Consider the following 141,240-nt stretch of genomic DNA (forward strand, 5'->3'; position numbering starts at 1 on the left):
AATTTTTTTTCAAGATTCAAGAGTGATACCTAAGAGAGAAGACATTTTTTTCTGGTGTAAGTCTTGATATTAGTGTGAAATACATCGGAAATTTGTCTGAAATGGATAATTCTTATGTTAATGCCATTATTTTGTAGGGGAAGACAGATATTCTGGAATCAATGAGTCATAATTTGTTACAAAGCATCATTTTAAAGAGAATGTGTCTTCTTTTGGGGATGAAAACCAGTAATTTAGGGAGAAAGTGCTATTTGTAGGGATGAAAAGCATTAGTTTGGGAAGAAAACCATAGTTTTGCAAGGATGAAGAGTGATACCTAAGAGTGTACTTTTCATTTCTGGGATAAGGATTGATATTCACGTGACCTACTTCTAAAATTTGTCAGAAATGGATATTTCTGTTGGAAATGTCATTCTTTTTTAGATGAAAAGAGTTTATCTGGAAACAATGTGTCATATTTGGCTACAAACGATAATTTTGTAGAGAAATCCATTTCTTTTGGTGATGAAAACCAGTATTTCTGGGAAACAACGCTATTTTAAAGGGATAAAATGCATTATTTTGGTGAGAAATCCCTTTTTTTGCAAGGATAAAGAATGATTCTTAGGAGAGAACTTTTTATTTCTGGGATAGGTACTGATATTTGTGTGACATTCTTCTAAAATTTGTCAGAAATCGCTATTTCTGTTGGAAATGTCCTTATGTTGAGAACCAATATTAGAGGGCAAATGTGCTAGAGTATCACTAGGGGCATTATTACTTATTGACCCTTGAGAAACAGCAAACCATGTTGGTGGTGGATGTGACAGGTAGTGCCAGCAGGGCATCCCCTGCTTCAAAGTGCACCTTTCCTCTCTCACCCATCACAGATTCTCTCCTGCATTCAGGGTCTGAAGGATTTCTTCCAGTTGTGCACCATATCCGCGTGGCCAGTGCGTGATATAGAGCCCAAGTGGAACACCTGCTTGGAAAATGAAATAAACTATCAAATTTAGTTCTATTAGCGTGCACTTTTGTCTCAAGTGATGCATGGTTGTATTTTAAAAATCCCTAGCAGCTGGATGTAAGAGAGGTATCCATTCTACAATACAGGGTCATCCCTTTACCTGGGATTCCTTTCCAGGTTTTGTCTTTGCAGATTAAGAAAAGCTAATTAATAGGCTAATAACATCATAACCAATCAGTACTAAAACATTAAAAGAGCTATTCCTGTAGATTCTATCATTGATTACATCAAGTCCTGTTTAATACACATTTGATCTATTACTAAAATAGAAGAAACACACAACATTCTAGCTTGTGATGGTTTAATAATTTTGTAATTTTACTATCAGTATTCCACATCATAACATCATATAAAGCATGAATAATTTTACTGAATCTGCAACTTACAGAAGAAGACTACATCTCCCAGAGAACAACACGATAGGTCACAGGACCTGGACTCTATATTAACTCGGTCGCAGACTAGACTGACGTCTTTCGAGTTCTGGCGTTCAGGGGAGTGTGTGGGAGCCTTCACCGTTTCGCCTAGATTTCACAGTAGGCCTCTCGGTTACGGGACTCATTCTCTCTCGTATTTTGCTTGATTCGTTAGCTCAATTTTCAATTATATTGTATTATATTGTGTTATCCTGAATTTCGATATAGTATTTAGTAAATAAGTGTGCCTCCTTAGATCGTTGCCGCTGTTTTCTTTTCCTAATTAACTTTTTCCTTTCGGCCTAGGGCCCCTGTGGAGCCCACGGCCCCTGTTACGGATGCAGGTGGTGGATTTTTCGTTCAAACCGTGACAGATTTTGGTGGAGAATGCGGGCAGATTGAGTTGCTGTTTTTCTGTTTTCTTCTGTTGCTCTTTTAGCTTTTAAAAAAGTTTTTTTTCCTGTTAAGGAGCTATCTTAGGTTTGCGATTCTGCACCTGTGAGCTTGACCTTGAAAGTCCAGGGGGACTGCCAATACCCCGGTTTATTTTATAAACACTGCTGAGCTTTGCTTTTTTTTTTTACTTTTTTTTTTTTTTTTTTTCCCTCTCTATTGAAGAAAAAAAAAAATGTTTTCTCTAGTAAGTTTGCTTTATAAGGTACTGCATGTCATTAGTTCCTCTTTTATGATGCTCCAAACATATTGGACCATGTTTAAGCTAGCCCTTTTTTCCTATGAAGTTATAGGAATGTATAATAGATTGAAAGCATGGTTAGCAACGCTTACTTGGTATCTGCATGCAGCTCCAGAGGGAGCAACTAACGCAACTAATAGTTCAGGAATGGTGATTTTTGAGCGTGCTCCTCCTTTTTTCTTTGCATCCTTTAAGCAGTCTTCAAATGACCAGTTGTCCCAGTGGACCACACTGTCAATTGTGTCAATCTCCCTGAACTTACTGTCAGTTATTGTAATAATCTCACTCAGTATCTAGATTTATAACCTCAGGAGGAAGTCTTCCCTAGAATTAGAGAATACTGAGTGGCAGGGAGTGTGGAGAGACTTTGGAGAGACTTTTAGAAGACAGACATCTTTAGTGTCATGGAGTTTTACTCCTGAACACTTAAAGAATCCTGAGAGTTTGACTGCATATTTGAGACAGGAATGTTGTGGCTCAGGCAGATCTAAGGAGGCACAAATGACTTGGGGCCTAGCTAATGCTTATCGGGCCTTATTCAATACCATTCCTGAGAGGGAAGATTTTGAGGTTGAGAGAGAGAGTCTCAGGGCCGAGAATGAGAGTATGCAATCCAAACTCGACACCCTCCAGTCCGGGTACAACACTCTCCAGTCCGAGCACAACGCCCTTTGGTCAGAGCACAGTGCCCTTCGGTCTGAGTGTAACATCCTCTGGTCAGAGCACAATGCCCTCCGGTCCGGGTACAACACTCTCCAGTCCAAGTACGACGCCCTCCAGTCTGAGCGCGGCACTCTCCAGCCCAAGCATGATGCCTTCCAACCCAAGTGCGACACCCTCCAGTCTGAGCACAACACTCTTCAGTCTGAACATAACGCCCTCCGGTCCGAGCACAACACCCTCCGGTCCGAGCACAACACTCTCCAGACTGAGCACAATGCCCTCCGGTCCCGGTACAACACTCTCCAGACTGAGCACAATGCCCTCCAGACCGAGCACAACACTCTCCAGACTGAGCACTATGCCCTCCGGTCCGGGTACAACACTCTCCAGTCCAAGTATGACGCCCTCCAGTCTGAGCGCGGCACCCTCCAGCCCAAGCACGATGCCTTCCAACCCAATTGTGACACCCTCCAGTCCGAGCATAACACTCTTCAGACTGAGCACAATGCCCTCCGGACCAAGCACAACACTCTCCAGACCGAGCACAATGCCCTCCAGGCTGAGCATAACGTCCTCCGGTTTGGGTACAACACTCTCTAGTCCAACTACAACAGCCTCCAGACTGAGCTCGGTGCCGTCCAGTTCAAGCGGAACGCTCTCCGAGACCAGCTATGTGCCCTCCGGGGTGAGCTGAATGTATTTAACCAACTAGCAGGGACACATGTAGTCCAATTTGACCAGCCATTAGGGGCACATGTAGTCCAATTTGGCCAGCCACTGGGGGCGCATGTAGTCCAATTTGACCAGCCACCGGAGGCACATGTAGTCCAATCTGACCAGCCACCAGGGGCACATGTAGTCCAATTGGACCAACCATCGGGGACACCAGATACAATGTTGGTTGCCCCTGTAAGAGGGCGAAAGACAAAACGAGTTAGAGAAAATGCAGAAGGAGTTAGAAGAGCAGAGGGAGTTAGGAGAGCAGGACTCAGGAGAGCAGGGGGACTCAGGAGAGCAGGGGGAGTCAGAAGACCAGAGGAAGTTGGAGGAGCAGAGGATGTTAGAGGGGTATAAGAAGATGTTAGAGGAGCAGAAGAAGTTAGAGGAGCAGAGGAAGTTAGGAGAGAGGAAAAAGAAGGAGGGTTACCTGGAAGAAATAATACAAGGGTGAGAGTCAGAGTCTGAAGAGGAGCCAAAAGCTAGATTTTCTTTACAAGAATTTCTTGAGTCCAAACTTACAGATGGGGCAGCCTCATCAACACAGTTGCCACCATCAACACCTGGGACTCTTGATAGAGCAAAAGGCGAGCAAAGTATTACGACCATTATTGATCGATCTTTTAAACTGAGTGTAATTCGAGATCTAAGAAAGGATTTCACACATCAGCCAAAGGAACATATGGTCACTTGGTTACTTCGCTGCTGGGACAATGGTGCCAACAGTGCGTGGCTCGATGGCAGTGAAGCTCGCCAACTGGGTAGCATTTCCAGGGACTCACGTGTGGACAGAGGTATTGGCACATGCCAAAATCAGTCCTACACCCTCTGGAAGCGGATGTTGATAGCGGTAAGAGATAGATTCCCTTTTAAGCGGGACTTGGAGCCTGAGAAAAAGGAATGGACTAATATAGAGAAAGGTATCCAATTTTTGAGAGAAAGTGCTCTGGTGGAAATGCTATACAGCCCCCACTTCAATCGTAATGACCCAAACCAATTACATGATCCTGAAACAGTCCGCGTTCCACGACAAATGTGGCGTGACTTTACAAAAGCAGCTCCAGAAAAGCATGCCAGTGCACTTGCATTAGTATATGGCAAAGGGGAAAGGAAACCCCTTGTGAATGAACTAATTAGCAGACTTCAGGAACTTGAATTATTTATAAGCGTTACAGAAGTTAAGCTTTACACTTCAGCCATTGACAAAATAGTGGAAAGATTAAACAAAATGGAGGGAACACAAAGTGATATTACTGACAAATTGGCTAACGTGCCTGATGTAGATGAATCCATGATGGTACAAGATGATGGAAACCAGGATTTCCACGATCGCCTATTGAGAAGGCTAAACAACATGAGTTCCTCTTGACCTGTATCATCGAAAATCTCAACCATAAAAAAGAGACGTCTGTCTCGCTCCAATTTAGGAGTGAGGCAAAGGTTCTTTTGATATGTTATGCCCGGCGTGAGATTAAGAAGAAGAACATTCAAATGTTGATCCGACCAGTTTATTGGAAATAATAGACAATTGAGGGGATGGGGAAGGGAAAGTAGGCGATAGAAAAAGGTAGAAAAGAGCAAGAATTACGTTAAAGCGGGGAATAGTCACCTCCTGGATGCAGCAGCGTCCCGTAGCACGTTGTTAACGTTGGTCCGGGGCAAAATAAGCGTAGGGGAGAGCAGCAACGGAGTAGCAGGCTGCAAGCAGCAGATCGGTGAATCGCAGAAAAGATGGTCAGAGTACCGTGGTCTCTAGAAGCAGAGTCTCGGGCAGCGAGGTCCCTCGGAGCAGAGTCTCGAGCAGCAATCCCAGAAGAGAGAATAGGCAGCAGTAGGACAACGGTGGAGGGATCTGAGGTCAGATACCTAGATGCCCACTAAACCGTGATTTGTCCGTGCCCTTTTTATCCTTCTTTCCAGCCTTCCAGAGATTTCGGGACAGCTCGGGTCAGAGTCTTGTGAATTCCTCAGAGCTGTCAATCTTCCTTGAGATGGGCCAACAGGAAAGACCACTTAAGGGCCATTAGTCCTCAGGGATGGCCATCTTCCTTGAGATAGGCCAACACAAAAAGACCACTCAAGGGCCATTGATCAGTATCTTATCTCCCTTTCGTAGCCCCCGGACTTGTCCATCTCCTGTGTGTCTCAGACAAAGGCAGTCCTGGAACCTTGGCCAGGACTTGCCTGAACTTGTCCATTTCAGCAAACTTTGAGACAGTAATGTAAAAAGCATGGCTTCTTACAAATGGGTTGTTGAAAACTATGTTGAAAGCAATGGGTGGCGGAACATATAAAAATTGGGAGAACCATTTAGCAGAAGCCACCTGGTTGGTCAACACTCGAGGATCTAGTAATCGTAATGGTCCTAACCAATCCAGCTCCCTACGTACCGTGGAGGGAGATAAGGTTCCTGTAGTACACATAAAGAGCATGTTGGGAAAAACAGTTTGGGTCCTTCCAGCGTCTGGAAAGGGCAAACCTCTCCGGGGTACTGTCTTTGCCCAGGGACCTGGGTGCACATGGTGGGTGATGGACAAAAATGGGAATGTCCAATGTGTACCACAAGGGAATTTGATGTTGGGGGAGTGCAGCCAATGATTTCTTGTAGATATATAGGTAGAGTCTCAGAAAATATTTGACGAATGTTCAATTAGGTACAGGACTTAAGATAGAGTGGATTAATGTTAAGGAAACACTTTTTTTCTATATACCTTAATTAGGCATTCTGTAAGCAAATTTTCCATCTGGACTCTATATTGTGCACTGGCCATGCATGTGTAGAGCACACATGGAAAGAAGTATAAGTCAAAAGGAAATCTGCGGTGGTGGCTGAGAAAGGATGAGTGCACCTTGATGTGGGGGACGCCCTACTAGCGCTGCCTTTCTCTACCACCGCTGACATGTTTTCCTTTTTCTGGCAGTTTTGCCATTTTCTCAAAATTAATAAATAGTAGGTTAGGTTATAGAGTTTTGTTCTCAACTTAAGGATTTGTATGGAATAAATATAAATTGTTGAGAAAATAAGGTTGCTGATTATTCACAACTATACGTATGAGTGATAAGATAAGGACTTCACAGAGCAGCAGCTGTGGAGCAGGATAAACAGCATGAGAACCAAGGACACCTCTAGGAAAAGAATGAATGGCTTGTAGCTTTGAAGGGGGATTTTAGGGTTGTTATTGCAGTAGCTTTCCTCCAATTAGTGTGTGTGATTTTTGGACGCCCTCATCTGTCCGTTATAAAAATATGGCTTTTTGGGCAATAAATTGACGCAGCTATATGTAACCATATTGGTGTGTGGCTGTTTGTCCAAGCACGCTGACCTTTTGCCTTTCAAGTTTGCCAACAGTGTGACATAATGGGAGCATTTCCAGCATTTCAAATGCAGTTTCAAGAATTAGAATTATTTGGCATTATCCAGGTCATTGTCTGCTTCTTCTAATTTAGTAATAGATTGAATGTGAATCAAACTGAATTTGATGTTACCAATGCTGGAATCTATGGGAATAGTTCTTTGATGTATTAGTAATGCTCGGTCATGATGCTATTAACCTATCAATTGGCCTTTTCTTAATTTGAGAAGACAAAACCTGGAAAGAAATCTTAGGAGAAGGGGATGGCTTTGTATCATAGAGTGATCACTTCTTTTCATCCCACTAATCAGGTTTTTTAAAATATGACTGTGCATAACTTGAGACAAAGGTGCACACTAAGAAAGTTGATTTTAATGGCTTACTCTGTTTTCCAAGCAGGTGTTCCACTTGGGCTCTGTATCATGCACTGGTTATGCAGATATGGTGTACAAATGGAAAATACCATTCAGGCTCTGAGAGAAACAAAAGCAGGAGAGAATCTGTGATAGGTGAGAAAGGTAAAGAGCACTTTGAAGCAGGGGACGCCCTGCTGGCACTGCCTATCACATCCACTGAAAACACATTTTTGGCACATTTGCCCACTGACAATGATTCTATCTGACATGCAACTTCATAAATTTGTACGACCATTAATTATCTATTAGTTTAAAAGGCATGGTTGTGAGCACTCTAAAAGTATTTGCTGCACAAATTTTAGTGATTATTCAAATCGATATGTTAGAGTATGCAAAAGTTGACGGCTTTCTTCTAATCAGTTACAGATCAACACAGAATGGGACCCTTAGGGATTTATTTCCAGGTTGCAGTAAAAATGTTTCTGAATTTCTGAACACTGGGTTCTCTCCTGATGGGGAGCTTTGGGTTAAAATTGGTACAAAACTCTGGCAGACTCCTATTGCTAAAGACAGAACAGCTGTTAAACTGTTGTTTCTTTGGTACTAAATAATGGAAGGGCTTAAACCAAATTCGACAAGGAAGAATTTCTTCAAACTGTTCCTGCCTTGATCTGACCTGTGTCTCAGCTGCACCCCCCCTACCCACACTGCTGTGGATGTGCATCTTCCACCCCCTCCTCACTTGTCATGATGCTGTCTCCCTGCACTGCATCTTCCTTCTTTTCACTCTAGTTGCTGACAGTTATGTTATGATTTCGGGTCTGGGCAACACCTCAGGCCCAGGCACAGATGGACAGGCAATGCCTTGATCAAGTTAAGACTTTGGTGCTATGTGTTATCTGTCAGATACCTGATACTAATTTGTCTAATGCCTTACTTATATCAGTTAAGCAGGAGGCTGCCCAGCCCTACCTTAAATTTCTTGGCCGTCTCTCAACTCAATGCAGGAACAACTGAAAGAATGAAATGTTACAATTGCAGGGAGCCCGGATATGTACAAAGGGACTACAAAAAGCCTGAGCAAGTAAATAAAACTGCTCGTACTATTCTGGATAGACCCTGTCCTGATACAGAAGGGTGTTGCACGGGGCGAGAGAATGCTGATCCAAACTCCCTGTTGCTGCACAGCCCTGTGATCTGCTGGGAAATGGGAAGAGGAATGCGTGACCACGCACTATGACAGCAAATACGGCCCTGAATCGGTCGGCCACTGCCTGGCCAGCTCACTCAGACCAGCCTCTGCCGGTAGTGCAGGAGTGGATCTGGCCACCGCCCAGTCAGTGCCGCAGACTGACAGCACCTTGACTCTTATTCCAAAAGGTGTCATGGGCCCCCTTGGGGACAGGCATAGCGCCCTCTTATTAGGATATTCTTCTGTTACACGGATAGGTGTAACTGACTAACTCTTCCACAGTGTGCTTGGCCCTCTCAGTGGTAGGTGATCCATTTTGTACCTGTGCTCTTGCCATACGTTATGCTGAAGTCCCTTGTTTCAACAGGACAGCCTGCACCAATGATGATTTACTGAATCAGATCAGGGTGGTGGACGATAGAGGTAATCGTCTGCCCCTTGTTAGGTGCGTGTGCGAAGGGATCTGGTATAGCACAGGAATGTCCATCCAAAGAAGTGAGCTCCTGTGGCAAAGACCAATAGCAATGGGGTTACTTGTTCCCCAGCAGCCCCAAGGCCCTCTCGAGAAGGGAATATTTGATAGCAAGCCCTGGCCACCATGCATCCCAATGCGTCAGCGGTGGGGTGGGGCTGGTTTCACTCCAGCTCACCTAATGCAAGGCTGAAAGGCAGCCAGGACTATGATCCACAGGAAAGTGAGACCATCCCCAGAAGCAACTCTACAGTCCATGTGACAGTCAAGCTGGAGAATGATGCCCCTATCCACTTGCCCCTGGGTATGGGCCTAATTTGCGTGCCAGGATATGTCTACGCAGTCATGCCCATTCAACCTAAGGGTGGTCCCTGCAACTTGGGTAATATGCATATTGCTTGGGCAATATGGTATGCACCTACCTCACCACGTGACATCCAACGATTCCTCACAGAAGGTTTGTGACGATGGTGGAGTATAGAGACAATAACACCAGAATGCAATGATTGCATGTATCTCAACGGGAATGTACGCCAGGTCATAGGTACTATCTTTATCTGGCCCCAAGTCGTTCATAATACATGTGTGACAGCATGGCTTGCTTGTTGAGCAGCAAAAATGTGAATCACACTTCCCATGCACTGACTGATATAGCTGATACGCCGAGTTCCCTTGACACTGGACTGACTCAGATGAAGATGGCAGTGGACTTTCTTCTCGCTTGGACTGGTCTAGGTTGTGCCAAAATGGAACAACACCTAGGCCAGAAGGGATTCTGCTGCCTCGACTTCAGCACAAATGCATCTTCAGCCATAGAGAAGTCGAAGCAGAGGAGCAGCATTACTGGACCTCATGCTCACCAATGCAGAGGAGTTGATTAAAGAGGATAAAACTGGAGATAGTCTGAGCTATAGTGATCATGCTTGGATGATTTGATGTTCTTGAAGAATATGGGCCTAGCAAAGAAAGAAGTTGGGATCATGAACTTCAGGACAGCAAATTTCTGACTGTTAACGGAATTATTGGATGAGATTTCCTGGGAAGCAATCTGTAGTGACAAAGGAATGGGGAAGAGCTGACAACTCTTAAAGGACACCTTTCTGAGAGCACAAGACCTCTCATTCTCCCAGAACAAGAAATCAAGCAGGGATGGCAGGGGAGTGGTATGGTGACCTCATAGACAAGCTGAGGGACAGAAAGGAAATGTAGGCAGTGGAAGCATGGACATGTGGCCTGGGAAGAATACAGGAGTGCCATCTTGATGTACAGAGATGGGATTAGAAAAGCCAAGGCCCAGATGGAACTAAACTCAGTGAGAAATATGAAAGAATTGTGAGTGTGCCCTGGTGGCGCAGGTGGTAGGAATGCTGCATTGCAACACTGGGGCCCAGGTGTTCGAATCTGCTGTGGCGCAAGTGGTAGAAGTGCCGCTCTGCAGCACAGAGGCTCGAATCCCGGGGGTTGGACTTGATGATCTCTAAGGTCCCTTCCAACCCGCACGAGACTATTACTATTACTATTACTATTACTATTACTATTACTATTACTATTACTATTACTATTACTATTACTATTACTATTACTATTACTATTACTATTCTACAGGTATATTGGTCAGAAGAGACAGGCAAAGGAGAGCATACCCCCTCTGAGGTACACTCTCCTTGACAATGAGAAGGAACAACTGCGTACAACAGACATGAACAAGGCTGCTCAGAAAGTTCTTTGCCTTGGTTTTCACTGGCAGTCATGCTTCCCATGCTTCTCACATCCTCAAACACGTCGGTTGGAGCTGAGGGAGCCAAATCCCGCCCACTGAGAACAAGTCCAATGCTGTCTCCATGAAAGCGAACATTAGAATTCTATGCAGCAAGATGACATATAACCCAGGTCAGGAAAGAACAGGTTGATGTAGCTGCCAACCACTCTCCATCATATTTGAAAACTCGTGGCTGTCAAGCAAATTCCCCGGTGACTGGAAAAATGAATCATCATTGTCATTTTTAAGAAATGGAGAAAGGAAAATCGGGGTAACTACATGCTGATGAGCCTTACCTCTGTGCTTAGAAAGAATGCGGAACAGAACATCCTAGAAACTATGATAAGGCATGTGCTAATCTGAGATAGCCAGTACTGTTCCAACCAAGGTCAGGTTGTGCCTAACAAATTCAGTGGCCTTCTGCAGTGGAGCAAAGGATGGACAAAGTGAACAAAGTGCACTGGATGGACCAGTGGACAAAGGATGAGCAACTGATATCATCTACCTGGATTTCTGCAAGGCCTTAGATATGGTGCCATATCACATCCTTATCTTTAAATTGGAGAGAGATTAAGTGTGTACTATTTGATTGATAAGGAATTGGCTGGATGGTTGCAGCCAGAGGGTTTTGGTCAACAGCTCTATGTCCGGGTGGAGGCTGGCTACTAGTGGTGTCCTTCAGGACTCCATTTTAAGATCAGCACTCTTTTATCAATGACCTAAAGAGCAAAGTCAAGTACACGCGCATCAAGTTTACAGATGACAACACACCAAGTGGCTCAGCTGATATGATAGAAGGAAGGGATATTTTGCAAAGAGACCTGGACAAGCTTTGAAAAATGGATGCATAAGAACCTAATGAGTTTCAACAAGGCAAAGTGCAAGATGCTGCAGCTGGGTCAGGATAATCCCAGACATTCATTCAGAGAGCAGACTTGTGGAGGACTTAGGGGCCCTGATGGACAAAAAGCTAGACAGTTTGTGCTTGCAGCCCACAAGGTTGACTGTGTCCTGGGCTGCATCAAGAAGAGCGGCCAGCAGGGAGAAGGAAGTAATTGTCCATCTTGACCCCACCCTTGTGAGGCCTCATCTGGAATACAGCATCCAGGCCTGCAACCCCCAGCATAAAATGTAGAGCTGTTGGAGCAGGTCCAGAGAATCACAAACATGATCAGAGAGCTGGAGCACCTTTCCTATGAAGAAAGACTGAGAGATCTAAGGTCATTCAGCCTGAAGAAGGCTCTGGGGAGATCTCATTGTGACTTTCCAATACTTAAAGGAAGCTTAAGGGAGACTCAACTTGAATTGAAATATGCAGGCAAATAATGACAGAATGACAGGGAACAGTTCTAACCTGAAACTCCCCCCTTTTTTAAATATTAAGAGGGGATTCTTTACTCAGTCTGGTAGGTGGCAACCAGACCACTCCAGGGTGTTGGAAACAGACAGTCTTTATGGTCCCTTCCAACCCAAGCCATTCTGTGATTCTAAGAATCCAAGCAAAATGTATGTACAAGTTTTTTTGAGGGAAAAAAAAAATGGAGGCAAGTTTGTTTGGCTGGAATGTTGCCATGTATTTAAAGAAACCCGAAATGACTACCAACAAATAGCATCTTTGCTCAGTCACTGAAGAGATCTTTCAACAGCAAACTGTATTATTAAATTATTCTGGAACTTCAGATTGTGATGTCTGGTCACGATACACTTTTTTTAAGTGAACAACCAAATTAAACCTCAGAGCAAACAAACTACTAGAATCAATGAAGACAAATCACTAAAGCTTAGTTTGGAACTGAAGATTATGTGACAGCTCTGCAAAGGTTCCTTTCCATTCTCATTTTTGTTAGGATTTTGCCTGTAGGTAGATCTACAGAAATGAAACCAAAGGCCAAATTACATGAGCAATGTGGAGTTAGAAGTGGAGTTAGAAGTGCACCAAGTTAGCACTTTCCAGCTTGCTTCAGTTCACATCACATTTTGTCCTGCAGTATTTTGTGACCTCCCTTTGAATTTTAACTGGCCAGGTTTTAGAAATGATTGTCTGATTCAAACTAAATTTATGTTCAGAAATGCTTAAGACTTTTGGCCCCACTCTTTTGGGTCCTGTTCTAGCAGCTTGAATAAGGCTGCACAAAGACTTGGCGCTAGCTACAATGCTCAGTGTAAAAGTGGATGTGAGTGTGAAAGAACCAACTATCTAAAAACTTTCCCACAGGAAAAGCGTTTTGACCATGCATACTGCTGCATTCAGTGCTAAGTTCTAGAATTCTAAACCTCCCCCCAAAAATTTCCTCCCCCCAAAAAATTGCAGGGGTTTCAAACTGTCAAACTCAAGGTCTGCAAGGAATACTGGTGTACTTGAACAGAGCGTAGTTGCAAGTTCTGATCCCAAAAGGATCTGGACTAATCAGCTGCACAGTGAGTAGGACAGTCTTCTGCAAAGACAGTGACAGTGTCTCCATATTTGTTCTCTTCCAGAAACTCATCACCTTTTGCCTTGCTGTCTGCAACCACTTGAAGCTGGTCTCCCACCTGGACATCTTCTGTCAGATGGAGAGGGACTTCTGTTTGCCCTCCAGCATATGTGGGAGTGCTGTACTTCATGAGAACAGTCTTAAACTGTGCCAAGGGTGCGTTGGTGCGAACACCCATAGGATCAAAGTGGGTTCTGCTGACTCTGTATCCAGCTTCAGAGAGATAGTTTAAGAATTTATTTAACCTGAAAAAGCCATGTAAGAAGGCATTAGCAGTAGCAAGGCTGGTTCAGTACAAATTATATATTAGTTATCATAGCACTGTGAGACTGGAAGGTAAATGTAAGCCTTACTTGGGCATGTTCATTCCTTTAATACTGTGTCTGTGGATATTATAGTAAAATGCAGGGTGCTCAGCACTGCTGTCAGTTTTTTGTCGCTTGGTAGCATTTTGCGTCACTTCATTATTTTTTCTTTTTCCTGAATCACAAAAAAGGCCAGTGAAACCTGTGAATATTCACTAAATTCACAAAATAATAATAATAAAAGCCAGCGAAGCCAAAGACATAACAAACTGAAAATATACACAGCAACCACATCTTCATATATGTATTTATGCTGAGAAATATAACTGAGTAATTAGCATTGTGCTTTTATCAGGAAACATGACTCCAGATGAAGTAAAACAATTATGCAGTGGGAAAATAACTTTTACTCAAGTATGATTAAATATAGAGAATTTATAGGTGAAAACTAGTTTGGCTTGGCCATCACTTGCAGCATAAAATCATACTTTGAAGTTGCACAAAAACGATCTACTTACCAGGTACCACATCAGATTCTGCCAGCGTATCTGGTGTTTTAATATATACGCCACACTCTTCTAGAATAGAATTAAGGGTCAAAATTAAGTCTACTGTAAAACAGTGGAATGGGAAAATGCTTTAGTTCAAAAGAAAAAAACACCACCACCTCCCAGCCTGAAGAACACTGAGAGGCTGGTTAATTTGCTTACCAGCTCAGTAGTTGAATTTAGAGGAAATATTCAAAATATAACTTTGTTTAAGGGTAAAAGAGCATGCACATGCAGAAAGTTGCTCCTTTTGGTGGAATGATTTTCTATTCCAGCAGAATGCAGAGCAGGACAATTGTAGTCCTCAATGGTGAGGAGCAGAGTACAAAACAGAACTGAGAGGCATGTACTATCTCCAGCTCTATGGATTTCATGGTAGTCAGCCTGCTTAATTGCTTCAGGACCTACCGTAGTGGTTAAATAGGTATAAATCCAGCACTCTGCCTTTGATAGATCCTACTCTTTTTACAGCACTGCTAAGCCTCATGTTAGATTCAAATCAAGTTACTTTCTTGACCTTGTTGCATATACTCTGCTGTTAGCATTATGTTATCAAAGAGCAATCTCTCTCTAAAACCACCACCAAGCCAGTCTTTTTGTGAAGAGGTGTCACGGGTTTACCTGTGCCCATAACAGGGAACAGCCACCCCGTGGGGCCCCTGGCTCAAATGGGAAGGGAAAAGGGGAATGGGAAAAGAGAACAGTACCAGCAATCTAAGGAGGAAAACTTATTTTACTAAATATGATATCGGAATACAAGATAACACAATATAATACAATATGATTGAGGTTAATAAATCAAACAAAACAGAGAGAGAGAGTCCCCAAAAACCAAGAGGCCTACTGTGAACTTTAGGCAACACGGCTGGAACGCTTCCCACTCTCCGAGTCCGAGAGAGAGAGCTCCAGCCTGGGAGCGAGATTATATATGTCTCCTCCCGTGACTTATCTCTGACCATGATGTCCTCTGGTATAAGTAGTTTTCTTCTGAGAGCTGAGTATTTGGGATGTTGTTATTCCATGGAACTGGAGTAAGAACCTTTTAATGATCCACACTGCACATGATGCTATGATGTGGAATACTGACAGCAATATTACAAAACCCTGACATACCACCCCTTATTCTACATCATTACATCATGGTTAATATATATACACACATATATAAAACTATGGTAACTAAATAGTACATTAAATGTAATATAACTAAATGTATAACTATAGTAACTAAAATGCACTACACATGCAAACATATACATAGATACATAGAATTACTGACTGCACTCCCCCAACATCAAATTTCCTTGTGGTACACACTGAACATCCCCCTCCTTCTGCCCCACCAAGTGCACACAGGTCCCTGGGCAAAAACAGCTCCACAGAGAGGTTTGCCCTTTCCAGAGGCTGGAAGGACCCAAACAGCTTTTCCCAACATGTCAACATGTTCTTTACATGTACAACAGAGACCTTATCTCCCTCTATAGTATGTAGTGGGCTAGATTGGCTAGGACCATCACAATTGACAGATCCTCTAGTATTGACCAACCAAGTGGCTTCTGCCAAGTATTTTTCCCAGTGCTTAAATGCTCCACCGCCCATTGCTTTCAACATAGTTTTCAACAACCCATTGTATCGTTCAATTTTACCAGAAGCTGGTGCATGGTAAGGGATATGATAAATCCACTCATGCCCAAGTATTTATAAGGGAATTTTTGAAATGTGTCCCATTATCACTCAATTCTTTCTGGGGTGCCATGTCGCCACAGGACTTGTTTCTCAAGACCCAATGTGGTGTTTCGAGTGGTAGCATGGGGTACTGCCTATGTTTCAAGCCACCCAGTGGTTGCCTCTACCACAGTAAGCACATAACACTTACCACTACGAGACTGTGGCAAGGTGATATAATCAACCTGCCACGCCATTCTCTTGGCTTGTTTAATTATGGCATGTTTCACAGTCATGAATAATTTGCACAATCGTATCCATAGTTAAGTCCACCCCTCGGTCTCTAGCCCACTTATATGTCGCGTCTCTTCCTTGATGGACTGAGGTCTCATGGGCCCATCGACCTAGAAATAATTCACCCTTGTTCTGTCAGTCCAAGTCTATTTGAGCCACCTCAATTCTGGCAGCTTGATCATCATCAGCAGTGTAGAGGATGTTCTTTACATCCTGTCCCATCCGTACTGGCCCCAGGGCCATGGCATGGGCTACCTCTTGTTTAATCTGTTCAAGAGCCTGCTGCTGCTCAGGGCCCTGTGCAAAATTATTCTTCTTCCGTGTCACCTGAAAAAGGGGGCTTACAATGAGGCTGTAGTTTGGAATGTGCATCCTCCAAAAGCCCACAACACCCAGGAAAGATTGTGTCTCTTTCTTGCTAGTTGGTGGAGACACAGCAGTGATTTTGTTGATCACATCTGTTGGGATGTGACGACATCCATCCTGCCACTTTATACCTAGGAACTGAATTTCCTGGGCAGGCCCTTTCACTTTGCTTTGCTTAATAGCAAAACCAGCTTGTAGAAGAATTTGGATTATTTGCTCTCCTTTTGTGAAAACTTCCTCTGCTGTATCGGCCCACACAACAATGTCATCAATGTACTGCGGGTGTTCAGGAGCATCACCCTGTTCCAATACAGCCTGGACGAACCCATGGCAAATGGTTGGGCTGTGTTTCCATCCCTGAGGCAAACGGTTCCAAGTATACTGAATGCCCCTCCAGGTGAAGGCTAACTGTGGCCTACCTTCTGTGGCCAAAGGAATAGAGAAGGCACTGGCAATGTCAATGGTGGCATACCATTTGGCTGCTTTTGACTCCAGCTTGTACTGGAGTTCTAACATGTCCGGCACAGCAGCACTCAGTGGGGGTGTGACCTCACTCAGACCATGACAGTCTACTGTCAGCCTCCATTCTCCACTGGCTTTACACAATGGCCATATGGGGCTGTTAAAAGGTGAGTGAGTTTTGCTGATCACCCCCCGATTCTCCAGGTGGTGAATCAAATCATGAATGGGGAGCAAGAAATCCCTCTTGGTGTGGTACTGCCGTCTGTGCACTGTCTTTGTAGCAATCGGTACCTGCTGCTCTTTTACTTGTAGCAGCCCCACAACAGACGGGTCCTCTGACAGGCCAGGCAAAACAGACAGCTGCTTAATGTTGTCCATATCTACAGCAGCTATCCCAAAGACCCATCGATACCCCTTAGGATCCTTGAAGTGCCCCCTTCTGAGGTAATTAATACCAAGTATACATGCAGCCCCTGGGTAAGTCACAACAGAATGCTTTTGCCAGTCTTTACCAGTGAGGCTTATTTCAGCCTCCAACACAGTCAATTCTTGAGAGCCCCCAGTCACTCCAGAAATATGGATTAATTCTGTCCCTTCATGACTTGAGGGCATTAGAGTGCACTGTGCACCGGTATCCACCAGTGCCTTATATTTCTGTGGTTCTGATGTGCCAGGCCATCGAATCCACACAGTCCAATAAAATCTATTATCCCTCTCTCACCACCCTGACTGAGGGCAGGGCCCCCCTATTGGTTACCTGTGATGACTGGAGCAGCTGTACTGGTGGTTGGTCTGTTTTATAGTTCTCTCACCCATGCTCGTAGTACAGGAGTAGGTTGGTCATGCCACTTCCTCATGTCTTCTCTGTGGTCATATAGGTAATGCCACATGGAAACACGTGGTGTAATCTTACTGTTGTTCCTTGTTTGAGCTGGAATGCATGTGTGTCTAATAGCTGAGACTTTAGATGATACAGGTAAGGAGTAGGACTGGACTAGTTTGAATAGATCCTTCATTAGACCTGGTGGCCTGTATGGGGATTGACCTTCATCAGTCGTTTCTGATACTACTATGGGATCATCAAGATTAGTTGATGGAAACAGTTTCTTGTGCAGAAGAAGTCGGTCTTCTACTCGTGAGTTGGAAGAAACTGCGGCGCACAGTGGGGGGAGCTGCTGTTCGTAGTTTTGAAATGTCATAATCAGTTCAAAAACTCAGGGTCTTCTCTGTTGGTCCTCGTATCTTCCAAACATTCTTACCAATGTCTGTGCATAACTTTCTGGTGCTGTACTTGTGTGTTTCTGCCACATGCTAGGCTTGGTCCTCACTCAGAATCACGGTCTTGTTGATCAGGGTTGTACAACATTTCCACCACAGCCCTTTCCCTCAGGTACTGGATACCTTTAATCTGAGATTTCAAAGCATCCTTGAACTTTCCCTCACGGCTGTTAACAGTCAGTCTCAGAGGGTGCCAGCTCCATTGAATCATCTGCTTATCCCTCTGTCGTTAGCTGGGTCTCTGGCAATGCTTCCTAGGTGGCGAGCTTCGTTACCATTACATACAAGCTGTTGGCCCCACTGTCCCAGCAGCGAATCAATCAGGCAAGGAGACCTTTGTTTTGACGCTGCGTAAATTCCTTTCTTGAGCCTTGGATTTCAGTCAACTTCAGCAGTCGACAAACAGTAATAGAGATTTCCTCCTCATCACTCTCTTCTTCATGCCTCTTAGTTTTTTCTTTTGCCTTTCTCGGTGCTGATCCAGACCCCTCACCTGGATCTTCTGCTGCCTCCTCCTCTGCTTCTCCTTCTTTTCATTCTAGATGTGAGGAAACCCGTTTCCATTTCTTGCCCTCCACAGAGGCAACTGATATTGTTACTGGTGCCTCCTGTGACTGATCAGAGTTGACTTGGGGATTTTCTTCTTTGGCTTAAACCTCAGACTGGAAACTCTCTCTCCAGAATAGTATTATACAGAGCACGGTATGCATAAGCCAAACCCCAAATAAGGTTTACCTCCTTAGATCTCTGTAAGCCGTACCACCTCTGACTCAAATATTCACTTAATTTCTCAGGGTCCCTCAAGCATTCAAGAGTGAAATCCCACGACACTGCAGGTCCCAAAGCTTCTAAGATTTTTCCTAAACCTTTCCATATCCCCTGCCAGTCAGCATTCTCTGGTTTTGGAGGGGACTTCCGCATAGAACGAATGTACTGGAGTGCATTCATTCATATTGATATTGATAACATGAAAAATGAGTATGAAAACAAGTATGAACACTGGCTTGGTTTTCAAAAACCATGCGGCAATCTGATAAGACAGCCTGGAAACTGGATTGAACATCGTGGTGTTTGTAAAATTAGCTGCTGTGAAATTAGCAATTGTGAAATTAGCTACTGTAAAATTAACTATTTCATCTGGGAAGCAAGCGTCAAAATTCACATCATCCCACACTGCATAGAAGTACCAGGCAGATGTATTCATCAGTGCCCTTACTTGTTGTATAATGCATATATTCCATAACAAGACATCAAAAACTTAAGAAGGGGCCAATAAGTTCCGAAGAACATGATGGCTTTGAATCCCCTATGCAGTGCTCCTAAAATAGAGAGCAGACTCATAGCTGGCAGGCGTTGTAAAAGTCAGAGCCAGCTAGCTGTGCTCTGAGAAAGAAATCCCTTTGTTTTCTTTACAAAAGTAAGATAGCAATGCTCAGAGTTTACAGCTACCCCTAAATGTTGACAGTTCGCCTGGAATTTCAAGGTCACATTCTCAGTGAGCAGCTACGAAAAAGATAAAACTTCCCTAACGAAACTAACGAAGCTCTCTCAGAGCAAAGAGAGATTCCCTCTAAAAGCTAAAAAGCAGCAGCTAATGCCTGCATTCTCCACCAAAATCAGCCACGGGTTACTTAGATTTACCTGTGCCCGTGAATGCCTGGGAAAAGGGGAATGGGAAAAGAGAACAGTACCGGCAATCTAAGGAGGAAAACTTATTTTACTAAATATGATATCAGAATACAAGATAACACAATATAATAAAATATGATTGAGGCTAATAAATCAAACAAAACAGAGAGAGAGCATCCCCAAAAACCAAGAGGCCTACTGTGAACTCTGGGTGACACGGCTGGAATGCTTCCCACTCTCCGAGAGTCGGAGAGAGAGAGCTCCAGCCTGGGAGAGAGATTATATATGTCCTCCTCCCATGACTTATCTCTGACCGCGAAGTCTTCTGGGATACTTAGTTTTCTTCTGAGAGCTGAGTATTTGGGATGCTGTTATTCCACAGAACTGATGTATGAACCTTCTAATGATCCATACTGCACATGATGTTATGATGTGGAATACTGACAGCAACATTACAAAACCATGATAAGAGGCAGCTGTTTTTTTTTTCTTACCTTGTTTGTTTTCATCAAAAGGACTATGGGTAGAAAAATTCTTGGAAGTTGTACACTCAGATTCACAAACTACGGTTTTCAAAAGTGGCTGAACTTCATCTAAGCCATACTGGACAGCTTCAGACAGCATTCTTCTGAGGAATCCAGTATTAAAGAGAGCACCTGACCTAAGAAACACAAGAGAAGTGAGAAGACTTTCATTAGTAAAGTAAAAATAAGTTTCCTTAAAAAGATCACACACAGTGATTTGCAGTCAAATTACACCAAAGAGCGGCACTGTACTGTGTGCTTAACATAGCAGTATAGAATAGCTTTGTTTACAAGGACAGTAGCAGGACTGTTATTCCTATCACTAACTTACTGTACTATATAGAGAAGGTCTTTCAGTCCTACTTGTATCAGGAAGAAAGCTACTGCTTTTAATGCCACTTTGAAACCATTAGAAGACTTAAAGAATTTATTTTTGTTTCTCACAATAGGCAATTTTATAAATTAACAAGTAGTGTACTCCCATCAGCACATATTAAGATTTATTATATACACTCTGTAAAAGATTTATTATATATGCTCTGTAAATATCAAGTAATAAACAACTTCATGACATTTAGCAACTAGAGGAACACGGAGCCAGGTTCTCCAGTGCAGGACATACTAAAACAGTTGCACTAAATGTGAAGTTGAAAGTGAATTTGTTATTTATGTACTGGTTTGAGTGCTATGAACAAAACAAAAAACTGAACACCTTACTAAACTCAGAAAACAGAATCAATTAACTGCTTCCTGAATTACTCCTGACTGCTACACTTTTCTATTATAATAGATAGCAATGGATGTTCCAGCAGCCTTGCATTTCTGTGATGCGCTGGAGCAGCTGACCTCTAGAGGTCCTCCCAGCCCGTTACTCTCCAGTGCCCATGCTGTGAACTTACCAGAGAGGACCAAGAACAACTGCTGTCCTCCCAGGCATACTGCCATGACAATCACAAGGTAGCTGCTGATAAGGATTTTCTACAACAGAAAAACAGGATTTCTGTTAATCTGGAATAGTCATCAATGCTTACTGAGATGATACAGATAGGACTTTACTGAAGTAACTAGAAGGGTAAACAACAGCAAAAGTGCAACAGCTCTCACTTCTGTCAAACACTGCAGCAGTGCTTAAGAAAATTCAGTGAGTGATGATTTTGATCTCTAATTATTCCTAAAATGACACTGAAAAAATAGCCAACTAACTTGCTCCGTTTCTTGGCAAATTTCAAATGATGAGGTAATTACTATTCTTCCTACAACTATATATGCAGCTGTCCAGGCTAACAGTAAACATCAACAACAAAAATTTGAACATCTGTCAATTACATACACAAAATACAGCTCGCCTACAATATTTGTAGGCCGCGAGACTGCTTGCAGGCAGAGAGCATCAAATAAACAATTTATTTATTAAGATCACTACCATAATGCTGCACTTGTGAGTTAATAATTTATGTTTATAAAAACAGGACTGAATCTCTTTAATGAAAAAGTCACTGCACACCTCTGCACCTGACTTTGAGCAAAGAAAAGATACCACCAGCTGAATAGCAAAATATCCCAGAACCTGCAACTTTGAAGCAAATAAGGTTTTTCCTTTTAAATTCATTCCAACTATTACCTTGCTAGTCTACCCCTGCTCTAGATTGATTTTTGTATAGAGACAGCTCACAAGCTTGAGCTCAGCTTTCAAAAGAAAGGCTGCTTCCATTTATTCCAAAGCACTAGATCAACTGCAGGAACGTTGTGAACTTCTCTTATCACAGCTACTAAAATTATTTCCATCAGGCATTTACAGATGAGGCCCAATCAGGCAAAACATACCCTCATCTGAGGGAAAGTGATTCTGTTTATTTCACCATATTTTCAGGTAACTGAACATGATGGCCTGCAGAAAAGCAATCTGACACTAAATCCATCAAGCTGCCCCTGTATGGAGGAAACAGAATGTCCCACTCTTTCACCAGAAGGATGGACTGAACAGCCTATCAGGCATCCTTCAGCAGCCACAGTGAGCTGGAGTACGTGATCCCTAACAATAAATCCAGGACATTTACAGCAAAATCCATGAACATAATGAATCTAAATAACTACCATAAAACAAACAGCCTGTATTAGAAGTAGCTTCTCCACTATATATACTACATGCATCTTTACATTAAATAGAAATACTAATTTCTTAAAGAGATGTAAATATAAACAAGACCTTAACAAGCAAAAGAAAAAAAAATAAACCCAAACCCACACAGTAATCATATGTTCAAGAAAGTTATGAGAAATACTCACATACCCACTACCATACTGCCTTCTTTCTGAAAAATTCTCTCTTCACACCACTGGCAGTGGATGAGATATCTTATTTTCTTTGCTGAATCATCTGCGGGAGATGGTCCCCTTAAAACTCTGACAACTACAAGAACAAAGTGTTCTAGGGCTACTGCGAGCAAGACTTCAATGCCTTTGTTACAGCGAGCTGCAGCTCTACAAAAAAAAAAAAAAACAACAACACACACACACTGTACTGTATCTAGTAGAGTAACATTTCCAGAGACACCTTAAGCTACTGAAAGATTCCTGAGCTCACTTGCTTTCTAGAAGCTGATACTGAAGGTCTAAGAAAGCAATATGGAGACAGTAATTTCTTAAATGCTTAGCGTAGTCTACTTTCCATAAGGCAAGAATGTCACGTTTCACTTTTTCATTACTCTAAGAAATACCGGTCTGTTTTTTCATTATCCTTCTATCCCAATACCCACCTACTGCCAGGAGAACATAACAAAAAATCTAAACAAACTGATGAAAATCTGAGAAAACTGAAATTTACAATGACAGACACAATGGTAAATCATCAAACATTAATTAAATAATGACTGCAGGAAGACAAGGGAGCAGCTCCTGAGTAGGTAAGCACAGAGAAGAAGAAAGTTTTAGAAGAGTTGGAATATGTAAGCCGGAGCAGATAAAACCTCACCTGAACAGCTAAAAAAGTTCAATCTCATCCCACTCCCTAAATCTCAGTTCCTAATGTAGTTTCAAAGTAGGGTTATGTTTAATTAGATGCAGTGTAACTGTACCTAAGAACGTTCTGCAACCTATTACAAGAAGGCAGATGAAAAGATTAAAGTGTAAATGCATTCCCGTCAGTTTTTTAGCTCTGCCATTCTGAAGACTTCTGCATATGTGTCACGGAGTACTCTCTAGAGCTCACTCCGGGACAGTGGGCATAAACCCGGGGCAGCAGGAACAAAAGCCCCCCCCCCCTTTCTCTATCGGCACAGCGCGGCGCAGCCCGGCCCGGCCACGTGCGTTTCGTGGAGAGGGGAAGGGAAGGGAGATTGCGATTAGGTCTAACAAAAAATAAGGGAGAAAAAAAAAGGTGATCTGAGAACGAATGGCAGTTTAATAACCTAATAACACTAAACAACAACAAGAGAGTTTCAACAAAGAGAATACCAAGTCCCCAATCTCACCGATGGTGCTGTGGAAGGCAGGAAGCTCTGACCACGTTGTCTCCTCGCAGGGAGCCGGGCCAGCAACAACGTCCCCTTCCTCCCTTCCCTTCCGGTGCTCCACCCCACATGCCCATTAAGGCAGCCCACAGAAAAAAACTTGTCCCCTTTACTCCCATTATGAAGCATGGTGTTCTGATGTGGAATACCAACACCAACCAAATTGCAAAACCATAACATTCCACCCCTTATTACACATCATCACATCATGCCTAACTTTTATCAACATATAAACAGAACAGTAGTTAACATGCATTACATATGTACATACAGATATATATATATATATATATATACACATGGAATCACAGGCTGCACTCCCCCAGCATCAAATTTCCCTGTGGCACACACTGAACATCCCCATCCTTCTGCATCACCCACCAGGTGCACCCAGGTCCCTGTGCAAAGACAGTTCCGCGGAGGGGCCTCCCCTTTCCAGAGGCTGGAAGGACCCAAACCGCTTTTCCCAGCATATTCTTTACATGCACCACAGGAACCTTGTCTCCCTCCACGGTACGCAGGGAGTTGGACTGTGTAGGGCCGTCTCGGTTGGCTGATCCTCGGGTCTTTACCAGCCAGGTGGCTTCTGCTAGATGTTTCTCCCAGTTCTTAAATGTTCCACCACCCATTGCTTTCAGCGTGGTTTTCAGCAAACCATTGTGGCGCTCGATCTTACCAGCGGCTGGTGCATGATAGGGGATGTGATAGATCCACTCGATGCCATGTTCTTTGGCCCAGGTGCTCACCAGTGAATTTTTGAAATGAGTCCCATTGTCTGATTCGATCCTCTCTGGGGTGCCATGTCGCCACAGGATTTGTGTCTCTAGGCCTAATATGGTGTTTCTGGCAGTGGCATGGGGTACCGCATATGTCTCAAGCCACCCGGTGGTTACCTCCACCATGGTGAGTACATAATGCTTACCATTACGAGTCTTTGGCAGGGTGATATAATCAATCTGCCATGCCTCCCCATATTTATACTTTTCCCATCGTCCTTCCCCCCAGAGAGGTCTCATCCTCTTGGCCTGTTTGATCATGGCACAGGTGTCACAATCATGGATGATCTGCGCAATAGCATCCATAGTTATGTCCACCCCTCGGTCTCTAGCCCACTTATGTGTTCCATCTCTGCCTTGATGGCCTGAGGTCTCATGGGCCCACCGAGCTAGGAATAACTCTCCCTTATTCTGCCAATCCAGGTCTATCTCAGCCACCTCAATTCTGGCAGCTCGATCTACCTGGTGGTTATTTTGTTGCTCCTCTGTCACTCGACTCTTGGGCACGTGGGCATCTACGTGACGCACCTTTAGGACCATATTCTTTATTCGAGCAGCAATGTTCTTCCATAGTTCAGCGGCCCAAATAGGTTTACCTTTCCGCTGCCAGTTGTTTTGCTCCCATTGCTGCAACCACCCCCATAAGGCATTGGCCACCATCCATGAGTCAGTATAGAGGTAAAGCACTGGCCATTTCTCCCGCTCAGCAATGTCTAGGGCCAGTTGGACAGCCTTTACCTCCGCAAATTGACTCGATTCTCCTCTTCCTTCCGTGGCCTCTGCAACTTGTCGTGTGGAGCTCCACACTGCAGCCTTCCATCTGCAATGTTTCCCAACAATGCGGCACGATCCATCAGTGAACAGGGCGAACTTCTTTTCGTTTTCCGGAAGTTCATTGTATGGGGGAGCCTCTTTGGCGCGTGACACCTCTTCTGCTGGTGGTGCTTCAAACTTTTTACCTTCGGGCCAGTCCATGATCACTTCTAGGATCCCTGGACGGCTGAGATTCCCCATCCGGGCCCGCTGTGTGATTAGTGCAACCCACTTACTCCATGTGGCGTCTGTGGCATGGTGAGTGGAGGGAACCTGCCCTTTAAACATCCAATTCAGCACTGGAAGTCGAGGTGCCAAGAGAAGCTGTGTTTCGGTGCCAATTACCTCAGAGGCAGCCCGGACCCCTTCATATGCGGCTAGGATCTCCTTCTCAGTTGGAGTGTAGCCCTCTTCCGACCCCCTGTATGCTCTACTCCAGAATCCTAGGGGTCGGTCTCGGGTCTCATCTGAGGTTCTCTGCCACAAGCTCCAAGTGGGACCTTTCTCCCCAGCAGCTGTGTAAAGGATGTTCTTCACATCCTGTCCCATCCGTACTGGCCCCAGGGCCACAGCACGGGCTATCTCTTGCTTGATTTGCTCAAAGGCCTGCTGCTGTTCAGGGCCCCACGTGAAGCTATTCTTCTTTCGGGTCACCTGATAGAGGGGGCTCACAATGAGGCTATAATTTGGGATGTGCATCCTCCAGAAGCCTACCACACCCAGGAAAGACTGTGTCTCTTTTTTGTCAGTGGGCGCAGACATTGCAGTAATTTTGTTGATCACGTCAGTTGGGATGTGGCGACGCCCATCTTGCCATTTCACCCCTAGAAACTGGATTTCTTGGGCAGAGCCCTTCACTTTGTCTCGCTTAATAGCGAAACCAGCAGACAGGAGGATTTGGATTATCCGTTCTCCTTTTTTAAAAACCTCCGTCGCTGTATCACCCCACACAACAATATCATCTATATACTGCAGGTGCTCTGGAGCACCACCCTGTTCCAATGTGGCTTGGATCAGCCCATGGCAGATGGTCAGGCTGTGTTTCCACCCCTGGGGCAAACGATTCCAAGTGTACTGAACACCCCTCCAAGTAAAGGCAAACTGTGGCCTACACTCTGTGGCCAAAGGGACAGAGAAAAATGCATTGGCAATATCAATGGTGGCATACCATTTTGCCTCTTTCGATTCCAGTTCATACTGGAGTTCCAACATGTCTGGCACTGCAGCACTCAATGGGGGTGTGACCTCACTAAGGCCACGATAGTCCACTGTCAGCCTCCATTCTCCACTGGCTTTGCGCACTGGCCATATGGGGCTATTGAAGGGTGAATGGGTCTTACTAATTACTCCCTGACTTTCTAGTTGTTGAATGAGCTTATGGATAGGGAGCAAGGAATCCCTATTAGTACGGTACTGTCGTCTGTGTACTGTTCTCGTGGCAATTGGCACCCGTTGTTCTTCCACCCGCAGTAACCCCACAGCAGACGGGTCCTCTGATAGGCCAGGCAAATCAGACAGCTGCTTAATACTGTCTGTTTCTATAGCAGCTATTCCAAAAGCCCATCTGTATCCTTTGGGGTCCTTGAAATGTCCCCTTCTTAGGTAATCTATTCCAAGTATGCAAGGAGCCCCCTGGCCAGTCACTATACGATGTTTCTGCCAGTCTCTACCAGTGAGGCTTATCTCTGCCTCCAATACAGACAGTTCCTGCGAACCCCCAGTCACCCCATGTATATGTATCCGTTCTGTCCCTTCGAAACCTGAGGGTATCAGAGTGCACTGTGCACCGGTATCCACCAGTGCTTTATATTTTTGTGGTTCTGATGTGCCAGGCCACCGAATCCACACAGTCCAATACACTCTATTATCCCTCTCCCCCCCCGGCTGAGGGCAGGGCCCCTCTATTGGTTGTCTGAAGCGGTGGAGGCAACCTCAGTAGTGGCTGACCTCTTTTGTAATTTTCTTACCCGTGCTCGCAGTACAAAATTGGGTTCGTCATGCCACTTCTTCATATCCTCTCCATGGTCACGCAGGTAGTTCCACATGGCACCACGTGACATAGGCTCACTGCGGTCCTTCACTCGGACAGGTGTGCGTTTGCGTCTGACAGCTGAGACTGCCACAGGTTCACTGTGGTTCCTTGCTGCAGACCAGCTCTTCTGCATGTTGTCCCGTCTTCTCTCCATTTGGTCCATTCTATCCACCATTTTACAGATGGCTGCGATGGTGGTACGGTGTGTCAGTAGTGAGTATTCGATATTTTGCAGTGAAAGGATGAGCTCAAAAATTTCAGGTCTCCTATCCAGCTCATCATACCTGTTAGAGTTCGTTAATAGCACACTGGAATACTTCCCTGGTGCTGACTGTATGAGTTTCTTGCATATTTCCGGAGTACCGCTCACCTTTTCTGGGTCATGGTAATCCTCTGGGTCCCCAGGGACAAACGTGGGATCGAACAGCATTTCTGCCACAGCCATTTCTCTCAGGTACTGGATACCTCCCTCAGCTGTACTCCATTTTTCCAGTACAGGCTCCAAATCACTTTTGAGAAGACAGGTTGCCTTTACAGCTGATAGAATCCTCTCCCAGAGATTGGCAACTCCATCGAGACATCTGCTGATCCCTCTATCAATAGATGAGTCTTGAGCAACGTTTCCTAATTGACGAGCCTCATCGCAGCTTAGGGACACGCAGGAGGCCCCATTGTCTCAACACCGGAGCAGCCAAGTGACAAGGCGTTCACCTGGGAGTCGGGCAAACTCCTTTCTCGCACTTTGGATTTCAGTAATTTTCAGAGGTTTACGAGTAGAGGAAGCAGTGACTTTTCCCTCATCATCACTATCTTCTCCGCGTCTGTTAGTCTTCTGGGTTGCCTTTCTCAGTGGTTTTGGGGAGGGTCCCTCACCAGGATCTTCCTCTACTTCCTCCATCCGTTCCAGACGTGAGGACACACACTCCCATCTCTGGCCTTCATCGTCACTATCTTCTCCATGTCTGCCTTCCTTGATGGTTTTGGGGAGGGTCCCTCGCCCGGATCTTCCTCTACTTCCTCCATCCGTTCCAGACGTGAGGACACAAGTTCCCATCTCTGGCCTTCCACTGGGGCGACTGACACTGATGCTGGTGCTTCCTGTGGTCGGCTGGGATTAACTTGTTGCCTTCCCCTTAGGGTTTGGATCTCATTCTCGAGACTCTCTATCTTTTTCATAAGCCATTCGTTCTGAGATCCCCCTGATCTCCCACACTCACTCAGGGGTTCTATTAATTTCCCAAGGTCCCTCTGGTGTTCAGGGGTGAGATTACCTGATACTGGGGGTCCCCATGCTTCTGGCCCTTTTCCTGAGTCTCTCTGCACTATTCTTTGCAAGTCTCTCTGCAATTTATAGTAAACTACTACAATTAGAGAGACTAACAACACAGTATTCCAATTGACACCCCAGTCATACTTAAGGAATTCAGAGCATTCGTGAGCCAGTTCAAGCACGGTGCCTGTGATGTTCGTTAGTCTGAAAGGGAGCCAGGCAGATATCTCTATCCCTGCCAGCCATCAGCTTAATAAATCTACATCAGGAAGTCCTTAAGCCAGGACCACAGGAACCTAGGGACTATCAGTCCTACCTACAGGGCTGCTGAAAAAAACCACCTAATTACTGCCCAAAACATTGCCCTGAGCTCTGCCCACATCCTCCACCAAAAATGTCACGGAGTACTCTCTAGAGCTCACTCCGGAACAGTGGGCACAAACCCGGGGCAGCAGGAACAAAAGCCCCCCCCCCCCCTTTCTCTATCGGCACAGCGCGGCGCAGCCCGGCCCGGCCACGTGCGTTTCGTGGAGAGGGGAAGGGAAGGGAGATTGCGATTAGGTCTAACAAAAAATAAGGGAGAAAAAAAAAGGTGATCTGAGAACGAATGGCAGCTTAATAACCTAATAACACTAAACAACAACAAGAGAGTTTCAACAAAGAGAATACCAAGTCCCCAATCTCACCGATGGTGCTGTGGAAGGCAGGAAGCTCTGACCACGTTGTCTCCTCGCAGGGAGCCGGGCCAGCAACAACGTCCCCTTCCTCCCTTCCCTTCCGGTGCTCCACCCCACATGCCCATTAAGGCAGCCCACAGAAAAAAACTTGTCCCCTTTACTCCCATTATGAAGCATGGTGTTCTGATGTGGAATACCAACACCAACCAAATTGCAAAACCATAACAATATGTTTTCTCTCCATTTCCTCTCAAGCAGTTTGTCCAGTCCTCTTACCTTTATCTTTTTCTTCCTCAATTAGAGACTAGACTTTCAGTCTTTATTTGTTTAATAGGCCTAAGTTATTACAAATATCTAGAGCAGGCATGACCAACCTATGGTCCATGGGTAGCATGCGGCCTGGCCTGGCCCTGTGCCATCTCGGCAGTGGCTCTTTCCCACCAGGCAGCTCAGCATGGCCCTGGGCATGCACCCACTACTCAGCAACAACGAAACCATCAGCCCAACACAACTCCTCTTCACTCAACATAGCCTAGGCAAAGCACAAAATTTGTGAATGCTGACAATTTAGACATGTGCCTGAGGTTGGGTCAAGCAGCAGGGAAGAACAGCTGCAAAGATGCCAAACAGTAGGTCACCATATGAGCTGTGCTGCGCTGCATGTGCCTGCAGGTTGGGAATGCCTGATTTAGATGCAAAGAATTAATTTCAAAAGTTAGCAATTACACATATATTTTTAAACTCAAGCATGAGATTCCAAAGTCAACATCAGTCCCTTAACACTAGCTTCCATTAGAAAAACCAGTAATTCTTAGCTAGAAGCCAGTCAAGATTTTTAGTTAATATTTACAAAGCTCTGTGCAGTACAACAACGTTAAGAAAAGAATCAAAGAACTTGCATATCTGTGAGTTCAGCCATTAGTTTTCAGGATAACAGCCCCCACCCTAACCAAAACCCACCACCCTTTCAAAATCCCAAGCCCCTACACTATTTATGTATTTTTATCTTTCCCAAGCCTTTAGTTTAAAATTTACTATTTAAAGTTTACTGATATAAAGTACGTTAGTTAAGTTTACATAGCAGCATAGATAAAATACAACACATAGATTTTGTATCAAAAAGTCTGGCTTTCAGAATCCAAGAAGTCTGGAAACTCAGCATGCATAACCTAGCAGCAGTTTGAAATTCTATATAAAAAATAATTTATTCCCACAATCTGAGCTGATTTGTTTTAACAATACCTTGCCACAGCAGCAAGGACTGTTCTGGCTGCCAGCTCCTTGTAGTACTCTGTTCGGACAATGTTACATCCATAATGTCGCAGGGCAACATGCTGAGCCTTTGCATACAGAGAACTAATGTCTGTGGATGTCAGAGACACGATTCCAAGATTCCTCACATTTCTGAAGGCAGAATCCAAGTAATTCACAGAAGTTCCAAATGGGTCCAAATGTCTAGAAAGAAAGCAAATTGCACTCTGCATCTAGAGGCTCAACCATTTATCCTTCTTTTTAAAAACAAAATTACTCCAGAATTGAATTCCCTTGAATTACCCCAGAACACTGGAGGATTCAGTGTCAGGCCAGAAAGTATTTTTTCTCATCCTTATTCCTTGGTTAGCTTAACTTATAAGAATATTGGCCTGATAATTACCTTCATTCTTAAAACAAGCTGCTAAAAACATTTTTATATATTTTAAGTAAGTGCACCAGTTTATGTACTAAGTAGCTAACCATGAGCTTAAATACCTGCCACTTAATGAACTTGGATCTGCAGGCTAAACAGTACAAAAACATCCAAGCGCTTATTTTGATGTCTATAAGGGTTTTCAACACATGCATCTGTAACACCAACCTGAAAGGAGCAGCACACTTCCACTGAAAATGAACACGCTGCAAAATGCATTACATTAAATCAAGTCATGCAATAAGAATTCAGGCCTGTCCAGTAGCATGAAAATGCATGCATTTAAAATTCATTAAACGGTCTAAGGAAAAAAAAAAAAAACTGACAAATTTGAGGAGAGTCCTAATTTGAGGAGAGTCCTAATCAAGGAATGCATTGGCAGGAGATGGGATAATGGTTTTAAACTAGAAAAAAAACATTTTAAAATAGATAAAGGAAGCAAATCTTAGATATAATAAAGAAACTTCTCAATGAGTATGGTGAAGCCCTGACACAGGCTGACCAGAGAAGATGTGGATCCCTCACTCCTGGGAGCTGCGCAAGGCCAAGCTAGATGGAACCCCTGGCAGTCTGATCTAGTGGGAAGTGTCCCTGTCCACATCACAGTGCTGGAATTGGGTGGACTTTATGTCCCTTCAATCACAACCATTCTACAATTCTATGATAAAGCCTCCCAAAAGACTAACATCATATTTGGAATGGCTTATGAAAAGACATGAGTTCCAGTTGATCTCCTAATGTGCACAGTGAGAACTAGGTTTCATTCTGTGACATTTTTCTTTATCACATAGGCAATGATATTATATTAAAAACTGTTTGGCTTAAAATGTTCATGCACATTAATATTTTATTCTGTATGTCAAAAGGTTTCAATATTTTTCCAGCTATTTCTAAAATATTAAAAATAATTTTTAATTATCTGTTTCCACATGATTTGCAGAAGAATACATCAGATGCCTGCTGGTTGTTTCTTTAACTCCAACTTACATACACTGGGGGCATGGAGTAGGATAATTTGTTTTGATAATTTAGTCATTATCAAAACAGAGAACTTACTAAGAGAAGTATTTAATACTTACATAAAATCAAATGATCTCAAATGCATTATAACATTGGCATCCATTTTTGTCACCTCAATGATGTCAGCATTTTCTTCTCCACCTCCTATAGCTTCGTCATTTTCTTCTTCCTTAGTGTTCACTTTCACCTTCATTTTGTTTAAATGGCAGTTTTCCTGAATCATTGTCACAGAATTTTCATTACAATCATTAATTGTAACTTTGACAGAACTTCTGAGGTGCTTTGCCCACTGCAATCCCATTATACCTATGGAAAGACAGAAACTTAACTCCAGGATGGAAGAAGGGAGCTGGTTTCTAGTTCACTTAAAACAAACAAACAAACTCACATTCTTTTAAATGCTGCAAGCTTTGGTGTGTTCCTTCAACAATTATCTTGGTGACCTTCTGCACCAATACAGTCACACTGAAGTTTGTGAGAAGATGGAAAATGGTCTATTTGTTACCTTCTCATACAAAAATTGGAGTTACAGACCAAAAGATCAGTGACAATCTGTGGTGAAGACCCTTGGATGCTCAATGCTCCAATATAGCAAAATGCAACCTGCAAATATTCTTGCTGACTTTCAGCCAATTCCAGGATTATATTGTAGAAATGTAGGACAGGCTGCAGGTCTGAAATTGTTCAGAACAGTGACAAATTTTAAGCAAAATGTTGAGTGGCTACTGGTCACACCTATAAAATTAGGTTTGTTATAGCAGACAAATAATAGTGCAGCTCAGATTTCTTCATATTTTTGTTCCAGAATGCTAGCAGACTCCAGCAGAACAACTTCACAGTTCAAGTTCAGAATTTTTGTTATCAATTAGAGAGAATTTAGTAAAGAAACCCTGGATACACTACCACAGTTCAACCAGAGGTTAGTTTCACAGACACCAAGCCTCAAAAAACTCAAGATCTTGATTGCACATGTAAGAAGATGGCATTTTGTAGAAATTAAGACAACTGTTTTTAAGCACACCACTCAACTTCAACTTAGTATCATTTACAATTTTTCTCAAAGGACTTAATCTTAGCTCTTGAAGGCAGTTTCTTTTGTATGGAAGCCAATGACTGTCTGCCTAAGAAAGAAAATGGCATATTCAAACACAACAATGTCCGTTACTACTGATTTTTGCAGTTTTGTACTATCAGATGTTAGCTGAAGATAAAAGTATTTCATTTTACCAGTAGCACCAAATGCATCCAAACATTCTATTGGTTTACGTTCCTCAGCTAAAACAGCTAGTGCACAGAATATCAGTTGCCTGGAAAATAATAATAAAAAAAAATAATAATTAAAAAGCCATTAGAAATTGGTAACATTTTTTTCTTCCTCTTACCTGTTTCCCTTGAGTACCTTCCCAGAACAACTAAGGCAGACTACATTCTGAATAAAAGGACTGCAAATGAGAAATCTTAACTAACACTGAAAGTTTAATTCCAGTAGTTAGGTTTACTTTTAATCTCCTTAATGGATTATGATGGTGTTTCACATTCGAAATAGTGACTTGGCACAGCAGAAATTTCGTAAGGTAAGATCCTAGTCACCTTATAGATATCTCAAGTAGAGTTTTTCCTCCTTTCCCAGCCTGATCTGAGGTTACCCTTTTAATTGCTCTGTATTCAAAAGGAAATGAGATACTAACCACAAACTTAGGTGGCTTCCTTTCAGAGGCAAGTCTCAGTTTTCATAAGTGTATCTGAACTAACTTTAAGCCTGGAAGCTGGAATATTTACAGCACTGAAACAAAGAGTTAGCCCAGGCTGAAGTCTAGCCCCCGCTTTGTTGTTAATGCATGCACATTCTAGTTGTGAGACAAAAATAATTTATGATTTTCCTAAAAAGGTCTTTCCCTCGTTCATCTTTTCTAATGCAAATACAGGAAGAAACCTGTGAAAAATTGACATCCAAGAAGAAAAAGGCCTAAATAAACAAGGCCTAGATTACTAAAACTATGAAATATAGGTATGCTGCTCTTCAGTCAATGGCGAAAGAATAGCTACCAGCCCGTGGTGATTCACAGAAGATCTTACATGTGTACAAGGAGATAAGTTTTCAAGTGTGCTCTTCTTTCAAAATCCTGTTCTTTTGCATATGCTTATTACAAATCCTTAGCCACTTCAGAAATAACAAGATTTCTCAAATAGCATTTCTGTGTTTCAACAGTATTTGTCAAGAGTTTACTCATGGAAAACTTTCAAAATTAACAAAAATTATCCTAGCAGACAAGTTAAAAGCACATCCGAATGGAATTCTTATTCCAGAAAACTTCTTGTTACTCACAAAAGCTATTTCTCCTCTGAATAAAATACCCACAAGGTATCTTTTTCATTACACACCAATACATTACACTGTAAAGTCACCTACCCTCCTAACTATCTTCCCACTTCCCGTTTTCTCACCTGTTAAGCTTCATTTTCGGATTAAAATAGGAATCTGTTTTTTGAGGTGTGGAATAGTTGGGAAACACATGCACATCTGTGTCTGCCTCTTTCAGCACTTCACAAGATGACTTGGGAACAGGAGCTAAAAACAAAGTAATTGTGGAGCAAGGAAAAAGTAAAAATTTAAATTTAAATTAGGACATTTGATACATGGCATTGAATTTTTGCTCCCAGGTAACAAACAGTGCAAGAATCCAGCTGGCACACATGGACCAACTAGCTGCTACAAGAAGGGAGAAAAGAATTAGTAAAGTATCTCACTGTCTGGAAAGCAGAAGACAAGGATCAAGCTGTACCATGATTTTCTCACCATAAAACACAAGATTTGTTTCTTAGTTTAGTTCTTCTATCTATCCATCTACATTTTAGAAAGTAAGCCCAGAGACTAAGGCTTAATACATTTGTTCTGTGTGTTCAAATAATGTTTGCTAGGTAATTAAAACACTTATAATACAGTCACAGATGTAAACCATTTAATTTTTTGATCAAACGACTTTTAAAGAGGTTTCAAAAAGCTTCATGAAATTGATTGACAATTTCAGCATTTAAGCTTTGAATAGTCTGTGGCAAACCAAGTTTTCTTGTTCTGACAGCTGTAGCACACGGCTGCTCCTCTGAGTAGTTATTCCCCAGTCTAACAGTAATAAAATTTACCCAGAAATAACCAGGAAAAAAGTGGAAGCTTTCAGCCAGACACCTTTCAGTACACAGCCTGCCTATCTCATGGTGCTTTCAAGTATGCAGGCGGCATATTTGAACTGCTCTACCATGAGCTCCACATTCACAGCCCTCAAAATTTGCTGGTGTCTCCCAAGCACCAAAAGTCACCCATGAACTTCTCCATCTACCCAGAAGGGAAACTAACCATATGCACTTTGAATAAAAATATGAAACCTTTAATAACTGGTCTGAAGGGAACCACACAGAGATACAATGCAATAGGCAAGAGAAACCTGAAGTTAAGAGCATAGAAACATGTCCTACTACTAGTTCACAGACATACAAACTGACCCCCCCAGGCATTAAGTTTCTATTCCTAAATTGCAGACTGACAGTAAAATTAAGTGTGAGCCTCACTGTCTCATTCTTACTAAAACCAGGTAAAATCTATACATCCACAAACACACAGAAACAAAATAAATGAACAAACAAAAAAGAACAGGTTTCAATAGTGAACTGTCTGGGCCATAATAAAATAAATCTTAGTTTTTACACACTAACAAAACAACAACGTGCATTTTGCAAATAAAAGAAAATCTGTGAAAATAAAAGGGAATTATATTAAAACGTCTGAAATTCCAATTATCTAGAATGCTTTCAGTCTCATTTTTATGCAAGCTTAGAAACAAAACCGCCTAATCCTTGAGAAGGTCAGATGACAGTTATAATCTAAAGAACTACTAACACCACCATCACAACTCTCCAGCACTGAAATACAGCCAGCTTTATTTGTGAATTCCTGCTGATGGCCATTCAGTAAAAAACAACAGCAACAGCCACATATGTATGCTGTAGAGAAGATTAACTGAAGACGGATTTAATAACAAGCACAGCCAAGGGGAGGCATGAAATTTTCTGTGCAGGTTTTATTATAATGGACACCACGTTCTCCATGGTATTGGAAAGGCAGAAACCTACACTTTCAACACTGACCTGTTTGTGAAGAGTATATTATTTATCTCTACGAATAGAGTAAATGGTAAACTCAGAGACAAAAATCACAACATTCCTAAATCTTTCAGAAAAAAAAAAAAACATTCTGAAAAATTAAGAGTAGGATTCTCATTAGCAAACTTAAATAATTCTGTTTATGAAGTTTTCTCATGTCTGTCATCCAGGTATCACACATAACCCATGCTGCAAAAGTATAAAATGTCTTTCAGAAGTGAGAACTTACCTGTAATAAATCTTGATTCAGTTTCTCCTTTATTCACATGGCGATTAATATGTCCTATCATATCAGTTCTTCGCGTGATAGTTGCTGAACAGACAATACAGTGGTAATGTGCTCCCATCTTTGAAAACATCTGAGAAATGAAATGTACTTTCAGAATATATAAATACGGTTCAAGTAGGACTATCGCTAAACACAGGCAAATGAAGTCATCTGTTTTAACTCTTAACGCATAAAATATTGTGAATCTGCAGCCCCTAAGACTGTAAATAACCACCCCCACAGAGCCAGTACAGCACACTGTCCTGTCACAGCATGACAGCCAATCCAGCTGCATGACAAAGCACACAGGGACAGAGCTGAGAAGCACCCACTGCTTGGCGCCATGACTCCTTCATCTCTTCCACACAAAGCTGCTGTTTTCAAGATCTAGGCAGATGTTCACCAAAATACCAGAGATACAACGTTCAATTCCCCACAGGGTTACATCAAGACATTACTCTGGACTGATGCTCACTGGTGCACCTTAATGGAAAGAAGTCATACTTTTCAGACTAAGGACAGGCTGTAGAAGTTGCTGAAAATCATCGATCTCCCCTACTGCAAAGGCTAAGAAACATTTCTATGATTAAGCATTTTTACCTGATCTGCAACGAAGTTTGGCTTTGCTGTACGACAAGGTAAGTGGCAGATACACATTCTGTACCCTAGAAAACAAAAGCATGCTACAGTCTCAAAATTGTTTCATTTAATTTAACTTCAATTTTGCCATACTCTGGATGGTTATTTTATTTCCTGCACACTCATACATCTTGATCATTAAAAAACATGATACTCACTCTTTGTTCTTAATACTCCCTATAAGAATTTTAACTTATTTTGTAAACAGATCAGAGTTTGGCTGTGGAAAGATAAGGCTACTAAGCACTGATACTGAATCAATACTTGAAGTAGTTATCTGAACCCAAAGAAACTTTATGACAAGGCGAAAAGGACAGTAGGGTGAGGTGGTAGTGATGGTGGAAATTGCTCTAATACAACCAAAACATTTATTAAAGTAGTTTTCATCAAATAATCGTATTTTATTATCATGAGACACCAAGCACATTTTCTTTTTAAACAAGGAAATGCACAGTCTTAACTATTTTAGCATGTAAAAAGAGCGCTATCTTACACTTCTATTTTACATCCCATAGCAAAATTCACTGTCAAAATATGGTTCAGTTTTAGAGCTGATAAGGTGTGTAAAACTCATGCTTAAGTCAAGAAGAGTTAAAAAAAAACAAAAAAAATCAAAGAAAACCAAACACTGAACAATGTCCTCTACATCCACTCTCTCTTTTGCTATTTACTGCTGTTGAAAGATGACTTATTTTACCTTCAAATTCAACAGAGGTTTTCCAGTGCAAATTCTGGAGATGACGATGGAGTTTATGGCCATAGCAGGCTTTAAATTTCTCTTCAGGACACAAGGGACAAGGCTTCTTTTCAGCTAAAAATACAAACAAGGAGTATAAGGAGAAACATATTAAATGCAGTTACAATGCACTTTAAAAGAGAAGCACATTAAAAAAGAAAGAAGGAAAGTCCTGTCAATGGAACTGAAGATTAGTTTCTCAGGGTATGTTCTAGTTTAGGGGTAGACAAACTTGCAATATATGGATTGCCTTTGCTTTCTACTTAATGGAATACAAACAGAAAACATTATTCCTTTCAAGATCATCATCTTTTACAACTGCTGGTTTCATGTTTTTTCTTTTTTTTATTTTTTATTTTTTTTTAATTTCCAAGCCATTTGATACTAATTTAACTTCTTCAGAGCACTGTAGAATGAAGGAATTTAATTTTACAGAAATACAGAGGCTTGCAATGTTTCAAGAAAGCCTAACCGATGAGAGAACGTCTTCCACACCCCCGAGCCTCTAACCATGCTTTTAGGTAAAACAAGCACCTGATACCTTTTTAAGCTGCAAAAACACTGCACTCAGTGCTAAAAATAATCTTCTGGAAATCTAGCATTAAGAACACAAAAGCAAGTGCAAAGCTATCTGGCAACAAAGGTGTTGAAGCAATCCAAGTCAAATCCTGAGTAAAAGCGAGCTTCTGGGAAACACAAGCTGTGCACATGTATGTAGGAGTTATAGATAAAGGCATGCATGCAGCTGCTTCTGGGTCTTCTACAGCTGAATATCAAACAACTTCTCATGTAGAATTCAGCAGAAAGGTTTGTAGTACCACAATACAAGATGAATACTGGAACTTGCTACACAGCATGGGTTCTGTTACTGTCATATGTTATTGAATCTCAAACACAATGCAATGACAATAAACACAAGTTAGTTCATTAACACACAGCAGAAAAACGGTAAATTCACGGTAGAAAGAAAAAAATGCTGTTGTCAACAGGCAAGGGAATAGAGTTGCTTTTGTTGTTTGTTTTTTAAATCAGTACCATGGATTAACGCAGAATTCAGTTTGATAACAGTTAAAACCCATTAACATTAGACCTAAGGAGTTTCTTCACTAAATACAGAACGACCTAACTTTCTATAGAAACTTTTCTATTGGTGTATTTGTTAGTCAAATTAAACAGCTGCAGAAGCAGGTTATGATTTCCATCAGTGGATACCCTAGAAGATTATTAAGGTGCAATAACTGTATAATGTAGTTTACACCCTGATTTTTTTCTTGATCTGTGAATAAAAACCTGTTTCAGGTACAACTGACACTATTTAGATTAAATACATACATGTAATCTGAGTAAAACTAAGAGTTGCAAAGAGTTGTAATGAAAAATCCTAACACTCCTAAGCAGTCCTCTACTATACAGATGGATCAGAAAAGATGCTGAAGTAAATAAGGAAGCAATCAAAACAAAGTTTCAAACACTGTAAAGACAACAATTAGGTTCCCTGCTATTGTGGCTAAACTGAGACTAACGAGTCTAAATAAGACTGAACTTCTGATGTATGTATTAGCTAGAATAAATATTCTGCTAACCAATGCACACTGCCAATATAAAAAAAAACGCAGAGGGAATAAAAATTCTCATGAAGGGCATCAATTTTCTGAAAGAAGCACAGCATTTGATTAAAAAACTGAATAAATATTGTAAAGTTAATTTTTTATGAATCTCATAGTCTTTAAGCACAAAAGAGAACTGAGAACAAAACAGACGCAATGTCTGAAAAATAACTATTAAGGAAGAATGTAAATACTTGTAACATGAAGATCTGTGTTCTGGGATACTGCCAAGGTAAACTCACCTTCATTCAGGTCAGCTAGTTTCTCTAGATCAGCAAGTTGTCTTTGAATGGAAAGATGTTTCTCTAAATTCGGAGAGATTCAAAAATTAAACACACTCTTCCACAAACACTAGCTCACCACTATTTTATTACTCAATTCATCATTTCAAGCCTGCTACTGGAAAAGTAGTAATAGAATACTTGTTTCTATCCTTTAGTTTTCAAGCATAAATATGATACAAAGAAGAACTTGCATAATGAATCCCCAAACTGGTTCTTCAGTAGGATGCATATACTTCTACTTGCTTTTAAATGCTGACGCACACCAGAATTCTCCACTTGAAATGATCTTCATTTGAAAAATCAAGCTGAAAAGAGCAAGTCACATACCATTTGCTTCTGACTTTACTACATGGCATTGTTACTGAATCTGAGCCACACTGAAAGTAGTATCATCCTATGAACACCCTGGCAAAATGAGAATGCCAGCCGGAGGTGGATAGATTTTTAGTAGTATTTATTTAATATAAAATCAGGACACATTTAATTCTACCATTTTTATATATATATATATATTTTTTTTTTTATTTTTTTTTTCTTAGAATGTTTGAGAACATCTATAGCTACCTTTCCGTTTTTCAAATTACCAATGGAAATAGCGTAGAATTTGCTAAGCCCAATAGAATTAGCTCACCCAGTAAACTGCTGATTGCAGTACACAGAATATCTCAGTTTATAAGACCAATTCTGCAGGGACTTTAAAACTTTTCAGTGTTTGTACAGCATTAGACTTCTAGATTTTCTTACACTAAATGAAAAGAGCAATTGATATACGATGATATGACTGTGAGTATTAATGCTAAGGCTAAAATCAACTCCTGCTTCCCCATTTCTGTGTGGATATTCTCTTACGCCACTGTCATGTGTACTAATTTTTGAAGTGGCTTCCAGGAACTGCAGAAAGGGGGAAATGGCACGTCACTTAAGACATTTTCGACACTGTAGGAAAACATTTTATGCAGATGCATGGGAAGAAGTATCAATACCCACCAGATGCATAGAAATTCAATTGCATGCATTCCATTTACCTCTCTTCCCCACTATTTCTACTATTTCTCCTTTGCTCAAGCATACAACACAAATGTCCTTATATTTATGAGCAAACCTCTTGGATAATCAGATGAAACATCCAAAATGTTACTATCTGGTCCCTTTACGGATTCATGATCTGTTCTTTCTTCTTTGGCTTCTACTTCTGATTCACCAACTTTCACAGACAGGTTGTTGCTTTCCACTTTTTTACAGTCAACTTCACCATCTTAAGAAAATCAAATAAAGAAATAAAAGCAAAAATGTCATTGATACATCTGAATTATAATGCTATGTTCATTCACTGTCAGTCATATTTGCTATTGTAAAAGAGAAAAGTTGTAAAATCAGTGTATTTGAGAAGAATATTGGAAAGATTATTGCTCGTCCCTGGAAGCTACTGTGAGATGATGCCATCCTAGACAGAAGAAAATATTCACAAAACTATCAGATGTTTGAAGATAACAGGAAAATGTTTGCATATTACTGTCTTGCAAAACATAGTGTGAGCAAGACAAAGCAGGCAAGCAAGAGGTCCAAATACACTTAACTAACAAACAGTACTGTTAAAAAAAAGTTTGAAAACAGAAGTTAACTGTGGCTGCGGCAACCATCTGGTAAAAGCAAGCCAAGCAATTGGGGAATTAAACAAAGAGTAGTAAAGTGGTGAGCTTCAGGGTAAAAAGTAATCTTGACTTCCCATGTGAACGGAATGAATAGGTGGGCTGTGACCTGAGCAAGGCCATTCAAGATTACTATCTTAAGGTTTTAAAAACAGTTTTGACTAAAACCTCCTCTTCCAAAAAGAAAAAAAAAAAAAAAAAAAGACCTTAGGAGCTAAAAGGAAAAAATATGTGGTGAGCCTGAGAGCCTGCATATTGAACAGTACTGCTCATATTCCTCCACTAAAAATGTCCACAGTCCTAGGAAAATTTCAGAGAAGAGCGGCAAGAAACAAGTTTATGGTATAGCTTCCTAGTCACTGAGAATCAACAGCACAGGATAGATGGATTTTCAGCCCATGTATGACTCCTGTAAAAAAGGCGTCAGCAGCTCTCTATCACTCCACAGAACCCAGGATGGATCAAATCAGTGGGCAAAATCCAAAATCACGCCAGATTTCTGCATAATCCAGTGCTATGCTGCAAAACTCCCTGCCAGCCACTGGCTTCTTCAAGTCTTCAAGTGCCAAAGCAAAACTTCTATGGGTGAGAAACCCACGATGGACTTTAAACTTCAAACCCAAAGCCACCAACTAAAGAAAACAATGAGCCACTGACTGTTTTGTGCTGGAAGGCATTTCTGGAAGATTTGTTCATCACTCTGTTCTGACCTTCCTCAGACAACTATTCCCAGACACTACTGGAGGCAAAACAAGGGCTGAAGAGATCTCATAGCAGCTCCTAAGGTGGTTACCTTGCTTTTAAAAACTGTGGTTTCATAGCATTATTTCCCACTGCAAAGAAATGGAAAGAAGAAATTGAAGGAACACCTGAAGACACAGGTCAGGTAAGTTGTTTTAGAAAAGCAGAAACACACAGTATAGTTCTAACTACCTTAAGAAAAAAAAAAAAAAAAAAAAAAAAAAAAAAAGATCAGCACTGCTACTGAAAGTATTGCTGTATTTCTCATAAACCTACTTTTAAAGCTGAAAGCTCACCTGAGACACGCTTTTACTTCCCATCTAGTCACCTATTTAAAAGTCACAAAGTGCCCGGTGGTGTTTTCTACACAATTTATTAATAAAAAGAGTCAAAATCAAGTTATGTTTTTTGGTACGAGCTCTCTCACAATGCGGATCTGACTGAGAAAAGCGTTACGATTACTAGAAAGACGCGGAGGGAGCGCACAGCGCCGCGTGCCACCCAGCGCAGCCACCCTCCTTGCACCTCCCGAGCACGTACGTTGGCTAAGATGGTTGAAAAAGAAAGCACGTGGGTATACATGTGGTTCAGGCGTTCACCCGCCTGAGGAGCACGCTCGCACACCAGCCCACTTACAAACGCACACGTGTTATCGAAGCGGGACCCCAGGACCGTAAGCGCTGCTCGCAGGCCCGAACCGCCGGCCCGCAGCAGAAATCGGGCCGCGCAACGGAGAGGAGCGCCGTGCGCGCGGCGCAAAGGCCCACCCGAGGCCGCCGAGCCCCGGCCTCACGCCGCGTCCCCCGCGTCGGAGCGATCCGCGAGGAGCCGCCGGGCCACCGGCTCCGCCTCACAGCCGCTGCGGCTTTCCCCTAGGGCCCGGCACCCCAGCAGCCCTTACTGAGTGCTGCAGCCTTGCTGCCGCCAGCGGGGCTTCTCCCGTTCTCCACCTCCTCCTCGGTCTCCTGCAGCCGCTCCGCAGACAGCCCAGTCTCCGCAGCCTCCTCTGCTGCCATCTTCTGCGGCGGAGCACGAGTATTCAGGCGGCGGGCCGACCGTCTTACTCGCACGCCTCTCCCAGGCCGGGCAGGAGGCGCGGCGCACCGCCTACGTTTCCCAGAGCACCGCTGTGGGAGGAGGGGCTTCCCGGGCCGGAACGGCGGGCGTCTGGGTGCTTGTGGAGGCCCTCTCGCGCGGAGCTCTCTTAGGCCCGGCGGCAGGGTGCGTGCGGAAGTGCGGCCTGGCCCGGGGCTGCGCTGCAGTGAGGGGGAAAGAAGGGGCAGCGGCCGGGTGAGGCCCGGCGGGACGCGCTCCGAGGGCCCAGTGCTGAGGCTGTGCTTCTCTCACTAAGAACGGGGGGCGTCGTCCCGGAACGGGCTGTGTTCTGGGAGGCAACGTATTGAATTCTCAGGGTCTGAAATAACTGGATGAAAAAACTTGAAGTGAGTAGAAAGTCTTTCCAGCCCCGTGCGCGATAAGCGCACGGTTTGAGCGGACACTGACTGCAATCCCTGGCGGCCGGGCCGAAGGGCACCCTGGCAAGGGAATATCCGCACATTAGAGAGAAGGGTCGCCTTCTCTGGTCGCCTTGCAGTGCGGGTTTGGTGTTGGTCTCTTTGGGGCCGTTCATCGCGGCGGCCTGAGCCTCCACAACTACCTCACACTTAGCTTCTCTCCCCGATCTGCTCTTTGCTTATCGTTAGTAAAAAATGGTCTTCTAGTCTTCATCAGCACACCTGGAAATTGCTTCAGTTCTCACTAAATTGCTTTGTATCCAAGAAACTCTCTAACACTGGGTTGAGGTGTGGAGGCTGGTAAATAGTTGGTACTGCTGTAAAAGTCATCATGTTAAAGGCACAGCAGGGTGTTTGCCTTTTTTAGCCTGGTGTGTCTGCTGGTAGTTGCAAGTCTCAAGCAGGTGGTAGAGCAAGGAACGACCACCCTTTTCTTCTGGGAAGTTCTCGGAGTGAGATGTGGATCCTCAGTGCTGTTCAAATTTGTCGTGGCTGTGTAATGTGAAGAGGAAACAAAAAAGATTTTTTTCTCAGTGCAGTTACAATATTTTTTTTAAATACCAGCAGGAAATAAAAACGTGAAGTAATAACATGATCACTTTTTTTCTTCATAGGTTTGAAAGATGTCCAGAAAGAAAATGAAGAAAATAAAGGAAGACAGTTTAAATGGCCAGGATGACAAAGTAGGATAATCTGTATTATTATATTTTTAATCATATCCCCATGTGAAAGAGAGTGAATTATTTAGCAGTTTTCTGATGGAAGAATGAATCTATGTTAAAATGAAATGCTCTTCACCAAGAGCAGAAAGAGGGCTGATTATTCAGGTAGCTGCAAATTCCAGCCAGGTAACTGTATTCCTCCAGAGCCCATGGGTAGGATAGGTATCAGAAATTGTGGGACTTAATAAAAATTGTAGTATATCTGTCTGGTGAGGGCTGTTGAGCCTGAAACTGTTACCAAAGCTATTCTTCTCTTTGGTTATTCTTTATCTTAGACCAACTTATATTGATTTTCTGATTATTTGCAAATTTCACTTTTCAGCACCTTAAAAAGCAACTTTCAAGTATTTCCTCTTAACAAGTGAGATACAAATCAATTACAAAAATTAGATGTAGATTATTAGTACGTGCGTAACACCAGAGGAGATGATAGTCTGTACTCTCTGTAGACACCACACCTAACACAGCCTGTTTCGTAAGGACATTTACCAAAAACTGACAATGCTGAGAAGAAGGCAGCAGAATGTTTAATGTAGGAGACCAAATTAACTGGAAGTCATGGAATTATTAAGAGATTTTTTGAGAAATGAAGGAGGTTGTGGATGTCCCATCCTGAGACCAGGCTGGTCTGGTGGTTGATGACCCTGCACATAGCAGGGGAGTTGAAACTGGATGATCTTTGAGGTCCTTTTCAACCCAGGCCGTTCTATGATTCTATGAAAAGAAAATATTAAATGTACCTTGAATACTCATGGTTGAAAGGGAAGAGACTTGAAGTGATAAAGATAAGAGCAGATGTTAATAAACCAATAAAGCACTTTGGTTTCTATTTGACTATAATAACATGAACCGAGAGCTCTTCGTGCAGCATATTGCATGGTGTAATTCTGCAGGACAGAAGCCTTTAGCAGTCCCTTTATGCTTTCAGTGCTTTTGCTGCTGTTCAAGCTCATGAATTCTCAAGATTTCCTCAATTTCTTTAGAGTTCCACAGGTTTCTCCAACCCTTTAATAAGAGGGCTTTTAAGAAATGCTTTCTAACGGGCAAGTGAAGTAGCTAATATCTTGTAGGCCTTTGCAAGGCTCCCTAGGTAGCAGAGTGCTTGCCACAGTGACCTAAAGACCCTGTCAAGTCAGCATGGCCCAGTTACTGAGGGAGTAATTATTTGTAAAAGGATGTGCTGTCAAGTGATTCCTTATTGAAAGCAATTTACATTACCATTCTCTGTTGTAACTTACTACATTCTGGTGTAGATTAATGGACCAAAAGGTGTTTAAGCTAATTGGTGGGGAAGAGTTCATGTCAGCAGCCTGTTCTGTGTTCTGCTGTTCCATGTTCTCCACACTGCTGCAATACTGAGATACTTCTGTTCTCACCCAGTCAAAACTGTGTTCCACTTACTTGGTGATGCTGTTGTGATACCACATGCACTACAGACAGGCAAAGCAGTAGCGTAACTGCCTGCTGCTCAGATTGATGTCTGAGGACCATCCTTACTCTTAGCCAAGCCTATGTAACTGGCTTCAGAATGTTCCCCTGGTAATTCTGATGGGGAACAGTAATACATCTCTTCTGCATAAACCCTCCATAGAAATACCCTGTCTTTGGCCTTATGTAGGTGATAGTTGGAAGCAGTTTTCAGGTGACTTTCTTATTAAGTTTCGCAAATATAAAAAAATGTTTATTTTACATGCTGACTTCTTATACACGTGAATCTGAGGTGAGCTTAATTAGTTTTATATTTATGGGTTTTTTTGTTTTGTTTTTTCTTACTAACTCTGGACTTCTCTTTTACCTGTTGTGTGCCTCGTAAATATAGATATCTAAATACTGTGTTATAGAAAATATACCAGGAAACAGGCATATATGTAAAATATAAAAAGTATAGCACCAACTAATAGTAGCAGCAACCAGTGGTAGTAGAAAGATTACTTAAGAAAATGCATAATATAGTAGTTTGGGGATAATTACAAGTTCAACAAACCTAACTATATTATGACAGTGAATAGATTTACTATGAGTGACAAACTTAAGAATGTTTGCAATTCCATTACTATTACAGGTTTTCAGTTAAGGCTATACTTAATATAGTATTTATCAAGAACAAGTTCCACACAACTCTATATGCGTTTGGAATCATAAAATCATTGGTATCGAGCCAGTCAGGGAAGTCAAGGTCATACTGACCTCAGAAGGGTACTTTGAGAGAGGGTGTGACCTGGAAAGAGATTTACAGCTGATGTTGGAGGAGACTGACTGCCCCCAGTAGGGCTCAGCAGGGGGCAAAGCGATGTCAGTCTGCAACATTGATCCTTGTCATTGAGTGTAAAGCATTGCAGAGCTCAGGACTGGGTCGCAGCACCACAGAATTAACCTGGTACTCCAGAGAACTTTCTACCTGCCTGAAGAAATAATGCATGAAAAGGAGCATGTGCTGCACAGGAAGTTTTTCAGAGAGAGAAGTTCCATTTTGTCCTTTTCCTGAGGAAGTGATGTTTCTTTTTTTCCTTCATTATCTTCAAACAATATTAATTCTCTTGTCAATTCCTACTTTGTCAGGCAGTAAGTTGTTTACTTTTGTTTTATCTTCATCAATGATATTTTCAGGGTGTCTGCTGTTTGTAGGTCCCTGAGTCCCCAGCCCTAGTTCCCAGGCTGGCAGATGTTTTATTCTGTCTGTTTAGCTGCCATCCGATGTCAGATCTTCTTCATCACAGCCAGGTTAGATCCAGAACTGCTTCCATTACTCCATACTTTGACCTGCAACTGGTTATGTTTCAGCGATCTAAGAAGGATCTAAGTCCTATCTGAATCAGAACTGCTTTCTCTGAAAAACTTACTATGTTGCACAATTTCCCTTTTTCCTTGTTATTTTTCTTTCTCTTAAAGCAGGTTGAAACTTTGATGGAATGTCAGGTTGACTGCATTACATATGTACTTATTTGCTGATAATAACTATTTACAGTTACACAATTATACGGTCAGTAGGTAAACACAGGTTAAACAGATGTTTTGTATGAAAGATTATTAGGATAGAAAAATAATCTATATTAAATGGAAAACACTCTTCAATGTCGAAGGTTCTCAATTCACTGCACACAGGAGCAATCTCCTGAAGAAGAAAGCCTGCCTTAGTGGTAGTCAGCCCTTAAATGAGATCTGGGAGAGGTGGAACCAAGCTCCACCCCTTCCAGTAGCACAGCTAAATTACCTTTGCTTGTGCTCCTGCAGCTGATTCATTGCTTGCCTGAGGTTGTTAATCAGAGGTTCAGGCTTTGATCAACAGTTTCCCATACAAACTAACAGCTTTTTATCCATATATAGAGTCACAATATTAATCACAGTATTCTTGCTAGTAGTGATGTATTGATCTGTAATAAGTAAAGAGAGAACCTTAGAAGAAAGCCTGTTTGACTGTATGTCCTACAGACTCCTTTGAGCTCCCTGTTGTGGTCTCCCTACCTGCAAGCTGGGTAGCCTCCTGCTTTGGATGATGTCATTAGTTGGTGTCAGCAAGTTGTGGATGCTTGGGAAGAGACTGTAGGAAAAACAGCAAAAAGGGCTAGGGGGTGAGGGACAGAAAACTCCTAGGATTATGGAATAAGCATGATAAGAAGTGCTTAACAATGTTGTTCCATCTGCTGTCTATTTCTGACTGGCTATCATCTGGTTCAGCTGAGATGCTGGAGGAACAGGTGTAGACATCTTGTCTAACAGCAGAGTAATGACTGTGTGCAAACCTTCTCACTCCATAAATAGGGGATGGCCCAGAGCTCCTTCAGCTCTTCCACGTGGTGGTGGGCTGCATGCCAGGATTTCCCCTTGAGCAAGGACACATCTCAAAGTTAGTCCTGGAGATTAAAAAAAAAAAATCCTTACCCATAATAAATACTTGGTGAGTGACTAGTTCTAGCTTACTCAAAATCACTATGATTCTAATACGAAATAATAGCTTGTGCCATCTTGTGAAGAGTTTGTGAAGAGATTCTAATACGAAATAATAGCTTGTGACATCTTGTGAAGAGTTTGTTACAGCAGTTATCTCTAAGAGCACTTGGACTTTTTTTTTCTTTTTTCAGAACTCTGAAGTCACAAGGTCTTATAATCAAACTGTGGAAAGAAAGTCAGAATTTCAAAGGTAAATTCTCATTAGGTATAACTACTGTTGGATTGTTTTGAATAATGAATTTAAGATTTGTTTTCCACTTGTTCACTAAATAAAATACAGCATTTTAGCTAAAGTGTTGGCATTTCATTTATGAGTAGATTTGTGAGTGGATTCTGTCTGAACCATTCAGTTTAAGGTTGTTGAGAAAGCAGGATTCAAACAGTTGTAAACTCTAAGTATATAGTTGCAATTCAAATAAAGCAGGAATAGTATCCTTCCAACACTACTGTTACAAAAAGCCTTTTTTTTTTCTGCTTTGAGCACTACCTTGTTGATCTGTACTGCATATTTCATGTTCTGTTAGCAAAAAATAGGCTACTTGAGGCAAAGAAAGCAACTTTTCACTTTAAGTGTAGCAAGTGTAAAAAGTAATTGAAAACTAATGTAGAGTAAGAATGTTCTTATGAGTCCTGAGATGGTAAAGCTTTGGATTGTTTCTTAATCATGGCAAAATCTTGTATACTTGTCAGGGCATTCAAGTTATCTGTTCTACAGGCATTTCTTAAATGCCTTCTGGTAGTACCAGTATAGGGCACGGGAGTAAATGTTGGGGGCATTTTAAACTTAGCATCTGATAAATTTAATGAATATTTTCTCTGCTTTTATAAGAAATAATTTCTTATGCAGTCATCATATTATGATTCCTGTAGAAGGTTTATATGTTTCCCTCAGTTGTTCCTTTTCCAGGTTCCTCAGTCAGTTTATCCTGTCCCATTTGAGGGCCATTAAGTGCTTGGCAATGTTTGACCAAGCCTAACTGCTGCATACTTGATCTTTAAGGTGATACACCTTACATATAATCAAAATGCTGTTAAAATTCATCAGTGTGATAAGATGGAAATAAACTGTAATAGGACATCTCTCCAAGTAGTAAAATACTGAAAAAGGTTTTTCTTATTTTGGTGATTTGAAATGACTCTACAGCCAAAGATTTACATACTGAAAGCCTTACAGCAAGCTGTCTTATTAGAGGATAGATGTTGCTACATGTTCACGTTCAAATATACATCAAAGTGGTACTTGTAAATACTTAGTTGTAACTGCCTAAATTTAAGGCAGTCATTTTTGGTTTTTTTGTTTTGGTTTGTTTTTTTCTTTTGTTGTATTATCTTAACTGAGATATATTACATGACTTTTTGTTTGTAAAATTTCTGTAGATTCAAAACAGAGAAAAGCAAACAAGAGAAGAAACAATACCGAAGTGCTAATACTGGTGCTGATGGACAATCCCAAGGAAAATCTCCAAATGGAAGCACAACCACAGCTAATTCTTTAATCGCATCTGAAAAGCGAAAGGGAATAGTTATACAATTTAAATCCAAAGAAGTTAAACATGGAAAAAGTACATGCACTGCTGATGTAGTGACAACTAGCAGGGAAAATCATACCATAGGTCCTTTTGATGGTACAGAAAGAAAAAGACTCTGTCATAGCTTTGCACTTCAGAGAGACAAGGTGGTGAAGAAAAAGAAGGTTGAACACTGTAAACTAAAAGTAAAAGCTGAACAAACTGTGTTGGGAAAACATAAGTCATCTATGTATAATTTATATGTACCTCTTAAAAAGGCAGAGAGATCTACAATTCAAAAAAAGCCACCTAGCACATCTACAGAGACTGTGTGTCGTGATAGACCTGTCACTAAGAAGTCAAATATATTATCTAGGACTTGTGAAGAAAAGTATAAAGGAGATAAGGAATTTTCTAAGAAAAATCACCATGCTAATAAGCATATGTCACACTGCTCAACTGAAACACCACAGCAATGGTGCTGTAGCAAATGGAAAAAACAGGAAGCTGATCAAGCTAGTTGTAATTCAGGGACTGAAAAAGGGGCCTTTGAAGCCACAGCATTATGTTTTAAGCAGGTAATGAGAACTCAGTTATTTTTATATTATGCAGATGTTTATTCTAGGTTAGTTTCTAAATGTCAGGTACTTTTCGTGTAAGTAGGTTGTCTTCTTGCAAGACTCAGGATCCTGTAGCCAACTAGATGAATTTTTCTGATCACACTGTAAATCATGTTAAAATGCTTATTTGCTCTGCTAAATGCTTAGTCAAACTAGAAAAATGAAGGTCTTGCATGGTAGGACTGAGTCTGTATGTAGGCTTTTGTAGCTTTTTCTTTCTTCCCGGGGTATGGAATACTTCAAATTAGGGGTAAGTCAACAGTTTTTTGAGCTGATGGGGTTGTGTGTACAAACTGAGAGAATGAATGCCCCTGCCAAATAGGTGCTTATTGCCAGCTAAGTGATGCCAGGAGAACTTGTCTGTGATCAGGTTCAGTCTTGAGTTCTGATTTGTATTCATTTTTGCACCTCTGTTTACATATCATCTTTATCTTGATTGTCCTTATTTATTTATTTACTTTGTTTAGCGTGCCTAGCATTAATTATTAGAGATTTCTGTACATTTTATGTTATTGTGATCATTTTGAATGTATGTAATTACATACAGAATCACAGAATTGTTGAGGTTGGAAGGCACCTTGAGATCAGCTTGTCTAAGTCCCTGCTAGAGGAGGTTGACCAGAACTGCATCCAATGGGCATCTCTAAGGACAGTGGTTCCATAGCCCTTCTGGACAACCTGTTCAAGCACCTTAACAGTTGGGAAAAAAAAAAGAAAAAAAAGTGTTTTTTTAAAGGAATTTTCTTTGTTTGAGTTTGTGCCTTTTGCTTCTTATCCTCTCTCTGGGATCCACTAAGATCTTGGTTCCATCTACTTTAAACTGTCCCATTAGGACATTAGATTTCCCTCAGTCTTCTCTTTCATAGCTAAACAATACCAGCTCTTTCGACCTCTCTCTCATACGACATGCCTCAGACCTTTAATAGTCTTGATGAACTTTTGTTCAATTCACTCTATTAATATTTTGATTTTTGTACCAGCGAGCCCAAATCAAGACACTGAATTAGTTTGGTTGCTAAAATGTGAGTGTAAACTCTAAAGGATTTTTTCAAAACAAATGAAGAAAAGCCATTAAAATAATCAGATACTTCAGTAATACTTTTAAGTGGTTGTCAAAAGAAAACTTATTTCAAAGAGTTCACAGTTACAAACCCACAGAAGTTGAGAAAAAAACCTTACTGTGTTAACTGCTATATTTATTTTAAAAGAAAGCCAGTAAGGCCTTTTGAAATCATATAGATACTTTATCATAGATATTGAGAATGTTTTTTTACCTGTTAATTTCGGTGTTTTCTAAAAACAGCTTTTTTAAAAAAGACTGTTTTATGTTCTGTTTCTGTTAGTATTTGTTTCTTTTGAGTTCTCACTCACATCTTGCTCCTACCAAGTAAGAGAGAATATAAAATCTACCCAAAAGTTAAGTAAACACATAATATTAGAGAGCTTTATTCTGACTCTTGACAGGAGTAAAAAAAACGTTGAGTCTTTTTCCTCAGTCTTACTTGATATTCTGTGGTGTTGGTATGTTTTTGGTTTGTTTTTTTTTAATTCTTCCTACAGAGCTTTTCATCCCCTCAAAGCAAGGCAGTCTTTCCATCGCCTGAAGGCTGTGAGTACCTAAAAGGAGACCAAGAGGTTGGTAATGCTTTCGTTTAACTCTTCTTAGTTGGAATTAACAATTCATGGCATTGAGGTTGTGTAGTTAGCAATTCCATGACCTTTCCTAGTATTCTGCATTGCTGGTCTGCAATTGGTATGATCTAGATATGTGGAATCTTTTTTTCAAATACTAACTAAACTTGCTGAAGTAGTAACCGGAACTTTTTGAGATAAGAAGATTGCCTTCTTTTTACTGTCTGCAGCACAAGGGGCCTTCGTGCTTGCTTGCATACTCTAGCTACCTCATTTTCCAATCTCTTATGTTCCAGTAGGAGGAGGAACTTTTTATTTTGAGAAATGTCTGGCAGGTTACTTGCAGACTATGCAGCAAAAAAGGAAGAAAAGTTTTGGATGCTAGCAGAAAGGTTTCTCAAAGCAAAGATTTCTTGGCTGTATTTTGGATGTCTTTTTGTGGACTTCTTATACTGGAGGTTAAGCGAAAGATACTCATAGCTTTACACTTTCTGTACCAATTTAATTTTTTTTTTATATCTTTCAGTTTTAGTCAATTAAGCAAGGTAATTAATGCAAAAGTAATTTTTTTAAAACAATTTGAAACTGATTTCTTATACATAATTGATTTCAGAAGTGCACATATCTCTTATTGTAGATGCAGATAGTTGAGGATTTGCATGTTGCTCGTATTGAAAAGAGGATGGCCCAATCTGTAGTACAGACCTGTGGAGAACTTACGAGTATGGAAATAGATCTTCCAGAACAGGATTTAAATATTTCTGCTGGTATGTTGTGATCTTGTGTTTTTTGGCGGTACAAGCATCTGGTTATTAAAATCATTTAGTGGCCTGAGTAGAGAGTACACAACTGATTTTCTTAGATTAATAACTATGTTATTATTCTTTTTGCCCCAGGGACTTCTTCTTCCAATCTGAACATATTAGTGGTGATTGATACAAATATAATGATTAGTCACCTTGAGTTTATCAAGTCCCTAAAATCTGAGGATATACCAGGTATGTGAATAAAAGGTGATCCACAAGAATTTTTGGAAAAAGCAGATGTAAGAATATCAGGCTATATGAAACAAACAAACAACACTAAAAAAGCCATCTGATCTTAAAAGGACAGTAGGTTTCACATGAGCCAGGAAACTCCTGCTTACTACACTGGTTCTGTGAACCCAAGTAGGCTTCTTAAGAAAAGTTCAGATATTAAGTAAAACCTACTATGCTTATACCTATGCCCTTAAATTCTCTGTACGTATGTCTCAAAGAATCATAGAATGACTTGGAAAAAACATTAAAGCCCATCCAGTTCCACTCCCACTGCTGTGAGCTGGTTCACCAGATCAGATGCTCAGGGACCCTTCCAACCCAGTCTTGAATGCCTCCAGGGATGGGGTAGTCACAGCTTCTCTGTGCAGCCTGTGAAAGGCGTCACTGCCCTCTGAATAAAGAATTTCCCCCTAAAATCAAACCTAAATCTCCCCTCTTTTAGTTTAAAATCACTCCCCCTTGTCCTGTCACTGTCTGTAAAAAGTTGGTCTCCCTCCCATAACTCCCCTCATGTACTGGATGGTCACAGTGAAGGGTCCCTGGAGTCTCTCTTCTCCAGGCTGAACAGGCCCAGCAACTCTCCTGTCCTTCTGTCACAGGAGAGGAACTCCATCCCTCCGAGCAACTTTGTGGTGGTCCTCTGGTCTCACACCAACATCTCTGTGTCTTTCCTGAGTTGGGGGCCTTGGACCTGAATGAAGTACTCTGGTTGGACCTCTGAAGAGTAGGGTAAAGGGGGTCAGTTGCTTTCTGTCTCGCTCCTGGCCACCCCTCTTTTGTTGCAGCCCAGGATGTAATTCACATGCAAGCTGCATGTCCTGCGCTCATGTCAAACTTTTTGTCTACCAGAACCCACAAGTCTTCATCAGGGTTGCTCTCAGTGAATTCTTCTCCCTGTCTGTACACGCAACTGGGATTGCCTTGACTCAAGTGTGGTTCCTTGTACTGACTTATGAACCTCATAAGGTTCACATGAGCCCACTTCTCAGTTTGTCTGGGTCTCTTTGAATGGCATCCTTCTGTCTTATCAGTTGAGCCACTCAGTTTAGTGTCATCTGTGAAGTTGCTGAGGGTGCATTTAATCTCACTGTCAAGGTCATTGATAAGGATATTTCAAGAGTATACATTGAAACATTTAGTCCATTACTAGTGGTAATGATGATTTACTGTTAGAAGAATTAGGATTGGGCTTATTAGTTGTTGTTAGACATATTTGGAAACTATAAGAGTAATCGTGGTGGTTTGATTTGTTTAGATAATGAATACAGGTATTCCAGCAATGTGGAAAATAACATTAATAAGAGCCCAAGTAATTTTCAAGAATGTGTCAGAATGTCTATTTGTCAGTATAGGAATTGTGTTGTGTAAACTGGGAACTGCTACCTCAAATGCATTATTTAAATTTTGCAGCTCCCAATTTCTGGTGTTGCACCAGATCAATTATGCAAAATGTTCAGAAGATTGCAGATTACCTGTTTACTACAAAGCATATGGATGCTAGTGGATATCTTAAAAATTGCATTTTTACCATGTAGAATAGGATGGCCGATAATTGAAGTATTTGTCTTGGGTGGACCAAGAAAGCAGTTATGAAATCTCTGAGTTACCATATATTCCACTTATAATATTTATAATGTATTCAATTTATAATGCATTTGTGATAGTTCTGAAGTTCAAACCATACTTAGATACAAATGAAACCACAGTCCAATAGCCATTCTTCTTGTTCCTTGCTTAAGAATGTTAATTGGCAATTAACACAACCACTGCTCCTTTCATTTAATGGTTTGTTTTGCACAGTGACTGCTGTTGTTCCTCCAGTATTTTCGGTCCATTTTTTTCAGCTGCTGTTACCTTGCTCTGAAGTATTGCAGTGAGTGTGTGACAGGATGTTGGTCACTATAAATGTTTTCTAATATTGCTACTCACTGCTGTCAATATATTTTCTTAATTTAAAAAAAAAAAAAAAAGAAAAAGAAAAAAAAGAAAAAAGTATGAGCTTATATAAAGTGTTTGAAATAAAATTTAACTGTGGGATTTTAATTGCCCTTACAAAATGTATTTTTTTTTTTTTTTTTTTTTTTTTTCCTTTTTTTTCATTCTAGGGGTTGGCAAACTTGCCTTGATAATTCCCTGGGTTGTTTTACAAGAGTTGGATAACTTGAAGAAGGGGAAAATGTTACTGCATGTTAGACAGAAAGCTATTCCTGCAGTCCAGTTCATCTACACGTGTCTCAAAAATCAAGATTCAAAATTGTGGGGGCAATCCATGCAACTTGCTTCACAAAAAATGTGTAAGACATGCAATCATTTTGGTTTTGGGTACTTAATCCTTGTATGAACTTTAGCACTAAATTTGTAGTTTAATATGGTCTTCAATCTGACTTTGCAGTTTGCTAATTAAAACATGCTAATTGTTTACAAGAGTCTTCAGTGCATATCCTGTGGCTATAGTATGCAGATGTTCACTATTGTTTTATTGGTTATTTCTCACTTAAAACTGCATCTATTAAGTTGCTCAGTGGATAATTACTTAATGAAAATTCATCTGGTTATTTTTTTTTCTTTTAATCTACAAGCTAAAGTTTTGTTATATGCTTTTGGTTTTGAGTCCGTTGTCATAGAATCTAACATACTTAGAAGTTCATGCAGGGCTCACTGAAAGTTCTCTGCCAAAATGGTGGTGTTCTTGAGAGGAGTAGTAGGAGTAGTAGAATTCAAAGCTTAGATTTATACTTTGAATACGCTTCTCTGTCCTTGTCTGAGTTCTGCATTTAGAAATAGTACTGTGACTGCAATGAAGTATTTCTTATGCGTAGTCGATTCTGAACACATCAGCACTATTTTAACTAAATTTGCAGATGGCCTGAGTGATGAAAACAATGATGATCGTGTTTTACAATGTTGTCTGCAGTACCAGAGCCTCTTTCCTCAAGCTGTTGTTATACTGTGCACGTGAGTTTCTGTGTGTTTCTAGGTCTCTTATGAGATTTTAGGTAGTTTGGTGCCAAGTACAGCATTTCAAATCATATTTTAAAATGAAGTGCTGCTACTGAAATAATCTTTTGAGGAGCAGTTACTCCCTTAGAAGCTGTTGTAGAATAGTACAGTAAAACACAAAGATTGTAGCAGTAATTGCCTTCAACTGCACTAGGCCTGAAGTAAAGTTTATTCAACTTTAAAACTTGGAAGAATAACTTCCACAAGTTCTACTCCAATTTGTAACAAATATATTGGAATTATGAGATTAAAAATGTATTTTTATTAATGACTGAGATACAGATAGCTGCCCAGGTGGGTTTGCCGTTGTTTGTGGAGGGTGATAAACAGCATTGCAATTAATCTTAGAAAGAGAGAAGAGGGAGACAGATTGACTTCTGTGCTTGCTCTGTGATGGTAACAGTTTTTTAAAAGACTAATATTCCTAGACCATAAACAGTTTGGTATGTTTCAGGACATAAAGTTGATTACCTAAGTATCAGTTGGTTTGTGTAAGTTGATGTGTTAGACTGGGTTGATGATGAAAACAGTATTTCATAGAATCATGGAATGGTTTGGGTTGGAAGGGACCTTTAAGACCATCTTGTTCCAGCCCCCTGCTATAGGCAGGGATGCCTCCCACCAGACCAGATTGCTCACAGTCCTCTTATATCCTGGCCTTGAATGCCTCCAGGGAGAGGGCATTCATAACCTCGCTAGGCAACATATTCCAGTGTCTCACCACCCCCATAATAAAGAATTTATTCCTAAAACCTAGTCTAAGTCTATTCTCTTCCAGTTTGAAGCCATTTTCCCTCATTTTGTTGCTACACACACTTGTAAAAAGTCCCTCCCCAGCTTTCCTGTTAGGCCCCTTCAGGTACTGGAAGGCTACTATAAGATCCCCTCCGAGCCTTCTCCAGGCTGAGGAGTGCCAGCTCTCTCAACTTTTAGATTTCTCTGAGTAAAGAACAGAAGGTGTTGCTGGTGTCCACAAAGTGCTTTTCATCTGAAAATGCCTCTATCAGTATGAGCAATGGGAATTTGTGAGAGAGTACTAGAGCCCAAGTTTGTAGTAGTTCTGCTATAGTATATGTGCCTCAGGGTGGTATCTATGAACATAATTCAGCCAGCAGAAAGATATAAATGTGGAAAACAAGGCTATGTTATATCAATCTGATAAGATATGAATGTCTTGAAATCATAGTCTTGTTTGCATTCTAAAATCATAGCAGCTGAGCATTAATACTGCAGTACTTATGGTCTTGATTTTCTTAAAGCAGGCTTTTTCTGAGTAGCTAGTTTGGTTAATTTTCTGCTTTATTTTAACTGATTTTAATCTCTTAAGAAGGTATACTTTGTTATATACTGAAGCTTACAAAATAAGCTTACGAGATTCAAATCTTTCAGTGCTTAATTCATAATGTATTACTTAATATGAAGTACTGTCGGTTTTATGTCAAAAATGAATTCTCTTTTCCTAGAGATGACAAAAATTTATGCAATAAAGCCATTGTGTGTGAGATCAAGGCACTCTGTAAAGTGGATTTGGTTACAGCTCTACTGAACCTGAATGTAAACAAGCATCAGAACTGCCTTGAACTGCAGCAGTTGAAATGTGGTAAGTTTGTTTAATGTGTGTGTAAACATAGACTGGCTTTTGAGACTTAGTAATCAGTGTAGGAGAGGGAAAATAGTTACTATAGCCTCAATTTTTATAGGGTTTGAATCCTCGGTACTGCTGTTTTGTTTTGGATAAGTTTTCTGTTTTCAAAGGTAAACAGCTCCCTGAAAGTCTGAGACCTTTATTAAAACATCTGTCTCTTACGATGTGAGGAAATTCACATGATACATTTTCTTTTTACAGAAAAACAAAACAAAATGCAGCATGAATTACCTTTGTTCATAGTCATTTATACTATGTCGTATGTTATAGGACTGGAAACCAGCGTTTCCAGTTGAACCACTTTGGGTCCTATTCTTGCTTAGTTGTAAAACCTTGTATACTGAGGACATACTTTTACATTTTCTATTATTAGCTTCATGTGCATCCCAAACAGTATGGCTAGATTCTTGGGTTACTTGTTAATGTTTCAAAAGATGCAAATAAAGCCAGAAGTGATCTTCTCATACTTGCTAATAACCCCACTGCCTGTATATAATCTAAGATATTTAATAAAAAATAAGTGGAGTTTGATATCACAAATGAACAGTACTCTGGGGAAATTAGATTTTTCTTGTTTAGTTGCTCATAAATAAAAACTATCCATAGTACAAGTGATTACATGTACCTTATCTGCTTTGTAACATAAAATGCATTCTGTTTTTTATTTACGGGAACAAGTGATTTGTGCACTATATTTGCTTCTATAGAAGCTGTTGCAATTAGTACCTTTTATTCCCATTGTCTTTACAGACACAGAATTCCAGGAAACGAAAGGAAGTGATGTTCATCTTACTTTCCAGAAAACAGAAAGAGCTGGTACTCATCTTACTTCCCAATTTCTGAATATAATTCCAGATCTTGAAAGGAATCTAGGAGAAGCTTTATCTTGTATTTTGGAGACTGAAATGAAAATTGCATTTGGAAACCTATGGATGGAGGTAATTTCATATGTCCCCTTTTTTTGTATTTCAAGTATTAACAGGTTTAATCCTTCCATGATTTCAGTACCTGTGCTAAACTAAACAGCTAAGTCATGTAATTTATTAACATAACAGTTTGCTTAACATGGATGTTTGATTTTAGAATTTCATTTTATAACAAGGTTATTTTATTTGACCAGTAATTCCTGCAGTAATAATGATGTGGTAGTAGAAATTCTGGCTATGTGGCTATGCAGTGTGAATTTTCCAAACTCTTTGTATTAATTTCATTACACTTAGACTTTTCTAAGTGTGGTTAAATCTCTGCATTATAAAATATATCCTTCAATAAAATATTAAATTACTTTTATATAATTTATATTATATATAATATTTTATGCAATGTTACACTTGTTGAAAGCATTTGTCTCCCATCAGAGTGTTTTGATATACCATGTGAATATAATTATTCACACATTACATTGCAGATACAGAATTATAGGGATGTTAACCTCCAAGCACTCACTTTTTCAAAAATACTGTCAGCATAAAATAAGTACTCGGGTGCAACATATTTTCAAACTATTCTCTCTCTCTCTCCATATATGTATATTTATATATGTGTGTGTATGTATATATGTATATATATACATATATATATACAAATTAATTGTAATATAATAGACACAGCTATGAAAAGTCTGTTTATTCTTTTTAATAGTTGCAGATAATCAACAGCGTATTTACAGTTGTTCTGGCTTTTGTACATATGTAATGCATTAAGAGATTACTCAAGGGTGTTTTGAGTATTTGAGAAAAGGAGAATAAAAAATGATGCAAATGTTGAAAGGTTATTATTGCACACTGGATACTTCTTCATGGATGTTTTTGCCTATCCAATGATGTTGCTTAATCAAAATTTTTAAATAGATAACTTTGTTCAGTTTGTTAAATATGAGTATAACTTTATTTCTGAGAAATCATTGGAATTCTGATTCAGCAAGTACAAATAATGTTATTGAAGAATAGGGCTGGACATATTTGTTTGACTTTTGAGATGTGTTATCTTTCAGATACTATATTTGAAACCACCATGGACATTAGCAAACTTACTACAGTGTTACAAAAAACATTGGGTGGCTGTTTTTGGTTATGTTGTGCCAAGGAGCTTACTTGCAACTGTTGAATTTATCTATAATCACTTTTGTACAGGTGAGAATCTCTAAGAAAGTTAATTTTCAGTTAAAGAAGTAGAGTCTTGGCTGGGCACTTACTCTATGTGATTAAATAGTAACCAAAATCAATGGAAAAACATTTTAAAGAATGTTTATAGTAATGGTCACAGAAATCTTTTGACTATTTTTAAGAAGCAGATAATCTTCCTTTTGTTTCCCTCTGTGTTTTATCATAGAATCACCAAGGTTGGAAAAGACCTAAAAGATCATCCAGTCCAACCGTTCACCTATTACCAATAGCTCCCACTAAACCATGTCCCTCAACACAACATCCAGTCGTTCCTTGTTGCCAAATCATCTGCATTTGATAAATAATTTGTGGAGGAGTAAAGTGTACTTATTTAGTATAAGTATATTTATTTAGTGTATGTATTTAGTGTTTAAGAACTGGAGTTTAACAGATACAGACCCTCTGGGATATTGCTGTTCCATAGTATTATGTTAGATATACCACTTGAGCCTCTTGCCAGATTATGGATAGTTGGGAAGACTTAGTTAAGATGCAGAAGTCTTAGCCCTACACCCAGTTGTTTGTATTTCTCTTGAGGCTGCTTTATCTGATGTTTCTGAAACATTTTTCAAGGCCTTATATGCACCTTAGTAAATTCAGGTATTTGAGTATTAAACTTGCCTCCTAAGACTAACAGTGCTTAACTTCTAATTATTTTTCAATTTCCATGTTAATTTCTAAATGTCAGGTAAGGCACTAGACACCACAACAGCTGTTATCTTGCTTCAGGAAACCAAGAAATTATTGCATGCTTTCAGTCTGAGGTCTGACTATGATGGAGTATTGCCCCGGGCTTTTGAGGAAGTGAATAAGCTATACCAAACATTTACAGAGGTAAGAGGTGTTTTATTATTAATTCTCCTAATCTGTTCTTGAAGTTACTCTGTGTTTGTATTATAAACTTGGCTTACATTTTTAAATTATTCACAGAATTTTAAAAAAATATTGCAGAAAACATTGCTAGGTTGTTGTCTAGATTAATAAACACCCAAATTTAACTTCTATTTTCTTGTAGCAAATATGTATCACTACATGTATGCTTGGTAGACTTTTTTTTCTAATATAAGTGTGTTAGTATTTGGAATGTGACTCAAAAACATTACCTAGTTGCCTCCAGGAAAAGCAACTTAGTTTTATATTGCATTTGTAACTGTTATAAATGGCCTTAGGGATTAAAGTTAAGGATATACATTTTATACTTATCCTGTATTATTATTCCTTTATCATTTCATCTTTCTTTGTCTCAGTAGCTGTATTCCTGTAGTCCTACATATGTAGAAAGGACTTTTTTTTATACCATGTACTTTGTGGTAGTAGAGATTGTTCTGATACCTTTTGTGCTCTGAAAAGTATGCAGTTCATCTCTGAGTACTGTGGAAGAAATTCCAGTGTCTTGGTTTGTGATGATTGTTAGTTCTAAGTGTAATGGCGTAAAAATGGAATAGTGACCCTGGGTGAGGGTCACTGGGGAGGGGAGATCTTTTTTCACATGGAAAAAGAGTACAGGTCAGAATACCTGTAAAAAGTTATTTTAACTTTTGGAAAAGGCTGAAAGAGAAAGGAAGAAGATGATGATCAAGGAGGGGAAGGATGATCCAGTATCTTGTGCTTGCAAGTTTTGGTTCTCTGCTGCACTCTTAAATTCTGTGCGTTGCAGTTAACCACTATTCTGTGATCAGTGCCACATTAAGGAGCCTTTCTGTCTGAAAACTTGTTTCCTCCTGACCTTATCTGACTTTTGACTTCACAAGGGAATGTCATTTTACAGACTTGTTTGTGTCACATCAGTTTAACCTGGATATATTTCCTGTGTTAATTTGCTGCTGATATATGAGTACTTTATGCTATTCCAGAGGAGTGTGCCATCATCCATGGGAGGCAGAGCAGAGTTGTCTTTCCATGTGCAAGTAAGAGAGCGCTGTAGTTTATTTTAACTTATCTGTGAAGCCTTGATGTAGGATTTAACCTTTGCTTCAGTTTCCTGGTCTACAATTATAGAAGAAAGCCTTGGTAAAAGGCTGAGAGGTGCGTTAGACACAGAGACTATAAGGACTGTTAAAATTTGAAAAGATATGCCTTGCTTTTTTGAGCATCACCTTAACAACAAGAACAACAACAAAGGCAACCTAAAGCAGATAAAAGTTTTCAAGTTTCCTTAAGTTAGGAAATTAAATGCATTCAGTATTTGCTTGCTAAACTTTTATAAGGTAAAGTCAGACAGTGAGCAGAATTTATCTGAAGACATCACGGTTCTTTCAAAAAGTTCTCCATGCGAAAGGATGGAAGCAACAATACCAAATCTTCAAAACTGTGAAGAGAAAAGGATACCTGCAACCATACAGGTTGCTCAAGAAAACAGGCACCAGGAGATCTGGTCAGTCCTTGAAGGTGTATGGAATAAGATGAATTTGTACAGGTATGGTGTACTAAAGAAATTTTGAAGTTAAATGTAACTTCACATGATTTCCATTCAAAAATACCATAGGAACTGCTTGGTTTTTCTCATTTTAGAGAAGAAGTTATTAGTAATTAATTGAGATTTATGAAAGCATCACACAACTTGTCAGTTGTGAAGTGAGGAGCAAAAGAATTGTTATATAGATGCAGTCACTGATTTGTATAGCCTGCTGTTCCTTTTCCTGATTGTGTTTAGAATGAGTAACTTATGAGAATAGTGTTGAAGATCTCATAAGATGCACAAGTGGGAGACATCCATGAAAACTTAATCTTTTCCCATAAAAAGAGGCATTAAGCTCTATGTTTTCCTTTGGTGATTTCCTTTTCAAACCCCACAGAAGGGTACTAGCCTATGCAAAAGCTGGGGTTTTTTTGTTTGTTTGTTTGTTTTAATTATTTTTTAAATCTTAGTTGATTGGAAATAGTTTTCCTTTTAAGCAAATTTCTTCAACTTAAAGGTGAAGTGCACAAATGCAGAGTCTGCTTATTAATTTCATTTCTCATGTAAACTCAAAATTGCATGAAAGAAAAGCCCCTCCATGTAGAAGTTTTGCCACTGTTTTTGTTATTTTTGAACACTGTTTGAAAAATCATTGAAACACTATGCATGTTATTTTAAATAATCTGAATATATACTGTGGAGTTTATTCTTCATGAGTGCAATGCAGCTTGTGGTCCCATTGCAACCGCTGAAGGAAAGGTGTCAATCCTGTTCTATTAAATATGGAAAACAAAGAAGCTTGAAGAAGTACATAGAAAGCAATTTACTTTGCTCCTTCAGCCTAAACATCCTCTTCTGGGAGGTTTGCTGAGTTCTTCTCAAGTTACATTGAAGAGATGTTTTCATTGTCAAGTAAAGTTTAATGATAAATCTGTTTAAGTAAAAGTCAGAGAGTTGCCAAGAAAATTTTAAGCAGAGAAGTAGGACATAGTTGTCTTAGTATTTATTCTTAGGCTACTTTACCTGACATGGTTATAGTATATATTGACATTTGGTCTTGTTTTATTAATAATAGTCAAAATGCAGTGCATACAAATGACAATGATTTTTATTAACTATTTTTCTTTGTTTCATCCTTGTTTTTGTAATACTAGGCTTGAAATTTTCCAGAAGTTAGAGTCCAACACAGTAATTGCAAAGTCTTCATTTCAAGAGGCTTTTTCAGGACTGCAAAAACTCTTAGCAGCTGTGAATTACATTCTTGAAGGAATTTGTAGGTAAGAATTTCAGCTAGCCATAAGATCTAGTGAGAATAAGGCATGTAGTTGTAAAAGTCACTTAACTGTTGGTGCCAAACTAGAAGTTAAATGTGCATGCTTAGTTTCATAATTTTCAGTAACATCTCATTATTACATTTATCTAGAGCAATTTATTGGTAACGAAAGAATAATTAACTCTTGGTAGACAACCAGATTTCTTGTAGTGGATTTTTTCTTTTATGACTTGGAACTTGTTTTCCAGTATTTTGATGACAAGCCACTGGGAATTGCTTATAGTGTTACAGCAACTGTGACATGCTTAAATGCTGCATTAGCTCTGATGGCAAGAGCTGAGAGTAATTTAGAACATTCAAACATGAGGCCTGCTAGAATTTAGTATATTTCTAATGTTGAAATGGGATTTTGAGATTTCATTGTTACTTAATACTAGAGTATTCTTAATGAGTCAAAACCTGCAGTGATAATCAGCTGAACTCTGTTTTGGCAGGATAGTTTTCCCCTCTCTGTTCCTTCTTCCTCCCTTTTTTTTTTTTTTTTTTTCCTTCTTGGCAGGATAGTTTTCCCTCTCTGTTTCTTCTTCCTCCTTTTTTTTTTTTTTTTTTTCCTTTTTTTTTTTTCTTTCCTTTTTTTTGTGTGTGTGCATGTGCTGAATAATAAATATGGAGCTGCAGGAGGATTAAGGTATTTCTCGTGCATTCTTCACATAGTCCTCATTTCATAGCAGTTTAGTCACCAGCAGGAACAGCTACAGAAGAATGCTTTAAGTTCTCTTGACTCTTCTGTTCTCTCCATTTCCTGTGTATATACTGTAAAGGGTGTTTATAAGAACTGATTTGTAATTGTGATTGAAGTTACAGATGCTGCAGTGAGCATCCTTAAGCTGTGAATCAGAGAGGCTGGAAATAGTTTTCTCAAATCATACGTCTCACTTCTCATGCTTTTTTTGCATGCTGCCAATGCAAGTAGGTCAGAAGACTATCAAATTGCATCCAAGCAATTGGTACGTCAACAATCTACCTTTTAAGTAAGCACTGATGTATACTTATCTGTTGTAGATAACACCTTTGCTAGGAATCATCCAAAAAGCATTTTTTTTTTAAGAAGTTTTTTTTTTTTTTTTAATCTGTTCTTAAATTATGGAGTAGTGAACTTCTGAACTAACTTTCATTATCAGTGCTTAGCAGTGCTCTTTACAGTGTTCCTGTAAGATGTTAATTATCACATCATGACTGTCTGGAGTGGAAGTACAGTTATCTCCTTTTTATAGTGTGCAGTCTGAGCTTTTCTGCACTTAGTCTGTAGCAAAGATGTAGAGCTTTGTCACTTGGTACTTGAGATCTTCTTTCTCAGAAATTGCAAGAGTATTTATTTTTTCTTTCCCCTCCAATTAAAATGATGATAGAATCATGCAGATATTTGCTTTCCTTTTCACCATGTGAGAAGTTTGTTGCCTTTTTGTTTTTAATTATGGCCAAAAGAATATTTCTTTAATTAAAATCTTTCAGTAAAATACGCATTCTGCAAGTCTGAAACGAGCATTGAGGTACAAGCATACAAAGTATGAAGTAGTGTATTCACGTAAACATGAGGCCTAAGTAGAAAGTCTGAGATTGTCTGTACAATACAGCAATATGGAACAAAACTATTCTGAGAAATATTTAGATTCCTTGAAAGATAAAGTGTCTACATGTTATAAAAGTGGAAACAGGAAAATACATGTAGATATTTGAGTTAGAGAAGCTTGGTGGTAATAAGTTTATTTTTGTTTCTGATGTTTGCAGTAGTACACACATTTCTGATTAGATGTTAGTAGAGTCAGTGTTTGTTTTTCTCTTAAGAAATTGTCTTAGTAGCACATCTTACTCCTAAACTTACTTCTTTTCAGACCTGTCCTAATATTCTTGCAAGAAACCCTTTGGTATCAATTTGTGTGTGTGGTGGATGAGATTTAATGTGAACTTCATGCTTTGAGACCATTATTTTTGTATTACATACATGTTTTTAACACTTAGTTGTTTGGTTGTTGTTTTTTTTTTCTTTTACTGGAAGTGACCTATCTTCTATATTTCCCATTGGGGAAGAACTCTTTAAAATAATAAGATCTGTAATTATGTCAAAGAAATCTCTTTTTCAGAAAATGTGCATTTTGATTAGAAAAATACTTGAGGCAAACATGATTTAGGTCCTTTAACTTTGTTGAAATGAGGAATCTATTTTTTATTCCACATGATTACACTGAGACTCAGTAATGTTTATGAAGTAATTTTAAATAATCTTTTTCTTTTCTACTACTGTACACTTATTAATTCTGTAAATAAAAGTAGTTTTCTTTAAATGTTTCAATTTTGAAAAGCTTGCTCTGAGTTTGTTCTGTAGAGTTGCAGTAGGTGGCGTAGTGGGGCAAGAAATTCAGAAGGCGTACATTGCATAATCTGTTTTAATCTTTGAGTTTTCTGAGTAGGTTTTCCAGTAAGAGTCGGAAGCTGTGCTTTTAGGTCATGGTAGTTACATATATATTTATAACAGAATATCAAAACAAAAATTCTGAAGCTTGTGAAAGTGAGGCGGTTCATTTTACCCGAATTGCTCAGCCCTTCTAATACTGCACTTAATGTGTATTTCTTTCTTTCTTTTTCTTTTTTTTTTTCTTTAATAGTACCTTACAATGATTGGTGCAATTACAGAAAATGAAGCAAATGGAGAAAAAGTAGTGAAAAAGTTTTAACTTGAGAATTTGGAGGCAGTACAGATTTAGTGATAAATCATGGTAGCTTCTATTCCTTGCTATCTGAAAAAAATAAGAAAAAAACTTTTGTGAATGTTTGGAATGTTTAAAAATAAGTTGTGTTGAAAGTGCAAACGCATTAGGAGTTCATGTTTTGTGATTGTTAAAAACAGTTAGAAAAGCACAGTCACTCTTCTTGTGATAAGTAACTATAAACCCAACTGGGAGTTGGGTTTGTTCAGCCTAGAGAAGAGAAGGTTGCGGGGTGACCTCATTGCAGCCTTTCAATACCTGAAGGGAACTTACTCCCAGGAGGGGAGTAAACTCTTCGAAAGGGCTGACAATAGCAGGACTAGGGGAAATGGTTTTAAGTTGAAGGAGGGAAGATTTAGGTTGGATGTTAGGGGGAAGTTCTTTACTAGGAGAGTGGTTAGGTCCTGGAACAGGCTGCCCAGGGAGGTTGTGGATGCCCCGTCCTTGGAGGTGTTCAAGACCAGGTTGGACAGGGCTCTGGGCAACCTGATCTAGTAAAGGTGTATGTTTGGTGGCCCTGCTAGGCAGGGGGGTTGGAACTACATGATCCTTGAGGTCCCTTCCAACCTGGGTCATTCTGTGATTCTGCGACACTACTATGCCTATCCAGACCTCCTGACTTGAACATGCTTGTGACAAATACAGATATTATAAAAAAAACAAACAAGCAGCTAGAAAGGGAATAGCTCTGTGCATCTTACCCTGCCTTTGAGACTTTCCTGCAATACAGATTTTTATCTTTGTTTCTTCCTATAATTACATTAACAGCAGAATAGAAATTACATGGCAATGTGCTGCATGTCATAAGTGTTGGACAGTACTTCAGCATTACAATGAAGGCAATAACTAGTATGGCTAGCATCTGTATGTAACCTGTCTCCATGTAAACAAAACATTACTTAGTAGCTTTCTCTCAAATGTAGCGGATCCTGGAAGCTCTTGTTGTATCAGTAACTTCTTGAGACTTACTACTTAAAAAGTGAATGTGAAATGGCTCCCTTCCACTTCAGGTCTCTATCTGAGGGGCATCATACGTGCTCACGTGTGTTATATGGATTAACAACAAATAAAGACTATTAAATCTCCAAAGTTTGTATGTCTACTTGTGAAGCCATGAAACGTTTGTTAGGTGTGCAGCAGTAACAAAAATCAGCACCTCATCTATTGCTCTCAGCATTGTTGGAGATTACCTGAGTGTTTTTCTGGATGTTTCAAAGCAAATGTACTAAGTTATTTATAAAATGACAAAGGCAGGAAGAGTAGGAATAAAAATCTGTTGGCATCCTGTTGTGGTTTGGCACAAAGAAAAGCACATACTTCCCTCACACGGTTATGGTTTGCCTCGTACTTTGCATACTCTTGTCTCTCTCGTTTTGTTTGATTTGGTTACGTGGTAAATTCCCATTCTTCCTCAGATTGTTTTCTCTCTGTTGAAGCTGTCTGCATGCTATCTGCCCTTCCCCCTTTCCCAGAGCATGTGGCCTGGGGCCGGCCAGGTCGCTTGACAAAACTCTTCCTCTTTTTTTCTTCTCGGGGCCTGTGCTGCCATGTCATGGACTTACATCTAGGGATAACCCCGTTTAGGGTTAGGAATAAACCTTCATTTATTCCAAAGCAGTGGTATAGGTTTGTAAGTCATTTCATATAAATAAAATATATAAATCATTTTTAATTGCATTGGGTAGTATTTCTGCATGTTTTCAGTTCTGGTTTATGCTTGTGTTGTGTACTGTGTGGTAATTGTGTTAGATATTATTTGGAACCAGCTTACAGGGGGGCCTGTTGTGGATCCTGATCCTTGAAATATTTTCTTAGTTTTCAAGTAGTTCTTTGAGGCAACAGAAGAATTTATGCGACTCAGGGTTTCCAAGTTTGTGCCAAGTTTTCAATCACTTTTAAAAGTTTTTCCGATGATTCCACTGGAAGATACTTAGGCCCTTCATGTCTGGAGAGTAGAAAAGTTTAAGTGTTTATCATAGATAATCAGTTCTTTGGGAATTTTGTTCTAAGAAATGCAGAACAAGTCACAAGAAAAGGCTGCTGGGGGTGTGTGTACTGGAAAATACATATGTATTGAAGCTGTATCACTTCCCTCCTCTTTATGCATTGAGGATATGTTTAACTTATCGCCTGTTAAACTCAAAGTGTGTGCCAGTAGAAGATTGGAAGTGCTTGCAGCTTGTTATGACTAGTCTTCTGAAATATCGTTTTATTTCTTACTGATCTTCCCCTTAACATACTGATTGGAATACTAGAAACAGACAGCTTTCTTAACCTTTTGAAGGCTTTATCAGCAGCGTTTAAGGGTGTCTGAAGGTGTTTATGTAAACCAGCAGTGTCACTTGACTGAATGTAACTTCTGATTCGAGGGTCTGGATGCCTCATTAGGGAATTTTACATGGAACCTTACTGCTTTTGTGGTTTCTGACCAAGTTGCATTTAGATATGAAATGCTTTTCAACATCAGAAGTGTGTTTACTCTTCTGTGAATTTTTGTAGATCTTTCTGGTTGGCTGGTGTTATTTTTAAGCGGTACGTTAAAAAAAAATAGTTTGCTCATATGCCAACTTCAGAAATGCTCACAAAAAATGGCTTACAGCAAATACTTTTAGACACAGTGTTCCGGTGTTTATGCTATTACAATGTAAGGTATGCAAATATCTGTTACATACTTCAGTAAGTAACCTGAAGTTACTTAAGTAACTTCAGTACCTAAGAGGAATTTCTAATATGTTTACTTGTTTGGAAAGCACTGGTTTATTAATTTCTCATCTAAACCGTTTTAATTTTAAAGTATAATTTTTTAGAGATCTTTTCAGTAATGTGGTAAAGTGTTGCTGTATCTGATCTTATCTCTGAGTTGGATGTTTTGCAGTTAACTAACATAAAAACAGTCCTGTTGATTTAAAAACAATTGAGCAGATGCAGAGAAACTGTTTCCTTGACCTTTCTTGAGGAATTGAAATGTCTTGTTCTTGATCACTACTTAGGAAATTTAGAAAATTCTTTCTTTACTGAGACTGCTAAGATATCTAGTTATTTTCATCAGAATGTCTCTGTGTTAACTACTTTCAGTCTTTCCCCTTTTGCTGTCTCCTTTTAGAAGTAAAACAGATAGAAAATCCCAGTTAAAAAAATACTGCACTTACCTAGCACTAGCTGTTTGTTGTTTTTGTTATTATCAATAATTTATGAGAAACCAAAACATTCTTGATGAATAAAGGAAAGCTGTTAAATTTCTTATTGTCCCTTATGTTAGCAGTGTAATGAGGAATTGCCAAGTTACCAAAATTTTAGGTGGCACAGAAGTTTTGTTTTTCCATTTGTCATTCCTTTTTGCTTTTCCAATCTAATGGCATTGAAGTTAACCAAAGCCTTAATGGGTCAAGCCAGGCATGTCCCATTGGTTGACTGTATGTGGATTAGCCCAGCCCCTACTGCAGCTGCTCCTTGCCTTGCGCCATCATGTCAGCGGCTCTTCCCACCAAGTAGCACCCTGGCCCTGGGCAGGCACCCGTTGCTCAGCAGTGACCAAACATCAGTGTGCAGTTTCCACTGTCTTAACTGAATCAAGGGCATTGGGAGGGTGTAGTCGAGCGCTAACTCAAGTCATGGCAAACAATTTCATGTGTTTTGATACATTAGCTAAAGATGGTCCTGTGAACAGTGAAGAATATGCAGCCTTGCTTTCTGTTTTTGTTTGTTTTAGGAATTTGAGATTTCAAGAGTGCCAAAAATAATCATTTAAAAAATATATTTGTGACTCCATTTTCAGTTGGTGTAAAAATATTACTTGCCAGTTTTCAAATGCAGTGTATGGAGTAGCAGTCAGATATTCAGATCTGATCATATCTCTCTACTAGACTGTTGTGGTTTAACCTGGACGTAGCTAAGCACCACGCAGTCATTTGCTCATTTCTCCCATTTCTAGTGGAATGGAGAAGAGAATTGGGGGGAAAATAAAAATAGAACTTGTGGATTGAGATAAAACTAAAGAGAAAAGGAACAGGGTAATAGTTATGAATGTATATTAATAGTGATGCACATGCAATTGCTCACCACCCACAGACCAATGCCCAACTAGCCCCTAGTGAGTGAAAGAAAGAACTACCAGCCCCCTCAAAACCCTTTCCACATATGTCATACGATATGGAATATCCCTCTGGCCAGTAGTCAGGCATCCTAATTTGTCCCATTCCAGCACTCTGTTAGTATGAGATAAGAAACTGGAACAGTCTTGGCTCGATGCTGCACTGCTTAGCAGTAACTATAGACATCAGTGGGGTTTTTTTTCCTAAAACCAAAATATATCGTCATACCAGGCACTGTGAAGAAAAAAATTCTGTCCCAGCTGAACCTACAACATAGACTTCCATAAGACCACTCTTAACAGAGAAAAATATCCCGCAGTTCACTGTCACACGTGATTTATGTCATCACTTTTTGGTAGCATGTGTTCATCAAAATTTCAGACAAACACCTTGAGAACCTACTGACAATGGCAACCCCTTCCAGTCAACCAGACTGATGCGTTAGTTTCACAAAAACAATGTAAAATAGCCCACATGTTCTATGGGCTCTCTTTTTATATATTCTTTTATTAAAGCATAAAAATACATTATGCTATAAACATTTACTGTACTATATATCTTAAATGCTGCCCAGGGCAATTCCTCTTCACTCACGGTAGCTTAGGTAAGGCAAAAGGTTGGATATCCATGTTCAAAAGTTTACTTTTCTACAATGAAGTTGCTTACCCTCATGGCTGAGTTCTGGGGCTCATCAGGCAGGTTACCACCATCAGACAGCTTCGTCAGCTGAACAGCACAGGCCACCGTTCAGGTCCCTGGTAGAAGAACATTTGGAGTGACAAGCCAAGCTGCAGGAAATTGGCTGAATTTTGAAAGCAACTGCCACACATACTGCTATGGCTTTGTGTCTGTATGCCTTACATATTATTGCCCATGATTTCAGTGTTTGTGAGTGGCTGGCAGGCTGACATGCTTTCCCTGCCCGGTTACGTTTTTCTTATGCTCTTGAAGTAAATTTTCCAGTCCTTTCCAAATAGACTTTGCTTTATTCCCAGGCCAAGTGTGCAGTCCTGTCGTGAGCTGTTTCCTGTCCATTCTTGATATCATACTTAAGTGTGCATTTGTCCTGACAGCTGCCTGCTGCCAGTATGGAAACACACATCTCAAGTGGGGAGGAAAGCCCTGTTGCTTCTGAGGTACAAATTGTTAAGTCTGGTTCTCTCCTTCCTTTCCTCTGCTCCAAAAGCAATAGTTAGATCCCACTTTGTAGCTGGCATCCATTTGGCGTTTAGTATTTTTGTGTAGGATGCTCTTCTGTACCTCATTTATTCAGAAAGCTGCACAGGCCCATACTACAGCTTGATGCCAGGACAAATTGCGTTTTAATTGAGTTCCAACCTTGCCAACACTTAATTCAGAACAGAGAGTTTGGAGTAATTAAATGTTGCAGCGTGTGACAGAGGGCCATTTGTAGTTTGGTTCTTCACAGATAGGGAAGGCAAAGGGTGTCCATGGGTTTGCTTCTGAAGTACTTTTGATGTAATGCTGGGAGAGAAGCAGCAGCTGTGGTTAAATAGGTGCAGAGTAAATGTGTATGAAAATGTCCAGATTTTCAAATGTACATCTCTTATAAAGTTTCTGTTTTCCATACCATGGCAGCTACCAGAGATGGAAGGAATGTGAAGGGATTTAAAACAGCATCTGTAGTGTAAAATCCCTGCCCATGTGTTCCAAGCCTGGAGCTTGTATTCTAGCTGCTGTTTATTTGAAAACAGCAATAGGCATATGAATGTTGACCTGTTAAGGATTTGTGGGGGAAGTTTATTTGTAGGCTCTTCTCTCACCAAATTGTTTTCTGAATATCATGTATTGTAATGTTTGATCCTTAAAACAATTGCCTTTCATTTGAAGATATTGTAGAGCTTTGAGCCAAATGTTAGGCCTCTTCTTATGTGTTATAAGTGCAGGAGGAACTATTGTGACACTCCAGACTACCTCTATAAAGTCCAATGCAGGATTTAACATTGTTATTTATTTGCTTATTAACGCGCTTTGCTTGGATTTTTTCAGAGTGCTAGGAACATGGCTGGCTTGTATATCCTGCTGGGGCTTGGGGACGTGCAGTGAATGGAGCCGATGCTGTGAGCAGCTTGCTTGTATATGTTGGCACCAGTACCAAAATAAGCATGCTCTCACACCTGGCGTCCTCACATGGGGTTGGTAGGAGTGGTATGGATTGCCTGTTCAGAGCCTGCAGTATGTGTTCTGTGAAACCCTTGTTGGGGCTGAAGCATACTAATTGATGTCAGGATTCAGGGATTTAAACAGATAGATCATTGGCTTTCTCTGATAACCACTGAATGCTGCCTGCAGCGTTGGGGACCAGGAAAGTAAAGAGTTTCCCAGATAATTTCTTTTAAACTTAAATAATTTTCTTAATTTATTTACTCCGAATCTAACATAAGGCAAAATTTTATCAGGATTTCCTAATAAATGCTGTGTCATGTAACGTATAGGGTAGTATAAGAATTTTGTGGGTTTTTTGCTATGAATACAAAGGTAGTTAGGAAGGAAAAGTATTTTTGGGGGAGAATTCCTTCTCTGTTGGATCATTTTTGGCTCCTTGTGGAAGAAGGCATACGTCCTCATGGTGTGGCAGAGGGCAGCTCTCCCTGCAGTGTGCATGCAAGGACTGGGCTCTGTTCAGGACCCTGGTGCTGTCCTGTGCATTCTGTGCCTGCATAAAACATCAGGTACCAGGTTCTTCAGAAAAATACCTCCCCAGCTGTCACATCATAGTTTCACTTCTCAATATTGGGTTGAACAGGTTATTCTTAGAAGCAGCAAAAATGGGATGTAAAATGTAAAATTTGTGTTGTGCATCAAAATACTGGAGAGAATGAGTCATGAGAATGTGCATCAAAATACTGGAGATAATGAGCATTAGCTAGAGAAATGGAAAGGGGTGAGTGGGAGGAAAAAATCTTCAAAAATTAGAGTTTATTTTTTGTTTAAAGAAACTTAATTTTTTTTTATGAAGCATATCTGATTGTTGTTTTTTAATTATTTCATGGATTCCTTTGGCAAATACTTTAAAAAACCAAAACTTTTTTCTTTTTCAGAGTTCTGGCCCCAAACAGTAGTTTCCAAGATATTTGGACACTGTATAACTTCCTCATAAGCAATGAGGTATGAAGTTTTCTTTGCCATTTTGTCAGGTACACTCCTATTGCAGTTCATTTTAGTTTAAAGTAGTTATGAGGTTAGGTCTCTGAACAGTTCATTTCTATTAAGCTGGAATTTTGAAGATTAGCTGTTATTTACAAGATATTAGACCCAAGATGCATGTTTGGTCAAAGCCTAGAAAAAATATTAGTATCTGTACCAGTACTTGAGTTGCCTCTGTGACTTTTGGAGAGCTCATTTGTTATGAATATTTCATAAGAAAAGTATCCAAGCTGAAGTCACCAAAACACCCTGACCTAATAAGCATTTTTAGAAGATAGAATGTTCTACTGTAGAGAGTATAGGCATATTATAAAATATTTTTAATTTTTTTAAAAGGAAATGAATAAGTGTTTGCAGTAGGATAGATGTGCTTTTTTCACTGAACACAAATATATTTCAGATTTTCAGTCCTCTCCCATAGAGGAAATTACTGTTTTTTCAGGTATGTATAGAATGATTGTATTCATAGTATTAAAGTGAGTCAGAACTTATTTTGGTTGCTATAGAATTATAGAGAGATGGAAGATGTGTGATTTTGAAGAAATTGTTAGAAAACAGAGCTGGGGTAGTATTTGTCAGTGACATTGTATGGGGTCATAATAATTAGTGTTCATTGATTTTTATGCTACATAATGTGACTTTTTTACTTTTATGTGTGGTCTCAGCTGGAGAACCTGTTACGTAATACAGTAGCAATATGTGTTAAACCAGCTGCGTAATTTAATTGGTGTGCAGTACTTGGTAAATTACTGTGGTAATTCTTTGTTCTTTGTTTTAGATAAATAACAGTATCAAATTTACTGCTGAGGAGCTGTATGAGTGTGTTTCACAAGAGTTATACAGGTAAGGCAGTTATTGATCACATCAAATGGGTTCTGAGACAGTGTTTCAGCATGTACTGTGTGAACCAGAGTGCAATAAGAGAACTTGTTCTTTTAAATGAAATTGCTACTGTGGGAAGGGGATAAAGGGGATGAATGGTGAGAATTTTGTGATAGGCCGTTTGACCAGAGTGGGTTAGGGCAGAATGGGGCTTAAGAGTCCAGCAAACAGCACCGGCACAGTGCTGTTCAGCTGTTTGACATGAAATGAGTTGTTGATTCTGCTTTCCTGTACTGGTTTTGCAGTGGACAGGGCCAGTGTAGTCAGCATCACAGAATCACAGAATTACCCAGGTTGGAAGGGACCTCAAGGATCATGTAGTTCCAACCCCCCTGCCTAGCAGGGCCACCAAACATACACATTTACTAGATCAGGTTGCCCAGGGCCCTGTCCAACCTGGTCTTGAACACCTCCAAGGATGGGGCATCCACAACCTCACTGGGCAGCCTGTTCCAGGACCTAACCACCCTTCTAGTAAAGAACTTTCCCCTAACATCCAACCTAAATCTTCCCTCCTTCAACTTAAAACCATTTCCCCTAGTCCTGCTATTATCAGCCCTTTCAAAGAGTTTACTCCCCTCCTGGGAGTAAGTTCCCTTCAGGTATTGAAAGGCTGCAATGAGGTCACCTCGCAACCTTCTCTTCTCCAGGCTGAACAAACCCAACTCCCTCAGCCTGTCCTCATAGGGGAGGTGCTCCAGCCCCCTGATCATCTTTGTGGCCCTCCTCTGGACCCTTTCCAAAATCTCCATATCTTTTTTGTACTGAGGGCTCCACACCTGGACACAGTACTCCAGATGGGGCCTCACAAGAGCAGAGTAGAGAGGGACAATCACCTCCCTATCCCTGCTGACCACCCCTCTCCTGATGGAGCCCAGGATCCCGTTTGCTTTCCGGGCTGCCAGAGCGCACTGCTGGCTCATGTTAAGTTTCTCATCTATCAGGACCCCTAGGTCTTTTTCAGCCGAGCTGCTCTCAAGGACAACTCCTCCCAGCCTGTACAGGTGCCTGGGGTTCTTCCGGCCCAAGTGCAAAACCTTGCACTTTGCCGTGTTGAACCTCATTAGGTTCACCCGAGCCCAGCTTTCCAGCCTGTCAAGGTCCCTCTGAATGGCATCTGTTCCCTCCACCGTATCGACTGCACCACTCAGCTTGGTGTCATCAGCAAACTTGCTGAGGGTGCACTCCATTCCCTCATCGATGTCATTAATAAAGATGTTAAAGAGCACCGGTCCCAAGACAGACCCTTGAGGGACGCCGCTCGTTACCGGCCTCCACCTGGACATAGAGCCATTGACCACCACCCTCTGTCTGCGGCCTTTCAACCAATTGCTTATCCATCTAGTTGTCCACCCATCAAATCCACCTCCCTCCAATTTGGAGATGAGGATGTGATGGGGGACCATGTCAAAGGCCTTGCTCAGGTCCAGGTAAATGACATCGGTCGCCTTCCCTTCATCCACCAACGCCGTCACTCCATCATAGAAGGCCACAAGATTAGTTAAGCATGACCTTCCCCTGGTGAAGCCATGCTGGCTGTCTCGGATCACATGCTTGTTCTTTATGCGATCAAGCATGTTGTCCAGGAGGATCTGTTCCATAATCTTCCCAGGCACAGAGGTGAGACTCACCGGCCTGTAGTTACCCGGGTCGTCCCTGCTCCCCTTCTTGTAAATGGGAGTGACATGACCCTGCCTCCAATCATCCGGGACCTCACCTGACAGCCACGACTTCTCAAATATGATGGAGAGCGGCTCAGCAACCACCTCAGCCAGCTCCTTCAGGACCCTGGGATGCACGCCATCTGGCCCCATAGACTTATACTCATTCAGTCTAAGGAGGCACTCTCGGACTTGCTCTACCCTTACAGTGGGGAGGGATTTACCTCCTTGGTCCCCACATGGAGGTATGGGGGTGCAAGACTTAGGGACGTGAAAAAGACTAGAATCCTGGCCACCAGTGAAGACCGAGGTGAAGAACTCATTCAGCACCTCAGCTTTCTCTTCATCTGTTGAAGCCATTTCTCCTTTTAAATTTACCAGAGTAGGCACGTCCATTTTGGCCTGTCTCTTCTGGCCAATGTACCTGTAGAAGGTTTTCTTGTTGTTTTTCACATCCCTCGCCAAGTTCAGTTCTGCCTGCGCCTTGGCTTTCCTGATCCCACATCTGCAAGTTCGGACGGCATCCCTGTATTCTTCCCGGGTGACACAGCCTTGTTTCCAGAGCTTGTACACCCCTTTCTTCACCCTCAGTTCTCTTAGCAGGTCCTTGCTGAGCCATGCCGGTTTTCTACCTCTCCTGCCCACTTTCTTAATCAGGGGAATGGAGACCTCTTGTGCTGCCAGGAGGGCATCCTTGAACAGTAGCCAACACTCCTCAACGTCCTTATCTTTGAGGGCAGCGCGCCAGGGGATCTTGGCCAGCATTCCATTGAGAAGCTTGAAGTCTGCTCTTCTAAAGTTCAGCATCCTGGTCCTGCTCTTTGCCAGGCCCACATCGCTTGAGATCACAAACTCAACCAGGGCATGATCGCTGGAGCCCAGGCAGCCTCCAACCTTGACGCCTTTGATGATCTCCTCAGCGTTGGTGAGCAGCAGGTCCAGCAACGCTTGACCTCTGGTCGGTCTGTCCAATACCTGAACCAGAAAGCTATCATCAATGGATTCCAAGAGCCTTCTGGAGCTCTTGCAGCTCGCTGTGTGGTTTTCCCAACAGATGTCAGGATGGTTGAAGTCCCCCACCAGGACAAGAGCCCGTGAGCCAGACGCCTCACGCATCTGGAGCAAGAAAGCCTCATCAGCAGCCTCCCCTTGATCAGGTGGCCTGTAGTATACCCCTAATACCAGCTGACCTTTATTAGTCCCATCTCTAATCCTAACCCACAGGCTCTCAACCTGTTCTTGACTGTTTCTCATGGGGAGCTCCTCACAGTTTATCCAATCTCTGACATAAAGGGCGACTCCCCCACCCTTCCTACCTCGCCTATCTCTCCTAAAGAGCCTATAGCCATCGATGGTAGTATCCCAATTGTGGGAGTCATCCCACCATGTTTCTGTGATAGCAACAATGTCATAACTTTCAGAGTGCATCACAGTTTCCAGTTCTTCCTGCTTGTTACTCAGGCTCCGTGCATTAGTATAAAGGCACTTCAGCCGGGCTGTCCGTCTCACCACCTTCATAAGCGAACCAGGATCCACTAGAACAGCGGCATCCCCAGCATCCCCCTGCCCTACTCCCTCCTTTTGCACTCTGCAATCTTTGCCCACAGAGTTTGGTACAATCCCTCGAATGTACCATTCAACCCCAGTAGCCCTTATTTTGCCCCCTTCCCCCTTCGTTCCTAGTTTAAAGACCTATCAATGAGTCCCGCTAATTCTTCAGCTAATACCCTCTTACCCCTCAGGGACAGGCTGCTTGCATCAGCAGCCATCATTCCAGGTGCAGTGTAGATTGCCCCATGGTCAAAATAGCCGAAATTCTTGTGTTTGCACCAGCTCTTAAGCCATCTGTTTAAGAGATGGGTTTTTTGGATCCTCCCTGTATCTTTTCCTGACACCACGGGCATAGAAGAAAAGATCACCTGCACCCCAGCTCCTTCAAGTATTCGCCCCATTCCCCTGAAGTCTTTCTTGATGGACCTCAGGCTTTGCTTGCCAACTTCCTCACTGCCAGCCTGAATTATTAAAAGTGGGTAGTAGTCTGAAGGATGAATCAATCTAGAAATTTTCTTTGAAATGTCCCTGACCCGTGCCCCAGGAAGGCAGCACACTTCTCTGCGGGTAGGGTCAGGCCGGCATATAGGGCCTTCTGTTCCTTGCAGAAGGGAGTCACCTACAACAATCACCCTTCTGTCCTTACGTGTAGAAGCAGTCTTGAGGCTTCGGGGTGACCGCTTCACCTGTGGCAACCTCATGGGTGCACCTGTTTCCATACTCTCACTAGTCCCCCCCTCAAGTTCCAGGGCCTCAAACCGGTTTCGCAGAGGCACCTGGGGAGCCGGGGATGGTCGTGATGGAGGATGCCCCTTCCGTCGAGCAGGTACCCGCTTCCACTCCTCCTCCCTTCTCAAGTTACTGCTGGGGGGAAGAGAGGACAGGGGACCGGCTGCAGTGTTGCCAGCTGGCTGGTTCCCCTTTACCACCTGTTTGTGAGGTGGCAGGGGCTGACATGCTCCATTAGGAGCCTCGACTGTGTGCTGAGAACTTGAGGCTGAGAGGGACTGACACCACCAGTCAATCTCCCTCTCACACTCTTTTATAGTCCTCAGCCTCTCCACTTCCTCCTTCAGGTCAACTACGAGGCTGAGCAAGTAGTTCACCTGGTCGCAGTGAACACAATCACTGCCTCCCTCACCCAGCCCTGCAAGGGCCAGGCTCTGGCACTCAGTACAGCCAGAGACCTGCACACCAGCATCTTGGGTTGGGGGCTCAGTCTGAGTTTCCTCAGACATTTTGGCAGCAGCCTTCCTATAAGGCATGTGCAGGACGTCAGTCTGGGTCTCTGCAGTCTTCTTGGTTGCTGCCTCCCGTTTCTGTGAGATCGGGACCCTTGTCTTGGCCTCCTCAGTGTTTCTGGCAGCAGCCTTTCGCCGGGGAGCACCCATGTCGGAGCAGAATACTTACCAGAGCTGAAACAGGAAGTCAAGAGGTGCACGAGACCCGCCTCTTCCTGACCGTCTCCTTGTGCCCGTTTAAATCTCCCTCCGTAGGCAGGGAATGCCCACACGCTGCGTCAGCGGCTGCGTCAGCTGCTCCCTGAGAGCTGCCGGGCTTCTCCTCTACCCGGGGGCTCCCTGCTTGAAGGAACCGCCCGAGATCCCCCTTGACCACGCGGTCAGCCGCTGCTGATCGGTCCGGGACGGCTCCGAGTCAGGCGACTTCGGCGATCAGAAAGGATTCTGCCGAGCAATGTGCCCGTTTAAATCTCCCTCCGTAGGCAGGGAATGCCCACACGCTGCGTCAGCGGCTGCGTCAGCTGCTCCCTGAGAGCTGCCGGGCTTCTCCTCTACCCGGGGGCTCCCTGCTTGAAGGAACCGCCCGAGATCCCCCTTGACCACGCGGTCAGCCGCTGCTGATCGGTCCGGGACGGCTCCGAGTCAGGCGACTTCGGCGATCAGAAAAGGTCCAATCAAAGGAAGTTAGAACATGGAAGAGTAGTGAAGTTAATTTCATTGAACCTGCAGTTCTCATTGCAGCTGAGCTCATAATCACTGTGAAAACTTCACTGAAGTCAGCAGAGGAGAAGACCCTGTGGTTTTCAAGCCCTTTGAAGACCCTGGACCTTTTCAAGCTGCTGTGCTGCACTGTTGCCATTACTCTTAAGGCCATAAGTTACACTATTGTATATTACTCTGTGGTTAGTAATTACTGTGGGGAAAAAAAATGGAGAAGCCAACTTAAGATTTCAATTACTGCATCTATCTTAGGAGGGTTTTTATGGTTCAGTTGCAGGAAAATGAATGTTCTGTTGTACAGCTACATTCAAGGCCTTAAAAACATTAGTCTGAAAATAAATGTTGAAAGTTTCTGACTTAGAAGTTTTTTCTGAGTTTATGAAGTTGAGGGCTTGTAAATCCCAATTCAGTGGAGTTCTTAAAAAACAAAACAAAACAAAAAAAAACTATAATAAACCAAAAGTGGTTATTAAAAGGTGGATAAGTATTTTCTTCAAAATTCCCATTATATGCTATCTGTGGTATAAATAAGAATTAGCTGTAACCTAGCAGAATTTGGATTTGGGCGGTCCTTTGAGGAGCCAGGATCTGGACTCCATGATCCTCATGGGTCTCTTTCAGCTCAGGATGTTCTATCCTTCCGTAACATACAACAGAATCGCAGGATGGCTGAGGTAGAAGAGGGATCTAGAGATGATCCAGCCTGACCTCCCTGCTCAAGCAGGACCCCAGAGCACATTACCTGGTGTTGCACTGAGGTGGGCTTATATATTGCCTGAGGGGTGGCTCTCCAGCCTCCAGGCAGCTTGTGCCAGGGCTCTGTGCTCAGGTAGAACTTCCGTGTTTCAGTTGTTGCCCATTGTCTCCTGTCCCATCAGGCCCAGCCACACACCTGCCCTTGGGCTCCTCCGCAACCAGTGCTCTGCAGAACCACCCTGGGCAGTGTTGCTTCTGCTGCTCCTCAAGGTGTCAGAGCGGCTAGCAGCCCCAGGGAGGCCTGGGAGCTTTATTCCAGCTGCCCATAAGGTCCTCATCTGCTTTCTCCACCAATCAGGCAGGCTCTGGCAAACACCCAGCACAGTGGGTTAGTGCATGAGTCTGCCCTGTAGTCTGTATCTGCAAGCATCTGGACTGCTGTTTGCGCACCAGAGGCAGCAATCCATATGCTTCATGTGCTTTCCCACCACCTCATCCTCTTGGCCTGTTTCCTATGTGATCAGGTTTGGATTCATTTTTTGAATCAGAAGTCTAGATAATGAGTAAGCATGGTCAAGAAATTTATTCTGTGTGTAAACATTTATATGCAAAATATGAAAAATAGTTTGGATTGTGCCCTCCATTGTAAAATCCATGTTCTGTCAAGAAAGACAACTGAGCTGACCTTTCCACACTAATTATTTCTTATAAAGATATTTGCATATTACAGTAGAAAGTGAAAAGTCAAAAAGCAACTCTTCCGCTTTGCTGATTTGCATTTTGGCTGTTTTAAGCTATGTGAGTGAAATCTGTGCTTATATATGCTTTAAGGAAAAAGGTACTGCCACTTCTTAAGATTTTATGGGCATTATCTTTTTGATTATGCAGATTAAAAAAAATGATGGCTGTCAAGCAAATATGAGAGCAACAGTGCTAATCACTGCACTGTGCGGCTGAAGGCAGAGTTCTCATGTGCCATGAATCAGTCTGCAGTGTATCTGTGGATGGACCTGTTTGCCTTGTGGGACAGAAATACACAGAGCTGACTTGTAGCTCACACACATCTGTGAGAAACAGCAGTGTTTTGTATTAGCTGAAGACTGAGTTTTGTGTTAAGAAAAATGAAGTCATGTTTCCTGTGTGCCCTCCAGGCTGTTCCTTTTTAAAGATTTCATTTCAGCATACAGCTGAAAGCACATGATCAGCTGTCTCTGGAATAAACTTAGTCTTTTGCTTTAAAGATAAAATAACATTCAGATTTCCAGAGATACTAAATATTCTCTGCTTTTGACAGCATTAGAGTGCAACATTAGAATTCCATTGAATTTTAAAGCAGCATACTGAAATATTTCCTAACGGAAATGGGGTCTGTTGTGTCCTTACAACCATCTTTGTGCCTTTTCTTTAGAGGAAGATTAGAGGTGGGCCGTTGCCAGCTGGCTGAGCTGGACCACAGCATCAAGGAGCGTCATGCATCTGCACACATGGAAGCAAAGAACAGGGGGTGGCTGTGACACCAACAAGGTCTGGAACCGCGGTGCTCGCCCCTTGGTTTTGGTGTCCAAATGAAGTCAGGGGAGTGCTGGGAGGGAATATTCAAGTAACCAAAACTGCCTTCTTTTTTTCTCAATGGTGCCGTTTTATAATTGAGTTGAAGGGGTGAAAAAAAATATTAATAAACTTTGGACTAGTAGCATTCAAGTGAAGATCTCTCGGCTGATAAAGGTTTTGTGATATACCAAGTTGGAAGTTAGAACTATTACTAATGATTACATGGTTAGATAGAATAATGAGTAAGTCTGGTTTTTTTCTGGATTTTTTTAAGAAGCGTTGGGGGAAAAAAAAGGATATTTGAAGCTCTTGAAAGGACTGGAATGAGCACAGTTGAATGCAAAGCCTTAAAGCCACAATGCTTGTCACTCCAACAGATAGGAAGAATTGAAACACAGATGCACTGTGTCTTGTATACTGCACTGTGTAAGGCTGGAGAGAGAAGATAAGGAAATAAGTAGATTGATGTTCACTGTCATGTAGGTGTTTGTCCTGTATCTCTCTTAGTGCTTTTGTCAGAATATCCAGAATAACTTTTCCACTGAAAACTCAAATGTGTTAAAAGCATTGAAACCAGGAATGTGTGTAATGAAGTGTGTGAATTGTACTTTTTTTTTTTTTTTTTTAAAAAAAAAAAGGGAAACCAAATGTTATCAAATTGAGATGGAACTTGTGTTTTTCCTTTTTTAAAATATCCACTTAATCTTCAAACAATAGAAACTTGCTAGAAAAGCTCTTTTGGTGAATTCCCCATTCTTCTCGTCCTTTTTTCTTGTAAAGGCACAAGCATCTCTTTTGCTTTGTGTTAAACCTGTTACTTGTCTCTGCTTTCAGGTGACAACTCTGTTTAAATCTATTGTTTGTTGCTCTCCAAAACGGCTTTATGTCAACAGAACTTTCAAAAGCCTTTTTCAGTGCTGCTGTGACCTTCAAAGCTACCTCTTATGTATTATTTGTACAGAGATGAGATGACTGGTAAAGTTCTACAAGTGTTTATTTTAATATTAACTTTCAGATGCAACTGTAAAATGTTTATTGTAAAAAATTTAATATATTGTTACAATAAATGTCAGTTAATTCTCAATGACAGCGTTACCTTCATCAACTCCATTCTGTTTGCCTAACTCCTGTGAGCGCAACATAATGCAGTTCTCCTCCTCCCTGACTGAAGTGAAGCTTGTGGTAGAATGTGACCTTCTAAGAGTTATTTGTCAGGACAAAATTAATTTCAGGGGATATTTTCATTGAAATTGTTGTCCCGCAGCTGTGTAAGTTGCTTACTTCATAGTTTGAACTATACAAGTAGGAAATTAGAGCAACTTAACTTAAGCACGTTATATTTGCCTTGCTTACCACACAATCAGAGCTCATAAGTTTGATACACTTTAGAGGAAGGCTGATCATGACAACTACTTTGGATTTTCTCAGACTGTACTTGTTAGAATGCACTGCATTTTAGAACTTGGGATAAGTAGTAATTCTCTTCAGTGTTTTCTGCTTCACTGTACAGCCTTAGCATTCTGCTAATGTGCTGTGGGGTGTGGAACAAAACAACTGTAGCTGAAGCTTGGAAGTACTCGTACCTTGTAGAGATGTGAGTCAAAACAGTAAGTTCAGAATGCGATACCACCATAGGCATGGCTTTATTTCACACAGCTACTTGAGTAATGCTTTGGAATGTGCCTAAATGTACAAAATTTCTTACAGCAGTTCAGTCCTGGGGCTGATTTCTCATCTCCTGTTCTATCACCTTATTTTTATTTGCACAGAACATAAAGAGAAGCAGTTTTCTTGAGTTGAGTGAGCGCAGCAGCTGAATGTATCAAGGAGCCAGCTGGCAGCAGGTATATCTCCCCAGGACAAGCACAGTCATTCTTCTTGAGCCTGTTGCTAGTGCCTTCAGCATGGTGGAAAGCACAGGGAATACAGCCCCTTACCCTTCTGGTTCTTCTTGGCCCATGCTTTAATTACAGGTGCTACCTTGTCTGCCTAATACCCCAGGACACCTGAAACTTCTGCTTTCTTGCTATAAACTGTCTCTAATTAAAGAAAACATCACAAAGACACCAGACAGCAACCCAGTGCAAGGATTTCCCAAAAGGTACCTTTAATGTGTTTGTATCAGCAGCAAGCTGTAAGTGCTGGTTTTGGCACCAGGAGTTAGAAGTGCAGCAACTACACATCAGACAAAGTCATCCAAGCCAACACATTATCCATATGAAAAGAGGAAGTGAACTAAAACACAGTACTATGAGCACATAAGAAATCAGGTTATGTGTTCTACCAGAGCTTAAGTTTGTAATATTAGAAAAATAAGACAGTCACTAATCAGGTCAGAAGAATACATTTTCATTGCCAACTCAAATTAGTTGAAAAACCATGAGAAAAACCCCATACTTAAAGTTTGTTTTACAAATGTTAGGTCAACCGTAGTAACAAAACTTCTGTACAGAAATCACCCTCTGCATTTTTTTTCAAAATGTTTGGAGCCAAAATAATTTTCCCATACTGGAAAGTCACAGCTACATCATGTTCAGAAACTCCATTCCCATCAAATCAAAGTTCTGCATGATAAGTTGCAATACTGTAGCAGAGGCAAAAAGCTCAGAAGCTCATGTACGGTGGTAAATCAGTTGTCCCATTCAATCTCTGTCAACTCCAAGGCTGCCTCCTTGCTTCAATAACTGTTTATCTGCCATTTTTATTTCAACAGATAAAACACTCTGCTGAGTATATAAAAAACTGTTACAAAAAGACAATCATAAAAGATAAGGTAGTGGCAGGTATGTCTTTTTAATAAAAAAATAGCCATTATATCTGTTTAAATAAGGCTTGTTACAGATTGTTTCAGTTACTGAAGAAAAACAAGGCCCAATGAGAAAACTATCCCCCACAATCCTTACACTTTCCTGCCCCAAGAACATACTACAAAAAAAGAAAGTTACTTAATGTGCAAAGTGACAAAAACAAATGCTGGAGGAAGCTCCTGAAATGATATGCCCAGTCTAGGTTCTCTTGTAGTATCTTCAAAGTCTTTTAAAAAAACTAAAGTTCTAAAATACACCAGAAACCCCTTCATCTCAACATTCTTTCCAAAACAAATATGTACAGCACATTAATATCCAATATGCAAAAGCTTTGTGTTGCTGCTGGCAACATCTACACCCTCCCAAGCCCTATTCACATGCGCACCTCTACTAAAACACAATTACATCACTAAGCCTGTTAATTTGAAATGGAAATTCAATTCACTTAAAACTTGTAAATTTTTGTGTAGGGGCTCCATTCATTTGATTCTGGGTTGTAGACTTCAACTGTGTTCAGGAATTCATTGCCATCAAATCCCCCAACTGCATAAATAGTGTTTGCCACAGTTGTAATCCCAGCATTGCTTCTTGGAGTGGTCATATTTCCCATCATCTTCCACTCATTTTTAGCAGGGTCATACATCTCCATGCAGCTCACTGCATGAGAGCCATCAAATCCTCCTCCAACAAAGAGTTTTCCTATGCAAAGGAGACAAAAATGGGAGTTTCAAGCATCCTTTACATTTCCGACCACAGCCTCCCTTTTTCAAGGGAGATCACACAAAAATGAAAGAGAGCTTGAAGTTTCCTGTCAGAAACCATTTTGTTCGAAATCTAAAGTCACAACATGGATCAGCTGGGCTCTCCTGATCATTACAGCACATTGCTCTGAAACATTTTCCAGCATCTCATTTCAAACAGACGCAGTCTGGAAGGTGCAAAGTGATACTCTGAAAAGAAGCTGATGCTCCTAAAATAAAGGCTGCTTATTTTTCTGGCTATAGCTTTTAATCAATTGAAGGCATAGCCAGGTTATTCCTATAATGTTTCCTCAAACACAAATTCATGAACTGAATGAGGTTGCTTAATCCCACAGGTGCTTACCATTGTGCACAGCCACTCCAGCTCCCCTCCGAGCCACATTCATAGGTGCCATGAGGGTCCAGGTATTGTTCTCAGGATTGTAGCGCTCCACGCTACTTAGGCAGTTCCATGACTCTGCCCCACCAATGATGTACAGGTGGCCACCCAGCTCACAGACTGCAGACTGATGTCTCCCTGCAAGCAAATGCCACAAGCTACAAGCTCAGCACAGAAGCCCTGCACCAACAGCATACTATAACAACAACAAAATAAAAAAACAACTAAATTTCAGCTGCTTTGAATCTACAGTCTCCTTCCCCTGCTTCCCCAGGGAGGTGGTTGAGTCACCATCCCTGAATGTGTTTAACAACCATTTGATGTGTTGCTCAGGGACAAGATTTAGAGGAGGGTTGTTAGGGTAGTTTGGTTAGGCTGTGGTTGGACTTGATCTTTAAGGTCTTTTCTAACGAGCAATTCTATGATTCTATCATTCTCAGCCACACAACAAACTTACGGATATTGAGGGGAGCACAGCTTGTCCAGGATTTTGTTATGGGATCAAACACATCACAGTTCTTAAGTCCCTTTTGGCCATAAGGATCTGAACCACCAACAATGTACAGTTTTCCATTCAGGGCACATACTCCTATTGATAGAGGAAGTTACAGTAAGTAAACTATTAAATTAATAAAGAAAAAACAAAAGCTGTTGATCAGCTGCAGATCAGTTACCTGCATTGCAGCGATTGGTTCTCAGTTCCGGAACAGGAGTCCAGTCATCTATTTCTGGCTCGTACATTTCCCCACAGCTCAAGTCATCTGAGTGACCATTTGACCCACCCACAACATACAGCTGCCCCTAAATGGAAAACATGAATTCCCGTTTCACTTACAAGCAGGCAACGATTCAACTCATTATCACTCTACTAACCTTGTAAATATAATTATTCAACTTCTGTTACCATTTTATGAAGCTTGCAATATCTGTCCCACCTACATTTACATAATTCCAACATTTCACCTAATCTTCACACACCATTAAAACTGCCATTTGGAACCGAGCTCTGGGTGTTCTCATGGGTGCAATGAAAGTCCAAGTGTCCTTCCATGGATCATAGCATTCCACTGTACGCAAACACTCCTCTCTGTTATAGCCACCTAATAGAAAAGGCAAAACGTTAAATGGTATCAATTCTCCAAAGACCCTTCAGTTTTAGCTTCAGTTGTTTCCTGACTCCCCCACATCAAGCAATTTTTTATTTTTTTTTTTAATTATTATTTAAAATAACTGTTAGTGTTTATTTTACCTGCAGCAATTAGCTTGCCATTAAGCTCAGCTGTGCCCAACCCAGATCGAGCATACTGCATGGGAGACATGGGCTTCTCTATTACATTGTTTGGCTGCAGCTCAAAACTCAGACTCTTCAGCAGGCGTGGCGTGCTCATGGGAGAGCTCTGAGGGCTGTTACGGCCGTGCAGGAAGATCACGCACAGCACACTGTCCAGAACAGCCAGGCACAGGTAGGTGTTGCCTGTAGCAAGGAGAACAGAAAGGAAGACCAGTATAAATGACTGCCATTTATGTTCTTTTAACATATGTTCTCTCCTTCTAAGTAAAAATTCTTTCATACTATTTTTTATGGTTATTAGTTTCAAGTGTTAGCCTAGTTACTGAAAAACACTAGTTTTAGGTAATTAAAACAGTGCTAATAACACATACGACAGCAATTTAAAACAATGGCAGAAGTCTCCTCCAGCGCATAGCAAACCACTCTGTTAATTAGCCAGACTGCCCATCTCCTCAGGACTTTCTGGGTCAAGCTGTATGTGCTACAAGATTTCAGATGTCCTCATAGACATGTAATCAAAATGCAGGCGATCCCAGTTTGGAGCCCGTTATATTAGAAACAGCCCACAAATTTACTGGGCAGTTTACTCAATTCAAATCATCAACAAGAAAGAACACTTTCACAGACGTGAACCCCCTGGAGGATGGGAGGGAGCAGGTTCATTATGCATCTTAGACAATCTCCCCGCTTCCTCTGATACTCACTTGAAGTTTTTTCTGAAGCAATGATTTTCCATTCATGTTTAGAACTCTGCACAGTAGCACTCGGAGAAAGACTTCCAGAGGAGCTGCTACTTATCTGTTTGTGATCATTTTCACGTGGTGGCTTCTTCTGCAAAATCAAAAGGCAGCTACAGAAACCTAGACAGAGACTACCTCCTTCTACCTTTCCCTCTCAGCAAATACAGAACTATTCAAGAGAACACTCCTACTACCACCTAGACAGACCATCATTTATAGCACACCTTAACAGAGTATCTTGCCTACTCAGAAACAGTGGCCAGAACCACCCTACATCTTAGCTGGATACTCATTTCAGCCTTTGCTTGCACCTTTGTATTCTTACTATGCAACCAGAAATAGTTGCTAATTCCTGGACAATATGCATCACTAGCAAAAATTTCAAACCAAAGGAAAAACCCACCTCAGTCTGAGACAAGTGACTTACAAACTAAACACCGCACTCAAAAACTCTGTATCTGGAAGTTAATTGCATAATGCTATTTGGAAGTGAATTAACTATCCTCTTCATTCCCTGGAGACAAATTAATTTCATCTCATTTCTGCTCTGAGGTCAGATTGTCCTTCTTGGTTTTTAATCCCTTGATACTTCCCACTAGCGAGAGATTTCTGCTTCCTTCTTCAATAAATTTATACTGTGATATACCAAGGAAAGCCAAAGATTCCCATTTCAGACTACACTGCACAGCTGGCTTTTTTTCTAAAGTAAACCAAACACAGAAGTTAAAATTCTTGCCTATTCTATTTAGGAATGAAAATTACAACCTCAATACCAAAGTTTACAGTGCCCATGTAGTTCCTTGCAGTCTGATTTCTATAGAAACTGTCATAAGATTTCCAGAGTACACCAGTCATAATAACCTTACAGTATGGTTTAATAGCTGTATTTGGCTCAGCATGGAAAGCAATTTGCTTGTGGATGGCATGTTTCTTATTTCTGAATCTTCATTCAATTAAAACTTTGTTCTCTTTTCCTTAAACTGCCTTAACAGCCACAGAAATTGCAATACCTGTAACTCAAATTTTATTATTGGTTTTCCCAGACTCATTGCCTGTGGATTTTTCACATTCTCTTGGCTGCCCACAGTTTCTGAAAAGCTGAATTCAAGAGTTCTTGTTATAAAAAGATTTTGTAAAAAGAATTTTTCTGAAAAAGCACAAGACCAATTTGTAGACTCAAAGCATCATCTCTCTCTAGATCAGAAATCATTTACTGCTACTTTTAACAATTTCCAAGAATTTTCTGAACAGAAGATAAAGATGCTGGCAGCTCAAGGATTAGAACTTATGTCTGGAATATTTTTCCATGCTGAGATTTTAACAGATACATCTCATTCTCACGAAAAGGAAAACTGCATGTCATGCCAACTTTTTTCAGTGTCTTAGAGATGGTTTCCTAGACCACCCCTACTAAGCTGCAACTGATCTGCTACAGCTTCTCTACCTTTTCTTCTTCCTAACAGCCTAAGACCTATTTTGAAGTGAAACCACCAAACCTAAAGTGCTGTTTTTCTCACTTTGAGTCAGTCTGATGGAAACTGATGAAAACCCAGCAGCAGATTCTAAATATTTGCCTCCAAGCAGTTTTGATCAAGATAGACATTCTTGTCCTGTATTTTGCCATTACAGTTACTTCTTCTGTCACAGTACACAAGACTTCAGGCTGCTGTGAACTGCTCCAGTCTATCTGGGGTTACCTCAGTCTGTCTGCAATTTGTACCTGCACAAACTGAATGTGGTCATCATCACTGCCATACACCTCAGCCTGTCCATCTAGCAGATTTCCATCAAGCAGCTTGTGATCAGCTGAGTAGTACAGAGTTTGAACCTGCAAAAACAACAACAGAATACCCATGTGGCTACAGTTTCTGCTGCTACTTGGCTACAGGCAGATTAACAAAAGGCAGTCGCCAGTATACTTCTTGTCATCTCATCTCAATCTAGCAGAATAACAAAACTAAAAGGAAGCAGAAGTCACGGTGGCAATCTTCAAACATTGGATGAAGTTTCCTTACTTTTTCAGCTTGAAAGAAATCTTCTGTTTCCAAGGACTTCTACTGAGTTTTCCAGTACAGAAACATTATACAAGCGAGAAGTACATTAATTTGCAGATTTAAGGTTTACATAGGTTCACAATCTCATGCAAGTATTTGTTATGCCCACAAACAAGTTTTCTGCTTTGAAAAATACACATATTTATCTTGACCAAAAAAAAGTTAAGAAAAGCCAACAACGGACTCTTAAAAGAAAGGTATGGGGATGAGGGAAGACAATACAAATTTAAGCAGAGGAGAAAACTGCTATCCACATCTAAACATCAGATGCAACTGTTTGAAATGCATCTGAATTTCAATATGATCAAAGTTTAGAAGGAGTTATTCCAAGAGGAAAAGTAAACTGAGAATATGACAGTATCAACATGTACTTTTGCCTAAACAAACGTTTCTCAAGATCAATTGTGCCTGTAGAACAAACTGGGAAAATTTTGATGTTTCATGGATATTTCTAAAGCCAATTTTTTTTTTTTTTTTCCAGCCAATTAGGAATTTAGACTCCCCATTAATTCTTCCATTAACAAGTGCCTGGGCTACATCTTGTATTAGTATTCATGAGCAAAGCCATTTAATAACACAAAACTTTTAAAATAATGTATCCTGTAAAGGAGTAAACACCATTAAATCATCATCATCGTTCTCTGCCCACAGTGGATTTTCTTAGGAGAACTGGGGCAGGACTGCTGCTTCTGTACGTGTCAATACACTTGAGGTTTCTTCTTGATTCTTCAGCCTTGGTATCCTAGTTTTGTTAATAAACCTATGGGGAGATAAATCAATGGGGAGGAACAACCATTAGAAGCTTTTACCTACTTTTTATTTACAAGCAAAACCTGCAAAGGAAAGCATCAAGACCTAAAGCACATTTCAGTACCACCTCCCCAGTTCTAAAGCAAGATACATGCTACTTCTGAGATTACTATACAGCACACAGTGAGCAAAAAAAAGAAAGCAGAAGACCAGACTGAACAGTTCATTCAGCTCACCTGAATACCCCCCCAGTTTCTCAGCTTAGGGGTACCTACAGTAAAATTTAAATTCTTCAGGGTCATAGTTTAAAAAAAGAGGAGAAAAAAAAAAAAAAAGAAAAAGGGATAATCCTTTACAATAATTGTTTAAAAAAAATAAAAAAAATTTTAAAAAGTGTTTAACCCCATTTTCTTAAATACTAACCTCTTCCATCAGATCTTCCAGGCTATCTCCATTTTCCCAGATGCTGCGCTGTACCCAGTTGATTACCTTTGTGTACAATTTGCCATTGCTGGGTAGGCCAACATTGTCTTCAAGCATTACTTCAAGCTTTAAAAAGAAGAGAAAAGCATAACTGGATGATTTGCTCCACATCTTTTACCCTATTTATAGCACACCGTACTTTACATTGTGAGTGTAACTCTGACTGTACTGCGGAGCTACAAGACAGCAGGAGCTCTCAGACTGTGCAGCAGAAACTCTGAAGTACATTTAAGTACAGCTGTGGTTAGTCTTATATGAAAGAAGGATGACAGTATGTGTTCTCTGTAGTTAAGCTGCACAGTAACGTGAATATTAATACAGGCAGAACGATCATGTTTTGTTGGTAAAACTCAACATGCTATGGCCTCCCAATTAGAATTAGGAAAATGAAATAGTAACTCCTCAGATTACTGTTTGGAAAGCTGATTTGAAAATTCCTTCACATTGCCTGGAATCCCACAACAAAACGATGTCTACAAACTTCAGCTCACCTTTAACCGTGGAAGCTTGAGGAATTCTTCCTGTTCTGAAATCTGCAAAAGATGCTCCTGAACGTACCCATCAATCTTGTTCAATAAGCGTAAGTCGCCCATACAGCTTACAAAGTTTCGGTAAGAGATGCAGCTCTGAATATCCATCTTGGAGAGCAAGTAGTCACCACAGACCTTTTCAGAAACAAGACGACATCTTAGTTTATGAGGTTTTGGTATGTATAAATTATCTGCTCCAACATACAGCAACAACTTGCTTCTCACTGCAGAATAGTGACTGTTGCTATACCCCCACACTAGCTACTGTAAATGAAACGTTACCTTCCATTAAAGCATGCATTTATTAAAAAAAACACACACACACACAAAAGTTACTGACATAATATACCAATCCCACCTTTTTCTACTATTCAAAAATTTTCTACCTATTCAAAATTGCATATCTGCAATTAAGTGAAGATGCAAAACCCAATTCCCTTATCAAAATCCCCATCTGTAGCAAGAGTGAGCATTTCTAAAGCCAAGCACTAGCAAACTTAACATTCAGCAGCACCTGCACTATTCCCTTTTTGCATACCAGAGCCACAGATTTGCAGGTCTAATTATGTGCCCCATAACAACTAAGCACTTCACTGCTTCCCACAGACCTGAAGGTAGCCAGCTACAACTCATACACCATTTTACTTATACATGTACACAAATAAAAACAGCTTCAGAGAGCCCTTCAGCACAAAGATAACACCCATGAAAGCAATACATGCTGATGTCACCCAAGCCAATAGAAACAGAAGCTCACATCCCAAACTCTTTCTCCACAGTCCATTTTTTATCCCATTACCACCAAAAAGCCCAGCACTGTCTGCCTGAGAAAGCATAAGGGCCAGGTGGAAGAGCTGGGAACTGTACCTTCTTTACTCTTTCCATCTTCAGCTTCTTTGCTGCAGAATAAACATCTTTCACCAGTTCTTTATCGGCTTTCAACCTATTGAAAGAAATACAACTTCACTACTTTAGTTTTTCAAAATCAAAGCCTGTCCTCTCTAAATTCTCAGAACAATACTTACTGAGCAGTATAGGCATAATTCAACAGAACTTCAACAGCATCTGGATTGAGATCATCAAATTTAACATGAGAAATTCCATGAGAATCACTATCACTATTGAAGATTTCGAACAGGTAGGGACTGCAGCAAGCCAGCACAGCTCTGTGCGCAAGCATCTCATGCCCACATACCTTTATTTAAAAGATAAATAAGAACCATAAGAATTTTTAATACATTTATTATATAACAGCACAAAGACTTACCCAAGTGAACGGCAAAGTTCAATTATTTTTTGTTTTATTTTATAAGCAATAGATTTCAGTTTACATCACCTGAGAAAAACACATTTGTGTGGCACATTGCTTCTCTCAAAGTAGTACCTGAACTTTACATTTTTAACATGGATTTTTGAGGTAAAAGTATTGTTGTGGCTTAACCCTCCAGACCACTCAGCACCACACAGCAGTTCACTCACCATTCCCCACCAGTGGGATGAGGAGAGAATCAGAAAAGAAAGGACGAACCCATGAGTTAAGATATAAGCTACTTACCAAGAGAGAAGAGATATATAACAGTAATAGAATATATACACTTACAAAAGAAGTGATGCACAAGCAATTGCTCATCAACTGCAGTCCTCACTCTCCCATCCACCTCCCCCTCATTTGTACAGTTTTTCACACAATGCCACGTGGTACAAAATGTCCCCCTGGCCAGCTTAGGGCAGCTGTCCTGATTCCATCTCCTTCACCAGCAGCGCAGGACAAGCAGAAAAATCCTTGGCTCTGCACAGCCCTGCTCAGCAACAGCTCAGTTACCAGTGTGTTATCAGCACTGTTTTTCTCCAAAACGCGTAACACTGCATCATACCAGACACCACATCCCAGGACAAACGTATGGCTTTACATGCCATAAAGAATAAAGAAACACAACTAACTCAAACACCATCCTGAAAAGAAAATAGTTACCTGGAGTCGGACATCACAGAACTGACCGCTTTTACGTAAGGCATTTAGTTTGGCAACAGATGACTCGATGAAATTTTCATCTTCAAACATCAAATATCCATTAGGAATCATTTTGGTGTTGGTCTGGATGAAAATGGAATGTGCGTCATTTACAGATGAAACATTTTGCTTCATTATAGAAAGACAGACTGTTTTTGAACATTGCACATTGGCGGTAAAACAGACACTACCTCAAAACACAAGTAAACTGTAAGATATCTATTGCAGGGGGTGCTGACAACAGTTCTCCGGACTGACCAGATCAGTGATTTTTCAGAGATAAGCCACAACTTTTTAAAATAAGACTAACAAATAACCAAAACGTAGTCCATGTCACTGCAGCAGGTAACAGCTCCAAAACTAGATGCTGTGCTAGAACTGTGGGCCAGAAAAACAGATTTATGGCCTTCTATAAAGACCAAATCTGAAATCTTCATTACCACCGCCTGCTTCACATTTGCACAGATCTGAAGAGCAGCTACAATGAAAACTAAGAAGTGGGAATTTAAATTAACGAGGGAAGCATAACAGCTATAGAAAAAAGTAAATCTCGATTTTTGTTTAAATTATGAGAGCAACAACTTAAGTATTTCAGAGTAGCTGAAAATTATGGAAGAACATCAGCATCAATAAAGCTGCCATAAATGTAAGTCACTGCAGAGCCAAAATAACTTCCCCAGAGCATCTCAGCCATATACAAAGATGCCACTGCAAACAAAGTGAGTCAAAACTGGAAAAACATAACCTCAGAAAACTGACTTTTGAATTTGAAAGCTGCTTCATTACCATTTAATTATTTATTTTTAAAGTCAAGTACTTCAGGAAAAGTCCACTTTGCAAATAGGAAGCTAATTAAGAATACCAAAGCATATACCTGAGATGGCATACTGGATTTGTCTCTCTTGAATCTGCAGATCTGACATGCAAAAGTAGGATTTCCTCAACAGTTTTAGAAGAAAGAGTATATGGGATGCTGCTAACTTTATCAGCAATAATCTGCATTTCCATCTGAAGTTTAAGAGAAGTCACCTCTGACAAACTTTTAGTACTAAAAATAGCAAAGCTCACACAAGTAATTGCAGCTTGAATCTACTTGTTTTCACCTCACTTGTTCAACTCTAAGCTGACAGCAGACCCAGAAGTGTTTCAATTTGCGTACATTTTCAACAGTGCTTTCTTGAACATAAACAAAATAAAAACGACAGCAAGTTTTTAGGGTCACAGAACTTCAGGAGAACTCTGAGTGATCACAAACACAGCTTACAGTATTAACTTACCTAGCAAATATGACAGTAAATTTGTAACTGGGAAATCTTACAGTATTTCAGTGGTATGCCTGTGGTTAAACAGAGTACTTCGATATCTTCTAAGAGGCAAGATGCTTATTTAAATGCAAAAGCAAACTTGTCTTTGCAGCTGCAAAATGGATTCCAAAACTATCAGGCTTGAAGATGATGTAATCAAGTCCTTGCAAGCTATAGACATGAATTTCTTCCGTGATAATCGTGCATCGTAATCTGCAATAAAGGAGAAGTTATCACCTAAGGACAAATTACAACTTATCTGTGTACTCCAGGTCAAACTTCGGGTCACCCAAAGCAGAATTTCCGTGGCCTCACTAAACCCAGATTTCAAAGGCAAGACAACCTGAAAGAATCCACACCCACAGTGCATCCACCAGCCTAACAGGAGGTGAGCAGTATCCTTTTGTGAACCCATAGAGACAAGCCTAACTTCCAGTGCTTTCTGTACCTACACATTACTGCTTGCTTACAGAAGTAGACAACCCCTATGCAACAGAACAAGAACTATTACATTTAAAAAAAAGAGCCACTCCATATGCCTCCTACCTTTTGCTTTTCCTGTAACTCATCTACTTGTATCCTTCTTCTAAATGCCTAAAATGGGCTGAAGATGGACTACAGACATGTCTGAAATGATGGGGAATGTCTCCAGTCCTAAATACTTCCAAATAAAACATGGAAAAGGTCAGAGACGGATGCTTTTTCTGACAACCGCTTGGCTAACAAGTCTCTTCACTGCCCGAACAGAACTAGCAGATCTCCCCGGCTCTGCATCCTGGGGCAGAGTGCTAGGACTGCATGTGGCTGCATGTGGATGAGCCATTTATGCAGGGCTTTTTGGGGAGGAGAGAAGGAGAGGAGGAGGAGCAACAGCGGAGAGGGAGCAGACAACAAACACCCACTCTGGAACTTTCCATGACCTTGATGCTGCCTCAGGAAAAGATCAATCTTTTCAACCACTTGAGTTCCAAAACCATCTTTGCAGCAACAGATTAAATGTTGTGTTTGGAATCATGTTCCTAAAAATAGGCACAGCTCTTTTCATCTCAGCAGTAATGTGAAGTCCCCCACACTGCTGGCAGCACACTGCAGAGCAGCTGCCACTGCCAGTTCCCAGGGGGCAGCCAGGAGCTGCACTCCACTCAACCTCTGCACAACTGAGCAGCGGCTCAAGCAGCCAGCCCCAGTGCAGTAGGGTCAACGGCAGCCCTACAGACAGCCTGCTTCAGCAGGGAGGCAGAATTTATGGAAGTTCTATCTAGCCACTGGAAAAGGCAGGAGCACACAAAGGAGAGCTGCTCTGGTGCAGCAGTGGTACAACATGCTGAAAAAGCGCCCTGGTATGGGGCTGGGGGCTGCGGCCCTCTGCCTGCACAGCAGCATGCTTTGCAAGGGTAAACATCTCCACAAGCTCTATTTACCAAATATTACTCAACTCCAAGTGTTTGGAAGTCACCACTTCCTCCTTCTTGGCAAAACAGGTACAACTCAGTTCCTAAAGCAAACAAGATGTTTTATTTCCTAAAAACAAAACCAAAAGCCTGGTGTACATACTTCCCCTTGAGATTCACCTTCTTTGTAACCTACTATTGCTAAAAAAAAATGCAGATATGACACAAGCATTACAATGAATTAGTTTAAAAAGCTAAAAGGAGCTCTTAGAAACTGTGCTTGGTGCAGACTTCCAGCCTCACACAACAGTTAGAGCAGAGATCCCTGACCTCCCAGCTCCAGACACTGTGTGGCCACAGGAGTCCAGCAGGACACCAGCCCGAAGGGTGCTATCCAGCTGTGCCCAGCCCCAAACCTTCACAGCTGCCAGGACTCTCAGAGGAACTCAACTGCTCACCAATCTGAGGTCTCCAGTCACCAAAGCAAAAGACACACATTGCTGCCACGTCCAGACAATTGTTCCCCTGCTCCACACTCATTGGAATTGCTGTTAATTACCTGTACCAAGTCTTCGGGAAGATTGCAAGCTGCAACTACACGAATAACTTCAGTGTTATACAATGGCTGCACTACTCCTGTTCCATGCAGCACTGTCTCAAGCCTGCATGGGCCCAAAGACAGGCTGATCTCAGGACAGCCCTCTGCAAGCAGCCCTGCAGCTCCAGACCCCAACATCAGTAACAAGGAATCCCGACACCCCACCTACTTCAGTACTACAGAACTTCAAGACTGTAGTGTGTGAACCATGGCTAACATGATTATTCACCGTAAACTATGCACACATGAAGCCTGACACCTCTGCAATGATTACTTCTCAAGCTCCACCAGAAAAAACCACAAAAATTAAAATATTTTAAAGCTACAGAATCAGCATTCCAGAATGGAACTTTTATTTCAGAAAAGGCCCACTCTTCAGTAAACATCTCTTGCATTTACTTTTAAACCAAAGCAAAGAGGAGCAATGCAAACTCTGGGTTGCTTCCCGCTGTAGTTCCAGCACCACAGCACAGCCTGGCACCCACAAACCTGCACCTCACTCGGCAGAGCTTCCTTGCATCCCAATATTTGCTTCCCAGACACTTCACCCGTGCACAGACTGAGGCTTTTGTGTCTGGGGTTGCATCTTATATAGGACTCACAGTTCATAGATAAATTCTCCATGATAAATACACTGCACTAAACTGACTTCAAGATGTGAAGTTTTCCCCTTTTAAACTCATCTTTATTAAAGCAAATTCCATTTATTAAAGCAGGTTGCATAGGAAAGTGTCTGGGAAGGCCTTGAATGTCTCCAAAGAAGGAGACTCCACCAGGGCAGCCTGTTCCCGTGCACTGACACCCTCACAGGAAATTAGTTCTTTTTATCCTTCACTGACCATGCTATCCTCTTACATGTATCCTGCAATGCAACTATACTGAAATATGATTAGTTCAGATAGCTATAACAGCAAACAGAAGTCAAAATTAACACACTTTACATTGTTAACTGCCTTGAAAATGTAGGATCATCTCATCCAAGCTATGTTTATTTGTTGTTTTGTTTTTAAACAGCACACCACCATTCATGTCTGAGTCTGCTTGGGTAAAATATTACACGCTACTACTTTAGAAATTCAAGTTCTTTACATCAGAAATGTAATACAAGTTAATGCTAGTTGATGTTGCATCATTTTTCCTTCGCATGTTCACTTTCTGGTTGTTTTCCATTACAGATTTGTCTTGTTGGTAACTACAAGCTGTAAATGGATAAACATTTCGCTGTAAGTCCACCTAAGCAGTGACTCCCACCACGGCCCACCAATGGAGAAAGGCACACGGCAACACTGGCGGCAGTTACAAACTTTAAGAGAAGATATTATGGACATTCTCCAAGGCAGGTACATGTGCTTTATGTGTAGTACAAGAAAATTCAATCCTTGGACAGCCCTTACCAGTGAGCAGGCCTAAGGAGCTCTATATACATAACTGTGTTTGAAAGACTTCGAAGCAGCAGTTCCTGCTGCAGTGCCCTGCTGCTCCCACGGCCGCGTAGCGCCGCACTTTGCACTGCACGCTGCTCCCCCGCAGCAGTACGTCGTGCCGTACGTCGTGCCGGTGCTGCACTTCCCCTTCCCCTTTCCCACCACGCTAACGTCAACAACCAGTTTAAGCTACGCCTATCTCCCTACTTCGTGCCTCGCCCGCAGTCTCTTGAAACCCGAACTCTTTGTTCCCCTTCACCCCTCCCTTCACGCGGATTTCTTTCTGCCCCCGGCTCGCACTTCCCCACAGTTCTTCAATCGCTCACGCACAACCAGAAATCTTTTCCATCCGTCCGGAAAAGATCCGGAAACACGCGTTCGGCCGCGGGCAGCCGGGCGGCCCGACCTGCTCCGGCCACCTCTCCCCGCGGCCGGCACGTGTCCCGCGCCCTCCGGCGGCTCTCTCCTTCCCGCAAGTTACGGCCGCCGGCCGCGCTGCCCCAAGAGAAGGGAAGAGCAAGTCGTCGGGCGACGCGCCCCGCTTCAACTCGGCGCGACCCTCAACTTCGGAACGCGAAAAATGCGCGGAGAACGGCCCCCAGAGAGAGAGCAGCGAGCAGGAACGGCCCCCAGAGAGCAGCGAGCAAGCGGCGGGACCGCGTTCTCTCGGCGACGGGAGGGGAGGCCTCGCCGCCGCCGGGCCGCGCTCCCGGACTCCGCCTGCGCCTGGCCACGGGCGCTACCCGCCTGGGCCCCGCCACTCGCAGCCCGCAGCCCCTACCATCTGTCTTTCAGCGCGAGCGACGCAGCTCATAGTGGGAGCCTCCAGACTGCGGGGGAAGACGACGCGGAGAAGCAACCTCAGTCCGAAGGGAACAGGGTACGAGGAGAGAGCGGGGCTGAGCGGCGGCAGGCAGACAGCCGACGCGACTGCCACAGGGGAAGGCCTCGGCGCGGGCGCGGCTCAGCCCCGGTGCCCTCCGCCTGCGGCGCGCGGGCGAGAGGCGGAGCTCCGCTGCGAAACGAGGCCGAGCAGCGCGGGGTAGGCGGAGCAGCTGCCGGCCGGGAGGAGTGCGGGAAGCGTCCCACCCGGAAGCCTCCCCCGGAACTGGGCTGTAGTCCGTGGGGGCCCGTGGTCCTTACTGTTCTTTGGGTAAGGAACTGGCTAGAGGGCGGTGCCTAACGGGTAGTGCTTAATGGAGTTAAGTCCAGCTGGCGACCTGTTACAAGTGGTGTCCCTCAGGGGTCGGTACTGGGACCCATCTTGATTAATATCTTTACTGATAACCTAGATGAGGGGATTGAGTGTACCCTCGGTTGGGAGGTGATGTCGATCTGCCTGAGGGTAGGGAGGCCCTTCAGTGCGATCTAGATAAGCTGTATCGGTGGGCTGAGGTGAATGGGATGAGGTTCAACAAGGCCAAGTGCCAGGTCCTGCACTTTGGCACAATAACCCCATGCAGCGCTACAGGCTTGGGGATGACTGTGAAGAGGAGTGTGACCTGGGGGTGTTGGTTGATGCTCACCTGGACATGAGCCGACAGTGTGCCCAGGTGGTGAAGACGGCCAGTGGCATCCTGGCCTACATTAGAAATAGTGTTACCAGTAGGAGCAGAGAGGTAATCATACCCCTGTACGCAACACTGGTGAAGCAGCACCTCGAGTATTGTGTTCAGTGTTGGACCCCTCACTACACAAAAGACATTGAGGCCCTGGAGCATGTCCAGAGAAGGGCAGCAAAACTGGTCTGGAGCATAGGTCTTATGAGGAGTGACTGAAGGAGATGGGATTGTTTAGTCTGGAGAACAGGGGGCTCAGGAGAGACCTCATTGCACTCTAACTTCATAAAGGTTGGTTGTTATAAGGAGGGGTTTGGCTTCTTCTCCCAGGCAATGAACAGGACCCAATGAAATGGCCACAGGTTGTACCAGAGGAGATTTAGATTAGACATAAGAAAAAACTTTTTTTCTCGGAGCGTGGTCAGACACTGGAACGGCTGCCCAGGGAAGTGGTGGAGTCGCCATCCCTGGCAGTGTTCAAGAGGCATCTGGATGAGGAGCTACAAGATCTGATTTAATGGCTTGTGGTAGCAGTGGTAATGGGAGGATGGTTGGACTAGATGATCTTGTAGGTCTCTTTCAACCTTGTGATTCTATGATTCTGTGAAGGGCTGCTCTCTTTGGCAGCAGGTCCCACCCTAGCCCTCTGCTGGCTTTGGCTTCTAGTTGTTATGGTGGAGATATATGCCCCCATTCCTCATGACAAATCCAGGTTTTCCTAGAAAAAGTAGTTTTAAAACATCACTACTGATAAATGAGAGTTGTTTGAAGCCTTGTCTGTTTATTGTGTTTGCATGTGAGATGGCATGATGGGTTTCTGATTCATGGCTGGATCCCTGAGTGCTCCTGCAGTATCATTGTAACTAAAACATGCAGTTGGATCTGGGCTAAGGTTCTTTGCTTGTTCCCTGATTAAAAGCGTCATGGTCATCTGGAAGTCAGGTGCATGTCCCCTATGCAACTTTCTCTTGTCCTTTCTCATGGTTCCAAGGCTGTTTGTGTTGGTCAGAATCTAGGAAATCTAGGGGATTGTTAGATGCAGCACCAGTGTCTTAGCTGTCAAATGTGTAAGACCTATATGATAGTGCTCCTTTCTCTAGCATTCTTCAGGAGTCTCATTATTTTAAAGCAGGGAAGTTGGATAGCCATGGGGTCACAAGAGTAAAGCACTTCCTTTTGCTGAAAGTAATTGTCTAATGTGAAGTGAGCAGTGGCATTAAACCACCCATATGTTCCTCATGTATGTGAATCCCACTGCTCTCTGGAGATGAATGTGGTAATGCAGTACTCGTGCTGTGTCTGGGCCCTCTCTTAAGAGCCTTCCATTGCCTGTAGCAAACATGAATGTTTTGGCTTCTCATATATATCCCTGATGTATTTCCACTCCCTGCTTCTTTCAGTTCTTAAATTACCAACCACAACTCAGTGCCTTCCTTCCCGCTCTTTGCTTTCTTTTTCAATGAAGCATCTTATTAAGAATGTGCTAATCAAAGTCACTTGTGGTAAAGCTGGGAGAGAGAGGGAGGTGAAGACCAGACATAAGTTCTATGATCAAATAAAGTTGTCTTGGGGATGTTCCTTAGAATCTCGGTATTAGTACAAATGCTGTTACAATATTCTCAAGAAAGAGTTTGTCTTTGTAATAACCATTAATTTTCATTATCAACTATTGCTAGTGATGTCAGAAAGCAAGTATGGCATCTTCTTTACAGCACAGGGTTGACAAATGGCTATCTCCCCTTGGTTTCACAGAGATCATTGTGACAAGGGATACATTTGGGCTTTTGCAAACTGTGGCTAAACTCTGAGCTCAGGCAGTGTCTTCTTGAGTCCAATTAAATTTTGGTCACCAAAACTCACTGCCCAAAAGATTGCTATCTAATTAACATGAATTTAGTTTACCTCATTAAAACACTACTGTTGCAGCTAAGATGTGGCTATGTGTCCTGTGAAGACTTTTGTAAATGCAGATAAGTTTATTTCAGTGTGTTTCCTTCTGCATGTAACCTGTGCTAAATGTTAAACATAATTCTCATTCTTCCTCCAAAAGAGAGCAGTGGAGTGAGAAACAAGCTCTCCTCATCAGTCACTTTTCACAGAATCACAGAATCACAGAATTACCCGGGTTGGAAGGGACCTCAAGGATCATGTAGTTCCAACCCCCCTGCCCAGCAGGGCCACCAAACATACACATTTACTAGATCAGGTTGCCCAGGGCCCTGTCCAACCTGGTCTTGAACACCTCCAAGGACGGGGCATCCACAACCTCACTGGGCAGCCTGTTCCAGGACCTAACCACCCTTCTAGTAAAGAACTTTCCCCTAACATCCAACCTAAATCTTCCCTCCCTCAACTTAAAACCATTTCCCCTAGTCCTGCTATTATCAGCCCTTTCGAAGAGTTTACTCCCCTCCTGGGAGTAAGTTCCCTTCAGGTACGGAAAGGCTGCAATGAGGTCACCCCGCAACCTTCTCTTCTCCAGGCTGAACAAACCCAACTCCCTCAGCCTGTCCTCATAGGGGAGGTGTTCCAGCCCCCTGATCATCTTTGTGGCCCTCCTCTGGACCCTTTCCAAAATCTCCATATCTCTTTTGTACTGAGGGCTCCACACCTGGACACAGTACTCCAGATGGGGCCTCACAAGAGCAGAGTAGAGAGGGACGATCACCTCCGTATCCCTGCTGACCACCCCTCTCCTGATGGAGCCCAGGATCCCATTTGCTTTCCGGGCTGCCAGAGCGCACTGCTGGCTCATGTTAAGTTTCTCATCTATCAGGACCCCTAGGTCTTTTTCAGCCGAGCTGCTCTCAAGGACAACTCCTCCCAGCCTGTACAGGTGCCTGGGGTTCTTCCGGCCCAAGTGCAAAACCTTGCACTTTGCCGTGTTGAACCTCATTAGGTTCACCCGAGCCCAGCTTTCCAGCCTGTCAAGGTCCCTCTGAATGGCATCTGTTCCCTCCACCGTATCGACTGCACCACTCAGCTTGGTGTCATCAGCAAACTTGCTGAGGGTGCACTCCATTCCCTCATCGATGTCATTAATGAAGATGTTAAAGAGCACCGGTCCCAAGACAGACCCTTGAGGGACGCCGCTCGTTACCGGCCTCCACCTGGACATAGAGCCATTGACCACCACCCTCTGTCTGCGGCCTTTCAACCAATTGCTTATCCATCTAGTTGTCCACCCATCAAATCCACTTCCCTCCAATCTGGAGATGAGGATGTGATGGGGGACCATGTCAAAGGCCTTGCTCAGGTCCAGGTAAATGACATCGGTCGCCTTCCCTTCATCCACCAACGCCGTCACTCCATCATAGAAGGCCACAAGATTAGTTAAGCATGACCTTCCCCTGGTGAAGCCATGCTGGCTGTCTCGGATCACATGCTTGTTCTTTATGTGATCAAGCATGTTGTCCAGGAGGATCTGTTCCATAATCTTCCCAGGCACAGAGGTGAGACTCACCGGCCTGTAGTTACCCGGGTCGTCCCTGCTCCCCTTCTTGTAAATGGGAGTGACGTGACCCTTCCTCCAATCATCCGGGACCTCACCTGACAGCCACGACTTCTCAAATATGATGGAGAGCGGCTCAGCAACCACCTCAGCCAGCTCCTTCAAGACCCTGGGATGCACGCCATCTGGCCCCATAGACTTATACTCATTCAGTCTAAGGAGGCACTCTCGGACTTGCTCTACCCTTACAGTGGGGAGGGATTTACCTCCTTGGTCCCCACATAGAGGTATGGGGGTGCAAGACTTAGGGACGTGAAAAAGACTAGAATCCTGGCCACCAGTGAAGACCGAGGTGAAGAACTCATTCGGCACCTCAGCTTTCTCTTCATCTGTTGAAGCCATTTCTCCTTTTAAATTTACCAGAGTAGGTACGCCCATTTTGGCCTGTCTCTTCTGGCCAATGTACCTGTAGAAGGTTTTATTATTGTTTTTCACATCCCTCGCCAAGTTCAGTTCTGCCTGCGCCTTGGCTTTCCTGATCCCACATCTGCAAGTCCGGACGGCATCCCTGTATTCTTCCCGGGTGACACAGCCTTGTTTCCAGAGCTTGTACACCCCTTTCTTCACCCTCAGTTCTCTTAGCAGGTCCTTGCTGAGCCATGCCGGTTTTCTACCTCTCCTGCCCACTTTCTTAATCAGGGGAATGGAGACCTCTTGTGCTGCCAGGAGGGCATCCTTGAACAGTAGCCAGCTCTCCTCAACTTTTGTTCAAGAAGATAAAATCCTTATTTAAGAAAGACAAGGTATTACTTTTCTGGTTTTCTAAATTGTTTGTTCTTTCATATAAAACTAATCAGTGGTAGAATTAACATTGCACATGCAAAAACATCTGCTTCAGCTTTATCTAGGATCCCAAGTAGCTTAGCCAAAAGTGTATCTAGAAATCATCAGCAGTTTTATGTGAATATCATAATTATTTAAATGACCAATCCAAGGTGGCAGCTGCCCCATTCTTCTTTGTTACTGAACACATTAAAAACTGGTTAATACACATTAAAAACTGGTAGTTAAAACTTGACTGCTGGCAAGTACTGAAATGCATGAGATCACTCTATCTAGATGAGGTGTCTGAGAAAATTTAGATACAGTGTGAGAGAACAGTGTTAGTAGCTGTGTCCATAAATTTTACAAGCCAGTTTTTTATGAAGTCTCTGTTCATTCTTCTTAAGTGATGTAAACAACTTTCCTTCCAAATTTCGTGAGACACCACAGTGACCTTCTTTGAGATCAGGTAGTATTGTGTTGGATGGAAAACCAGACCCCTACCAACACAATAAATTATATCTCATCTAATCTCCATGAAATAAACAGAAGTCGTTTTAATTAATTAAATTGGATTAGATCCATAGGAAGCATACACAGGATTCTGTCAGAGCCACTAGTTAAAGTCTTCTTTAAAAAAATACATTTTTCTAACTACCTGTCCTTGAAGGATCTAATCTCAAGAGTACAGCCTTTAGGATGAAGTATCGTGGGAGTTCCAGTCTGAAAATGTACCTCAAACAGAGAAAGTAACTACAATTTTTGAAAAATTGTAGCTCTTGCAACTCTTTCAAGATGATCTGCACCATGTGACTGCCAGCACATGCGTTCAGTACATAGAGATACTGCTTTAATTTATGTTACCAGTTACCTTTATTTGCTTGTGACAGGTTTAACAGTGTTTAAACAGCATGTAACACCAATATGAAAGAATAGATGTGTGGATGTAAACTGTGTAATAGAGTGCACAAAGCAGTATCTGCCGTTCTGCTGCTCTCTGGGGAAACAAATCAAAACTGGATATGTGAATCTGATTCCCCACCAATGGTGATGGGACATATAAAGAGGAGTCTTGCTTTAAGTCTGGTTCTTTGAACTATGTGTGTTCAGAAAACTGGCCAGGAACTATCCTTCAAAAAATCTCTGGTTTATGGCTTTCCTGTAGAACCTGGAATTTTGTTATTGGTTAAAATGAAATGAACTTTTACCTACTTTCATGTTGTATTAAATTACGGCAGCTAGGTGGTGAAATTTGCAAATATATATATAGTAATACTTGTCCATTATAAAAATGATGACTTGTTCCATATATCTGCATTGTATATCTTTCTTGGCTACATAAAGAAAATATTTTCTTTGGCAGAAACATCCTGTTCAGAGTGGTGCACTAGAAGGCTGTAAAACTGTTTTCTTCTAAGTTCTTTGTCTTCATGACCTTGCCAGCTTCTGGCTGTGAAGGCAAGTAAGATCTTTGTACTATTTATTCTTAATGTTGCTTTTACAAAATGTTTGTTGACTCTACTGCAATGTGGTAGCTACCAGTTAAGTTTTCCCTTTTCCCCTTCCTTTTCCTTTTCCCCTTCCTTTTCCTTTTTATCCCTTTTCAGAAACTGATTTATACTAGTCCAAAGATCATATTTTAGTGTTGGGGGTTTTTTTTGTTTGTTTTCCAAGCAAAGCCCTTTTTTTAGTGTTTCTGCATACTTGCCCTTAATTTTGTGATGCTGGCTTCTAAAAATAATATTGATAACATTTATTTAAAATCTGAACACTGCATGTATAATCTCTTCAGAAGCAGAATGCTGGCATTACTTCTGATTCATTATTTAACTCTGCTAATGTGCTTTAGCCACAATAATGATATGAGATTCTTAATTTCAAAATAGCAGAAGAAATACACAGAATGTCCTTTACGTCCCATGAAAGGAAAGCTGTTCCCTTTGTAGATCATCCTGAGAGAAGGCAGAAGGTTAATTAGAGAGACTCCTTTCAGGCTATTTTTTCACAGGTGGACAGAAACAAACAAAAGATGAGTGATGTTGTTTCTTGGTCAATAAAAATGAATTAATCTTAAAAACTCATATAATTTGTTCCCTGCGTGGGATACAAAAAATACTTAATTGTGTCCTTGCTCTGTATTATGCTGCAGCTTGACAGTGTCTGAATAAATAGCCCTCTCATGCATGTACTTATATCCTCTTTGATTCATCCATGTCATTTATGGTTTTTTGTTTAACATTTGTCAGATGTTTCTTTTACAGGTAGGATTTGGTTCCAAAAACATTGATGAATACTACGCTTGGCCTGCACTTGATCTCGGATTTTGATAGAGCTCAGTAATGCTTTGGTGGAAATGAACTATCTGAACCAAAGGTAGAGTTTATTTGTAGGAGTATGTCTTATTTGTTTAATGAGTCATGATACTTTGCTATTCTGTAACACTTTCTACTTTACTACCTCAGGGCTGTATGGAAACAAATTCAGCAGCATAGAAATGCATGTGAGGAGACAACTATTTTACACTTACGCTCTGCTTCCTTATTTATTTGTAGTTTTTTTATTTGTTTGTTTGGTTTTGTTGGTTTTTTTTTTCACAGATGAGTGGGCTGCTTGAGGAGAACTCTAATTTGCATTGGGTCTGTGCAAGAACCAGCAACACTGACAAAAAAGTGACTTGCCGAACTCCTGAATCAGAAATTCTGTGTGATGTCAGCAAGTACAGCATAGGGCTTATGTTGGATGCATAGTACTCCCATTCTAGGGCAATACAAAATACCTGGGAGGTTATCCTTACCTCCTCTGATCTATGGAGGTAGTAACTACCTGTGTCTTTAGCAGTTCTCTTCTCTCCCTGGAGCCTGGAAGAGGCCAAGATTTGTGTTAGAGGATAAGAGAGATGGGGATGTGTAAGGAATGCTATAAATCTCAGTGATATAGGGATTTCATTATGTTCTTTATTGCAATAGGAATCTCTTCAGTGGTTGGGCTAAAAGAATAACTGAGGCAACTGAGATCCTTCTGCTTGCATACTTCCTTTGAAAGCTGTACAAGTGACTATTCCCAGTTTTTATTGTTTTAATATTAGTCTGGTAGCTTCCAATTGCATTAATATGAGCAAATCTCTCCCAGTTTTAATAATGTACATATTTAATGTCTGCAATGTGACCTGTTTATATATAAGAAGATTGTCACCATGAATATTATAAGACACAAGTAGCTCCACTTTTCTCCATATGGAGAATTTAAACACAAGTAAACTGGAAAAAAAGCAATCTGACTATTAAGATGAAATATTTTGGCCTTCATGTTAAGTTGTTATCATACCTAAGATGGAGAGTTTGCAACATGCTGGTAAAAAAATGTTTCTGGTGCCAAGTAATTATTGATGTATTTTAGATGTACATGTCTTGTTCCATCTGCAAAGTTCATCAGCCATCCCTACCAGACAACATCAAGTTCCTACTCCTACTATAGCTGAAAGCATGTTTACCTTTCAACTCTGGAAACGAGAACAAGAATTGGGTAATTGCATGAAATAATAGATTTCACACATCTGGTCAGTCCTATGTGTTGTTTTTTACTATATTACTCTGGTAATTGCAGCATGATTTATTTATGGTTGTATACTTGTAATAATCTTACAAGTTTATAATATTAGAAAGATATATATTTAGGAAAAAGAGAGAAAGTTGTTAGTGTTTTTCTATCAGCATTCTTCAGTTAATGTACGCAGTCAAATAAAACATAAAACCTCTCCTTTTATAACACACAGACTCCCCAGGGCATGGCCCTAAACTGCAAGAGCTCAAGGAGCATTTGGGGACACCTTTTCTCAGACATAGGGGCTGCAATTGAGTGGTGCTGTGTGAAACCAGGAGTTGGACTCAATGATCCCTGTGGGTCCCTTCTAACTTGGTATATTCTGCAATTCTATGAAAAAATGCAGTGTGTAATCAGCTTATATGAATTCTGATGGTTACCAGAGGAAACAAGGCATATGCTCATATTATATCAGTTCACAGAAATATTTTTACTTTGTATACCTGGGGCATGAATTCCAAAAAGAAACTAATGTTTTCTTGCTTTTCTCAAAGGAAGTCAACAGATCATCTACCTTCATCTATTTTTGTCTTCTGTTTATTTCTCTTGTTTTGTCTTGTTCATTTATGGTCTGTCTTTTGAATGTTTTTCAGTGATTTTCATTGTTTATTTTTATGTCACTTGGCAAAAACCAAAGAAATAAATTACATTCTCTGCTGCAGAGAACAATCAACAGTAGCTTTACTGCTGTGGTATTTTAATGGGATGTCTTGTCATTTCCTTTCATTTATGAATGACATTCATTTATGAATGAGATTTGAAAATGAGATGGGAAAAGGGAAGCATCATAGCTATTTGTAAAGTTGTAGTTGCCAAGTATAGAAGGAAACACAATTAAAACCTTTAAATGAAAGCTCAGTCTCTTCCAGTTCTGCAGTCATTCTGTTTTTAGGAGCTGATCAGGATTATGATCTGTCATTATTTGGAGTTCTAGTATAATTACTTCTCTTTAAGTTTTTTCCCACTGTAGTTTCTGATCCCATTGCCAAGATTAATGACTATCATCTTACAACAGTGCAGAGGGATTTATAGACTCATATTACAGTTTAAGCAACTGAGGCTTAAGGCTAAGCTATGGGTTCTAGTAACAAAGGAGGTATGTAGCAAAATCATTAGTAAGATTCTGATTACCCAGTTCCTCTATCAACACTTTCAGCATACAAATATTGTTATGATGTGATACAAAGAATAAGAAGAATGACTCATTCACATATGCTTCTTTTTACCTTCTACATAACTATTTAGAAGATTACCTTAAGGATATGAGTGTCTCAGCATGACATTGAGCAAGAAGTATTCTCACACAAGTTTGGCTAAAATTAAAAAATTTGAGATTTTTTTTAATTCATCAGTGAAGGCTGTTGACCAAATAATCTGCTACCTGCAGGTATCAATATGTTATATTTTTATATTCTCTAGCCACCATTTCGGAAATGAAATGTTGAGGCTGGAAAACTGTATATTTAGGGGGAGAATGAGTAACAGCAGAATCAGAGCAAAAAGTCTGAGGAAGGAAATAATAAAAAGAAACACTCTGGACCTTACCAGGATTTCTCAGATTCCAAATAGAAAATGAGCAGACAAAGAAGCAAACCAGAGTGGAAGAGGTACTATTTGTAATTTTGTGATGTCCTCCTTTTTTTCATATGTAGCCTGTACAGCACTTCCCTTTACCATTTTCAACCTACAGATTCAATTCATTGTCATCCTAAAATTCTCTTAATGAAAACTCTCTTGAATTCGACTTTACCTGCCCTGACTCCTCCTTGACTTAGGACTTGCTTATCTTGTCCTTATCCAAAGTCATTTTATCCATTCTCTCTTTGCATTTCCAGGTACACCTGTAGGTTTGCTGCCTGAAAACCTTTCATTTATTATCAAACCTTTTATCAGCTCTCAGTTCTGAACTCTCTCTGCTTGCTCCCAAGCTCACTGCACTCTCCCTTACTCAGAATTTAGGTCAGAGAAGCAGTTGGTGAAGTGAGATGTTATTTTTCCACAAACCCACTGGCAGATGCTTGCTATCTTAGATCTTGCTAGATCTCAGATCTAGATCCCATATCTAGAGGAACATATTAAGCAGCCAAAAAACTATACCTTGTAGATATGGAAAAGGTGTCCATAGTTTGTATGGTGCAAGAAAGTCAGCTCTGCAGAGCAACCCTTAGCCTGCTGCCTCCTCTCAGTGCTGCGGTGCTGGCAGTGCTGCATGAGAAGCAGATGCACTGCAGATTTCAAGGGCTATAGCAACTCCAGGATGCCTCTGGCAGCAGTTTGCAGGTAAAAGGTGTGAAAGACAGAACTGGTTTTCTTTTTGTTGTCTCAAAGCTTGCTTCATGAGGCCTTTCTGATGATAAGACTGGCGACTGCTAACTATCTAGGAGGGTGAATGGTGGGTGTTGTTGTGCCACAGTACTTCTGCTTATGATTACAAAGATAAGCAGAAGCAGAATGAGCATTCTTTCTCAGGGGTGCTGCTCGAAGGAGTGGACCACTGCAGAAGGCGATAACGCTTGTGTCCGGCAACAGAGACCCCCTCTTCCTTCCTTGCTGGCCCATCTGTGGCCAGGAATGTCACAAAAGCTGGTTGTGAATCACTTTTCAAGAAGTGTTTGCCTGTTTGTTCAGAAGTTTGGTATTTCCCCCAAAAATGCTGAGCTGCAATTCTCAGACTTCGAAGAGGAAAAATTCCCACCGAAATGGGGGATAAAAGGCCCTCGCTAAACTGGGGACTTTGGAGACAAACTCCCAAAGACACCTTTGACGGAGAATTCCCTGAGGGGAAAACCTCGTCGGAAGAACCCCCGGGACCGGCTTGCTGCGGAGCTCCCTGGCTGTCTCCCATCCCCCGCGGTGATCAGACGAGTTCCTGAGATCAACGGATTGTGTACCTCGCTGGACCCACGGTGGTGACTATATCTCTTTTGCTATCTGCAAAGACTCCTTGCTTATATTTCCTACTTTCCCTATCGCCTACCTTCCCTTCCCCGTCTCCCAAAAAAACACCTAGGACTTTAATAAACTGGTTGGACCAACATTTGAACCGTTGCTTCTTAATCTCACGCCGGGTATATACACAAAAGAACCTTGCCTCCCTCCTGTAAATTGGAGCGAGACATTTTTATTGGCGTAGTCGGCAGGATGCCCGCCGTGAGGGTGTTGTCCTTCCAAAAACTCCAAAATTTTTCTGTATGTACCTCCTGGAGTTGCAAGGACCGATAATTTTGGTAACTTAGATGTGAGCACCTCTCCAGGAAGACCGCTCCATATTCTGAAACTTTACTGCTTATGTGTTTACCTCTCGGGGACGTATGAATTAATTTTGACTATTTGCTCTTGTTTTATACGTGTGTGCCTCCTCGGGAAGACTATTTCGCATTTTTGTGGTTTAAGTAACTTGTAACGTATTTTGGAATTTGAAAGTTTTGTGTGTGCGCCTCTTGGGGAAGTGAGGAAGTAATTTTTTGACGTTTGTGCTTCTGCAAGAAGTTTATTCCTTTCTGAGAAACCTAGAAGTGTTTTGAAACTTGTGTGGCTTTAAGCTTGAAGTTTTCCTGGCCTGACAGGGTAGCCAGGAGCGATTTAGGTGTTTACACTTTCTTTGTAAGTGTTGATTGGGCTTCTTTGTCTTTTGTGAAAGGGAGGAATGATTGTAGCATTTGCATTTGTTTGATAGGTGTGTGTCTCCCTGGGGAAGGGTAAGGAGTTAAGTGTACCTTCTCTTCCCTTAGTGTAGATCTTTTAGGGTATTGAGAAATGAGTGGAAGTATTGCCACTATGAAAAGTGAAAATGTGCTATTTGACCTTTTAGAAAAGCATGGTGCTCGGCCCTCTTTATCAGGGGTGGATTGGGCACGACAAAACTGGTATAACTTGCAGAGTGTTTCCGACCGCATTCGTGTTTTACAATATGAGGCTCATACTCGAGCCGGGAAAGGAAAATCGTTTATTTGTGCGGTACTCGGTGCTGCTTTAAAAGCTGCCGTGGAGTTCCGAGATGAAAAGCATTCGGCAGAAACCCAAACCATACAAGCATTACAGGAATCAGTTAAAGTAATGCAAGAATTGGTAAAAACTCTGCAAAATCAAATAGTGAACCTTGAGGAACAATTACAAAGAGAGCAACATAATACAGTTTTGTTGCAAATGGCTTTTAAGGAACTATTAACATATAAGAATACTAGCAATACTGCTGTCCATAATTTGCCTCAAGAAAAAACTTTTCCTCAGAAGGAACTACAAGGAATAAAGGAAGGGCTTGGCAAATTAGAGGACTCGCCAGCCCAATTGCGTCCTTTGATAAAAACTGAATATACATTTGATAACAGTGAGGATCTGGATCCTCAAATGAACGTTAAAGAAATTCCTTTTTCTGCCACTGAATTAGCAAAACTGAAAAAGGATTTTAGCCGCTCTCCAAAGGAGTCAGAGACGGAATATGTGTGGAGGGTTAGTGTCACTGGTGGAGACCAAATACTGTTAACTGAAAAGGAAGCTGAAGGTTATTGGGGGCCTGGAGTATTTTTAACTACTGGTAACAACCGTGCTCCTTGGTCCCTAACACAAAGGGCTGCCTATTGGGCAGGTGGTCTTAACCCTTTAGAAAGGGGAGACCCTCTTGCTATTAATGGGACAGCTGATCAATTGGTTGAAAGTGTTCAAAAAGCTGCTTGTCTGCAAATGATGTATGATAGAAAGTTGCAGCCACATCATGAATCACCTATGATGATGCCTGTTGATCCTGAACGGATGACTCCTTTAATCAGGGGGCTTCCAGAATCACTGAAACCTATAGGCATACAACTGCAAGGAAAGGTACAGGCTGTGCCTCAGGGAGAAAGAACCCGGGCAGCATTAGGAGTTGTAACCTCTAACCATCTGCAGTCGGGATATAAAGTATGGACATGGGGGGAGGTTGCCCAAGAGTTGATTAATTATGAAAGGAAATATGGGCCTGTGGCATCTTCCAGTATATCTGAACCAGAGGAAGTAAGGCTCGCAGCAACCACCCTTGCTCCTAGGCCACCTAGTCCAAAGCTCAGTGGAACTGGAAGGGTCTCATTGCCAGTAAGAACGGGTAGGCGAAATATTGATCATAAACGTAATTGTCTCTGGACACGGGGCTGGCAAAAGGGTGTTCCACGAGATTTGATGAATGGATTACCCACAGTCAGGTTAGAGAAATTAGTTAACTTGTGGCCAGAACAAAAGCTCAAGGAAAGCTGATGCTTTCGCCCCCTCCCCCAGATGAGTGGGAGGTGGGGGGGGGGAAGGCAGTGAAGGGTGGATGTTTGTTAACATCTTCTGTCCCAAGGCCTCCCCGCTTCTGCCAGTTGCCCCTGTGAGTCACGATCCAGTTGCTGATAAGCTAGGGAAACACTGACTCAGCTAACATGAGGCGTTTCCCTAACCTTAATGAAATCCCTTAACAAATATCCTTAGAAGGCTAAGGACACCCCGAAAAAGGAATGTAAAATATACTCCTCGATGGATTGTTCTCTCATTTTTTAATTGTATTAACAAAGCCCCAAATAGGGCAAGTTGTTGTCTTATTTTTCAGAAGATCCCTGTGGGACCTTTACTGAACATAGAATGACTGATAACTGACTTTAACCATTTGTGTTTTGTGACAGAAAAGTTGAAGATGTGATCGTGCTAGAATTCTGAATATACCTCTTGATTACATATTTTGGTTGCAATAGTATTACATTTTTGTTTGTTGTGGTTGTGGACTGTGATTAATATCAGTCCTTGGATCTGTTAAAACTTCACAATTTGGTTCATAGTTTCTTTTTCAGGTCATTCTGGATTTCTGGTACTTTCTGCACAGTGATAACCATTCCTTCTGATCCCTTCTTTTACCCCTTTTTTTTGTCAAAGTGATTATGATTTGCATGTAACTCCTCCATAGTGTTTCCAAATTCCTAACAAATTGGGAAATGAGCCAAGGAACCCATCTAATATCTGTTAGATGTGGTCACAAAAAACAAATCTATTATAAAGCACTTTGCACTGATGTTTTTCAGTGTCACATCAGTCTAGGAGTTCCATACAAAACATGGTTGTTGAAGAGATGTGTATGTTTCTGGAATTATCCCTCTTATGGTTTATACTATGGGGTATCCTACACATACACTGTCCTGTGAAAAGTTCGGTAGACTATAACAGTACTCTAACTTGCCAAACTAGTATTTATATCTCTCAGCAATTGAACTGCTTTGGAAATGCTCAAGTGGACAGCAGCTGACACAAATACCCCTATTTATTTGTTTTACTTGTTTATTTGATACTATTAGTTATTGTAACTGTCTTTGTGATTGTTAAATGTTTATGGTATATATAAGCATGGATTGCTAAAGGAAAGTTATATGGTATTAAGGGTGTTAATTTCTATTTTAAAGAGATCTGATATAGTGGTTTCTTTGGTGGTTTGCTAAAATACATGCCTGTATACTGAATGTAATTATGACCTTACGAGTAACCTTATGTTTAATGTGTTATCAATCAAGGTTTTGATTGAATGATGATTATGTTAACATTTAATTCCCCCATATCACCCATCCCTCTTTTTCCTTATGCTTACTTTTTTTTTCCTTTCCTCACCACCGTGAATGGTCATTTGCGCATCAATTTCAAGCAACCTTTGAGCCACGGGGTGGTGTGAAAGACAGAACTGGTTTTCTTTTTGTTGTCTCAAAGCTTGCTTCATGAGGCCTTTCTGATGATAAGACTGGCGACTGCTAACTATCTAGGAGGGTGAATGGTGGGTGTTGTTGTGCCACAGTACTTCTGCTTATGATTACAAAGATAAGCAGAAGCAGAATGAGCATTCTTTCTCAGGGGTGCTGCTCGAAGGAGTGGACCACTGCAGAAGGCGATAACGCTTGTGTCCGGCAACAGAGACCCCCTCTTCCTTCCTTGCTGGCCCATCTGTGGCCAGGAATGTCACAAAAGCTGGTTGTGAATCACTTTTCAAGAAGTGTTTGCCTGTTTGTTCAGAAGTTTGGTATTTCCCCCAAAAATGCTGAGCTGCAATTCTCAGACTTCGAAGAGGAAAAATTCCCACCGAAATGGGGGATAAAAGGCCCTCGCTAAACTGGGGACTTTGGAGACAAACTCCCAAAGACACCTTTGACGGAGAATTCCCTGAGGGGAAAACCTCGTCGGAAGAACCCCCGGGACCGGCTTGCTGCGGAGCTCCCTGGCTGTCTCCCATCCCCCGCGGTGATCAGACGAGTTCCTGAGATCAACGGATTGTGTACCTCGCTGGACCCACGGTGGTGACTATATCTCTTTTGCTATCTGCAAAGACTCCTTGCTTATATTTCCTACTTTCCCTATCGCCTACCTTCCCTTCCCCGTCTCCCAAAAAAACACCTAGGACTTTAATAAACTGGTTGGACCAACATTTGAACCGTTGCTTCTTAATCTCACGCCGGGTATATACACAAAAGAACCTTGCCTCCCTCCTGTAAATTGGAGCGAGACATTTTTATTGGCGTAGTCGGCAGGATGCCCGCCGTGAGGGTGTTGTCCTTCCAAAAACTCCAAAATTTTTCTGTATGTACCTCCTGGAGTTGCAAGGACCGATAATTTTGGTAACTTAGATGTGAGCACCTCTCCAGGAAGACCGCTCCATATTCTGAAACTTTACTGCTTATGTGTTTACCTCTCGGGGACGTATGAATTAATTTTGACTATTTGCTCTTGTTTTATACGTGTGTGCCTCCTCGGGAAGACTATTTCGCATTTTTGTGGTTTAAGTAACTTGTAACGTATTTTGGAATTTGAAAGTTTTGTGTGTGCGCCTCTTGGGGAAGTGAGGAAGTAATTTTTTGACGTTTGTGCTTCTGCAAGAAGTTTATTCCTTTCTGAGAAACCTAGAAGTGTTTTGAAACTTGTGTGGCTTTAAGCTTGAAGTTTTCCTGGCCTGACAGGGTAGCCAGGAGCGATTTAGGTGTTTACACTTTCTTTGTAAGTGTTGATTGGGCTTCTTTGTCTTTTGTGAAAGGGAGGAATGATTGTAGCATTTGCATTTGTTTGATAGGTGTGTGTCTCCCTGGGGAAGGGTAAGGAGTTAAGTGTACCTTCTCTTCCCTTAGTGTAGATCTTTTAGGGTATTGAGAAATGAGTGGAAGTATTGCCACTATGAAAAGTGAAAATGTGCTATTTGACCTTTTAGAAAAGCATGGTGCTCGGCCCTCTTTATCAGGGGTGGATTGGGCACGACAAAACTGGTATAACTTGCAGAGTGTTTCCGACCGCATTCGTGTTTTACAATATGAGGCTCATACTCGAGCCGGGAAAGGAAAATCGTTTATTTGTGCGGTACTCGGTGCTGCTTTAAAAGCTGCCGTGGAGTTCCGAGATGAAAAGCATTCGGCAGAAACCCAAACCATACAAGCATTACAGGAATCAGTTAAAGTAATGCAAGAATTGGTAAAAACTCTGCAAAATCAAATAGTGAACCTTGAGGAACAATTACAAAGAGAGCAACATAATACAGTTTTGTTGCAAATGGCTTTTAAGGAACTATTAACATATAAGAATACTAGCAATACTGCTGTCCATAATTTGCCTCAAGAAAAAACTTTTCCTCAGAAGGAACTACAAGGAATAAAGGAAGGGCTTGGCAAATTAGAGGACTCGCCAGCCCAATTGCGTCCTTTGATAAAAACTGAATATACATTTGATAACAGTGAGGATCTGGATCCTCAAATGAACGTTAAAGAAATTCCTTTTTCTGCCACTGAATTAGCAAAACTGAAAAAGGATTTTAGCCGCTCTCCAAAGGAGTCAGAGACGGAATATGTGTGGAGGGTTAGTGTCACTGGTGGAGACCAAATACTGTTAACTGAAAAGGAAGCTGAAGGTTATTGGGGGCCTGGAGTATTTTTAACTACTGGTAACAACCGTGCTCCTTGGTCCCTAACACAAAGGGCTGCCTATTGGGCAGGTGGTCTTAACCCTTTAGAAAGGGGAGACCCTCTTGCTATTAATGGGACAGCTGATCAATTGGTTGAAAGTGTTCAAAAAGCTGCTTGTCTGCAAATGATGTATGATAGAAAGTTGCAGCCACATCATGAATCACCTATGATGATGCCTGTTGATCCTGAACGGATGACTCCTTTAATCAGGGGGCTTCCAGAATCACTGAAACCTATAGGCATACAACTGCAAGGAAAGGTACAGGCTGTGCCTCAGGGAGAAAGAACCCGGGCAGCATTAGGAGTTGTAACCTCTAACCATCTGCAGTCGGGATATAAAGTATGGACATGGGGGGAGGTTGCCCAAGAGTTGATTAATTATGAAAGGAAATATGGGCCTGTGGCATCTTCCAGTATATCTGAACCAGAGGAAGTAAGGCTCGCAGCAACCACCCTTGCTCCTAGGCCACCTAGTCCAAAGCTCAGTGGAACTGGAAGGGTCTCATTGCCAGTAAGAACGGGTAGGCGAAATATTGATCATAAACGTAATTGTCTCTGGACACGGGGCTGGCAAAAGGGTGTTCCACGAGATTTGATGAATGGATTACCCACAGTCAGGTTAGAGAAATTAGTTAACTTGTGGCCAGAACAAAAGCTCAAGGAAAGCTGATGCTTTCGCCCCCTCCCCCAGATGAGTGGGAGGTGGGGGGGGGGAAGGCAGTGAAGGGTGGATGTTTGTTAACATCTTCTGTCCCAAGGCCTCCCCGCTTCTGCCAGTTGCCCCTGTGAGTCACGATCCAGTTGCTGATAAGCTAGGGAAACACTGACTCAGCTAACATGAGGCGTTTCCCTAACCTTAATGAAATCCCTTAACAAATATCCTTAGAAGGCTAAGGACACCCCGAAAAAGGAATGTAAAATATACTCCTCGATGGATTGTTCTCTCATTTTTTAATTGTATTAACAAAGCCCCAAATAGGGCAAGTTGTTGTCTTATTTTTCAGAAGATCCCTGTGGGACCTTTACTGAACATAGAATGACTGATAACTGACTTTAACCATTTGTGTTTTGTGACAGAAAAGTTGAAGATGTGATCGTGCTAGAATTCTGAATATACCTCTTGATTACATATTTTGGTTGCAATAGTATTACATTTTTGTTTGTTGTGGTTGTGGACTGTGATTAATATCAGTCCTTGGATCTGTTAAAACTTCACAATTTGGTTCATAGTTTCTTTTTCAGGTCATTCTGGATTTCTGGTACTTTCTGCACAGTGATAACCATTCCTTCTGATCCCTTCTTTTACCCCTTTTTTTTGTCAAAGTGATTATGATTTGCATGTAACTCCTCCATAGTGTTTCCAAATTCCTAACAAATTGGGAAATGAGCCAAGGAACCCATCTAATATCTGTTAGATGTGGTCACAAAAAACAAATCTATTATAAAGCACTTTGCACTGATGTTTTTCAGTGTCACATCAGTCTAGGAGTTCCATACAAAACATGGTTGTTGAAGAGATGTGTATGTTTCTGGAATTATCCCTCTTATGGTTTATACTATGGGGTATCCTACACATACACTGTCCTGTGAAAAGTTCGGTAGACTATAACAGTACTCTAACTTGCCAAACTAGTATTTATATCTCTCAGCAATTGAACTGCTTTGGAAATGCTCAAGTGGACAGCAGCTGACACAAATACCCCTATTTATTTGTTTTACTTGTTTATTTGATACTATTAGTTATTGTAACTGTCTTTGTGATTGTTAAATGTTTATGGTATATATAAGCATGGATTGCTAAAGGAAAGTTATATGGTATTAAGGGTGTTAATTTCTATTTTAAAGAGATCTGATATAGTGGTTTCTTTGGTGGTTTGCTAAAATACATGCCTGTATACTGAATGTAATTATGACCTTACGAGTAACCTTATGTTTAATGTGTTATCAATCAAGGTTTTGATTGAATGATGATTATGTTAACATTTAATTCCCCCATATCACCCATCCCTCTTTTTCCTTATGCTTACTTTTTTTTTCCTTTCCTCACCACCGTGAATGGTCATTTGCGCATCAATTTCAAGCAACCTTTGAGCCACGGGGTGGTGTGAAAGACAGAACTGGTTTTCTTTTTGTTGTCTCAAAGCTTGCTTCATGAGGCCTTTCTGATGATAAGACTGGCGACTGCTAACTATCTAGGAGGGTGAATGGTGGGTGTTGTTGTGCCACAGTACTTCTGCTTATGATTACAAAGATAAGCAGAAGCAGAATGAGCATTCTTTCTCAGGGGTGCTGCTCGAAGGAGTGGACCACTGCAGAAGGCGATAACGCTTGTGTCCGGCAATAGAGACCCCCTCTTCCTTCCTTGCTGGCCCATCTGTGGCCAGGAATGTCACAAAAGCTGGTTGTGAATCACTTTTCAAGAAGTGTTTGCCTGTTTGTTCAGAAGTTTGGTATTTCCCCCAAAAATGCTGAGCTGCAATTCTCAGACTTCGAAGAGGAAAAATTCCCACCGAAATGGGGGATAAAAGGCCCTCGCTAAACTGGGGACTTTGGAGACAAACTCCCAAAGACACCTTTGACGGAGAATTCCCTGAGGGGAAAACCTCGTCGGAAGAACCCCCGGGACCGGCTTGCTGCAGAGCTCCCTGGCTGTCTCCCATCCCCCGCGGTGATCAGACGAGTTCCTGAGATCAACGGATTGTGTACCTCGCTGGACCCACGGTGGTGACTATATCTCTTTTGCTATCTGCAAAGACTCCTTGCTTATATTTCCTACTTTCCCTATCGCCTACCTTCCCTTCCCCGTCTCCCAAAAAAACACCTAGGACTTTAATAAACTGGTTGGACCAACATTTGAACCGTTGCTTCTTAATCTCACGCCGGGTATATACACAAAAGAACCTTGCCTCCCTCCTGTAAATTGGAGCGAGACAAAAGGTGAGAACAGGAAACAGACCTGCAACCCACTTGTCTCCACATGTTGTAATTTTAAGCATAACACTGCCATGTGATTTTTCGTAGATACTTCACTGTCAGGGTTGTAGTTTTTGTGGTGGATGTATTATTTAAATGGGTGATATACAGAAAATAAGCTACAGAGGAAGAGAGACAAGATGCAGCTGTATTCTTTTCTGTTCAGGAGAATGTTAAAGGATGAGAGTATCAGTTGTCACAAGAAGGGATCTGTTTCTTGCAGTATAGCCCCCTGAATTACTTGGAATGGCTTTTTATTCTCCAGGAGCAGATCCAAAAACTGCAACAGATAAACAGTTCTGAGAGATACAATAGGACAAACATGTCAGGATGTACACATGTTTGATACAGGGTTATGAAGTTCTGAAAATTAGGGTTAAAAAGGGATAAAACCAAACATTCTACAGTTCTCCATGATTATATTCGTAACGAGGAAAAGAGGTTATTTATGCGGATCTAGACTTGCTTCTAACAGAAAACAGGAATACAATAAACATGTATACCCTTATTAAGTGTTACCAATGTTGCTGTAGTTCTACAAATCCATCTGAAGAAATGAATGGTTGGGAATAGCAACCCCATTGTTTTTTCATCCCTCTGTTTCATGAAGGCAATTATTTGCTAGGACATGCTGTACCAGTGGACAAGTAAATTACACAGTCTGAGGTATAACTTCTAGGGAGTTTTTTCTGTTTTTCTATCTGAGTGAGTTCTTTCAGAGACTGAGTTTGCAGGGAATGAACAGCTGGCTGGCACTTTGTAAAGGACTGAACTGTTTTTCTTTTATTGTCTCAAAGGTTGCTTCGTGAGGCCTTTCTGATGATAAGACTCTGACTGGCGACTGCTAACTATCTAGGAGGGTGAATGGTGGGTGTTGTTGTGCCACAGTAACTCTGCTTATGATTGCAAAGATAAGCAGAAGCAGGACAAGCAGTCTTCTTCAGGGGTGCTGCTCGAAGGAGCTGACCACTGCAGAAGGCGATAATGCTTGTGTCTGGCAACAGAGCCCCCCCCCCCCCTCGTTGCTGGCTTATCTGTGGGCCAGGAATGTCACAAAAGCTGGTTTAAAACCCTATTACAAAGTGTGTTTACCTGCTTGTTTGGAAGTTCAGTGTTTGCTTGAGATACGTTCCTGAAAATGCTGAGTCAAACTTCAAAGAAGAAGAACCCCCACCGAAATGGGGGATAAAAGGCCCTCGCTAAACTGGGGACTTTGGAGACAAACTCCCAGAGACACCTTTGACGGAGAATTCCCTGAGGGGAAAACCTCGTCAGAAGAACCCCGGGACCGGCTTGCTGCGAAGCTCCCTGGCTGTCTCCCATCCTCTGCGGTGATCAGACGAGTTCCTGAGATCAATGGACCTACTGTGTATCTCGCTGGACCCACGGTGGTGACTATATCTTTTGCTCTCTGCAAAGACTCCTTGCTTATATTTCCTACTTTCCCTATCACCTACCTTCCCTTCCCCATCTCCCTAAAAATGGCTAGGACTTTAATAAACTGGTTGGACCAACATTTGAACCATTGCTTCTTAATCTCATGCCGGGTATACACATATCAAAGAACCTTGCCTCCCTCCTACAAATTGGAGTGAGACACACTTCTTGCACTTTTATCACTACAGCTGATGCACAAGGGTATATGGTGTCAGGACAGCTGTACAGCGTGCAACTTGATATTTGAGAAGGTAAGTAGAGGCAGTGACATAGCTTAAAGTGGCTAGTTGTATTTCTTTTGTTAATAGTATTGCAGAATATGTACAAAATAATAGAGGCAGAGGATGAATGGAGAAATGCTATTCACTAAATCCTTCAATCGAAAGTCTTGTAGTCTTGTACTGACCCAGAGCTGTCTGGCCTGTGTGTGCAGCCCAGCTTGTTATCACACTCTCCCTCCATAGACCATAAAGCTGAGCCAGAACAGTACATTACAAATGCAAAGAAAACAAGACATGTAGTTCACACAGTCAGCTGGCAGCTTGTGCCAGATCTGAGGCATAAGTTAGTTGCAGATCTGCCCATTTACCACGAGGCTCATAAGTAAGGAATTTATGACACTTTTGCTCAGTCATACGCTGTTTTAAAAAGTCACTGTGGTCTTTAGGTTTCCCAGGTTCCACACAAGCACTCAGATACTCAACTTCTCAATAGCACTGCTGAGAATTAGGTTAAGTATGCAAGGCAGCAAGGTTGTCAGTACTATAAGGGAGCAGTGGCTTTCCAGCAGTTTAGACTGCATTTGCTACATGACTTGCGCATCTAAAATTAGCCCATATATTTGCACTCATCAGCTCTAAGGCTTTTCATCTATTTTATGTGCTAAAAACACAGCACGAACCTTCCTGGCTGCTATGTTCAAGATGTGTGCCCCGGTGGCGCAGTGGTAGGAATGCTGCTTTGCAGCACCGGGGCCCGGGTTCGAATCCCCCTGTGGTGCAAGTGGTAGAAGTGCCGCTCTGCTACACAGGAGGCTCGAATCCCAGGGGTTGGACTCGGTGATCTCTAAGGTCTCTTCCAACCCGCAAGAGACTATGATACTATGATGATAAAAAATCCAGTGAAGAATTAATGAGTGAAATGTGCAGGTGCTGTTAGAGTCATGCGTCTTGCACATTTGCATAAGCTTCAACAAATACATAACTTTTAGTAAATATGAACGGCAGTGATGTGATAATGCAAGAATGGCCGAAGCATTTCTGGATAGTTGTCATACATGTTACAAACATTTCCAGTATTCTTCAAAGGTTTTCAGTTTTGTTTGAAGTCTGGCAAGAAGCCTGCAAAAACAAAACAGAACAAAACAAAACTGAACAAAACAAAAGCCCCGCTCATGCAAAGCTTTTGTGGTGGATAGTTTGAAGGTAAAAATCAGTGGTTCTGCTTCATTCCACAACAATTGCAGGCAATCCATTTCATAGGACAGATACTAGATTTTAAGTCAAACTATCCCAGGGCACCCAAAATTACATATAAGACAAACAGCATTTCTGTTTCTTACTCTGGGCACATAAATATTCCTGTGTACACACCTATGTGAGTTTTACTGAGAGATATATTAGTGTGTAGGTGGGAGGTATGCATAAGCTGACTTCTTCCCATTCCTTGGCACCGTGCTGTGAATAACCACACATTCAAGTTGGTGCAGGATCAGGCCCTGGGTCAGCATTTCATAAAGAAATGTTGTTGCTTAGCAACCATTTTCTGCCTGGATGAAAGCAGAAACCTTGCAAACCATAAACAAATACACAGGTCTATGCAAAGGCCAAGTGAAATGAACTAGTATCCCTTTGCCTAACTCAGCCTGTTTCTTCCTTCCTTCCTTCCTTCCTTCCTTCCTTCCTTCCTTCCTTCCTTCCTTCCTTCCTTCCTTCCTTCCTTCCTTCCTTCCTTCCTTCCTTCCTTCCTTCCTTCCTTCCTTCCTTCCTTCCTTCCTTCCTTCCTTCCTTCCTTCCTTCCTTCCTTCCTTCCTTCCTTCCTTCCTTCCTTCCTTCCTTCCTTCCTTCCTTCCTTCCTTCCTTCCTTCCTTCCTTCCTTCCTTCCTTCCTTCCTTCCTTCCTTCCTTCCTTCCTTCCTTCCTTCCTTCCTTCCTTCCTTCCTTCCTTCCTTCCTTCCTTCCTTCCTTCCTTCCTTCCTTCCTTCCTTCCTTCCTTCCTTCCTTCCTTCCTTCCTTCCTTCCTTCCTTCCTTCCTTCCTTCCTTCCTTCCTTCCTTCCTTCCTTCCTTCCTTCCTTCCTTCCTTCCTTCCTTCCTTCCTTCCTTCCTTCCTTCCTTCCTTCCTTCCTTCCTTCCTTCCTTCCTTCCTTCCTTCCTTCCTTCCTTCCTTCCTTCCTTCCTTCCTTCCTTCCTTCCTTCCTTCCTTCCTTCCTTCCTTCCTTCCTTCCTTCCTTCCTTCCTTCCTTCCTTCCTTCCTTCCTTCCTTCCTTCCTTTCTTTCTTTCTTTCATGGTAAAAATTTCTATCAAGAAAAAGGCAGGGTAGGGCTTGGAACTCCTGACAAAGGGTTTCAAAAGAAAGAAAAGAAAGAAACATTATACACTGGAAGTTTTCAGCCACTGTAGAATAGAAAAAAAATTGGACTTTTATATTCAAAATCTAAAATGGATTTAATTTTTTTGTTTGTTTGTTTTCCCTGCTGTAGTAATTACAAACATCTGTCCTTTTTCCCCAAGAAAAACCTAAATATGGAATGGACCAGATGTGAAATTGCTACTGATGCATTTATTTAGTTATTTTTATTCACATCAGTCAGACACACTCATACACTGACATTTCAAGTCCTTGAACAGAGAGCCACCATCACCAGGCTGCAGAGCTAGTGCTCTGGAGTTTGCTTGCTGATAGTGAGGTGCTCGCTGGCAAATTGCTAACAGTCAGATTTACAAAAATCTTTGTATCCCCAGAAATGCAGCTGTCACCTAGACATCATATTTTCAAACAGAAATCTTTCAGCTCAAACTGGAGAGAGCTGCAAGATAGGTAACCAGGTAATTTCTTCACATGATTTACAAGTAATGTGAGTCTTTGATCATGACTGGCTACAGGAAAGTGGCCAAGCCCCTTGGTTTGTGATCTGGAAACAGCAAGATGGAGAGCCTGCAGGGAACAGATCTCAAGCATCTTTTCTCGGTGTGATGCCTGCAGACCCCAGCGTGGCACAGGCTGACTCCCCGTTACACAGGCTGCTGTTCTACCATGTTCATTCACCTCCTCAGATGGCCTGTCATCCCATGGATGCAGAAAATCCCTGGTTCACATCTGTTCACCTGTTAACATGTACTGCTATGTCCTTTTCTGCTTGTTCTGCAAAGTGGAAGGGGAAAAAAAAGCTTTGCTGTACAAATGCTCCCACCTCACATTATACTTCCCAAGCAGGCTGTAGAGTACATCTCTGTGACCTGGTCTCTGTGTATGTCTCTATTCCTCTCACTGTTTTTCTAACCAAAGCACACAGTCATTGGCCCAATTGCTTTCTAAATAAACATAAATTCTGCCCAAATGTTCAACAAGGCAGAAAAGCCCCACTGTTTTCTATGTCTCCTCATCAAAAGATTATGGGGCAAAGAGATTGTGACTTTTGTGACCTTGTGACTCTTCCAGCAGAAAAGGCTGCTGCTTAGCATGTGAAAAATAGAGGCCTGATGATACTTTCAAAAGCATCTGAAGTTCTTTATTTCGAATGCTTCCGAACAACTGATATAAGGGATTCATTGTTAAGGAAAACCAGTCATAGATACTAAAATTATGGCTTTACTTTGGAAGTCCAGCCAGTAGGGAACAGATTATTTTGCTATACCCTTCCATTAACAAGGCTATCATTTTATTCATCAAAAATGCCTCAGTGATGATCTTGTGGTTTGATCACAGGTAACCTAGCATTGCAAGACACCAAAGTACATTAGTTTCTAAAGCAGGAGGGCTTGGTGGATTTGGCCTTGCACTGGTTAGAGAGGTGACAGCAGAGATCAGAGGGGACTGGACATACATTTTCTTGGTCTTCTTTGATTCTGTCCATTCCCTTGCTGGGTCATTTGTCTGATTATGTCTATATGATCTTGTTCATGGAAGCCAAAGGCAACCAACTTGGCTCCTGCAGCTGCAGTAAATATGAAGACAAGATAATTGCCTGGCACGTGGAAGGAAACAAAATCAGAAATTTTTTTAGGGGAGATTTTGATAAGACTCAGAGAATGGTGACAACTTTCCCTTAAAACAGAAGGGAATTGAAACATTTGCAAATTACAGAATCACAGAATGACCCGGGTTGGAAGGGACCTCAAGGATCATGTAGTTCCAATCCCCCTGCCTAGCAGGGCCACCAAACATACACCTTTACTAGATCAGGTTGCCCAGGGCCCCATCCAACCTGGTCTTGAACACCTCCAAGGACGGGGCATCAACAACCTCCTTGGGCAGCATGTTCCAGGGCCTAACCACTCTCCTAGTAAAGAACTTCCCCCTAACATCCAACCTAAATCTTCCCTCTTTTAACTTAAAACCATTTCCCCATGTCCTGCTATTGTCAATTCTTAATTCTTAATGATGATTTTTTATAACTTATACTAAAAATAAAGTAATACATTTGTAAGTTTAAGAACTGTTAGTGCAGAATTCCAAACCTTAGTAGCATTGCATTTTGGCCCTGTAAGCTGCTTTTGTACAAACTCATGTTGACACTGTCACTAATCCTTGGAGGACTTTGAGCGAGGAAATGACATGAAAGCTGCAGGCATTTCTGAAGAAAGCATCCCATGTACTTAATAAGATCATTAATAAAGTAAAGCATTACAAACGTTCATTTATGAATATTTAGTAGGACTTGTAGATTAAAATTGGCATCTTTTAAGTCTGTCTACGAAAGAACAGAAAAAGAAGTCATATGATGGGAAATAAAGTTTACAGACCAAGCCCATGTGAGCTAATTGCAGCAAGATAAAAAAATTCAATCTCTGTCAGCCTTTCTGTGTTTTACTATACTCTCAGCAATAAAGAAATCTGTGTGCATGAAGTCTCATAGTAATTAGCTTGTTCTGCTTAAGCTTGAAACCAGGATTGTAGCTTTGATATAAAAGTAAAAATGGGAAAGGACCATGAATCAAAAACAAACCAAGAATAAACAGGCACACCTTCTTCACATTAAGGGAATACTTCCTGGGATTCAATATGATAATGAAAAAATCTCTATAGCCATAAAAACATCACACTAGCAATTTAAACATTCATAATCTTATGATAGGTACATTTTATTTTATTTTTTTTCTTACAACACAGGGCTAGGAGACATTAGGACTGTATAGGCATCTTTTTATTGAAAAGTTGTGGTAAATACCTATCCTGTGAAATTCCTCTAGTGATTGGTTAAAAACAGTGAAGCAAAACAAAATCAATTCAAAAATGTGTTTAAAAGAAAAATGTACTGAATTATAACTGGATGAAGAAGTTGAAAATTTATATTCTAGCATTTAATGTTAACAATTAGCCTAACACCCAGTGACAAAGTATTTAGAATATTTTCACTCTGTTGAATAGTGAAGCAAGAAGCAGAGGCTCTGCTGGAATTTAGAACAAAGGGGGGCTAGAGGGAGATAGTTAAATGTAGTTTGTAGGTGGGAAAAGGAATGATCTAGTTAGTTAGAATAACGAGGAATGGAGACAATGGGTCTGGGAGAGCAGGAAGGATGCAGATAAGGGGTCTGCATGATAAAGAACTATTGAATATGTATCAGAATTACGGGAAATCATTGACTATGTATGAGGTGTACCCATATCTGTATCACGGTTTTACAGGTCGGTGTGCAAGTTTGGAGGAGCTATCCCCCTTGCACCCGGCGCTGCCCAAAGCTGGAATAAACATGCCTGCTTTATAACCCATCTCTGGATTATAGAGTTTGATTCCGCAAGTCACTGTGTACAATGAATCTGTAATGTAAATACTTTCCTTGTAGTTTGGAAATAGCAGATCATATTGTGAAGTGCACAGTATATCTGTCCTTCTATTTACCCCATTTCAGTAGTAGGTGTCAAGTGTTTCTTTGTGCAAAAAATCAGTGACATAGCATTAAGTAATTGAAAGTGTAATGTCCAGTAGTGACATTAGTTTGAAGGTTGGGCTTTTATTACTTCTGTCTATAAATTTATCACACCAAGGGTAGCATGGGCAAAAAACTGTACAGTTTGAGCTGGCCAAATAGAAATGTGACATTTGTTCTAATTCAGAGGGACAAGTATTTCTATTTCCAAAAACTCAGTAAAAAGGACAAGGATTGAAGAGATGTGAAGATTGAACTTTCATACCATGGCTACTCAGTCACTTTTTTTTCATCCATTTTGTGGCTGGCAGGCCTCCCTAGTGTAGGTAATGCTCAGTTCCAGTCGACCTGACTCTTTTCTGGGGTCAGAGAAATGACAATGTGAATGGTACCTAATTGTACCTAATCTGATGCGTATGAAAAAATACAGCTGCACTGGAGACTGTGTGTGGAAGAAGAATTAGTCTGGTGTGTGAGGTTATTTGAGAAAACAAAGCATAAAATGTAGCACGTACTTGCACGATAAAGGAGAAATCAACACAAACACTCCTTCATGGATAAAAAAAAGAAAGAAAGTGAAAGCAATAGGAACGTCTGTCTGAATGGTGAGAAACCTGGATATACAAATGAAAAAGGCTACTTGGGAGCAATGAAAAGAGAAGAAATATTTTCTCTTGCCATCTCCAATGTGCAGGCAGTGCAAATAGCAGTGGAAAACATGAACTGCTGCAAGATTTGTTCTTGATTCTTATTCTGTGTGACGTTTTTAGAGAAGGGAACATCCTGTACCTTCCTGGCTGATTCAATTTCACTTTCTGTGACAGTCTTTAAATTGTCCTTCCCAAAAAACAATGCCACCTCATTAAACAGATGTGAGCAAGACACAGTAGTATTAAAAGCAAAATATCAGAGTTGAGCAGTAATATGATTATTTGATGTAAAAGTGATTTTTAGTAGTCAGTGCATCAGTAATAAAGGAGAATTCAAGCATCATACCCAAAAAGACACACAAATGCCCACCCCTTCTCCTCCTGAATTTCAAGATGTGCTTCAGACATCTGACTAGCCATGGCTTTTCTGTGCAAATTTACATCTGGTGCTAACATGTAGAAGCAATGACCAGATCAGTTATCTACAAATACGCTATTTTAATGTTTTATTCTGTATTTAGAGAAAATAAAATCCTAAAAAAAATCCGAAACCTCCACTGTAGCATTAGAAAAAAAAAAATAAAAAAAAAAATAGCCACATAAAGAAATTGTCAAGATAGAAGACTAGACATAGTACAACCCTACTTTAGCTTTATCCAAGGCTTCTTTTGCCCTTGTTCTGCTCTAGCTCTGGCATATCTAGGCCAGCACTTACTAATTACCAGGAAATTGAACATGGTAGCTGAATAGCAGTATTAAAAGCAGATTCTCACATTTAAAGACTATGTTGTTTTAAAATGCAACAGAAAAAAAAAAAAAGAAAAGAAAAAAAAAAGAAAAAAAAGAAAAAAAAGAAAAAAAAAAAAAAGCTTACCCCAGAGACCTTGAAGAAGACTAAAAATTATTGCATTACTAGATAATTATGGCTAAGTGCACTATGCAATAGCACTTTGAGATCCAGTTGTCTTGTACCTGTCTACCTATCCCTCCAAGTAGCACAGGTGGTAATTGTTACCACACCTTAGAAACTTTCCAATGAAAGGTGTGGTCTATTGTCATAATTACATCAGACCTCAGACTTGCACACACCCAGTGAGGAAATGTCTAGAACTTGCCATTAGCATAGGCAGAAAGAAAGACAGAAAGACAGTGAGACAGAAAGAAATCATTTGGAAGAAGAATCTGGAAGGAATAGAGCTTAAAGCTTATAATAAGTGACATTTTTTTATTTTTTATTTTTTTTCTCCTTCTTCCTCTCCACAGCCTACTGAAAACTTACTTGAGTAAAAAATTTATCTGAAGAACTGAAAAAGGGTGAGGAGAATGGTGCTGACAAACCAAACAACTGCCTATCAACAGGATGCAGATTAGGTGACAGAACTATAAAGGAGATAAAAATCTATGGGAGCTGACGGTTGTGTGCAGACTTCCAAAAACCAGCCATTAGTTTAAATCCCAGCCAGAAATTGCTGCTTTCAACAAAATTGGATATTGCTTTAAGCAGGATAGTATTAGTTAGACATTTATGCCTACGCAGAATGCTAACTTTGGCTCAAATATATGAATTAACATTCTTCAATTTGTCTGTTTTTGGAAATCTTTGTTGAACTGGGAAATGTTGGAGTGCACTGAAAATACATTGTTTTCCTAAAGAAACTCTTTAAAAATTAAGAATGAGAGTTACTCCAAGTATATTTGAATTTTACATAGGGGAAAAAAGTCACTAAATAGTCTGTGGAAGCTATTGTAGTGCTAGTTTTATCAGTAGATTTGCAGATTTCCACATTTTTATGTAGAAAAAGAACCATATTAACATTCAGTAAGAAAGAGTCTATTTTAGTCTGTTCATGAGCTAAGTAGATAAAACAGACTCTTATGTCAGCTTTGACAGCAACTTTGAGTTTCTATGGATAAGTCTAAGGGAAGGGTTTAATAACTATCACCATATGGAGGTATGACCAGGCATGGTACAGTCACTAGGCAGCCTTGACTTGTCACCAGATCGGGAGGCGACAATTGGTGACCCCGAAAGTGATGTGGTGAGAGCGGTCCGGACCGTGTGTGTGAGACAGCAACTCCATTATAGTTCTGATTATCGGACAGTACGTATGTTGTGGGGGATGGCTTCACGGGTGTGGTGTGAAGTGCATGATGAGGACCTCGATCCGCTTATTAAGCGGATGATGAGGAGAGGACTGGCTGACGAAGCTTAACACTATGTGAGTCGGTTGGCATTAGAGAAAGCCAGCAAGGAGCTCTTTGAGCGGGCTTGTGCAGGGGACGAGGAGGCACAGAAGCTGCTACCGCCCCCCCCCCCCCCCCCCTCCCCTCTTGGTGCTCTTAGAAAGTTAACTCGATCGGCCAAGGGGGAGCAGGAGTTATGGAGAGCCATTAACACCTCGTTGCGGCCTATTGATTCAGAGGGAGAGGAGGAGAAGACTCTACAACAGGAGGCAGTAGAAGAGGTAGAGAAACAAAAGGCCTCATTAGCTGAGGAGAAAACCCCATTATTAGCCCGTTACAGATTCTGTCTGCTCCTTCCATGGGACATTTGAAGTGAGGGGAGGATGATTTGGGAGGTCTCTGGGGTATGGGGGGCCGAGGGTTTATCTGTTTTCCGGGGGAGAAACCGCCTGGGCTGGTAGAGGACGCTGCTGCCCCTATTCAGCCACCTACGTTCTCCGCTATGCCGCCCCCGTGCCATCAACAAAAGGTCTCTGAGGAAACAGAGAAGAGAGAAGTAGAACGGCGTGGCGCCGGGGAGTCCTCGACTAGTGAGGAGGAGGCAGACTTTGAAACGGAGTTAACACAGATAAAAAAAGCTGTCAGCCTCAGGTAGTGAGGCATCCTCGGGCTCTCAAAGTAAAGCCACGAGCGATCGGGATCTGGGGAGGGAAGCAACCGAGGCTGCTGAACGCTAGACCATCAAGGCACAAGAATGCATTCTGACCGGGTGCGATCTGATCCCTGAGATAAATGCCCGTAGACTGTGTTGTTCGGTGCTGGTGGGTCGGGGAGCTGGGGGTCTCCGGGTCTGCATACACACTGCGGTTTTGTTGACCCCATTGACCTGCGGAATCAAACTCTATAATCCAGAGATGGGTTATAAAGCAGGTATGTTTATTCCAGTGTTGCTCAGCGCCGGGTGCAAGGGGGATAGCTCCTCCAAACTTGCACACCGACCTGTAAAATCGTGACACAGATATAGGTACATTTAATACATAGTCAATGACTTCTCGGAGTTCTGATACATAGTCAATGGTTTCTTAGACTTCTAATACATAGCCAATAGTTCTAGGAATTCTGATGCATATTCAATAGCTCTTTAGCATACAGACCCCCTCTTGTCTTTAGCATGCAGACCCCCTCTTGTTCTTATCAGGGGGAATGCAACTCCTCATCCGTGAGGTCTCACTCCTTATCTGCATCCTCCCTGCTTCACCCAGGCCCCTTGTTTCTTTTACTTGTTACCTTTAAGTTTCCTTTACTTATTTCTATTAAACTACCTTTAACTATCCTTTACTTGTTTCTATAAACTACTTTTAAGTTTCCTGCATCACTGTTCACCATAAGACCCCAGAGTTTCTGGTGGATACTGGTGCAGACGTTGCCACACTCCCATCGTGATCCTGGCCTGGAGAGTGGCCGCTGGAGCCAACGGTGTGGTTTCTGGGAGGGGTGGTCGGGACGGCGTCCGGGGTTGTGGGGGGGAATCAATGTGTTGGTGCCGCTTGCTGCATGGCTGTGGTTGGGCTGTGTGCCACTGCTGAAGTGTCATGTGGGCGGTTCCGTCAGTTGGCGCTGTCGCTGTGCACAGGATGTTTCACTTTTCGGTTGTTGTTACAGAATTGCCCAGGTAGTCTTTCAGGTAATGTGTTTCCTGCAGGGGTGAACCCCAGAGGTTTGAGTTGCCATGGGTGCACCCCAGGAGTTAAAGACTGACAATGGCCCAGGATATAGAAGTGCATGTTTTGGACACTGGTGTACAGCTTGGGACATTAAGCATACCTTCGGCATTCCTGGCAACAGCACCAGCCAGGCTATTGTGGAGCGTGCACATCAGACCTTGGAGGGGAGTCTTAGTGCGCTTAAAGAGGGGGGAGGGCTGGAGGGGCCTGAGCTGTGCCCACACGCTCTCCTCCTGCGTGCACTGTTTAGTTTAAATTATCTGCAGAATCGGATGGGAGACCATCAGCTGACCAAACAGACTCCAATAGGTCAGGTCCTGATCAGACCTGATGGAGCGTCATGGCTCCCAGACCTTATGCCACTCCTCGTCATGGGCAGGGGATACACCCGTATCGAGACCCCAGGTGGGCCCCGCTGGCTGCCGGCCCATTGGGTTAAGCTGGCACCAAACAACGAGCCATCCTGTGCACTGTGAGGATCCAAACATTTCACCTCTGGTTTTGGTCAGAGTCTCCTTGGTTAATGTCTCCAGTGCAGCCAGTGATTTGACGTCAACACTGGCCAGCGGCTGCTGGTAGTGACACATGAGACTGCGTTGCTCCCAGTGTGCCTGAAGGTATGAACTGGGAATCCAGACTTCATGCCAGACTGATAGTTCATGAGCGTGGGAGACCTTGTTCCTGGATAATCCCCCAGCGGTGGATGTTTGAAACGATTCTGCACAATGAATATGTTTTTGTCTTGTTACTTGGTTATGGAGTGTGACATTTATAATGCATACTGTACTGAACTGGAATGCCATGAAGATTCTGTACAATAATGTTACACTGAACTTGAAAACTTGTAACTCCACTGTGTACTGTGCTGTTATCTTGAACTTGAATGCACAGTTCTTTTCAAGTTGACTAAGTGTTGCCGTACAGAATTTAAAGAATTGTTAGGCAGATAGCTGTTGTGTGTTTTCAGGTTTGTAGGTACTGCAGCTGCATCTCTTTGGTATGTTATTATGACAGCTTAATTGTTTTTTACATATGTTTAATGTTTGATTTATTTGCAGAATAGCCTTGAACGTGCGAATCACTTTTGGGGTAAGAGGGAGTATGTGGGGGAACCTTTACAGGGGCTTGCAGATGATAAAGAGGGGGGGAGATGTTGCATATTGGGTAGGTGGTGCCTGCGTGCACCAGGGGTGGAGTCAGGGAGGTCACAAGGGTCTGCCAGGGGTGGTCACCTGTACCACTATATAGGGTTTGTTGCGAGGTATTAAACTTGTACTTTCGGCGTTACGCACTGTGTGTGAGTCCTGTCTGGTCCCGTGCCTGGAGGCACGGTACAGTCACTAGGCAGCCTTGATTTGTCACCAGATCAGGAGGCGACACATCCATGCAGGTCTTCTTTCCCACTGGCCCATTTTGCGGTACAGGGGCAACCTGCTCCTGTGCCTTTAAGACTTTCTTCTTGAAGAGCAGTCAGCTGTCTTGGATCCCTTTACTCTCTAAGATTTAATCCCAGGGGACTCCCCATACCAGTTTTCTGAACAACTCGGAGTCCTTCCTCCAGAAGTCCAAAGTAGCAGTTTTGCTGTTCCCCTTCCTGGCTCCACCGAGAATCAAGAACTCTACCATTTCATGGTCACTCTGTCCAAGACAGACCCCGACCTCCACAAGTCCCACCAGACCTTCTCTGTTTGTGAGCAGCAGGTCTAACTGGGCAGCTCATCTCACTGGTTTTCTCACCAGCTGCATCAGGAAGTTATCCTCCATATACTCCAGAAACCTCCTAGACTGCTTCTTCTGTGCTACGTTGTAATCCCAGCGTATGTCAGGGAAGTTAAGTCCCCCATGAGGACAAGGGCTCAGGGAAATAAGATTTTTAAAAACTAAGACAGCAGATGACACAAAATAGCCTGAGTACATTAAGAAGTAACAAACAGAATTTTTACATAAGATTTGGCTTCTGCTTCTCATATTAGCAGTTTAATTGTCAAGTTTTCCTATGACAGGAAAAACCCCTTCCCAGCCATTGACATCTACCATCTGGCTGTACCTGGTCACATTACCACGGAGGCCTGGTAGATACCAGTAACCTTGTTGAAATGGAGCACAACATTCCTTTGTTCGCTCAGCTTCACACCTTCTCCACCCTCTTTTTCCAAAAGGCACATCAGAGCCAGGAGGGATAGAAATCCTACCAGATTAGATCAGTGTCAGTGCATTAGCACTTAGCTGATGACAACTGTAAGTATTAATTCAAGCTGGTTGAATCCCTCTTAGCACAATGACAGGGCTAAGAGGAAATGCTAAATAGGCAAAGGAAAAATATACCTCTCCACATATTTCTGGGAACTGCTGTATCTCCAAAGTGCGTAGCTACAGCAAGGGACAGATTTGGTTGCTGCAATGTAAATAACTATTGTGTTTCCAGCTCAGAAAAATAAATAAATAAATAAATAAATAAATAAATAAATAAATAAATAAATGATCACCAGCTGTTATACTTTTACATTTACTGTAATGATCAACAACTCTTCTGTGTTGTTCTCAGCAGCCATCTCCCACTTTCTTCCTTGGAGTGAAGGTGCTTTTCCATGGAACATATAAATGAAGTGTGTGTAATCACAAAGACAAAATACAAGTGACCCAAATTTACAGGTGAGTGTAGGATCACCTGGGGCTAGTAAAGACGGCTTGGCCTATAAAGACAGACTCATAAACTGCTTTTAGGTTACCTCTCCTGGAATTAAGTCTTGTCTCTGGAGAAGATCAGAGAATGTAAATTGGATCTATGGTCTCCCCTCTGTGATGTCACGTAATTGATGTTTATACTAGGAATAAGGTCTTGTTTCTGATGGGTTTAAGCTTGCTTCCCTTGTCTCACTCATCTGTTTGTAAATGAAGGAAACCAATGGAACCTTGTAAGAACTAAATTTACATCCTCTGCTTTATGAGGTGTGAGCTGTTACCATTGAATTGTATGTAACAGAAATTGGCTTACAGCGAATTATTGGTAGTGACTCAGCATGCAGTCACATGGAAGCTTTCAAAGTGCATTCAGGAAATACATTTTTCATTCCTTTTTATCTATTTATTTATCCCTTTTTAATCCTAGAAATTCTGTTGTTTGATTATCACAGTCTTGAAATGCAAAAATACTTATGCAGTTTACGTTTTTCCATGGGAAAGTTTTACTCTCTTGGTTATTCATAGCTTGTCTGTCCTTGGAAAAAATCTTCTTCAATAGTGCTCCCCAAATACAGCAGAATGGCATGTACGCTAATTTAGTGAATGACTCTGCAAATAAAACTGAGCAAAACAGTTTGATATCCACTTAAAAAAAACAAGCAAGCAAGCAAACAAACAAAAAACAAACAAACAAACAAAAACCCAACCAACCAAACAAAAAAACTTGAATATTAGTTCACTTTTCTTTTGAATACGGGAATTCTCAGTATATAAATGGCAGAGTAAATCAGAATAGAGGAGCTCTAAGATCCGTGAGGCTGTCTTGCATCTGCAATGAACTTGTTCTGTGCAGGGCTAGAGGAAATAAATAAGCTTTGAACCTATGTTGCTGCAATAGGGAACCGCATTTTCTATAAAAATGCCAGCACAGACAGTAGCAATGCTGGTTTTGAGCCCAGCCTTGCCCTTTGAATACTGTTGCTAGGTTTCAAAACTTACATACAGAATACATTGTGCCACCGCTGTTCAGAAGTTTCTAGGACTTTAAAAGATGTATTTGCTCACTAGAGTAGCCTAAAATGAAGATAAATCAGGCATTCTGTGATACAGATTTGAAATAAGAGGATCAAGGGAATCAGAGTAACAGCACAGATAAGAGTCATTTGTTGGTGTCAGGCTGATACTGCATGTAATGGGCTTTTTCAATCTGTGGCAGTATCTAGCATGAAGAAATTGTTTGTGCTTGTCAACTATTTTGCAAATCAAAATCAATGCACTTCTGGCCTTTGCATTATCAAAAATAGGGAATAACATATTTCTTAACAACTTCCATGCGCGATACCTCAAAATCTGGAGTAATTTGGTTTGTAACTTCTAGATCAACTGTTTATAAAGTAACAAAAACAGAAGCAAAATACAAAAATCCTGTTTGATGGGCAAGTGTATAGATGCAACTGTGGAAATGATGAGTTCTTTACTGACTGGAGGTTGTAATTCTGGCCTTTTGACTCACAGCAAAAGCAAGAGAAGGACGCGGGACATTTTGAAAGACACTAGAACAACAGTAGATACTACCAGTAGGGAAGCCTTCAAAATTTGAAGGTGGTCCCTAAGAGGGGGTCAGTGAGCAGTAGCTGAAGCCTATGGAGGAGGTATAACTGTGGAACATGAGACCAAGTAGATGGTACCGTAACTGTAGTAACCAAGTAGATGGTAAAAACTGTAAAGAGGGGGAGGTTAGCAGTGGTAGATAATGCAAGGGAAGTTGCTCGGAGTTGGAATCACCCTTCTATTGGAGATTTCAGCAGGGATGGGAGCAGGGGCAGATCCATGTCACATTCTGAAAGGTGTAGCAGCAAGGAAGGAGGAGTTGTAGTGCCAGGTTAGTGGACTAGGCACAGTCCTAGGATTCGGTTTTCAGGCTGATGGCCTTTTTACTCTGTTGATAACAAGGTGTTTAACAAGCAAACTATCTAGTGCTGCCAGTTGGTCAAATTTGCATGCAAAGAGCTTGCTCCTCTCAGCATGTAATTAACTGACTTGGTCTGACAGAGAGTTGTTTAGAAAACTGGTTACACTGCAGGCAGGAAGTTCTTCTAAACTTTTAATGTATTTTAGAATCATTTCTGTTTCTAAATTTGACTTGTTTTGAAAATTATTAAGTGGTCACAGATACCAAACACTATATTTCCTCCTCCCTTCTCATTCCCTTCTCATTTTTTTTTTTTAATTTATTTTTTATTTTTTTTTTTTTTTCCTTTCTATGCAAACATCAACAGCAGAGACCTGGTGGCACTAATTGGATAGTTTAGTGACCTGAGAATAGAACCAGAAACTAGACTTTTGGTGAGTTCTGATCCTACTGGCAATCTAAACTTCTATTACATCATCAGCTGATGCCAAATTTAAAATGGTTTGCAGAGTACCATACTGAAGCATGGCTTATTTCTGATGTTTCAGCATAAGTAAGCATTAGTTCTTAGTTCTATACATGTTTTGCACATCTGTAACACATGGTCAGTAATGCTCCACACTCCCTACAGGGTTATTGAGTATACTGTTTATTGGGTATGTTGCACACTTCAGAGTCAAAATGTTGCCTATGTGTTGCATAGAAGTGATATTCCGATAGCTGGTCAAGATACTGGTTTAAACTCCTGATTCCAATCTTGTGCTTTGTCTAAGATATTTACAGTTCTCCTTTAGTCAGTAACATTAAAATACTGTAGTGTGGTATCATAATCAGACTCCAGGATTGCTTTCTATATAGTGTGATTCTTCATTTGATCTCCAAATTACCATTACTGTCATTTCCTTAAAGTGCAAATACTGCAAAGAAATCAGATAAAGTTTTATGCTTGAAGTACTCCAATAAGATGACTACAGAAATAAAATTTGCCAAATTCATTTTAAGGCAAAGTTTCTGACAGTGGCTGCAGATGTAGCTGCAGATGCAAGATGGCATGTTTAGCACACCTTAGAGCAGTAGAAGGAATAAACAACACTTCCAGCCTGAAGAAAAGGAATTCGAATAAAAAACAGTGCTGTATTTGGGTCCAGATGCAGGATAACAGTGTATTTTCATTTGAGACTTTTTGTATCTTTAACAAACGAAGACAGCATATACATGTCTGCAAAATTTAATGGTAATTTATATATCATGTTCAGCGAATCAGTTGCTTTTTGAATTTCTGCTTAGGTTAAAACCTCTGTTACTCTCTACAAGAGCAAAGCCCAGCCTCTGCTTCTCACTCTCTGCTGGTGCTGCCTGGCCAGAGTTTCTTCCATGCTCATGATAGGTGTAAATTAGTTTCCTCACATGATCATATGAGTGTTATAATGATACTTCGGCATGCTTTCTTTGATCAATAAGCATTCTCTTGGTAGACAAAATAAATTTGTTTTCTCTGTGTATTCGTAATAAAATCTGATTCTGTAGAAAACTGGTTTAGTATATTAATTCATGTTTAGATCTCCTACTGTGCCTTTTTTAAATTGTGTTCTCTTGTCTTAAAGGAGCATTCATTGGTAAACTCAGTATTAACTTAGAGCTTTTTTGCTAGTCTCTTGTTGAGGAAATAACTCTTATGACATACTGCTTAGAAATGTCATTTTATTGTGAACAGAATCAATGAAGCAGTCTTGCTTTGGTAAGCTCATTAAGGGATGACAAGTTAAAAATAGGCTTTGAATTTGAAAATATGGTGGAAGCTGGTAAAAACTCTTCTCCTGAGATTAATTTCTCAGTGTGCTTCGGTAATTATTTTTCCCCAGAAGTTCTTATATCCCTGTTCCCAGACTATTAATCGGTTGCTCTCTAGGCTTGGTTTGTTTTCTTAGTGTGCTAAGGCTGGCCCTGTGCTATGCAGTACATGTAGCCAGGGTGTCATTTTCTTGGCACCTCTGTTCCCTTTGGAATTTTGGAAAATTAACAAAGGAAAAAAAAAAAAAAAAAAAGCAGCTAAGGCTTCACTGTGGTGCTGCTATTTGGTCAGTTTATGCAACAGGGTCAATAAGAGCTAATTAAGATAGACTTTTTGTTGCCCCACTTCTCTCTCTCTTTTTTTTTTTTTTTTTTTTTTTTTTTTTTTTTTTAACATGTCTGTACTGACATGTGTAATGTAGGTTACATTCATCTCTACTTGTCAGTGCTGGTTTGTCACAGCTGCCTACAGATCAATGAAAATGTATTTTTGTCTTTTTCCTGGGGCACTGGAGGTCTTGCAGATTTTTACACTGCATACAACAAAACATTACATATATACATACATTGTATATGTACATACACACATTGTATATGTATACATACATCTAAACATACATTGTTGCTAGTTTATACATGTACATTGTAAATTATTTTAACTACTCTTTGGATCCTTTATTACCCAGGTCTTTGCATGTCCAGCATCAAATATCAGTAGTTTTATTTCAGACAGCTGGACAGACAGGAGCTGCAGTCTTTGTACCTATTACATTTACCTATATATTTTTTTAAATTATTTTTTAATAACTACAAATTGCTTCACTTATATACTGAGACCTTGAAATCAAATATTCTTTGTAAAAATATACAAGTCGTGACATACCTAAGGATGTGCCTGAAGAGATCAGGAAGGACTGGAATCACTGTCCCTCCCCCCCGGGGCTCTTTGTTTAACAAAGTGTCCCTCAGACAGAATGGAAGAAGCTTTGAAGGGAATCAACATATCAATACGATGAGAGTACTGAAACATCTTGGAAACAGAAACAGCAGGATGCCGACTGACTGGCACAAGATTGCACACGAATTAACAAGTGTCAGAATGTAATTAACAAATGCAAACCTTGGGTAAAATTGTAACCCGGAATACCCAACCAAAGGGGAAAGGGGAGGGGAAACGCATGGGAGACAAGGTACAAAATCTGTAACATCGTGTCCTTAGGTGTACTTCTGCTATCAGGGCTCCTGCTATTGAAATCGTGAATAAAAACTGCTTTTATCAGAGATACTGTCCTGACCAGAATTATTGAGGAAATTTCCAACACTCCCATGCTTAGAAAGTAGGTTCCTAATGTTCAAGGGGAAAACTGCTCTAGCAAAATCAAGAGATACCAGTCGCCCGTTACAAAACCAGGTGAAATTACCTATGTAGAGAAAAGTAAGCATAGTGAAACTCAGCACTTGCTCACGTGGGTGTTATTCTGAATCAAGCCAGATAATTTACCGCGTCTCCGATCCTAATCATGTGTTTGCTTTTAGTACAGAGGAAAGTGTTTTGTACTTAATGTGAACAAGGACTGTGTCCTCATGAAAATTCAGGTGAACCTGCCAACATATAAAAATGGTTGTTTGAGTATGTTCTTAAAAAATTAATGTCTTCAAAAACATTTGTTCATCTTTTTACAGGTTCACAGTATTTTAAAATATAAGTGAAAAAGACAATTTCAAAAATCTTCCTGTTGTAGCTTAATGTTCATCTGAGAAATAAGGGTCTTGCTTAATTACTTATTTAGTATGTGTATATATACTATATATATATATATATATATATACTCACAAATTCTAGTTAGCAGATTGGCTTTCATAGTGCATAGGAATGTGTTTAGGAAAAGCTGTACTGTTGCTAACATCAGCTCACTTACTTCATTAGTGGAAATACCACAAGCTGAAATTGTTATGACTTTTGCAGCAGTGCTGCCAGCAGCAGATCACTGTTTAAAATCCCACTGATAAGGTCTTGCTGATCTGATTTTTAAGGTAAGATTGTGGTTTTAGGATTTTTGTTGGTTTGTTGCTGTTGTTCATTTGTTTTTGATGTTCTTAGGTTTGTTTTATTTTTGTTGTTGTGTGCTTCTAGCCCAAGATACACTTCTAATCTTTATTCTTTTTCATAAAGTACTGTATCCAGTACCTAAAGTTTTAAGTAGAAGTGAAAAATTTGAAAAGGGGTTTGCTATAAAACTTAAATTGTTTTGTGTTTCTACGCTACTCTCCTTGTTCTCCAGAAGTTTTCTTCAACAGATATGATCTGAGACAATGTCCCTGACTTTCTTCAAGTTTTTTATTGCTGTGGGCTATTTTTATTACTTGGTTGCTTATAATAGAAGGGTAAGGATAGCTTATAGTTGTTCTGCTTGCTTCCTATTGATTCCAGATTGTGCAGTGGAATCAATAGCAGTGATGCATGATTTGGAAGCTCAAAAGGAAAAAAAGAGGGAATTTTTCTTGTCTGATTGAGTAAGATGTACAAATAGAACTGCTATGTAGTCTTTTCCTGGGCAGTGTGGCTTTGATTTCTGGTTCCTGAAAAATCAATTTTCTTTTGCTGAAGTATGAATGGAGGATTCTTAGTGGCAAAAAAGATTTAAATACAAGTCAGAGTGATATTTTTCAGTTTTTACTCAGTGCAAAGCTTAGTGTATTTTGAAAAGCCTAGAAGCCTGTTTTCTATTGGAAAGCTTTCAGCTGAAGAACCTTCAGAAGCTCTTTCTGTTATTTATACTTCTTTTTCTCTGCTTTGCAATGGATAAAACTCAAAGTCATAGCATCACAGAATATTTTGGGCTGGAAGGAACCTTAAATCCACCCCATTCCAAACCCTTGCCATGGACAGGCACACCTTCCACCAGAGTAGTCTGCTTGAAGCTACATCCAGCCTGATCTGGAGCATCTCCATGGATGGGTTGTCCAACAATTTCTTGGGGGATAAGAATGACTTTCCTTCTGCTAAGTAGACACTTACAGGTATCAGGTCAGGGGAGCTCAACAGTGGCTTATCAGAAAGCTGGCCTTAACCAGCCTTGTATCTCCTGTT

The 141,240-nt window shown here is 41.3% G+C and overlaps 7 protein-coding genes across 44 annotated transcripts; 5 read left to right on the forward strand and 2 right to left on the reverse strand.

Moving 5' to 3' along the window:
• Nucleotides 1-8,666: 8,666 nt before the first annotated feature.
• On the forward strand, nt 8,667-9,334 carry LOC146758896 (uncharacterized; the record flags this gene model as incomplete). The annotated part of the gene is given in 2 exon segments (XM_085511915.1): nt 8,667-8,957; nt 8,960-9,334. Coding segments are annotated over 2 exon segments (666 nt in total), but the record flags the coding sequence as incomplete, so codon positions are not given.
• Nucleotides 9,335-12,177: 2,843 nt separating this feature from the next.
• TRMT1L (tRNA methyltransferase 1L) lies at nt 12,178-43,154 on the reverse strand. Of its 7 annotated transcripts, none has more exons than XR_014932522.1 (16): nt 42,938-43,154; nt 40,749-40,901; nt 39,605-39,667; nt 37,717-37,830; nt 36,981-37,045; nt 36,342-36,471; nt 34,403-34,526; nt 33,185-33,264; nt 32,017-32,263; nt 30,493-30,705; nt 22,460-22,654; nt 21,073-21,151; nt 20,144-20,310; nt 13,926-13,985; nt 13,456-13,582; nt 12,178-13,347 (listed from the first exon to the last, which is right to left on the reverse strand). XR_014932522.1 is itself a non-coding variant. In XM_015869853.3 (16 exons), the coding sequence occupies exons 1-16, from the start codon at nt 43,050-43,052 to the stop codon at nt 13,032-13,034; spliced, it is 2,244 nt and encodes a 747-aa protein (XP_015725339.1). In that variant the 5' UTR covers nt 43,053-43,154; the 3' UTR covers nt 12,178-13,031. The 7 variants fall into 7 exon arrangements, 5 of the variants coding, with proteins under 5 accessions (XP_015725339.1, XP_085366940.1, XP_085366943.1 ...); XM_015869853.3 differs by having other exon boundaries at nt 22,464-22,654; XM_085510814.1 differs by lacking the exon at nt 42,938-43,154 and adding an exon at nt 42,673-42,811 and having other exon boundaries at nt 22,464-22,654.
• Nucleotides 43,155-43,174: 20 nt separating this feature from the next.
• On the forward strand, nt 43,175-82,911 carry SWT1 (SWT1 RNA endoribonuclease homolog). 18 transcript variants are annotated; one of them, XR_014932513.1, is made up of 19 exons: nt 43,175-43,478; nt 44,165-44,233; nt 48,352-48,410; nt 49,598-50,306; nt 51,909-51,983; nt 52,618-52,747; nt 52,877-52,978; nt 55,126-55,314; nt 55,882-55,975; nt 57,484-57,620; nt 58,416-58,603; nt 59,659-59,797; nt 60,519-60,664; nt 62,038-62,246; nt 63,383-63,505; nt 71,353-71,493; nt 73,420-73,486; nt 74,304-74,368; nt 81,685-82,911. XR_014932513.1 is itself a non-coding variant. In XM_015869849.3 (19 exons), the coding sequence occupies exons 2-19, from the start codon at nt 44,174-44,176 to the stop codon at nt 81,788-81,790; spliced, it is 2,661 nt and encodes an 886-aa protein (XP_015725335.1). In that variant the 5' UTR covers nt 43,175-43,478; nt 44,165-44,173; the 3' UTR covers nt 81,791-82,911. The 18 variants fall into 18 exon arrangements, 9 of the variants coding, with proteins under 9 accessions (XP_015725335.1, XP_015725338.1, XP_015725336.1 ...); XR_014932515.1 differs by having other exon boundaries at nt 62,094-62,246; XM_015869849.3 differs by having other exon boundaries at nt 71,431-71,493.
• Nucleotides 82,912-83,912: 1,001 nt separating this feature from the next.
• Nucleotides 83,913-99,356, reverse strand: IVNS1ABP (influenza virus NS1A binding protein). Of its 7 annotated transcripts, none has more exons than XM_015869855.3 (16): nt 99,132-99,356; nt 94,911-95,150; nt 93,595-93,717; nt 92,648-92,817; nt 92,490-92,565; nt 91,584-91,757; nt 91,033-91,158; nt 90,846-90,899; nt 89,526-89,633; nt 87,770-87,896; nt 87,024-87,248; nt 86,753-86,874; nt 86,449-86,575; nt 86,232-86,363; nt 85,739-85,912; nt 83,913-85,333 (listed from the first exon to the last, which is right to left on the reverse strand). In XM_015869855.3, the coding sequence occupies exons 3-16, from the start codon at nt 93,703-93,705 to the stop codon at nt 85,080-85,082; spliced, it is 1,980 nt and encodes a 659-aa protein (XP_015725341.1). In that variant the 5' UTR covers nt 93,706-93,717; nt 94,911-95,150; nt 99,132-99,356; the 3' UTR covers nt 83,913-85,079. The 7 variants fall into 7 exon arrangements, with proteins under 7 accessions (XP_015725341.1, XP_015725342.1, XP_085366944.1 ...); XM_015869856.3 differs by lacking the exon at nt 99,132-99,356 and adding an exon at nt 95,484-95,735; XM_085510818.1 differs by lacking the exon at nt 94,911-95,150.
• Nucleotides 98,793-121,198, forward strand: LOC107317318 (uncharacterized). 9 transcript variants are annotated; one of them, XR_014932525.1, is made up of 6 exons: nt 98,793-99,503; nt 104,003-104,163; nt 105,546-105,644; nt 106,448-106,555; nt 107,579-107,704; nt 120,480-120,613. XR_014932525.1 is itself a non-coding variant. In XM_085510826.1 (2 exons), exons 1-2 carry the CDS (start codon nt 98,931-98,933, stop codon nt 104,000-104,002), a joined length of 582 nt encoding a protein of 193 aa, XP_085366952.1. In that variant the 5' UTR covers nt 98,793-98,930; the 3' UTR covers nt 104,003-104,109. The 9 variants fall into 9 exon arrangements, 2 of the variants coding, with proteins under 2 accessions (XP_085366952.1, XP_085366951.1); XR_014932526.1 differs by lacking the exons at nt 107,579-107,704; nt 120,480-120,613 and adding exons at nt 106,645-106,682; nt 106,780-106,923; XR_014932527.1 differs by lacking the exon at nt 107,579-107,704 and having other exon boundaries at nt 120,480-121,198.
• Nucleotides 110,807-115,190, forward strand: LOC146758897 (uncharacterized). The gene has a single exon (XM_085510824.1). The coding sequence runs from the start codon at nt 111,539-111,541 to the stop codon at nt 113,006-113,008; it is 1,470 nt and encodes a 489-aa protein (XP_085366950.1). The 5' UTR covers nt 110,807-111,538; the 3' UTR covers nt 113,009-115,190.
• Nucleotides 114,890-119,561, forward strand: LOC146758898 (uncharacterized). The gene has a single exon (XM_085510823.1). It carries the CDS (start codon nt 115,910-115,912, stop codon nt 117,377-117,379), a length of 1,470 nt encoding a protein of 489 aa, XP_085366949.1. The 5' UTR covers nt 114,890-115,909; the 3' UTR covers nt 117,380-119,561.
• Nucleotides 121,199-141,240: the final 20,042 nt, after the last annotated feature.

This window comes from Coturnix japonica, chromosome 11, assembly GCF_054131305.1.
Source record: "Coturnix japonica strain WE chromosome 11, WE-NBRP24, whole genome shotgun sequence".
Taxonomy (NCBI): domain Eukaryota; kingdom Metazoa; phylum Chordata; class Aves; order Galliformes; family Phasianidae; genus Coturnix; species Coturnix japonica.

Coding starts and splice junctions, on each gene's coding strand:
- TRMT1L (XM_015869853.3), bottom strand. CDS start 43,052: ATGGCAGCAGAGGAGGCTGCGGAGACTGGGCTGTCTGCGGAGCGGCTG. Junction 30,706..32,016: donor TTGAGATCATTTGATTTTAT/GTAAGTATTAAA, acceptor CTTTCTTTCTAG/ACATTTGGACCCATTTGGAA. Junction 13,583..13,925: donor AGAATCTGATGTGGTACCTG/GTAAGTAGATCG, acceptor TTTGTGATTCAG/GAAAAAGAAAAAATAATGAA.
- IVNS1ABP (XM_085510818.1), bottom strand. CDS start 99,164: ATGAGCTGCGTCGCTCGCGCTGAAAGACAGATG. Junction 92,566..92,647: donor AATTATGCCTATACTGCTCA/GTAAGTATTGTT, acceptor TTCTTTCAATAG/GTTGAAAGCCGATAAAGAAC. Junction 86,875..87,023: donor TGGCAAGCTAATTGCTGCAG/GTAAAATAAACA, acceptor CTTTTCTATTAG/GTGGCTATAACAGAGAGGAG.
- LOC146758897 (XM_085510824.1), top strand. CDS start 111,539: ATGAGTGGAAGTATTGCCACTATGAAAAGTGAAAATGTGCTATTTGAC.
- SWT1 (XM_015869849.3), top strand. CDS start 44,174: ATGTCCAGAAAGAAAATGAAGAAAATAAAGGAAGACAGTTTAAATGGC. Junction 50,307..51,908: donor CAGCATTATGTTTTAAGCAG/GTAATGAGAACT, acceptor TTCTTCCTACAG/AGCTTTTCATCCCCTCAAAG. Junction 74,369..81,684: donor GTTTCACAAGAGTTATACAG/GTAAGGCAGTTA, acceptor CCTTTTCTTTAG/AGGAAGATTAGAGGTGGGCC.
- LOC146758898 (XM_085510823.1), top strand. CDS start 115,910: ATGAGTGGAAGTATTGCCACTATGAAAAGTGAAAATGTGCTATTTGAC.
- LOC107317318 (XM_085510825.1), top strand. CDS start 98,931: ATGCGCGGAGAACGGCCCCCAGAGAGAGAGCAGCGAGCAGGAACGGCC.